This window comes from Leptidea sinapis, chromosome 26, assembly GCF_905404315.1.
Source record: "Leptidea sinapis chromosome 26, ilLepSina1.1, whole genome shotgun sequence".
NCBI lineage: Eukaryota > Metazoa > Arthropoda > Insecta > Lepidoptera > Pieridae > Leptidea > Leptidea sinapis.
The window spans coordinates 900,811-1,044,989 of NC_066290.1; the positions used below are offsets into that span (position 1 = coordinate 900,811).

The following is a 144,179-nucleotide window of genomic DNA, read 5'->3' on the forward strand; positions in this document are numbered from 1 at the left end:
CTGTAGAGGAGGTTAAATCCATCATCCGTGGATTAAAACCTCGCAAAGCTCCAGGAGCCGACGGTATTTCCAACCTGGCGCTCAAACACTTCCCCGAGCAGGTGATCTTCTTTCTTGTCCTCCTCTTCAACGCCTGCCTCGACCAATGCTTCTTTCCAACCGGTTGGAAAGAGGCCATTGTTATAGGGATTCCTAAACCAGGGAAACGCCTCAATATCCCCTCCAACCATCGCCCCATCAGCCTCCTCAAGGCTATGGGGAAAGTCTTTGAACGGGTTATTTTGTTCCGTATGAGAAAGCATCTCTTTCCAACGAACGGTTCTCCCTTAATAATACATCAACAATTCGGCTTTCGTGCTAAACACTCTTGTCCTCAACAAGTCCACCGCATTGTAGAGTACATCTACAGCGGGTTCTATCCCAAACGTAAGAAGACAATCGCTGTCTTCTTCGACGTCGCCAAGGCTTTTGACAAAGTCTGGCACGAAGGCCTAATATATAAACTCCACGCTCTAGGCCTCCCATCCCGATTAGTCCGTATAGTGGCTTCTTATCTTCACAAACGTACCTTTCGTTTCAGACACGAAGGTGTCCTCTCCTCCCCTCGCCTGCTCACGGGTGGGGTACCACAGGGCTCAGTGCTTCACCACTTCTATACATATCGTATACCAACCAAATACCCATCTCTAGAAATGGAGTCCAACTCTCTCTCTTCGATACCGTTCTCTACGTCCAGTCCCAACAGATATCTTCAGTCCTCTCCAGGCTCTAACGCTCAGTTAATGAGCTAGGTGACTGGTTTAGGAAATGGCGTATTGAGGTCAACCCGGATAAAAGCTCCGCAGTCCGTTTTGATTTTAAGCGCAGACGCTTCTGCCGGGATCGACCCATTCATCTATTAGGCTCCCCTATCCCCTTCAGGTTCACAGCCAAGTACTTGGGTGTGACCCTCGACTCCCAACTCACCTTCAGGCCTCACGTCCAGAAGCTGACCGGAACCGCCCGCTTCTATCTGTACCGCCTAAACAGTATGTTAGGTAGGCACAGTAAAATGTCTTTTAGGAACAAGCGAACACTCTTCAAGGTTTGCATTCGACCGGTTATGACTTACGCCGCTCCAGTTTTCGCTCATGCGAAACCCAATATTATAGATAAACTCCAAACAGTCCAATCCATTTTCTGCCGTAAGGCTGTCAATGCCCACTGGTGCGTTAGAAACGCAGACCTTCACCGGGACTTAGAGCTCCCCACCATCCAACAACACCTAAAGTGCTTGTCTGAAACTTTCTTTAAGTCCTCAGACAATCACCCAAATCCCCTGATCAAGGAGGCAGCGGATTATACCGCCCCCCCTCCTTCACGTTATCAAGTCAGGAGGCCTAGACACGGCCTCTCCGATCCCCCTAACAAACTCTCGTCTGACCTGGAACGCCTCTTGGCATCCGGGGATAATCAGACGCATTTAGATTCACCTCTAGTTTGTGATCATCCTTCTGATGTCACAAGTCCCAATTAGATAGCACCTTCTGTGCAATATCCCAGTGGAAACTCCATAGGGAGTGCCGCTTGCGCCTCTCTCTCCCCAAGAGAAGGTCGCCTTCGATGTAGGCTTAGAGGGCACCTAGGTTTCACGTGAGTCCCACATAACCAACGCAGACTTAGGCTGCATTGGTATGCATGAGCATTCACCACCTCCCTCCCGTCGTTATTCCGGAGGGTAGCCCATTCCCTTGCTTGGGCGCAAAAAAAAAATTAATAATAATGAATCATATCCCCTTTAAAACAACCGAAGAGCCAGACTCTGAGGAAATGTCAACCCATGAAATTATAAAACTAATTAAAATCACAGGTCAGCTGAAGCCTCTGCTCCGCCGCAGCATGAGCTACGAGGAGCAAATCATCACAGTGTTTGAGTTCCTGAGCATCCATGGATGAAGAGACGGCGACCCCTTCCTCGATTGGCACTGCTCGTCCTCTACGAGTAGCGTCGCTTAACATAAACGGTATTGTGAGTAGGAAAAGAGAACTCATACATTTCCTAGGTACACACAACATCGACATTACACTCATACAAGAAACACACCTCGTTCCCACACGACGTTTTTCAATTCCCGGTTACACCTGTTACAGACGTGACGGACAGACAGACAACCGCGCCCGAGGTGGCGTCGCAATTTTTGTCAAGTCAAATATATCGCATCATTCACTTCCACCGGTGGAGCATGATATATGCGATATAATTGCAATTAGATTAGAGTCTCACCGCGGACAGACACCCATCACAATAGTTAACTTTTATTGCCTTAAGCAAGACAGTAGAATCACGACAGCCATCGCAAAAGCTCTCTCTCTCGGCAACACCGTCATCTGTTTCGGAGATTTTAACGCCCGCCATAGACACTGGGATTGCAATCGAGAAAATTCCAATGGATCGCGTCTTTTTAATCACTTTGCAGGTCACGAATATAATATTTTAATTCCGGACAAAGCGACCTACCTCCCCTCCAACCCTAGGCACTCTGCCGCTAAATTACAACTCACCCTTGCCAAAAATATCACAAACGTTACAGACCCACTGACTTATGACGTTATCTCGGACCATTGTCCCATTATTTTCTAAATTAATAGCCTCATCCCGCGCATCTCGCGACCTATCTTTAAATACGGTAATGCTAAATGGGACACTTATAAAAAACATATTAACGAAGCCCTCCCCTCCCCCGGCTCCTTAAAATTACACCGACCCGAATTAGTGGACAACGCCATACAAACACTGACTGACGCTATAATCAAAGCCCGTAACGCGAACATCCCGACGTTCACACCGAAACAAACAAACAAACTTCCACACGACATAACAAGACTTATCAAACTAAAAAACCAATACCGACATCACGCACAGAGACTTCATACGCGTCGGTTTAACACGATTATTAATTCACTTCAAAACCAAATATCTTTTAAAATAAAATCTTTCACTTCCAACGAATGGAACAAAAAGCTCGAATCGCTTGACACCCGCGACAATTCCCTCTGGCAGTTCGCGAGACGCCTTAAAAACGTCAGCATAGACTCACCGTGGATCTGAGCGACCCCGACACCGAACGCGAGGTGTCGCGGTCTCTAGACCACCTTTACAAAATAAACGGACCGACCGCACCTACGCCAGTTGTACCTCGCGAAGTCAAATTAATTTTAAAAACCTGTAAACCGCGAAAAGCCCCCGGGCACGACGACATACAGAACATACTTCTTAAACACCTCCCTTCAAAAGCAATAGACACCTTAGTTAATATATTTAATGCGTGCCTCCGTCTCACCTATTTTCCCTCGTCCTGGAAAATTGCAGTAATCACCGCGATACACAAACCGGGAAAAGACCCCACCTCCCCCGCGAACTACAGACCAATTAGTTTACTTTGCACACAAAGTAAAATATTAGAAATTTTAATTAATAATAGAGTAAACTCACTTATAGAATCAAACCTACCTGAGGAACAATTCGGTTTCCGAAGGTCACACGCGACTACTCACCAACTGGCGCGCGTAGTCGAACATGTAACACACCAATTTAACTTGAGACACCAGACTGGTATGGTTCTACTCGACCTTGAGAGAGCCTTCGATACAGTCTGGCATGATGCCTTAGTTCCCAAATTATTCGAAGCACAAGTCTTTCAATATTGTAGAATAATAAAATCATTCCTTACGAATAGATTTCTTAGAGTTAGAGTCAAAAATAGTTTATCCCCCCCACATCCAGTAGTAGCAGGTGTTCCACAGGGTTCCATCATCTCACCGAGGGCATTTTTACTCTATATGAGAGACATCCCAAAACCTCCGAACACGGTCCTCGCCCTGTACGCTGATGACACAGCTTATCTGTGCAGCAGTAAGAACATCAAATCTATAGTCTCCCACCTTAATACAGCCCTACATTGTGTAAGCAACTACTTCTCTAAGTGGAAGCTTAAAATCCAATATTAATAACCACCCGGTCGAATGGCAGTCACAGGCTAAATACCTAGGACTTATCCTCGACCGGAAACTTTCGTTCACGCCTCATATTAATTACGCCCGCTCTAAGGCACTTACTGCCTTGAGCCTGTTGAGACCCATTTTCTATAGGAATTCCACTCTCTCAACTAGTAACAAGCGTCTACTATACCAGTCCTACATACGCCCGGTCATGACATACGCAAGTCCGGTATGGATTAACACAAATCAAAACAATTATCGTAAACTACAAACTGTGCAAAATAGATCCCTTAAAACCATCTACCGGACCCACCCGCGTACAAATCTTAAACGACTTCATGTAAAGAAAAACATCCCAACATTAGAACAACACATACAAGAGATATCTCATAGCTTCTGCAGAGGGCTACGCCGACTGAAGGACGGAATAAACCCCGCCCTCCGGTCGACTTGTAGTCGTAAGTCACTCACAGAGTACTGTCTCAGGATAAAACGTTATAAGCATGCATTACCACATCACAACTGGTTAGAGCTCACAGAACACTAGCGTATACACACACACACACACTCACGCACACAGAGTTCTAGCTAGGTCTGAATAAATGTAAAACCAATATATTGTAAATTGGTTTAGTTATAAGAATTAAATAATGGCGAAAACTGGCCTCCTATTCCCTCTCCCTCCTTCCCCTTCCCAAGATCCCCCCCCCCTCCCCACACCCCTCTTATATTTATATATTATATGTGTATGTATACATATCTATGTATTTATTTACCTTAGTTTTTAAGTTAGTTTTAAGTTCTAGTCATTAGTCTTAAGTTAGGTTAAGTGATAGGTTACGATTAATATTACGTTATATCAATAGCAAATAGCCAGGTTTTCCCAGTTTCCTGGATTTCCCCCCCACAAACCTCATGTATTAGTTTTTAAGCATAATAAAGTTTTATCGCTTAATACGTAGATAGGGTTGTAGAAATAAGTTTTCTGATACCTACATATATAAGGCTTAATTGTAAATTGCTTTAATAAGTAGATTTAAGTAATTTTGTATATATACTTTAAGATCAAATATAGAAATTTGGAATTTGATTTTTTTTTTTTATAAATCATATCTTCCATATATCTTCCACATATTCCTCACAGTCAAGCAGTTGTTTTATTTAATCGCCAAACGCTCAGTCCCTAAAGTCCTTAGGTATAATAAACTTTATTTGTTCTTTCTTTTCACCAAACTGAAATTTACATGCTTCATAATAATAATTTGAGCTATTCCTGCAGAACGACACCCACGAAATTCACGATGGACAGAGATTGCACGCGTTAGTGACCGTACATTCATAACCCTTTTATAAATAGATGTTCAAATCCTAGACTTTATATTTATTTACTGAGCGATAGGAAATTCAATCTAGTTTATATTGAATAATAATATATTGGTTAATTTATCAAACTAAATACCGCATTTTAGGTAGGATAGGTAGGAATTTTACGACATAAATTCTAAGATTATTATTCTTTATATTATGTCGTGATTATCAACGTTTACTGTAAAAAAAACCTTCAACAAAATAGAAATGAAATAAGCTTCTCAGTAAAGTATAATAAATGTACATCATAGAACAAGAAGAAGTGCGAGATTGATTGTAGGTATAATATGATATAAAATATAATTTGGAATTTTTTTTTAAACTTTCCAAATAAAGTAAACATATTTCAACATATTACAAACTTAATGAACAGAAAAAAAACAGACAAAGGAAACGATGCTTCAAAGTCGGTATTTGATTTGAATGAACCCTATGTCAAGTCTGATTTATATCAACAAATACAATATATCCATGTCTTAAATAATAAAATTGTGTTATAACAACTTCCGAATATTGGGTATAAATCCAAATACAATCAAAAACTCAGCGCACTCACGTAAATAACTACTCAATATGGCGCACGGTACGGCAAGTATTGTTACGTTCCCGCACAAATAATTCTAATTGCTTCCGGTCGACTCATCTTCACAGCAGTGCGCTTTAGTTTTAGGGCATATTGTATCAATTCGTTTTACGGCTGGCATTCACTTTTTCCTCATTTTTGGACCCCTAGGCAAACAAAAAAAAAGAGTATATTATCAGGTTTCACTGCTGAATTATATCATAGAGGTCTTACTCATAGAAGAAGAAATTAGTGACTTTTGGTTACTATGACTACAAAGCAGTTATTACGTTGTCATGCTTATAAAAAGTTGTAATTAATTTATAAAGTTGTTTTCTTATATTAAGTAATGGTGAATGCACTGATTTGCTCATAGTCTACTGCTGATACTCTGCTCTATCTCATATTACAGGTTATGGGCCCAGAAACGGGAATAAAAGAGAAAAACGTGCACATAGAACAATTGAAAAGAGAAAACTACGATACATGGAGGATCCATGCAAAAGCTGTACTATTAAAACTTGGCCTTTGGGGCTATGTTTCAAATAAAATTAAGAGACCAACGCGAAAAGGTGATGCATTGAATGACTATATGGAAAAAGATGAGTTAGCATTAGCCGAGCTATTTCTCATAATATCACCGGGCGAATTAAAACAAGTTAAAAATTGACAAACAAGTAAAGATGTCTGGGATACGCTAGAAAGCATATATTAAAGCAAAGGTCCTGCAAGAAAAGCAAGCCTTTTAAAAGAGTTGATATTGAAGAAGAAGAAAGATGGTGATAATATTGTCAATCACTTGAATAAATTTATGGATATCGTCGATAAACTAGCAGATATGGACATACCAATTAATAAAGATCTTCTTAGTATTATGATGCTTTACAGCTTACCTCAATCTTTTGAAAATTTTAGAATTGCAATAGAATCCAGGGATGATCTACCAGATCCAGACAACTTGAAAATAAAGATAATTGAAGAAGCCGAGGCAAGAAAAAATATAGCTAGTACAAGTGAACAAAACTCTGAACAAGAGACACTGTATAGTAGACAACGTGGCAAAAATAAAAACTTTATTGTTAAATGTTTTAGATGCAAAAAGAAAGGACACAAAGCTCATGAATGCTGGTCAAAAGTGGACCGAGTTAATAAAAATAATGCAAGTCTATGTTGCTTAGAAGAAACATGCCTAAATACGTCTGATAATAAAGAAAAAATTAAGAAATGGTGTCTTGACAGCGGATGTACGTCACATATGAGTCATGAATGAAAAGATTCATTAATATGGACAAAGCTGATAACAAAACGTTAAGGTTAGCATCAGAAAACTGTCTTGCACAGATCGAAGGACGAGGTCCAGCAAAACTTTACACCTATAAAATACCAAATCTGAAACTAACTGAAGCCTTGTACGTACTATCGCTGACATATCTAATGTCAGTTTGAAAAATAACAGACAAAGGTGGAACAGTTTTATTTAAACATAAAAATGCTATCGTGATGCGAAACAATACAATTATGTTAAAAGCAGAGAGACATTCAGACGGTATGTACTACGTTAAAGAAAACATAGAGAAAGCTAATTACTGCGAAGCAAGCAAAATGCAGCAATGGCATAGAAAGTTAGCACATCTAAATGAAGGACAAATGAGAATAGCACTTGATAAGAAAATTATGGAAGGCTTAGAATTCAATAAAAGTGACACAGTTAAAGACTGTGAAGTCTGTGCTAAAGGCAAAGCAACAAAACTACCGTTTAATGCACCTAAAAATGAGCAACGTACAAATGAAAGATTAGAAATTGTGCATACTGATGTGTGTGGTGCCATGAGGCAGCCATCGAAAGGGGGTTCCAAATACTTCATCATATTTACAGATGATTATTCAAGATATACAAGAGTATATACAATGAAAACTAAGGACGAAACTCTATCAAAATTTAAGGAATTCAAAAATGAGGCTGAAAGATTTACCAAAAAGAAGATAGTATGCTTACAAAGTGACATTGGGACAGAATATATTAACAATAATTTTGACAAATATTTGAAGGAGAATGGCATCAAAAGGAGACTTTCCGCACCATACACAACAGAACAGAATGGCTTAGCAGAAAGAACAAATAGGACATTGCTTGATAAAGCTAGATGTATGTTGATAGACGCCAATATGAAAGAAGTTTTTTGGGCTGAAGCTATTAATACAGCTAACTACTTGGCAAACCGTAGTCCTTGCACAAGTATTGATAACGCGACTCCATTTGAAAAATGGGTAGAGAGAGTTCCGTCAGTAAGACATTTTCACATATTCGGAACTAAGGCGTTTGTACATAAAAATGGAAAGAAAAATGGAAAATTTGAAGCCAGAGCGACACCTGGAATTTTTGTAGGATATTCGGAAAATCACAAGGCATACCGGATTTTCAACCCAAAAACAGACCAGGTAATGATTAGCAGAGATGTCAAAATACTGGACAAAATGTTTTATGAAAACGAGATCAAAGGAGAACAAAAACAAGATGTAGTTAATAAAAAGGAAATAGAAATTATATTTTCTCCTGAAAAAGAAAATGTAGAAGATAATAAAGATTTGAAAGAACATGAAATTGATGAAACTGACCAGGAATTGAACAATGATGAAATATTCGTTGACGCAAATACAGAAACAAATGAAACAGATCCGACTTGTTCTACTGATAAAAGACAGAGAAAACCACCAGCATGGCATCAAGATTATGAGATGGATGCTGAACAATCATTCCTCTGTGAAATAGACGAGAACATGGAAGAATGGGAAAATGCAATAATAAGCGAGATTGAATCTCATCTTAAAAATAATACTATGAAAATTGTACACAGGAATGAAAGCAAAAATTTGATTGATAGTAAAATGATTTTAAAATATAAATATAATGCAATGGAAGAAATAGATAGACGAAAAGCACGACTTGTGGCGCGTGGGTTTAATCAGAAAGAAGGAATGGATTACACTGAAACATTTGCACCTGTTGCAAAAATGAGTATTCTTAGAATACTGCACATGCAATTGAAAATAAATTTAAGTTATCCCAACTAGACGTGTGTGCTGCATTTTTAAACGGCGATTTAGATGAACAAATTTATATGAAGAAGCCGAAAAATCTGGATAAATATTTAAAATACATAATTACACATGGAAAAGACATAGAGTTGATTAAAAAAGCAAAAGAAATGCTTTTAGATATAAATAGATATAAAAATAATGGGATATGTCAACTAAACAAAATCATATATGGTTTGAAACAAGCAAGACAATGGTTCTTAAAGTTACATGAGAAATTGTTGAAAATCGGATTTAAGAATTCTTCAGCGGATCCTTGCTTGTATATATTAGAAAAAGGAGGAGAAAAGCTGTTTGCAAACATTTATGTGGATGACTTAATACTAGCATATAAATCAGAAATGTTGTTAGGAGAAGTCAAAACAAAACTGCAAAAAGTTTTTGAGTTACGAGATATGGGTTCACTCCATCATTGCCTGGGCATACAATTCACCCATGTAGGGGGAGAAATAACATTGTCACAGGAGAATTATATTGAAAATTTAATAAATAAGTTCAACATGGCTGAATGTAAGCCAGTGTCAACGCCCATGGAGACTGGTCTGAAACTGGAGAAGGGTAATGGACTCACAGAGATGGAGAATATACCATACCAAATGTTAATTGGATCTCTAATGTACCTCGCTGTAGCCACAAGACCAGATATAATGTTTGCTGTTAGTTATTTGAGCCAATATAATACATGTTTTGATAATACAAATTGGCAAGCTGCAAAAGGGTGATTCGTTATTTAAAAGGAACGAAGAATGTAACCATCAGATATAAACAATCAGGAATGGCACTAACAGGCATGGCTGACGCTGACTGGGCGGCATGTACCGTTGACCGTCGTTCATATACCGGTTATATTTTTAAGTATGGTGGTTGATATTGGAGTTTTTCAACAAACTGTTACGATCTATAATGATAATTTGGCTGCACAGATGTTAGCAAACAATCAAATGACTGGTAAGAGATCGAAACATATCAGCATAAAGGAACATTTTATACGGGATTGTGTCCAGAAGAAATTAGTGACCATACGTTACAAGGACACAGAACATATGGAGGCAGACCTTTTTACAAAGGCATTACCACAACCAAGATTGTTAAAGCTTCTAAAGATGATAGGCGTCACTCAGACCTGAAGGTCATCGTGAGGGGGAGTATCATAGAGGTCTTACTCATAGAAGAAGATATTAGTGACTTTTGGTTACTATGACTACAAAGCAGTTATTACGTTGTCATGCTTATAAAAAGTTGTAATTAATTTATAAAGTTGTTTTCTTATATTAAATAATGGTGAATGCACTGATTTGCTCATAGTCTACTGCTGATACTCTGCTCTATCTCATATAACAAATTGAAGCACTGAGGTGCAATATTTATTTTTCCTACTATCGTGCGCAAAGTTCGATATTGCGCATGCATTTGCGTTCGCAAAATAGCACTTTCCCAGACTTTGACACGAGCGTGCAATAATGTAGCTGAGCGTGCGGAAATGTTTGAAAATAATTATAGTGGTCGCTTCGCTCGTGCGGGAACGACCTATGTGCGCAAGAGTATCGTATACTATTTTTCCTAGTAAGTTGCGCAAAGTTCGATTAACTTTACTTTGCGCATTTGTATCGTAATGTAATATTCCATTTTAACCACAGAGAACATTATAATTTTGATATTTACTACGCAGCAGCGTGCGAACGAAATCGCGACTGTTGAATGACCGGGAGTGTATCGTCATCGGCTAGTGAGCGCCCGCCTTTCTTAAAAACCTTCGGCTGGAAATACACACTTTGATCGTAAATATCTCAGCCATATTGTAAGACATGAAAAAGTAAATAATAATATATGTTTATTAAAAGGTATGCCACCTACCCAGTTACCCATGTACCCAGTTAAAAATTACAATAATATATTTATAAAGTAAAAGAAAGACGTGTGGCGGGGCGCTTAGCAGAAACCTCCAAGTGTGGGCGGGGGCGTCGCTCCGTAAAGAAGTGTTACCCACAATCTGAATGGAGCGACACTCACCACCCCGGTGGGTCCCGGTAACATTGGTCAGTGATTGATAGTTATTGTGCTGCGATTTTCACTAATCGCTGTGCAATGGCTGTCTTTTGCTGGCTGATGGCTAATATCTGCTCTACTCTTCCGGCGGTTAGTGGATGCCAACCGGAAGATCTTTTAGCGTCCACCTGCGTCTAGGCCTGCGCAGTCGATCGCCGTACGCGGGGATGACGGAATCCTGGGGAGTTGAACGGGACAGGGGTCGGGGTTCAGTTACCCCTGTAACGCAATACGCTCCCTTTGGCCCTGATTTCACGCTAAACGGTAGCCCCGTGAGTAGCCGCCACGTGGGTAATGGTCTCGTGTCCCTGCTTCGGCAGGGCCACAGGCGAGGTTCGGCTGGGATCGGTGTCCGGCCATGCTGACGGGGCAAGAATGGGTGGAGGACCTGGTGGAACGGATCGATCCACCAGCCACTCATCTCGAACTCCTGATGTCGCATGTGCATCACCCAGTGGGGCCTATACTCCCGACGCAGCCCTGATGGTCAAGTTGATCATCCCCAGGTGCGGGCACTGTGGAGGGTGGGGAGCGGCAGGAATGAAACATACCCGGTTTAAACTATGGAAGCCAAACGATCCACAAACTGCGACTCCGGTTAAACCCAGCCAACCGTCTATGGGCATGGATGCTGCCTCTGCAGTGTCCGTCCAAACAGTCGATAGATTGGAGGCAGGTTGGACCCTTGTTGAACGTAAGGGCCGAAAGCAAGTAAAACCCCTAGAGGGACCGAATCAATTGCAATCGGTACCCACACAGACAGTACACCATCGGCCAAACAGGAGGCAGAGGAGAATAGCGGCCCGTCTGCGGAAAGCCATAGATCTAAATTCTGGGCCCTCAGCACCTCCTGCTAAGCCTGAAGGTACCTGAACCGCAACCTAGTACCTCTAGAGGTACTAGTAAAGCGAGGAAACAAACTGTACCCATCTTCAGGAAGGCCCACGACCACCAAGGGCCTTCCTCCAGCAAAATTGGTGCCGTAGTCCAGCCCGTTGTGTTGTCCAAACGCCCCCGTGTAGATGACTCCAAATCTCCGAGGGGAGACCACAAAAGGGCCAAATCCTTCGACAGGCCCAAACCTAACTCATACGCCGATGCCGCAAAGAACGACCTGGTTGTAGCAATTACATCAGTTACAACAGGCCACATTGATGCCACGTCAGTACAGCTGATCCAGAAGAATCTCGAGGAAAAACTTAAAAAGGCATAAGAAGGCATAAAAGGCATTTATTTTCTCAAAATTGATTCCTTTAGAATTCTTTTTGATGTCATTCCTTATACTACTAGATACTACTACCGCTTCGGAAACAAATGGCACTCTGAGAGAGAAGAAGCGGCGCAAGAAACTCTCCCAGCATTCTTTTTTTTGCGCTCTTTTCAATAAAAATATAAAATATTATATTACATTATATATAAGACACTGTGTGAATCAAGGAGCTGGAAGAGCTGTACATCGGGGACGGCGAGGAGGTTCTGCTATCCAAAGATGGCATCCCCTTCTCATAAGTGTAGCATCATACAAATAACACCACCAAATCACACCATAGTGAAACCGCAACGGCTCAACTCCGGAAATGGTTGGAGGTCAACCCTACAGCACTCGCTCTAATCCAGGAGCCATGGGTTAGACGAGGCCGTATATGTCAGCTCTCCAATATTGGAGGTAAGGTTATCCACTACTCAGGTCCAGAATACCCTAGGACCTGTATATACGTTTCAAACAACCTACAGGTGCATCCACTAACAGATTTTTGTTCCAGGGATATATGCACTATACAATTACTGGACAGGAATACAAATGAGCCACCGATGGTGATCGCCTCGGTGTACATGCCCGACGGTACAGATCCACCAACGGATGAACTCGTGAGACTGGTGAACCACTGCGAGACCTTCAAATGCGAGTTGTTAGGGGCTGCAGACTGCAACGCGCACCACCCGCTGTGGGGCATGCAGACACCAAACGAAAGAGGTAAGCAATTGGCTGAATATCTCTTTACTACTAACCTAGATATCATAAACAAAGGGTTAGAACCCACTTTTATCAATAGGAGGAGCAGTACAAATATTGACATTACTCTGGCATCGGAAGGAATGTCTAATATTATATCCAACTGGCATGTGTCAAGAGAAGCATCCTGCTCAGACCACAGATGGATACTCTTCAACCTTGAGGTATACACTATTAAATTATCTCCTCGAAGGAACCCCCACAGAACGAACCTCGTCGAATACAAGTTGATGATGGAATCGCGTCTGAAAGAGGGGACGAACCCAGAGAAGATATTTGGAGTAGAAAACATTGAAAAACAGGCAATAAGAATTAATGAAATCATGATTAAGTACCTGTTATCATTCTACATGCCCCCTCACCCTTGCCAACTCAGGCAAACCAAAATCCCAACCATGGTGGGGACCTGAATTGGAGAGACTTAGAAGGAAGGTGAGGAAACATTTAAACCGGGCAATGAACACAGGCCAACAAAGCGATTGGGATAGCTACAAAGACACTAAGTCTAAGCACAAAAAACGCGTCAGATATAGAAAATCTGAAAGTTGGTGGAAATACTGCAACGGAATTGAATGCCAAAACCAGGCAAACAGGGTGAGAAAAGTCCTTTCTAGTCAACCCAGACAAATTCTGGGTTCCCTGCGGAAACCTGATGGTACTTTCACTAAGTCACCTGAAGAGACGAAGCAAATCTTTATAGAAACACACTTCCCTGGCTGCAAAATCATGCAGAAAATAGAGTGGATCAATGAATACTCTACTCCTGAAGAAAAAGACTGGCGGATAGCCCACAAGGTTACCATTGAGAAAACAAAATGGGCCATTAATACCTTTCACCCTTTTAAGTCAGCGGGGCCGGACGAAATATTTCCTGCTTTGTTACAATGGGGGGGAGAGACCCTTCTAAACCTGCTGATTGTTCATTCAGGGCGTGTCTAGCGCATGGATACATACCCCGAATATGGAGGGAGGTGAAAGTGATTTTCATACCAAAACCAGGTAAAAGTGACTACTCTAATGTTAGATCATTCAGACCCATTAGCCTTACCTCCTTCATCTTGAAAACTCTGGAAAGGCTATGCGAGAGAGAACTGAGGGAAAACTACCTTCGAAAAATACCCTTAGACCCTAATCAACATGCGTATAGTCAAGGGAAAAGCACTGAATCTGCACTGCAAGCTGTAGTAAATGTTATAGAAGGTGCACTTTCAGAAAAGATGTTTTTCCTAGGAACCTTCATAGACATTGAAGGTGCCTTCGACAAGACAAAATTCACCAAAATAAAGGATGCCCTACAACGCCATGGAGTGTGTACAACACTTAACACATGGATTGATAACATGCTGAAAAGTAGAGTCATATTACTTGCTGAAGGTGAGTCACAAAAACCGATTGTTGCTAAAGGTTGCCCCCAAGGAGGTGTAATCTCGCCTCTTTTGTGAAACCTCGTTGTAAACGATCTGATTACCACCCTCAACCAAAACCTATACTATACTGTAGGTTACTTAGATGCTATCGTGATGCGAAACAATACAATTATGTTAAAAGCAGAGAGACATTCAGACGGTATGTACTACGTTAAAGAAAACATAGAGAAAGCTAATTACTGCGAAGCAAGCAAAATGCAGCAATGGCATAGAAAGTTAGCACATCTAAATGAAGGACAAATGAGAATAGCACTTGATAAGAAAATTATGGAAGGCTTAGAATTCAATAAAAGTGACACAGTTAAAGACTGTGAAGTCTGTGCTAAAGGCAAAGCAACAAAACTACCGTTTAATGCACCTAAAAATGAGCAACGTACAAATGAAAGATTAGAAATTGTGCATACTGATGTGTGTGGTGCCATGAGGCAGCCATCGAAAGGGGGTTCCAAATACTTCATCATATTTACAGATGATTATTCAAGATATACAAGAGTATATACAATGAAAACTAAGGACGAAACTCTATCAAAATTTAAGGAATTCAAAAATGAGGCTGAAAGATTTACCAAAAAGAAGATAGTATGCTTACAAAGTGACATTGGGACAGAATATATTAACAATAATTTTGACAAATATTTGAAGGAGAATGGCATCAAAAGGAGACTTTCCGCACCATACACAACAGAACAGAATGGCTTAGCAGAAAGAACAAATAGGACATTGCTTGATAAAGCTAGATGTATGTTGATAGACGCCAATATGAAAGAAGTTTTTTGGGCTGAAGCTATTAATACAGCTAACTACTTGGCAAACCGTAGTCCTTGCACAAGTATTGATAACGCGACTCCATTTGAAAAATGGGTAGAGAGAGTTCCGTCAGTAAGACATTTTCACATATTCGGAACTAAGGCGTTTGTACATAAAAATGGAAAGAAAAATGGAAAATTTGAAGCCAGAGCGACACCTGGAATTTTTGTAGGATATTCGGAAAATCACAAGGCATACCGGATTTTCAACCCAAAAACAGACCAGGTAATGATTAGCAGAGATGTCAAAATACTGGACAAAATGTTTTATGAAAACGAGATCAAAGGAGAACAAAAACAAGATGTAGTTAATAAAAAGGAAATAGAAATTATATTTTCTCCTGAAAAAGAAAATGTAGAAGATAATAAAGATTTGAAAGAACATGAAATTGATGAAACTGACCAGGAATTGAACAATGATGAAATATTCGTTGACGCAAATACAGAAACAAATGAAACAGATCCGACTTGTTCTACTGATAAAAGACAGAGAAAACCACCAGCATGGCATCAAGATTATGAGATGGATGCTGAACAATCATTCCTCTGTGAAATAGACGAGAACATGGAAGAATGGGAAAATGCAATAATAAGCGAGATTGAATCTCATCTTAAAAATAATACTATGAAAATTGTACACAGGAATGAAAGCAAAAATTTGATTGATAGTAAAATGATTTTAAAATATAAATATAATGCAATGGAAGAAATAGATAGACGAAAAGCACGACTTGTGGCGCGTGGGTTTAATCAGAAAGAAGGAATGGATTACACTGAAACATTTGCACCTGTTGCAAAAATGAGTATTCTTAGAATACTGCACATGCAATTGAAAATAAATTTAAGTTATCCCAACTAGACGTGTGTGCTGCATTTTTAAACGGCGATTTAGATGAACAAATTTATATGAAGAAGCCGAAAAATCTGGATAAATATTTAAAATACATAATTACACATGGAAAAGACATAGAGTTGATTAAAAAAGCAAAAGAAATGCTTTTAGATATAAATAGATATAAAAATAATGGGATATGTCAACTAAACAAAATCATATATGGTTTGAAACAAGCAAGACAATGGTTCTTAAAGTTACATGAGAAATTGTTGAAAATCGGATTTAAGAATTCTTCAGCGGATCCTTGCTTGTATATATTAGAAAAAGGAGGAGAAAAGCTGTTTGCAAACATTTATGTGGATGACTTAATACTAGCATATAAATCAGAAATGTTGTTAGGAGAAGTCAAAACAAAACTGCAAAAAGTTTTTGAGTTACGAGATATGGGTTCACTCCATCATTGCCTGGGCATACAATTCACCCATGTAGGGGGAGAAATAACATTGTCACAGGAGAATTATATTGAAAATTTAATAAATAAGTTCAACATGGCTGAATGTAAGCCAGTGTCAACGCCCATGGAGACTGGTCTGAAACTGGAGAAGGGTAATGGACTCACAGAGATGGAGAATATACCATACCAAATGTTAATTGGATCTCTAATGTACCTCGCTGTAGCCACAAGACCAGATATAATGTTTGCTGTTAGTTATTTGAGCCAATATAATACATGTTTTGATAATACAAATTGGCAAGCTGCAAAAGGGTGATTCGTTATTTAAAAGGAACGAAGAATGTAACCATCAGATATAAACAATCAGGAATGGCACTAACAGGCAGGGCTGACGCTGACTGGGCGGCATGTACCGTTGACCGTCGTTCATATACCGGTTATATTTTTAAGTATGGTGGTTGATATTGGAGTTTTTCAACAAACTGTTACGATCTATAATGATAATTTGGCTGCACAGATGTTAGCAAACAATCAAATGACTGGTAAGAGATCGAAACATATCAGCATAAAGGAACATTTTATACGGGATTGTGTCCAGAAGAAATTAGTGACCATACGTTACAAGGACACAGAACATATGGAGGCAGACCTTTTTACAAAGGCATTACCACAACCAAGATTGTTAAAGCTTCTAAAGATGATAGGCGTCACTCAGACCTGAAGGTCATCGTGAGGGGGAGTATCATAGAGGTCTTACTCATAGAAGAAGATATTAGTGACTTTTGGTTACTATGACTACAAAGCAGTTATTACGTTGTCATGCTTATAAAAAGTTGTAATTAATTTATAAAGTTGTTTTCTTATATTAAATAATGGTGAATGCACTGATTTGCTCATAGTCTACTGCTGATACTCTGCTCTATCTCATATAACAAATTGAAGCACTGAGGTGCAATATTTATTTTTCCTACTATCGTGCGCAAAGTTCGATATTGCGCATGCATTTGCGTTCGCAAAATAGCACTTTCCCAGACTTTGACACGAGCGTGCAATAATGTAGCTGAGCGTGCGGAAATGTTTGAAAATAATTATAGTGGTCGCTTCGCTCGTGCGGGAACGACCTATGTGCGCAAGAGTATCGTATACTATTTTTCCTAGTAAGTTGCGCAAAGTTCGATTAACTTTACTTTGCGCATTTGTATCGTAATGTAATATTCCATTTTAACCACAGAGAACATTATAATTTTGATATTTACTACGCAGCAGCGTGCGAACGAAATCGCGACTGTTGAATGACCGGGAGTGTATCGTCATCGGCTAGTGAGCGCCCGCCTTTCTTAAAAACCTTCGGCTGGAAATACACACTTTGATCGTAAATATCTCAGCCATATTGTAAGACATGAAAAAGTAAATAATAATATATGTTTATTAAAAGGTATGCCACCTACCCAGTTACCCATGTACCCAGTTAAAAATTACAATAATATATTTATAAAGTAAAAGAAAGACGTGTGGCGGGGCGCTTAGCAGAAACCTCCAAGTGTGGGCGGGGGCGTCGCTCCGTAAAGAAGTGTTACCCACAATCTGAATGGAGCGACACTCACCACCCCGGTGGGTCCCGGTAACATTGGTCAGTGATTGATAGTTATTGTGCTGCGATTTTCACTAATCGCTGTGCAATGGCTGTCTTTTGCTGGCTGATGGCTAATATCTGCTCTACTCTTCCGGCGGTTAGTGGATGCCAACCGGAAGATCTTTTAGCGTCCACCTGCGTCTAGGCCTGCGCAGTCGATCGCCGTACGCGGGGATGACGGAATCCTGGGGAGTTGAACGGGACAGGGGTCGGGGTTCAGTTACCCCTGTAACGCAATACGCTCCCTTTGGCCCTGATTTCACGCTAAACGGTAGCCCCGTGAGTAGCCGCCACGTGGGTAATGGTCTCGTGTCCCTGCTTCGGCAGGGCCACAGGCGAGGTTCGGCTGGGATCGGTGTCCGGCCATGCTGACGGGGCAAGAATGGGTGGAGGACCTGGTGGAACGGATCGATCCACCAGCCACTCATCTCGAACTCCTGATGTCGCATGTGCATCACCCAGTGGGGCCTATACTCCCGACGCAGCCCTGATGGTCAAGTTGATCATCCCCAGGTGCGGGCACTGTGGAGGGTGGGGAGCGGCAGGAATGAAACATACCCGGTTTAAACTATGGAAGCCAAACGATCCACAAACTGCGACTCCGGTTAAACCCAGCCAACCGTCTATGGGCATGGATGCTGCCTCTGCAGTGTCCGTCCAAACAGTCGATAGATTGGAGGTGGGTTGGACCCTTGTTGAACGTAAGGGCCGAAAGCAAGTAAAACCCCTAGAGGGACCGAATCAATTGCAATCGGTACCCACACAGACAGTACACCATCGGCCAAACAGGAGGCAGAGGAGAATAGCGGCCCGTCTGCGGAAAGCCATAGATCTAAATTCTGGGCCCTCAGCACCTCCTGCTAAGCCTGAAGGTACCTGAACCGCAACCTAGTACCTCTAGAGGTACTAGTAAAGCGAGGAAACAAACTGTACCCATCTTCAGGAAGGCCCACGACCACCAAGGGCCTTCCTCCAGCAAAATTGGTGCCGTAGTCCAGCCCGTTGTGTTGTCCAAACGCCCCCGTGTAGATGACTCCAAATCTCCGAGGGGAGACCACAAAAGGGCCAAATCCTTCGACAGGCCCAAACCTAACTCATACGCCGATGCCGCAAAGAACGACCTGGTTGTAGCAATTACATCAGTTACAACAGGCCACATTGATGCCACGTCAGTACAGCTGATCCAGAAGAATCTCGAGGAAAAACTTAAAAAGGCATAAGAAGGCATAAAAGGCATTTATTTTCTCAAAATTGATTCCTTTAGAATTCTTTTTGATGTCATTCCTTATACTACTAGATACTACTACCGCTTCGGAAACAAATGGCACTCTGAGAGAGAAGAAGCGGCGCAAGAAACTCTCCCAGCATTCTTTTTTTTGCGCTCTTTTCAATAAAAATATAAAATATTATATTACATTATATATAAGACACTGTGTGAATCAAGGAGCTGGAAGAGCTGTACATCGGGGACGGCGAGGAGGTTCTGCTATCCAAAGATGGCATCCCCTTCTCATAAGTGTAGCATCATACAAATAACACCACCAAATCACACCATAGTGAAACCGCAACGGCTCAACTCCGGAAATGGTTGGAGGTCAACCCTACAGCACTCGCTCTAATCCAGGAGCCATGGGTTAGACGAGGCCGTATATGTCAGCTCTCCAATATTGGAGGTAAGGTTATCCACTACTCAGGTCCAGAATACCCTAGGACCTGTATATACGTTTCAAACAACCTACAGATGCATCCACTAACAGATTTTTGTTCCAGGGATATATGCACTATACAATTACTGGACAGGAATACAAATGAGCCACCGATGGTGATCGCCTCGGTGTACATGCCCGACGGTACAGATCCACCAACGGATGAACTCGTGAGACTGGTGAACCACTGCGAGACCTTCAAATGCGAGTTGTTAGGGGCTGCAGACTGCAACGCGCACCACCCGCTGTGGGGCATGCAGACACCAAACGAAAGAGGTAAGCAATTGGCTGAATATCTCTTTACTACTAACCTAGATATCATAAACAAAGGGTTAGAACCCACTTTTATCAATAGGAGGAGCAGTACAAATATTGACATTACTCTGGCATCGGAAGGAATGTCTAATATTATATCCAACTGGCATGTGTCAAGAGAAGCATCCTGCTCAGACCACAGATGGATACTCTTCAACCTTGAGGTATACACTATTAAATTATCTCCTCGAAGGAACCCCCACAGAACGAACCTCGTCGAATACAAGTTGATGATGGAATCGCGTCTGAAAGAGGGGACGAACCCAGAGAAGATATTTGGAGTAGAAAACATTGAAAAACAGGCAATAAGAATTAATGAAATCATGATTAAGTACCTGTTATCATTCTACATGCCCCCTCACCCTTGCCAACTCAGGCAAACCAAAATCCCAACCATGGTGGGGACCTGAATTGGAGAGACTTAGAAGGAAGGTGAGGAAACATTTAAACCGGGCAATGAACACAGGCCAACAAAGCGATTGGGATAGCTACAAAGACACTAAGTCTAAGCACAAAAAACGCGTCAGATATAGAAAATCTGAAAGTTGGCGGAAATACTGCAACGGAATTGAATGCCAAAACCAGGCAAACAGGGTGAGAAAAGTCCTTTCTAGTCAACCCAGACAAATTCTGGGTTCCCTGCGGAAACCTGATGGTACTTTCACTAAGTCACCTGAAGAGACGAAGCAAATCTTTATAGAAACACACTTCCCTGGCTGCAAAATCATGCAGAAAATAGAGTGGATCAATGAATACTCTACTCCTGAAGAAAAAGACTGGCGGATAGCCCACAAGGTTACCATTGAGAAAACAAAATGGGCCATTAATACCTTTCACCCTTTTAAGTCAGCGGGGCCGGACGAAATATTTCCTGCTTTGTTACAATGGGGGGGAGAGACCCTTCTAAACCTGCTGATTGTTCATTCAGGGCGTGTCTAGCGCATGGATACATACCCCGAATATGGAGGGAGGTGAAAGTGATTTTCATACCAAAACCAGGTAAAAGTGACTACTCTAATGTTAGATCATTCAGACCCATTAGCCTTACCTCCTTCATCTTGAAAACTCTGGAAAGGCTATGCGAGAGAGAACTGAGGGAAAACTACCTTCGAAAAATACCCTTAGACCCTAATCAACATGCGTATAGTCAAGGGAAAAGCACTGAATCTGCACTGCAAGCTGTAGTAAATGTTATAGAAGGTGCACTTTCAGAAAAGATGTTTTTCCTAGGAACCTTCATAGACATTGAAGGTGCCTTCGACAAGACAAAATTCACCAAAATAAAGGATGCCCTACAACGCCATGGAGTGTGTACAACACTTAACACATGGATTGATAACATGCTGAAAAGTAGAGTCATATTACTTGCTGAAGGTGAGTCACAAAAACCGATTGTTGCTAAAGGTTGCCCCCAAGGAGGTGTAATCTCGCCTCTTTTGTGAAACCTCGTTGTAAACGATCTGATTACCACCCTCAACCAAAACCTATACTATACTGTAGGTTACTTAGATGATCTAACCATTTTAATATGCGGAAAGTTTGCTAATACAGTATGCGAAGTAACAAATGCAGCATTAACATCGTGGAAAAATGGTGTAAAAACAACGACTTATCAGTTAATCCAACAAAAACGGAACTGATAATGTAAACATGTATTACAACTCGTTTGTTAGTTTACTAACAGTTCTGGGAAACTACAAACTACCAAAACTGTTTGATACTGAACTCCAACTAACAAACGAAGTAAAGTATCTAGGAGTATTACTGGACAGTAAGCTGAATTGGAGTGCCCATATAGAGGCGAAAATAAAAACGGCTACTCTATCTTTCTGGCAAAACCGTAGAATGATAGCAAAGTCATGGGGTCTCGCCCCATACATCGTACTATGGCTTTACACAACGGTAATACGTCCCATGTTATGTTACGGCGAAGTAGTCTGGTGGCCATGCACTAAACTTAAAACTACATGTAACAAACTACAACGTTTCCAAAGACTAGCCTGTATGGCCATTACAGGATGTATGTGAACTACTCCTACTGCAGCTTTAGAAGCCATGCTGAATCTTTCAGCGCTACACCTATTCATAAAACAAGAGGCAGCCTCCGCTGCGGCAAGGTTAAAGACACAAAATCTTTGGAAGACCAATAAATCTGCTTCTTCAGAGGTCCTAAATGAGGTGATTATAAAGGAACCACTGCTGCTGGCAGTAAGTGACAGGTCTCCAAAGCAATTTATTTTTGACAAGAAATATAAAATACAGCTGCATGAAGAACCGAAAGAGTGTCGTAATGGAAAGGAGCTCTGGATCTTCACGGACGGCTCGAAAACAAGGTCTGGAACGGGTTACAGAGTGTTTTCTGAAGATCTAAACATAAACATAGCTACAACACTTGGTGCTCATAATTCTGTCTTCCAAGCGGAATGCATGAGCATCATCGAAGCGGCTACGGCGACTCTGACACGTAAGGTAAAGGATTACTCCATCCGGATCCTAACGGACAGCAAATCAGTACTACAAGCCCTACAAAGCAATATTATCACCTCAAAGCTTATATACAACTGTTACTGTTCCCTGACGAAAGTATGTGATAACAACAATCGCGTAACTCTGCAATGGATCAAGGGTCACAGTGGCTCCAGAGGTAATGATGCCGCTGACGAATTAGCAAGGAGGGGCTCAGAGATGATAGCCATTGGACTGGAACCAATAGTCCCTCTCCCCTCTGGTTGGCCTACATCAGTCATAAGGCAGGAGGATCAGGAGCAGTCATACACCAAGGAGCTACATAATAAATACTGGACGGAGATGAGTGGATGCAGACGGGTAAAACAGGCTCTACCATGCATAGATCAGAGGCTCTCTCGTAAGCTGGTGAAACTCACACGATCAAGATTACGTAAGATAAATCATGCAATAACGGGTCACGGCCCCTTTAACAAACATCTGTTTAATATAGGTGTCACTGACAGTGCAGGGCTTGCATGGAGACAGAAGAAACGGCCACGCACCTCATCCTGGAGTGCTACGGTGTGGCCACATACCAGGCCAAACACCTGGGGTCACCGAGGACTCTCCCCGAGGTCATGGGTGACATCAGAGGTTTGAGTAACTTCCTTGAGGAGTTGGGATGGCAAGATTAGCAACCCAACCCTATGACGCAAGATAGGCGCACAGCAGTCGTCGAGTTGCGGAAAGTAGCCCGTGAAAACCTATACCTATACCTATAAAGACGTGTGGCACTCGGGGACTGCCGCGGTAAAGCTATTGCATAGCATTTCTTATCAACTTATGCAATTATAATTATTTATTTATTTTATTTTTGCAGTATTTTTTTCCTATGGTTTTTTTTCTTTCAAGTTACACTTTTTGAGCGTGGTGACCGATAAGAAAACAATTATTTTTCTTTAATTAAGTAAATGAGAAGTTAATATTGTTCAAAATATTTTTATTATGTTACAATACATGTAACTAGGTTATTCAGTAATATTTATCATTGAAACTATAGGTTTATGGTAACTAAAATAAGAAACATAAGTTTCAGACTTGATATCTTCTAAATATCTGGAAAATACCGCGTCAATGGTGGTCCCATATTTTGTTGTGGATTCTTGTGGATCATTATTCATTTTCAAATTCAATATTTTCGAAAGAAAAGTTGTCAACCGCTCTGATTTTTCATCAACGAAGTTGATGTTGAAATCGCCAGCAAAAAAATAAGTAAAAATGTATTACCATTTGTACCAAGTATTTTCGACCCTTCTTCAGTGTACTCCAGTTGCTCGGATTATTTTTTGGATACACTAAGTGATCCAAAAGTGAAAAGAAACTGATAAATTTATTTATCGTAGTTTTATATTTTAACACAAGATGGCACTCGTTTCCCATTGAATGGAGCACAACTGTGGACTGACACATTTTCATATTATTAATATTTCAAAAACAACAATGAAAATAAAAAAGTAATAATATTGAGGTTATTTTTGATAAAATTAATTTTAAAAACTGGTGATAACCGCTGTTCCACGGCAACTGTAATGACCGTGGCGAAATAACTATATACATCTAGTAGGGGGTGTTAGGTTTATTTTCGTTACGTAATTTCTGGATTCAGTCTCCACGCTCAAGGCCCGCGACAGCAGCTATGCAATAGCTTAATAATATAATACAATTAAATTATTGTATTCAAGTCTATTTATTTCCTATTAGCCTCCTGGTGCACTGAACGCCAATGCTTGAGAATTGAGCAATTCAGTCACCCGGCCAGCGTGGTCAGGATCTCATTCATGGATTCTCGCAATCGGCTCCAGTATGTTGCGATACGCGATCTCATGATCGCAAAGAAGTCCGGTACTCTGGCCTCAGCGAACATGGCCGACGCGCTACAGTACTACTATTCGCTAGAGGTCGCGTCGCCCAATCTAACACTGTTTTTAAAACACAGTTTTTCTCGTTATTTTTTGTAAAGGTTAAAATTAAAAAAACGTTTGTCAGACCTATTTAAAAACTGTTACTGGTTCTAAATTTTACTTTAAATTTTGAATTGTTTGTTTTGCATTTTGTATTTTTGTTTTAAATTTATTGTTTTTAATAAACTTTATTTAAATTTAAAGGAACGATTTGTTTAGTTCAAATATGAATTCCTGCTTCCTTTGTGATAATTAATTTAATTTTTTTATCAGTTTCTTTGAATTAGTTTTCTAGTTGTTATGCATTATTGGAGATCTAAGAAAATGCTTGTTTTAAATAATCTTCAAACCAAGTTTAGACGTTTTTTTTGTTTTTAAGTCATTTTACTGGAAATTTGAAGTATTTTTTTTGTTATACGGGTTTTTTATATCATTTTTTTAGCTTTTATCGGTAATTGTTAAGCTTTAATTAAATAACCAGTGTTTAATCGTTTTTTGTATAAATCAGAGCGTGATACTTTTTTTTTAATAAATTTATGATTGTCCATTTTTTACTTATTTTGAAAAAGCCTGTTTATTATCAAATTTTGCATCTCAAATGATCACTCCTACAACATATACAACAACTTAATAATATTTTACAGTAGGCTATGGTCGAGCTCAATCATAGATTCTACTTACCATTTCTATCATTGTCCGGCTAAATGCCAATTGAACGTTTAGATGTTTAAATTCTCTTTGATGGCAATTGGCAAGTGGCAACATTACGATGAACGCCATTTTTATTTTACCATAAATCATAATGTGAAATCAAATTGTCAGCCAAATCATCAGCTCGCGTTTTCATTTCACAATTTGTATTATATTTTGCTTTAATTTTCTCAGTTTTTGCTCATAGAACAATAAATAAAAGTGCAGTGAAATGGATCGGTTTATAAGTATGTGGAAAGTTCGGGAGTTGGCGGATAAAGTGTAAGTATTGCGTCTTTTAATAATATTCATGATATCCATTTTTTTTTTATTATTTATCATGATAGTTCGGCTCTAAATAATAATTCAGTTCTTATGATCAGAAAAGCCAGAATAAGCTTTTTCATTTAGCTTGATTTCTTTTTTCATCCAGGTGTATATTGCTTGGTAGTTTACAGAAGGTTTAAAAGTAAGTGAGTAGGTCCCTACCTATTAGAAAATTGAGAATAAATTAATATCTTATTTGTTGAAGGTGAAGTGTTTGAAAGCAAGAGGTTATTTAGAGTTCTTATAGTCTAACTAAGCAATGCAATACTATATTTATTAATCCTAAGTTGTGAAAGTTTTATTATTGTTTTAACAAAATCCCTTGTAATTGTTTGATTTCACCGATAAATATAAAATTCTAAGCTTATCACACGCAACATAAATAACAGCTTAAAAAATTAGAAATACACATAATAGAATATAAAATAAACAACATATGTCCATAACCATTTGTTTTTGATACATGTTCTATAAATCTCTGCATGTTCAATTCTCCACCTGTGGCTTAATCTACATGATCATTTTTGACTACAGTTGAGAGCCTGCTCGACCTCTTTAATTTTATATTAAAAAATTGCATTGAGAGGGTGTTTTTTATATCTATGTACATAATTTCTGGCAAATCTGCAATATGGATGTGTAATCTGTATAGGTGCGGGTTTTAAATCACACATAGTTCATAAATTTTTATATAAATTCATTTTATTTATTCAAGCCTTAAACTACTTCTGTATAGTTAATACAGTTAGACTAATTTAAATTCTAGTTATATTTCATCCCACTGCATATTTCATCCCACTGCTGGGCAAAGTTCTCCCCCTTTATCTACCACAATATTTTGTCGGCTATTGAGAGGATCAAGAGTCAAGAGTACTCTTTCAAAGGCAAATATTTTATTGTTCCACCTCGTGGTAGGTCTGCCTCTTTTTCATTTTGCATCCCTCAGATACCACAATGTAATCATACTACTCCAGCTATTGCCATATCTTGTTGTAGTATATTCTGTTTTGTTGTAGTTTGTTGCGCCCATTCTTCTCAGGCCTGAGGCATTCATTTTGGAATGGGTGGTAATTTTTTTTGACTTTCAATAAGTGATGTCACATCCTATTTTGAATAAAAATATTTGAATTTGCTCAGTTCCATGTCATTCTTTACATTATTCTTGTAATTTACTTATAATAAATTTTATAAATATGTAGAAATAATACAAATTATTTTATTGTTGATATTCTTATTGAACAACATTAATAGTATCATGGCCATCATTATCACTATAGTCTATTTTTCCTTACTTGTCTTAAGATGTAAATAAATATGCCGTACAGAGAACCAGCTCATACAAAGAGATAATTCATAGAGATGGCGATCATTGAACGAATGAACCATGCATTTATGCAGTGATTGAAAAGTATCGGGTAGAAGGGTAGAAATAATGCAACAAGTTATTTTAGTTTTATGATTCGGATTCCGATGATAAAAACTATACCTATCTTCTAATATATACCTTAAACAAAAAAGCAAATAATTAATCAGAGATTTCCATTAGTAGCCTCTAAGAGCCACCTTTAATGTATTAATTCCTCTGGATGGCTCACTAGGAAACCCTGTGCAGAGCAAACCAGTGATTTCCGTCCGCTTTGTAATTTAATGTACTACACAATTATATGTATACCTATAAGATGCCTTATCTTATAATGTTATTTTAAATTAAAAAACAGATCGGGAGATTTCCGTCAGGTGCGAAGTTCGGTATTCGAATTTTATAAATTGTTCAGTAAGATATGAAATGATAATAATTACAATATCAAAATAACTCAAAAATATGTGTAAAACCAACCATTTAATTTAATACACCTATTATGCAAAACCAATACCTTTAATGTTAATAAAATATTATTATTTGTATGTGCTACCTATTGATAGGTTTGAAGTGGGTGCCAAGTCCTAAACAAAATAAAAGTTAAGTTCCCTTTAATTGAATATTTTTATACAATCTAATTAATACAATAATATACAATCTACTAATTAATGTAATTCTTGTATTGTTTTTTTTTTTATGGAATAGGAGGACAAACGAGCGTACGGGTCATCTGGTGTTAAGTGATCACCACCGCCCACATTCTCTTGCAACACCAGAGGAATCACAAGAGTGTTGCCGGCCTTTTAATTGTTGTGGATAGTTTGCCAATTGGTTCCATAAAAATTTGACATTGTTTCACCCACGGACTAGTAAAAAAATAAGGACTCCGTGTCACCTTACATAACAGTGTAGCACCAAATCAAGTCAATTAACATGTAAATACTTAGCTCCATGTACACACACTACTACCGGCCAATAGGCGGCAATTGTGAGAATTGTCATCATCTGTGATAGATCAGTTTAGCGTCTCAATAAAATATTTAAAAAATGCTATTGTGTGTTATGAAAAAGTGTAAAAACAATTCTATATAAGTATTTGTGCCCATATATGAATATTTAAGGGAGAAAAAATTTAGTAACTAGTATCCCCCGTAACCGCACACACACTAGCATAATGGTGCTTCACTTGCTAATATCACGGCGTGGAGTCCTTCTTTTTTTACTCATCCGTGAGTTTCACCCAGTAGTTTTCATTTGATGAATATTTTTGTTTGTGTGGATGATGTACTTATAGTTGGCGTTATAATTTTTTTGGGTGTTTCGATTTATCCCGATAAGTGGGACTTATGCTACCTGTGACTCATAACATTTTTTCGGAGTCAATTCCTTTTTCCATTTGTTGGGACGTGTTTAAGGTGTGCGGCCTTTCGTATGCCTACCCTTACAAACTTAAAAAAAGTACTATTTATCCAGAAAAATCCAACTTAGTTTACAGGACATTTGCAACCTATATCAGACCCTAAAAATAATTATGTAAATAACTAACTTCAAAAACTGAAAAAATAATAACTTCATAAAGATTTAATTTAATACACCTCTTATAGTATTATTTTTGCATAGAATATATATATATATACCTACATTCGCCACATGTGTCTTTGAGCGGGATAGATTTAGAACAAAACAACCCAAGCGGACAGGTACCAATGCCTTAGATTGGCGCGATTTTGGAGTGCGCGCCTGAGGCGCAACGATGTCTATTGTTGTACATGTTATTTTATGGTAAAGGAGGACAAACTAGCGCACGGGTCACCTGGTCTTAAGTGTTCACCGCCACCCACATACATTCTCTTGCAACACAAGAGGAATCACGGGACCGTCACGTGGCCGTCGTATTGTCCAGGAAACACCGCACAAGGAAGCTCATTACGCAGTTTGGTAGTATGTAAACCACACTGGAGGAATGCCATACATCCATGGTGAAGGAGATAGCCAAGCTTTTGGTCGTTGATTTCTTTCAAATTGGATTTCGGTGGCTGATATAAGGTCAAAAAGTTTTTCTCGGAAATCATTCCGCATGATCAGTGCGATAGAATACCCACAAAGAAGCGATTTATCTATGCAGCGCCAAATACCAAATCCACCACGGCTACATCGTTTGGCAGTGAGAGTTGATTGAGAGATTATTTATTTGGAAACAAATACAGATACATCATTAAACACAAAATAGAGATAGTAAGATTGGAATAATGATATCTTCTTAAAGTTTCAGTATGTTCACCTAACATTTACATTTACACTTAATTACACTATAATTAAAACAGCAAACAACCTGTAAACAAAATTCAGGAACTTAAAAATACAAAAATCTAGCTGACCCAACAGACGCCGTTCTGTCAATAGAAAAAAAATTAATGTAAGTATTTTGGAATGATGTAGTCTAAAGCCATCGGAAATGTGTAATCAAAGTTAATTAGTTAACAGAAGCGGCGGAGGACTTTATTTTATAATTTTATAATATCCTAGCTGACCCTGCAAACGTCGTATTGCCATATAACATATAAAAAAGAAATCTATTATTAAGTTTTGATGCAACCGATTCTCAAACCTACCAAATATATCGTACTACAATTATTGTATTCGATTGCCATCTTGCAACCCTATATCGGTTTGGTGGATGGAACAGAATAATATAAAATCGTGATACAAAATAGTTGTAGATCGTCGAAAATTTAAATTTGTATGTATTTTTCAATGCTGAATCATAATAAAAAAAAATAAAAAAAAAAATTGGGGTGGACTACCCTTAACATTAAGGGAGAGGAAAAAATAAATAGTAGCCGATTCTCAGACCTACTGAATATGCATATTAAATTTGGTGAAAATCAGTAAAGCCGTTACGGAGGAGTAAGGTAACTAACATTGAGACACGAGAATTTTATATATAAGATGTATAAAATAACAATTAAATCTGACATAATTTAAGTGTAGATGGTGTAAGAAATTAGGTGCTTTCCAAATTACTATGTTTGTGCTAAGATTTGTTTCATTGTGGATTTGTAAGTTTTGGAGGAACACGAAAACGTATCTACATTTTTAAACTTGAGTTTTGGAGAACAAACATTCTGTGCAGTGGTGCACGTAATACCAGTATTAGTCCTGGTGTTTGAGACGTGAAACAAATTTTAAGATAAAAAATAAAAAAATAAATAGGTATTATCTGAAATACCTATTTTTCTCAAAGTGACGGACTGCTTCGCTAGCTTAGTAATGTATATTATATTGCTTTAAGAGATTCTTGTAATGGCAGCGATATCAAATCAGTCCGATGGCACAAGTGTTCGATAAAGACTATTACTACTACTGACTAAGATTAGTTTAGCGCCTTTTCCGCATGGGTGTGATAGGACAGTTGGGTACACCAGAAATGCCTGACCGTTCACAGAGTACTGGACAATTCGAGAACTCCAAATGCGCGAGCTGATTGATATGTACTTCAATTCACCATTAAAATCCAGATCATTCAAGTCATAGTCAAGAATCCAACACCATGTAATTCAACATGCCTGATATCTCGATGAGATAAAAACAAGTGAATGCAGATTACGCAATGTGCGTCGAGTAGCCTTGATGCAACCTTTCTTTGAACCAAACTGCTTCATGGAATTATATGTCAATATCGTTCGCGAATATATTTCGCAACACTAGTTGTTGCCTGCGGCGTGATCCGCAAGGCCGGAGCCTTGGGTTCATAGGTTCGCTGTGATTCCTGCGAAAATATAACACATATACAATCACCAAGTAAAGATGAGATACAATGAAAAAGGATAATCTTATATATATATATTTGTATATATTTATAATAAATACAAATTTCATTGGCAACATAATTACACAGCAACTCACACTGCATAGACAAACGGGCTTGGCAGTGTTCCGAAGAGCTGTTTGACCTGATTCCTGCCACCGAATTCAACCTACGCAAGACACACCACAAATGAGGATATAATCCCCACCATCTGGATGTGTAGCGTTCCTCCACAGTGTGGTTTTCAAGGAACTTTCTTCCAATGCTACAAAGCTGTGGAATGAGCTTCCTTGTGTGGTGTTTCCGGGACGTCATGACATGGGTACCTTCAAAAAAAGCGCGTACACTTTTTTTAAAGGGCCAGCAACGCTCTTGTGTTTCCTCTGGTATTAAAGGAGAATGTGGCCGGCGGTAATCTCTTAATGTCAGGTGACTCTCTTCCATAAAAAGAACACTGCTAAACATAGGTCATAAATTATAATATAAAAACCAAATAAGTAACTTCAACTTAATATGTACACAGTAATATAAAAAAAAGAAAAATAACAATAAATAAAACAGACCTATGGAGATTAAAAAAAAGAACAATAACATTGACCGGCAATGCAATCACTTAAATGTTGCCAATATTTGAACTGGCTGATCTCAAAATAATATTTTTGTAACAGTGCCTGTTTAGTTAGTAAAATACCATAAGTGAAGTATATTAAAAATGTTTGTAAGTAGGTACATAACAGTCTGTCTCATACACACTCTTATATTCCTCTTTTGCCCTTGTGTCTGTGTCGGCTAATCTCCCATTTTTATATATTTGTATGGATATACACTAATAGTATAGTGGTTGGTTGCAGCACGAACGTGGTGATGAACTACACGGAAGTGGAAGGCAAGGTGCGCGAGGCCACGTCGGATGAGGCGTGGGGTCCCACGGGCCAGCAGATGCAAGAGCTGGCGCTGGCCACCTTCACCTACGAGCACTTCCCCGAGGTCATGTCCATGCTGTGGCGCCGCATGCTGCACGACAACCGCTCCCACTGGCGCCGCACCTACAAGGTACACACACACACACCTTGCAATACGTCTGTATTCATCTCTACACCTGTTTAGGTGCAGAGCCACCCAGCCGTCGCTGGCGCTCCCCCACCTTCACCTACGTGGGCATGTACCATCGACAAAATTGATTCACATTGCTGATAATTCTTTTAGTATGATAGGCTCACGTACCACCGATCATGCAGGGAGATCTGTTCACGACTTCGCCTTAACATATGGTCTGACGCAACTGGCTATGCGCGATAATATATGATACAACGCGAATCCCAGATGTGGACGATTATACACCTTCACTTTTGGACTTTCTGTTGGCCTCACATCCGGACGGCTACCTAGTTTCCGTTGACCCTCCTCTGGGATTGTCGGACCACTGCCTGATCCGGAGCACCGCGCCGATCACGCGCCTAACACGGCCCCGCTTCTTAGGCTGTCGCCGCGTGTGGCACTATAGTGCTAGACCTATAGGTCAGCAGAGAGGGATGAGATGCATCCTACCCATGGAGGCAGATCTGTTTTTTCGCTGAGTGATCCAGATATCATCGTAGATCTCATCAGGCGTAGTCCCGAAATCATGGAAGGAGGCTTTAGTGCACCCGATCCCCAAGAAAGGTGTACGCTCGTATCCGTCCAACTACCGCCCCATTGCCATTACCTCCATTTTCTCCAAAGTAATGGAGTCGATCATCAACCGCCAGCTCCTGAGATACCTAGAGCTATCAACTCATCTCCGAGCGGCTTGATTCTTTGGGGTTGCGTAGAGATGTGAGTTCTCTCTGCATCTTCTACCGCATTTACTTAACACGGGGAGTGCATAGAGGGGCTGTGCGCGTTGATTCCAGCGGCCGAATTCCATCACCGTTCTTTACGTACAACGACCCACCCGCATCACATAGACGTCTGGCATTCCACAACCGCGCGTTTTGTAAGAAACTTCTTGCCTCGCACAGCCACTTTGTGGATTCAATTACCGGCTGCGGTTTTCCCGAACCGATACGACTTAGGGACAAGAAAAGAGCATCCTCCCACCTTAAAGCCCGGCAACGCTGCTCTTGATGTTGTGGATGTCCATGGGCGGTTGCCTCACCTGTCCCCATCCCGTGAGTCTCTTGCCCGTTTGCCCCCTCTTATAATAAAAAACACCATCTTTACAGACGAAAAATCATTGTGCTCTTCTCAACATGGTCGCATAAAGGAGATGGAGAAAAATGCATGGGCCTGTGTCCTTGACATGCGACATTAAATTAACACACGGGTAGAACTACTTAACCGAAATCATAAAAAAAAATTAAAACATATAATTCACCTAAATAAATAAATTTTTCTTAATTATCGTTTCGGGACAACTTTTAAAAAAATTCTAGAGACTTACCTCGTGCCGTCTTATGCGAAGACGTAAGGGTGATTTAATAATATAATAATAATAAAATCATTTATTTCAGGCCTACCACCCATATAAATAAATAAATTAATTATAAAGGTAAACTACGTTTAAAAAAACCGACTTTAAAAACTGAAAAGTATCAAATAACTAAAAATTTTATTTAATACACCTCTTATGCAAACCTTTACCTTTAATATTAATAAAATACTTTTATTTGTATGTGCTACATATTGATAACTTTGAAGTCAGTGCCAAGCCCTAAACAAAATAAAACTTAATTTTATAAACAGCTTATTTACTGTAATTATTTAGGTTGTCTGTCCGCTTGGGTTGTTTTGTTCTAGACGAAGCTATCCCGCTCAAAGTCACGCGTGGCGAGTGTAGGTACCTTTATTACATTTAGTTTGGCACTGACTTTGAAGCTATCAATATGTAGGACAACAAATAAAAGTATTTTATTAATATTAAAGGTAAAGGTTTGCATAAGAGGTGTATTAAATTAAATTTTTAGTTATTTGATACTTTTCGTTTTTGAAGTCGGTTTTTTTAAACGTAAACTACGTTTATCTTTATTTTTTACGTTTTGTGTCAGTTAATAATAATATATACTCAACCTGAATGAAAACTCCAAAAAAAGCCATACACAGAAAACAATTATGTCATCCAGGTAGACGAAAATTTTCATATAAATGTTCATAAAATAAAAAGTACTGGGCCAAACTATGTGAAATTTTTATGGGACCAAATGGCATCTATTTTGCATCAAACAAAAGAATAACGTAAATCGGACGTTAATAAAAAAATACCGATAGAATTGATAACCTCCTCCTTTTTGAAGTCGGTTAAAAAACCACGTTAATACAGAATTTGACACAAAATTAATAATTTGTTAGTTACAATATTCACTTAAGTCTATGTTAGTTCCGATGGCTAATCCTTAAATTGACCTTATAAAACTACTTGCACCCCCTAGTGCTAATATGAGTCGAGATGCCAATGTGCTGAGGAGGTCATTAGTGCTACTGGCAAGTCATCTCTACTGCTCATCATGGACGCAGCGCGTTTTCGCGTAACCGCAAATAAATCGTTCACGCGGACATCCGCAAACATTACTGACGCGCTGCAGCGCCGCGGCTTCCCCAACACTGCTCTCAGCACATTGTTTCCTAAATATATAATTAATTTGTTTGTTTGAAAATCTCAATTATTAACTTTAACATTTACAATTATTTTTTTACGATTAAGGTTAGATAGTTCTACCCGTGTGATTAACGTCGCCATTATAGCGCCGCGCTGTATAAAATCAGTTATTTAATAGTAGACTTCTTCTAGAACTAAAGTAAAAAAGGGGAATATTGGTGCAACAGCGGTGGACAAAAGGAATGGAGGTTTAAAGAAGTTGGGTAACTACGGCTAAATTGTTGTATACATTGGATATACATATACATATTTTGTATATGTTTGTCCCCGGCATTTTGTACACACAGACGCTAAGTATAAAATAATTTATATTAACTAACAATATTAAGTTATAACACAATACGAACCAGCGTGGATGGGGCGAATTTGTTATTACGAATGTACCTATTTTAATTTTTATAGTTTTCCAATGCGCATTATGCGGCAGAACGCTCAACGTTGAATATTCCAACTACAGCATCACTTCACACAATCGAGCACTCTCAAAAGTACTGCTTTCGCGTGATGCAATACCAACTCAGTAGCAGAAATATAACAAGCGTTTTTTCTATAAGTTGGCATTGATCGAAATTTTATTTATTAAGCTTTTTTTTAAGCTTCGTTTCTTCGGAGTTTTTTGGGAATAATAAAAGTTAATTCAGACTGTGTTTGAAGTGCAGACAAAATACAAAATCTTGTGTTAATTTTCGATTGTAGATTTTTTTAGATCCTGTTTATATAAGCAATCAAACAAGTTTTATGAGCGTGCAGTTATCGGGCGGTTGGATAAACGGTAGTAAAACTGGGGAGGGGCGCGCGTTTGAATCCCGCATCGTCATAGCTTTCATTTTGGTGCAAATAACAATTTGTTACATATATACGTGTATTTTTTAATACCTATATTTACGTGTCAGTACTGTAATAGTTCAGATCCACAAATAATTTATTACACATCGCAGCAGTCAGTAAAACAATAACAGCTACGTACCAGTAACTCACTCACGGATACAGATCACCCGTACCAGTAACTCACTCACAGATCACCACTCGGAGTTGTTTCGCAAAATGTAATGGCGGTGATGTTTGGTTGCAGTGTCTGTTGTTGCTGAGCTACCTGGTCCGCAACGGATCGGAGCGAGTGGTGACCTCGGCCAGGGAACACATATACGACCTGCGCTCACTGGAGAACTACACCTTCGTCGACGACTTGGGCAAGGATCAGGTAACTATGATGACATTAACAAATATAAACCACTTAATTTACTACATTTTTACAATGTTAAACAATTATTTATTTAGTCAAATTCATTACCATTATTATCTGTACATTGCTGCCATCTAATCGGAAGGTCATTTATGCATTTGCGATAGAACTGTGTCTGATCTAGATTTGACAAACTGGGTGAAAGCATTTTCCCTCCTGAGAAGAAACTTTTTATCGCGTAGAAAATTGTCCAAATCACGAAAAATATGGTAGTCCGTTGTAGTAAGATCTGGCGATTACGGAGGGTGATGAATGGTTTCTAATTGCAGTTCCTGTAGTGTTTAAACGGTTTCTCGTGCTGTATGAGGTCGCGCGTTATCATGGAGTAATAATTGTGAAGATTGATTCATGAGTCGGGGATTATATTTCACTGCTAGTTTTGCTATCATTGTCCGTAGCACAGTAGACATCTGCCGTATTGCTTGACCAGATCGGAGAAAGCTATAGTTAATAACACCATACTGACACCACCATACTGACACCACCAAACAGTTACCATTACCTTTTTATCTGTAAGCTTTGCTTTAGATTAGGACACACACGGCGTTTGATCTGGGGTCAGATATTGCATTTTTCGCTTACGGTTATCGTAAAGATTCCACTTTTCATCGCATGTCACAATTCGATCTAATATTCCTTCATTTCTGTATCGATTCAACAATGCAACACAAGTTTAAACACGCGTTTTTTCTGCAGATCAGTCAAATCATGAGGCACCCATTTTTCATATATTTTTATTTTATTGATTTGATGCAAATTAGTCAATATTGTTGGTAAGGTAACGTTAACCCATGCCGCTAATATGTGGGTAGCTTGGCTCGCATCGGCTCCCACCATCTCTTTCAATTCATTGTTATTCGCCTGTGTGGGTCTTCCACGTGGTTCGTTCTTCAAATCAAAGTTTCCACCACGAAAGCGTTTAAACCAAAATCGTACGGTGCATTCATAAGCAGTCCCCTCTCCAAATGCGAAATATTGCGAGCAGTGTCTCACTCGAATTTTCGAAGTATTCTTGTCTAAACTGAATAAAAAAAACAACTGAAAGTCGATAATCGAATATTGCACATTTTTTAAAAGTAGAACTACGTAGGTGCCATGTGAATAATGTTTCACTCAAAAATCTCAAACCAAGTTTCTATGTCAATTCGAAGTACCCTTTATAATAAAACGGCGATTTCATACTTTAACCCTAATTATAGGTAGGTACATGTAAAGGGTAGTTTCATTTTCGCGAGACTCTTTACTAAACTCAGTGTCAGTGTGCTATTAGCACTCGTTTGTTTCACTCACGTTCGCCTACTTCTGAGAAGCGAACTCTCAACCTAGTCACATTTAAACATTAAAATTTCGAATATGAATATTGGTTTGTTAACTACTTTTAACCACAATCTGCAAATATGGTAGACTTTTAGAAGCGGGACAGTCACGTGTGTAGGATGTGTAAAGAAAGAAAAAAAAGATGGGCCGTGATTCATTTGCACTGCGCTATTGGTCTACGTTGCTCTAAAATTATATAATATAAAAAAGAAACTTGAGATATTGTTAACACACCTTACATCGAACTGTTATGAGTATTAGGGAATTATTTTTGTCAGTAACGACGCGCAAACGCCGCCATCTTTTTCCTTTTCCCTAAATATTCTTTTTATTTAGAGGGAACCGCCCTGCGTTGATATTTTTAATGTGTGATATATTTTGAGTATGTGAATGTAGAATTCATTATTTGATTTTAACACATAGGTATTTGTGTCCTTACAGTTTATGTAAGTAATGGCTTTTATAGTATAATTATAAAGCGTTATACTTGAACAATGTTGCACAGGGTATAAATGTGAGACATAAAGTGAGAGAGCTGATCGACTTCATCCAGGACGACGAGAAGCTCAGGGAAGAGAGGAAGAAAGCTAAGAAGAACAAGGACAAGTATATTGGTGAGTACAGCACAACATTATACATTAGGTACATTTACTACATAATCCTATTAACCAATATGATGATCATGTGTGTCCCATACGCGACACATTCTGTCGCCTTCACTTAATTTAACGTATTCAAGAGAATAAATGTTGTTGCTGTTGTAAGAGGTGATTTGCTTTGTGATTTTTTAGATTCAACCGAAGTAGCAAGTGTTAAATGTAAAACATCAAAAAATAATAATTTAAACATGGCTTAGACACGTGTTTTGCTAAACAGTGACTTAACTGTAACAACGTCAGTGACCTAACAATAACGACGTCTAAAATGGAGTTTATCTTTTTCTATAACAATAAATTAAATTAGCTTGTGTTTAACTAAAACGGAACGGAACACAATAATTGTTAGCTGTCATCTATCTATCAATATAATAAAATCTAAATCTTTGCTGAATATAATCTATCCGTTAGACTCACTTCAGACATGCTTCGACTCGTGTTTAAATATTAGCAACGTCTAAAGATTGTTTAACACTAAACAACAGAAAGATCTATTAAAGATCTTTTTTAAAGCAGGTGATCAACACATGTTCAACACGTGTTTTTTGTAATAACACAGCATGTGAATGTGTGTGTGCAGGTATGTCGTCGGAGGCGGTGTCGTTGGGCGGTCGCGGGGGAGGCGGGGGAGGGGGCTGGGGGGAGTACAGCGACCGACACGCCGCCAACTGGCCAGGTAACGTAACAACTGTGTGTGTGTGTGTGTGTCTCACCACACCTATTTCTACAGCTAATAGCGGCACACTGTACCTACTGTTCCGGCTTGAACACGTTACTCAACAGTGTTTGTAGATGGATGCATTTACCGTACTAAATATCTCTTGAAGTTTGTTTATATTTCTTATTGAAATAATATAAATAAATAAAATTGTTTTTATTTTGATTCATTGAAGTAAACAATATTGGTTTATTCAATTTTGATACCTCAAATTGAATATCAGTCCCCCAGTTAAGTTGCCTTGGTGTGTTATTGCTTGTGGTTGGTACAGAAAGTATCCATAAAGTATTTTGTGTTCAAATATTAATAAACCTTTTTCGTTCTTCTAATGCGTTTAATATTGTTTTGCTGTTTATTTTCTTAAAATTTTATTTTCTTAAGGTTTTATTTATTAAAATCGGCTTTACTCGGTGTTGGTACCGACAAGTTTTAGTTAGTAGTACAAGCCAGTTAATAACTCACGTAACCTTTATTTATTTACTACTAAAAAGTCGATAAATTTTAGGTTCATTTGTTTTTCTCTTACCATATCCAAAATGATCTATAATTTTCTTCTCCCCTTTTGTTTGCAGCCTACCTCTCTACTGATGTTAGCGATGTCAGACAAGTATAAATTATAATGAATGTGCTACCATTATGTTCACGTCACCTTCCGCAGTTCCTTTCATACACATGTCACCTTATGTACACACACCTCCAAGATATAATCGTGCATGTTTCAGATGAGCCTAAAGAGAGAAACGAAGAAGATGACTATGAGAGAGAAGACTCCGATGGGGACGGGGATTATGGTCACAGGAAACCTAATAGATATAAAAACAGGTAATAGTTTATACGAATAAAAGACTTTTTAAGTGTGAACGAAAAAAAATTAAAAAGTTATGTTTTGTTATTTTCAAGTTTTTAAATACTCTTTTTGTTATAAATATTGTGGATAAAACTTAAACGTAAACTATACTTTGGAGATAGAAGTTAACACAATAAAATTAAATGCGTGTTATCTTTTATTTAATACTTTTCTATAAATAAAAAAAGTCAAAATAAATCGCGATGGGCATTGCCCAAAACTATTTTGCAAAGCAAAGTTCTCAAGAGAAAATGTTGCGATGTTGGAGGTTCGGGTATTCAATAATTATAGTCTGACTGCGATAATAAGCTCCTTTATTAGTCTATGTAACTACTTATATACTAGTTGGAGAGATGAGTGTGTGTATAGGTGTATAAAGGTGTTACACACACTACAATGTAAGCATGCCTCCAGATTCCTTAGATCTAAGTATATCGCAAAAATCAGCGAGCAGCTTTCAAGTAAACCGTCTTGGGCATTGTAGAAAGTTCGTTGTAACTTTCGCTAGCCAGTGCTTAAGATATAGAGAGTGACACCCTCATCATCAGCCGGAAGACGTCCATTGCTGGACAAAGGCCTCCCCATAAGATCGCCATTACAATTAGTCCGACGCTGCCCTCAATCTATTTCGGTGATCTTGACCAGATCATCTATCCATCTTGTGCCTACCAACAATACGTCTTCCGGTACGTGGTCGCCATTCGAGGACTGTACTGCCCCAACGATCTATGTGCCTTATGATAAAGCTTATGGTCGCTCAGAGGGTAATGGAGAGGGTTATGCTCGTTGTTTCCCTGCGAGATCGAATCAGAAATGAGGAGATTCGTAGGAGAACCCGAGTCACCGCCATAGCACAGACGGTGGCGAAAGTGGCAGTGGGCAGGAATGACGCCTTGGCCCATTGAAAATATTACTGATGATTGTTGACAAAGAAAAAAGCTCTCTTTGCCTCGAACTAACAACAGTGGAAAGAGACTGTCGACTATCAAGTAGATTCAGAGCTCTTTGCCTGAAGTTCACACAGAAAATTGTTCTGCAAGTTCTGTTTGTGTTTGTACAGGGAATTCCCGTAGACTGTCTCGTGTCCTGGGACTCTGAAAATTGACTGGAATTACAACCCTATTCAATATTCTGATGTAGACCCGGTCCTTGAAACGGAACCTTGAACATATAATGAGTTTGTTGATATTATACTTAACGCCCTATGTTTGCAGAGAGAACGTATATCGGGACTCGGAGGTGGTAGAGGAGGGACCCCGCGCGGAGGACAAGGCCGACAAGGAGAGGGAGCGGGACAGAGACAGGGCCGACAAGGAGAGGGAGCGGGACAGAGACAGGGCCGACAAGGAGAGGGAGCGGGACAGAGACAAGCCGCTCAGCATCAGTCTGAGGAGTCCGGCGCGGGTGAAGCCGAGCACGCCCATCAAGAAGATAGACCTAGGTGACGTTTGTGATCTGTTTACCTCGGGCTGTAGTATTGTGAAAACTGAAGTTTTTGGACTCTATTAAAAATATTTGAATCATTGACGTGATAGCGTCTTATAAATCGATGTGCAAGCGAGAACTCGAAAAGTAGCACACTTCCGTGAGTGTAGTAATAATAGGTTATGTTACAATTGAGACAAACAAATTATTTATGACTCATATAAACGATCGTATAAAAAGATATTTTCTTATTATGTTATTCATTTAAAACTACGACATACTCTCTCGGTTTTTGGCTCTCTTATATCTAACCTTACCTACCTTTCAACATCTTTAGGATGCTGTAATGTAATCCGATGGATTTTTTGAGCTCATTAATTGTTTAAAATATCAGAGAAATCATCGCGCGTCGCTCGAATGAACCTAAGTGCGCATTAACACAGGAAGCTGGTTTCATGTACTTCAATATTACCAGCATCCTTTGAGCCAGAGCAATAATGACTACATAACTAGTAGCTTAGATCACAGTCACACTGCCTCCTTACGCTTCAGTGAGCTGGTATCGATAACTTCTGTAATCGCTGCACCTTACATCTAAATGTAAGTATGCAGTACCAGCTTCTTCTATTTGACCGCATACAAGTACGAGTAGCTCGATTCTAAGGCGTTGCGTTGAAACGTAGGTCTTTCTGCAGCTTCTACCGAGGAGTGCTCAGAGAATTTGTTCGGTTGATACCAGCTACAGAATTCCACCATAGAACATTAACATCAAACTGGCCTCGAACAGCCACTTAGTGGAAATAACAAATAACGACTGCAGTTTTCCCGAACCGATATGACTGACACAAAATGATAACTCCTAGAGCACACCCCCAGCTTAAATTGGCCGGCAACGCATCTCTTATGTTTCGGATGTCCATGAGCAGTTGCTTCGCCACTTCCCATTACATAAGTATCTACCGTCTCTTACTCTCTAAAAAGAGATGACGTTTGCTCTCTTATTTCACTGAAGAATGTCATGAGAAGGTCTTCACTGCTATTTTTGTTATAGTTGGCCATAAGCCACTGAACCCTAAAACATTAATCTTTCAAGAGGATCTTCCATTCCATCTATATAGAGTTACCCGAGGCATATGCCTCAAGCATCGAACCCCAGAAGTGTAGCTTATTTTCTTTCGGTTTTTGTGAGATAGGAAATTGATTTCCCGACTGTTATTATTGATCTATATTCTGTAATCCTGAAGACTAAATAATCTTGCTCAAATTCGCCATAGCCACATTGAAATATCATGGTAGTATACGATCTGTTCTGTATGTTAGTTTATTTCAGTTACTCTTTATAACAAAGCGTACATTTGCGAAGGGGTAGTCGCGGACTGCAAATAATATGTTAGTTACAGGTTCGACTTTCGCAGCGAGACCTCATTACTCTCGGGTTTGTATCGGACGAAGTATTGTTATGTTAAACAATGAATGTAGAATGCTATTTTTTCGTGGATAGTTGACGCGTGAGCTGCGTGTATAAAAGGTTGCCGCGTTGAACGTGCAAGTGTAGAGCTAATGATGCCAATCGTACGGCAGGTGCCGCGGCTCGGTACGGCAGGAGCGCGAGTCCCGCCAGCGCCACCAACAACCCGCAGGAGCTGTTGGACGACCTGTTCAAGACGTGTGCCCCGTCCGCTGACGACTCCACCGGCGCCACGCTGCTAGAAGATGACTTCAATCCGAGGTATATTCGCTTTTTATATTTAGAAAAAGAAAAAAACAGTCAACATGAGCTCATGGAGAAATAGAAAATTTACTTCCAAAAATAGGTACGTTAAAAGAAAAACAAGAAACTACACTCACCGACTTTTACAAACTCCGCGAAGGTCATCCATGAAGTTGAATAAAAAAAAATCTGGTAAAAAATCTTATAAGTACTTAAACAGCCACATTATATCATAAAAGATAAATAATGAAACAATAAACAATAGCTGCATTGACTCGCATCTACAATTACAACGACACACGATTTGAGGGTAGCGGCAAATTACGATCTCCGAAACAAACTTGTTCCATATTCAATACACAGTGTTCACCAACAGTCATAGGTGGGTGGCTCTTATAAATAATATATTGACACGTTCAAGAATGGTGAAATATTTAATAATAGGTGGGAAAAAAAACTAAGGACTGACATCGCACCTTATAAATAAAAACAGAATTCAGTGACTACTAGAATAATTCATTTATTCATGGTTACATATTTAAAATATTTCTACTAATTACATTACACTTAACGTAGGTGGAAATGGCCCAAACCCTTATAAAATACTAATAAACTTACAACTGATATCTCTGACTCTTACATTAACAAAATGTAAAATTATAATTTTTTTATTTTTTTTTCAAAATGGATATTTAAACGAGCAGGTGTTAAATTATTTACAGAATATTTTTTGTAAAAGTAAACAAAATTGTGAATATTAATCTATTAATGAAAGAAATTTAAGCCAAAATAGTTGTCTATTAAATTATCTTTACTAGATTTAGATTGTATATAAGAATACGCAATTATTTTTATATTTATCATTTCATCACCTTCTAAGCATCACACAAGGCACAGCACACTCAGGGAGAATGTATACTCTCTTCCATTCAACAAGCATCTTGGTCAAGTAGGTAATGTTCCTGCTTCAAGAGTTAAGTGTCACAGGTACAGAATATTTTACTAAAATCCTGTAAATAATCCTTTAAGGAATAAAAGTTTATCCTGCAGTTATCTACATAAAACATTTATCTACTTACATAAAACAAAAGTATAAACTTATGCATAATTAAATATCTGTTTTATTTATCACTCCGCTGTGACCTACGCAATAATTATAATAGTTAATATTGCCAATACGGATCAACCACTATCAATAACAATTAAATTAATTCAAAAAGGGTTTGGGGCACTCCATTCCTCCCACCCTTGTACTTGACCAAACCATGTTACATTGCAGAGCGGAAGAAGTAAAGAGTAAAGAGAGTGAGTTTGGTGACTTCGCAGCCGCCTTCGTCGACGAAACTCCCGCCGGCCCCGCCTCCGACGCGTTCGCTGATTTCACGAGCGCCTTCGTCGATACTGATGCGGCTAACAAGGGTGAGTATTGTATATATATGAATCACTTCAAATAGTTAACAATTGAAGTTTTAGACCTTTGGTCGTGATTATTATGCAAAAGAAGTGTAAGCACGTTAGACACGATGGTTTCATTTTTATAAAATCGATGCAGTTTGTGAAATTTAAACAAGCTTAAGATATTTGTATCTCCATGCTTGTTACTTTGTAATAAATACGTGATGTGTTATATGGACGCTGGCGACTTCATAACAAACGCCTGACGTGTTAATTTCCAATGTTCCAGAGCCAAGTCCTGCGTCTAACGTGGACCTGTTGAGTGAACTGTCACCTCCGCCGCCCGCTGTCAACGTGCTGGCAGAGCAGCTTGCAACCACGCACCTCACACCCATGACAGGTAATTACAGTTTGCCTGAATATCTATTATTAACTATAGCTTAAGTTTTTTAAGAGGAAGAGGAGGAGAAACGATCCTACGGGACACCTTGTAACACCAGGGGAATCACAGGAGCGTTGCCGTCGTAGGTACTCGCTTTTTTTGAAGCTACCCATGTCGTATCGTCCTGGAAATGGACAAGAAACAAGGAAGCTCTTTCCACAGATTGTTTGTACGTGGAGGAAAGTTCCTTGAAAACCGCAGTGTAGAAGACTGCCATACATACAGATAGTGGGGATGATATCCCCGCACATGTTTAAGTAAAACCGCTTCTGCGTCTGAAAGGAGCAGGAGTTGGAGGAGATAACGAGAAAGTTTGCGCAACTATATTTTATTATTATGCTTATAATTTAATAAATATCATACTAAAATAGTACATTATGATACACTCGTGACATAAAAAACATAAAAAGGTAGTGGCATCCCGCTTGTAACAACCTACAGACCCGCCTATTACAGGACGTTTTTCAATACAGTTGTTATAGAAATAAATATATTTAATTCAACATACTCTCCGCAAATGGCGCGATTTTACAACTGGACTCTTTACAACAAAACTAGACAACTGATTCGTTCACGTATACAGCCTATTCTATTTTTGACAAATATTGATGTGAAAATAATTACTTAAAATTAAAACTGGTAATTAAATATAATATAATGAACCGTTTAAAATAATTTAGAGAACTCGGTGCTAACACGTACAAACTCATTCATTTCTCGCCGTACAAAATCTATCCGATTTTATTTAATGAAGCTACTATACAGCAACAAAACTTTTTAATTTGACTCATAAACTATAAATTAAACTATAAAAGTAATGATCGAGCTCGTAAATGAAAGTCACGACCGCTTAAAAAAATGATGCGGAAGGTTTGTTTTTCGAAACGTAATTTTAGCCTATGAAAGTACCTCCTGTTTAACAATTGTATTGAAAAAAAATATATATAAACTACAGCTGCTTCTTCCATGTTGATATCGGAACTAGAATCAGACTTTCCCGAATATTTATTATTAAAGTATGGATAATGTTCCAGAGTCCCCCGCCCCACCCCGAAACCAGGGCGCGGTAGAGCTAGGCTATATTGGCCGTTCCTGTTTCCAAAAAAATTAAATCAACAGTCTATCAAGTACAACTTGGTGTGTGGCATTAAAACAAGCTACTTAATCTAGTTTAATAATATACCTAATTAATAATATAATTAATTCTAACAAGGTATTATGAGAAATTACAAGTCATAACGCGCCTTATTTTATTATTAAAACAGGCACCAGACAGCCTGAAAAATATCGGCGAAGTGCCAACGTGGCTTACGTCCTGGGCTAAGGACTAAGCTCCTTGAGTTCTCCTCCTTGCTCCTTATTATCAATAAGATTATAACCAGGCGCCTTTTTGGTTTTTTAGAGGTCAATTGTCCTCCACACTTCTCTGGGAAAGGTGGATTTTTTTGGCAAATCTGATTGAAAGTTTTTGTTTAATCTCGGAATCCGTTCACAAAATCATCTGTTCAAAATTTTGAGAAATTTGTCGCATATATGTGTTTGCTCTTTCTTTTGAAGTCCGTGGCCAGAGGTTTTCAGAGACCTCTAATAGGAGGTTTAGGGATATCAGGTTTGTTTCTATATTTGAAGCAGCTGTTACTCGCTGTTAGCTGTCTCACGTGTCAATTGCTGTTTCATCTCCTTTAGTTTTGGAGTTGGGAGATTTAATGCCTTCTTGTCCTTCGGATATTACTTAACTAATGTGCCATACACTATGGAGCGTCTTTTCTTTCAAAAATGTTGTCTCTAACGTCTTGAAGTACATAATAATAATGTCGTTTTGGTACAAGCATCTTGAGTACACCTACAACTTGAACTATAAACATAAGTATTTTGTAAATAAATAATAATAGTAAAAGTGAAAATTTCTAAAATTATTTATTTATCCCTATGTTTCATGACATATTAAGGAGTACTGTTACTGAACCTATTTATATATTATAATATGTATTATAAAACTATAATATTATACACTTTATTGTATATAGATTATTTTTTTACTATTATTTTTGTATATTTCTAAATTCGTTTTAAGTTTTTATTTTATTTATTAGTATTTTTTAAATGTATGTAATATCATGTCATGTGAAGCGAAAAATGCAGGGAAAATGTTACACAGACAAAATTTTTATAATAAAGACGCCTTGAAACTTTATGATCATGGTAATAACAAGTTTTTACTTTGAATAACTCTAATTTTAATAATCGCATTTTTCGCTTTTATTAAAATATTTTGTTGATAATAGATAAGTTAGAAATAAGTGTGAATTCAGTGTTTTGATCTATTTACTTTTGGGCACAGTGAGAAATTTTCTATTTGCAGGCGGGAAGGTGCTAGAAACATCCCCAGCCACCCGACGCCACCTTGATGAACACATACGTATTGCTCTTGACACTCTGCTCAACGTGCCCAACATCTCCACCGACCAAGAACACGACCTCATTCAAAGTTGCTTCAATAAAGTGATCCATTACTTGCCCGGACCTATCAACCCGCAGAAACTGTTCCACATACAGGATTATATGTTTGACAGGGATAATATGGACGCATTTTCGAGCATTTTTTGTGTTATTATTAAGAATCTTCTGCCTAAGTGGCCAATCCTCAAATTAGAAATTGTACATTTGTTTTGTGTTGAAGAGAAGTTCGATATGAGCCTCGAAAGTCTGTCTACTCTTTGTGGTTTTCTTGGTGTGGAACAGAACTGTACTGTGCTAGAAGCCCTCGCTCACATTATTTTGCAGTACTGTAAGTCGGATTCTCCATTGACCGCTATTATTGATTGTAGCTCCTCCAATTTGGAAGGTGAAGAGAAATGTAAACTAGAAGCAGACTGGGAGGGCTATGTTCAGATGCTGGTCACTCTGCCAGAGCGAGTCGCGAACAGGTTAGAGACTAACACGCCGAAGGAGTTCTCCCACGAGAACTTCTCTTACATCCTCACGTTTCAAATAGTTCGCGCGCTCGACTTACTCAGCGAAAGCAGCTTTGAAATTGGTGTGAAGTTTGACCTGACTTACATTGCTCACCTCGTGTCAAAGTATGTCATCATCTACAACAAAACCGAGGCATTCCAGTATTTCATAGATGTCGTGATTGGGTTTGCTCATTGCGAGTCTCCCACAAAATTTGTCAGAAGAAAGCTTATTCAAACGTTAACATATCATCTGAATCGTCAGGCGATTGATCGATTTTCTATTTTAATATTTAAAAATTCACCAATCGATTACAAAAGTGATGAACAAACTGTTAAACATCTGCTCGGCAACAATATTGATAGCAATAAGGATTGGAACGAAATACTGATGTACAAGATACCTTTCAATGTTCACGTGAACGGGTTCAGGGACACAACACTTCAGGAAAACTTGATATATTACATCGCCACGAGTAAAGACAGTGTGAATATACTCTCAGATTTGATTCTGAGGCTGGGCAGAGTATGGGCGGATGTGAACTGCAGAATTGCAGGAGATATCAGCCAACACATGTACACCTCGAGTCTACTTCTCCTCGCTATCAAGTATCGGATCGTCTTGAATAAAAATACGACGTGGGACTTGAACCAACTGAAGCAAGTTTTGTTTCAGGGCATGTCCACTCATCTGTCGATCCTCACGCAGCAGTTCAGGTGTATAGGAATGGCTACAGTTGAACTCACATTTCACATGTTGGCAGAAGTCGACGAAACGGAACGGAACATGGTGCATCATTTAAAATTCGATTACGCCGGCTTGGGGAAACGCTGTTTAGAAATACACCATATTCTAAAAGATACGACAAAGAAATGTCTAATAGATGAGAATAGATCCAAAGATTCGAAGCCGAAACCTAAAGTGATGAACCTCAATAAGAGTCTTGATCTTATCGCGTATAAAGTGCACGACATTGAGAGGCCGATGGAGAACACTATAGTGACGTGCGCAGTCAAGAGCGCGGCGCAGACCAAAGAGATCGTAAAGACAATTATATCTGTGAAGCTGGACGAGCTGAACAAGGGCGGGAAGGACGAAGAGCTGGACTCGGATGACGATCTACTACCGTACGACATGAGCAACGATGTGTCGGCGGCCGCTAAGAAGAGGCCGCGCTTCTTGAGGGACTTGCTGGATATGCTCAGAGAAGCTAACGACGTTGAATACTTTGAGGCGTGTATGCAGAGCGCGGAGCAGCTGGTTAACGATAAGCTAAAGAATGAAAGCAAATTGCTAGCAATCGATCTGTTAGATCTGTTCGTGCATTTGGATCAGAAATTTCACGTTGCCAATTTCGATGATCTGAGATTCAACACGTCTGTCGCGATAGTTTGCGCTCAACCTAAACCGTGTGCGGAGCATCTGTGTAAAGAGCTTCACACTGACGTCGGAAGGTACTCCATAGCGACGAAGATATTCATGCTCGACGTTCTGTCCGAGGCGGCGAACAGGATAGCCGATGTGCGACCGCGTGCCGAAGTCAGTCCGAAGCCGGACGTGGTCACTAAGCCGGACGAGGAACTCGCCGCGGAGGAAGTCATAAGACGGCGGCTTATTAACAAGACTCGATATTTCCACTCCAAACGTCCGCACCCTTTTGCGAAAGCGAAACGCAACGAGTTCACGGCCGTCGCAGATTACTTCTTCTATCCGCTCATCGGTGGCTTCGGGCACCGGCAGCTGACGCTGAGTCACCACAACATCAAACAAGACGTCGACAACATTCTGCTGATGAAGTACCTGTCCGTGCTCGCCAATATCATACTGGCCAGCAAGAACTGCCCCAAGTGTGCCGTCTACTGCAAGGAAGTGGTTCCCATGATCATGTACCTGCGGTTCTCGCCCGACCCCATGGTCAAGAGCTGCGTGATCGGGATCATCGCTGCAATGGTTATGGCGCTGCCCGGTTCCGTCATGAAGGACGAGTTCGCGACGCACATGTCAGAGATATGCGCGTGGTTGATAGACTTTTTGAACAATGTCGAGTTGACGACGGCACTGGGCGAGGCCAAGTCCGAGGTGGCCGTGTTCGCGGCACAAGTGCTACAAATGATTGATAATGTACTGACGAGCTAGAGGCCGATAACCAGGGAAACTGAAACGATGGTCACAGCTGGGACTCGAAGCATCTTGTGTGAAAAACCAGAACTATGATCAAGTATACAAAATGTATGTACATACCTCAATGTCCATATTATACAAGTTGGCAATTATTAAGTAATATTACGGACATACATGTATAAAGGAAGAACAAATTCTCATTGTTTAAAACAACTCGTCGAATGCTGTGATCGGTCAATTAGTTCACAAGTTTGTTTTACTTTGACAGAATTTAGACCGAACGCATGTCTTGTTCAGCTGCTAGTGTAGCGTGCTTAACATTTTGGTGGCGACTATCAGATTGTATGAGTTTCCTGCTCAGAGATTCGGTTTCTTTACAAATATATAACCAATGTTGTACTTGTGTACTACACATTTGTAGGGAAAATCTGACAAAACATTCAATGACGTTCTATATGGACATATCATTCGCAGTCTGATAACGGAACGGCAAAAGTGTGCTTAAAGACAATGTAAGCACACTTTTCTCCTTAGTCGTGTGTCAACTGTGTGTCAATCAACAAGCCTAAGTGTGCTATAAAAAGTGCTTAAATAATACATTAACAAATCAAAAAAAAGATGGTGTGACTTATCATCGGTAAGCTTATTTTATTATATAAGATTGATATGCAAAAAGCGGAAGTAATTTGATGAAACGAATATTTTTTCATTAAATATGGTACAATATTATTGACAAGTCCCCAGACAAGACCCGCTTATCAGAATGGGACAGATGAAACGACACAATCAGAAATATATAGACGTAGCAGTTGAAGGTTATTATGGTGTCATTTGTGGTATGTACCATATTTCGGCTTTGATTTTGTATGGGGTGCATTGTCTATATGTATAGCACGTCATTGAAAACATTATTAACTTTTAGTAATAATAATTGTATATTTACAAAGGCTTACGTTAGAGGTATACTCAGTTATTTAGAAATCGAACTATGTTATCAATATAAGTTCCTGTCTCGCACGTATAAAGAATGCTCACTCTCAAATTACAATTGAGAAGTGCTAAGCTGTTCAGAGAACTGTTATGGTTTACCTCACAAGTAAATACTCATATACTATACTAATATCTGCATAGTACTAAACATTTGGTATGATTATCCTCAATATTCGTAATTATAAAGATACCTCCTTATTCATAATGGTCCGCTAACTTAAATAGCCGCTAAGGAGTGTTTTTTCTCATTCTGACTTAGGTCAATAGAAGAAGACAGAGTGAGAATTAGCAATGCTTTAAGTTAGCAGACTGTTATGAATAAGGGGGTTAATCTATTAATGTTATAATAGCTAGTAGTGTTTATAATAGCTTTATACTTGGAGCTCCACTAGTCCGCGATATGAGGACTTAATTACTTTTATTAATTGGTCGCTATGTACATTGCCCTAAAGAATTAAATTCTCATACTCTTTATTTTATTAGTGATTCATAGCTCTTAATGCCCTGGAACGTCACCAAGTCTCAAATTTTAATTTTCTTTATTTCTGTTAATTTTTCATAATGACGCATTTATGTGGACCGTAAACTTTTCTTTTGTCTATTCGGGTTTCTCGAATGCATGCATTTCATATAAGATATTCTAAATATCTTGTTCTAATATATATCAATTAAAAAAAAAAACTCTTCAAACGAGATATTGCACGTGTACAGAATCCCTTTTTGTTTCTCAACACTCTTATACATTAACAGATATAGTAGGAATTCTTGTATGGAGTATGGACTTGTTTTTTCTAGTCGGCCAATGATCTCTGATTGTGGTGACGAATTTTGGAGCTCGCTAATTAAGATGGCTAAAAGATGCTAAAACATCAGTGTGTATCGATGTCATAAAATTAGATTAAGACGTATGTGATCATTAATATTGCAGTGTCACAATTTATATTACCTATACACGTACAATGGCGGATAATATATAGTTCTCTAAATATTAACTTTAAAATGTGTATATTTTTAATTTTAATTAAATAATTTAAACTATTTTCTTATATTCCATGCTTATTTATATAGCTATTTTTAAGCAAGCCCTCTTTAGGGCAACATATTGCTGCAATATTTAAGTTGACCTTAAGCGAATGTGGAATGGTGGATGTAAATTGCATCGCTCCCCGCGATCGCACAACGATCAACAATCCACATTTTTTATTCCAATATGCAAATTAATCTTACGACTATATTATATATAATATTACGATGATTTAAATACATTGTATTATATTAATCATTGGGTTTACTAAACTTGTTGCGGTGGAGACTTAGCGTCTACTCGTGACACTGGCCAGAAAAATCACTTTCATTTAGATTGTGAAATTTTCGTAAAAATATACCCAATAGTTTTTAAAATATATTACAGTATGTTTTATAAAAAATATTATTATTCATATATCAGACTATTAAGAGAAATAGTCTAGTTTAACATTAACTTTTTGCCACAATTTATATCACAGGTAATTATTTAGTTCCAATGGGACATATTTACGGGAAGTTTGTTTAATGGTTTGCGGGAATCAATTTGTTTATGGTTTCGAATTTTTTTGACGATTGTCCGTTAGCATCTGTAATGTTATAGTGAAATCAATCGAAAATTATCGGTGATGTATGTATTTTGAATGTTAAATTGCTGATGTTGTATTTAAACAACTTAATTACAAACTGATCAGCTTGAATATGTCACTATTGTTAAGTAGTAGGTCATGATAGTGATTTATTCAGAGGACCAGTTTGTAGGCGGTCGAGGTTCTTAATCGGACTTTCCCCCGACTGATCACTACTATGAGGAACATTAAAATGTGTTAGTGAATTAATTGACTTTGATGTCAAGAATTTTTTTTCGAAAAATTATTAAGTAATTTTATAAATTATTTAGGTAATCGCAGTGATATCTGTGAGCGCGTCGCGCACGTGGCGTAACTCATCATAAATGACATATTACGCGATGTATTTTGTAAATACTTTGGTAAAAAATACAACTTATGGTTATGGCAGCCATTTTGGACACGACTGACTGTAGCTTATGAGATACAGAAGAAAGTGTACAATACTAGTCGAGGCATTTGATAAATTGAAATACTGACGAGTCTAGTAATTCGATACGAAATATATATTATATAGCCCGCCGATTAGTAATAACGCGCGTTCATCACACATTTGGTCCCGCGGCCGCGGGTCGACTTTATTATTGTGTATCTACAGGACGATGAAGCCAGAGCTACGTCGTCGATAACTAATTACTTACTAGATTGTAGTGTTATTAAAAACGCGCGTACCACTTGTCATTTCTTAAATATGTCATTAAACCTAAAAATAACTTTATTAATAATGTAATAATACTTCCTGACTGTGCAGACAAGCATGCGATGGGATAAATGAGCCATGCTAGTCTAGTTATAATTAGTACAGTAAAAGCTCTTTATTCGCGGGGTATATGTTCCGTAAATATGCCGCGAACACAGAAACCGTGAATACGGAATGGTTTATATGGGATTATAAGGGATAAGTTCCTAGGTGACAAAATAAAACACAAACTTAAAAAAAAAACTAATTGAAGTTTTTGACTATACTTATCAATCATTATCAGGCTTAGGTTGCCTAAGTATTAAAGAATTTTGTAATCTTTTCTTGCATAACAGTTTTTAAAAGCTCCTTTAGATCAAACTGATACTCAGCAGTGGCATTAGCAATTTGCCTCTTAAAAATAACACTTCGTTCCATAGACGGATCAATTTTCATAAAGAAATCACAAAGCTCATTTGCCATTTTTAAACCTTCACTAAAATTTTTTAAATTATATGACACATTTCCAGTGCTTGTTAAAACCTCTTCTTCAATGGTCTGTGAATTTAACATTAAAAGGCATAAAAGGCATTTACTTTCTCAAAATTGATTCCTTTAGAATTCTTTTTGATGTCATTTCTTATACTACTAGATACTACTACCGCTTCGGAAACAAATGGCGCTCTGAGAGAGAAGAAGCGGCGCAAGAAACTCTCCCCGCATTCTTTTTTTATGCGCTCTTTTCAATAAAAATATACAATATTGTACAGTCATTTCTATCGCTATATCGCTATATTTCTATCCCAGGCTGTCCGATCATTTAGATATTCAGCAGTGGAGTAATAGGATTTACGACAGAGCCATTTTTTTATAAAACATTTAAATTTATTTATAGATAATGTCTGAACAGTGGCTGGGACTTTATTGTAGAAGTGTATACATTTACCCTTAAAGCTATTATGTATCTTATGAAGCCCATTTCCCATCTCGTCCTATTCCATTCGCAATTATGCAACTATGTAGGAATTCTTTTTATTGATATGCATGTATTATGTACCGATTACATCCGCGAATAAAGGAATCTTTAGCCGCGAATATAGGAATTGGGTCACAATTTTTTAATCCGTGAATAGTGAAAGCGCGAATAAGGAGCTTTTACTGTATTAAAATTTAAATAACAGTAATTACGCTAACAGTATATTGCGATAGTTTCTATATTTTTATTTGGTTATAGATTATAGCGTAGTTGACTTGGATCAGCTAATGTTGTTTTTGTAGATCTCTAATTATAAGTTCGTGTGTTACAAATATGAATAACACAATATTCGCATTCATAGCGTACATATAGATGTCGTATGTAATGTTATAGATATGTTGTTGTCAGCCAACGATCATTAAATATAATTGAGTCATTGATTCGTATTAATGTTTTATTTCAATGGGTCCCCCTTGTATTTATTCGCTGTCTGTTACTTCTTTCATGGCGATGAGATAGTTGGATATAACTTGCAATTGCCATCCCTTTGATAGTTCTGTTAACTCACCGAGTTTATTATATTATAGTCATATTAGCTGACTGACCCAGCAAACGTATTGCCGATATTAAAATCGCGATACAAAAGTAATTGTTGATCGTAGATGGGTGAAAATTTGAAGTTGTATCTATTGTTTAATTATGAGTCAGGCATAATCAAACAAATTTAAATTTTAAAAAGAAAGTCAAAAAAATTAAAAAAAAAATTCGTGTGGACCAACCTTAACATTTAGGGGGATGAATAATAGATGTTGTCCGATTCTCAGACCTACCCAATATGCACTCAAAATTTCATGAGAATCGGTCAAGCCGTTTCGGAGGAGTTCAATGTTTAACACCATGACACGCGAATTTTATATATAACAAGATTGAAAGTAATTATCTACATTCAAGATTTATAAAAGGGCATTCTAAATTTTGTTTTTTGGGAATACTCATTTTTTTAAAAATCTAAAATGCTTAAAGGACGCAGGCAACCTTAACTAAATGCTACTTACTAATATTTTAAATTTATTAATACTATATTTTGTTATTAAACGTAGTGTTGGTAGGCCCCCACAAGATGGACCGACGATCTGGAAATCTTTGGGGGAGGCCTTTATCCAGCATTGGACGTCTTCCGGCTGATGATGATGATATTTTCTACAAAATCATTTTATTTTGATATTTTTGTTATCACTCAATCTGAAAAATTGATGTTTAGAGACCGCTTTTTTTATAACTTCACAATTCGTGAAACTGCTTTCCTCTTTTACTGTCACTGTCTTGATTTTTCATGCATATATAATATTGAATATTTAAATAATTATTGTTCACTGTAATGACTGTTATATTTATTTGAAGCTTGGTCGGTCTCCCACTTGTTATTTTAAATATTATTATTTACTTTTTCTACGTATACCTAATAATTACTAGGTAATATAATATTATATATATCTCAAAAATTCATGAATATTATACTCGTAAATATTTGGTATTCGTCTACTGAAAGAAACCATTTTTAATTTGTCTACAAATGAAAACTGTACACCACAATTGGCACTTCCTTATTTCTCTAATATATTTTAATTACTTTATAATAATTTTTAACACATAACACACAGCAACTTTTAGTTAAGATTTAAAACTGTCACTGATTAGACCAATCCACAAATACGGACCTCAAACAGACTTTACAAATCACAGACCCATTGCAATCCTAAACACAATAATTAAAATTACAGAGTGTCATTGTCGGCCAATTAGTAGCATTTTTGGAAAATAATAATAACGTATCGAACATACAACATGGATTCAGACCAAATAGAAGTGCAACAGTACTTACTTCATTTACCAATTATATGAATACTTATTTAAAAGAAAAACGATTGGTAGTAGCCATTTTTATAGATTTTAAAGACTTGACACGTTTGAACACGACGCCGTATTAGTCTATGGATAACTGTGGTGGTATAATAGGGCCTATTAAAATCTGGTTCCAAAACTTACAAAAACAGGCTGCTTAAAGTAAACGTCCTTGGGGCAGAAAATGACTCAGGTACAGTATTATATGGTGTTCCAACTGGCTCTATATTCGGTCTGATATGATAATATATCATATGAATATTATTATACATTTGAACAGTACCAGCAAAGTGATCAATAATTGTAAAGCTTATATGTATGCCGATGACATATTTTTGTATAGAAGAGACCAAATATTATTTAAAATATAATGCAAGAAGATTTTAATACTAAATGGGCACATTGCAGTGGAATTATAATTAATATGGAAAAACCAAAATGTATGCCGTTATAGTGTGTATAAATATTTTAAAATAAAAATAATAGGACTTAGTCACTAGTACTTGGTAAAATTTATCACTTAAAATTATAAGTGAGTAAAATATTTTGTACAGCCTGTATTACTCCTTGGCCGAGGCAATGATTAGTTACGGTTTGAGTAGCTATGGACTAACTCTTACTACGAATAATATTAAAGTAAAACATTGCTAACACTGAAGTTTTTAGTGAAGAGACAAAAAAACTTAATGGGAATTATGAACGCTTGTTTAAAATATGTTGTTTTGGGGTCGGAGGTCGCTAAATTCCGAAAACATGAAAAGGCATGCCTGAACAGTGGCTAGGACAATGTCAGCAGCATGACCCCACAGTAAAATACCGTACGTCATGATGCTGTGAAAATAATTGAGGTACACTAATCTAGCGGTCGCAACATTCGTGTACTCTCTAATCTTTCTAACGGCATATGCCGCAGAGCTGAGTCTATCTGCTAGATGGGCAATATGTGGACCCCACTGAAGCGTTTTATCTAACGTGATACCCAAGAAGACCGTAGTGTCCACAAGTTCCAATCTCTGGTCATTTATAAATACGTTGGTTTGTACCTCCGCTGTGTTTGGTTTAATGAACCGTAAACACTTTGTTTTTTTACTGTTTAAGTGCAGATTATTCGTCTTAAACCAACGCACTATCTTTGAGAGTGCACTGTTTACCTTGTCATCAATATCTGCACGTCGCTTTACTTTAAAAATAAGTGAAGTATCATTAGCAAACAATACAATCTTATGGCTATGTTCTACCGATAGCTCGTAAATATATATTAGAAACAAGAAAGGACCGAGAATAGAACCATGTGGAACAAACATACCTCCACAGGTTTACCCGAAGACCGTTTGCCATTTACATCGACTGTCTGAACTTTTTCGCTTAAATATGATTTTAACAGATTTAGGGCTGTATTTTTCACTTCATTATGCTTTAGTTTTAGGAGTAAAGTTTCATGGTGGACGCAGTCAAATGCTTTGGACAAATCACAAAAAATGCCCGATGCATCTTGTGACTTTTCCCAGTCATCAAAGATGTGCTCAATGAGTCTAGTACCCGCATTAATTGTTGATAAGCCTCTAGTGAAACCAAATTGATTTTGTTCATTAATTTACAAAAATGCATTTGTAGCTGTTGAAGCTAAAGTTTTTCAAAATTTTTACTAAAAACAGGCAGCACTGAAATAGGCCTGAAATTAGCAGGGTCAAAAGAAGTGCCCGATTTAAACAAAGGCATAGGTGTGCTGTATTTTATGTGTTCAGGGAATATACCCTTATCTATGCATTATTTAAGTATTATTGCTATTTCAGGTGCTATAACGTCAGGTATGTATTTTACATTATTAGTCGAATGGCTTCAAAGGTCTTTTGTATTTTTCCATCATGTTTTTGGAAGATTACTTATTCTAATTGTCTAACTTTTTCTGTGGTACTATAAATTTCACGCGTATTTTTTCTAAATAATTTGTATGCAACGCAATGGGGTTGAAATATGCAGTCTTTTAGACCTTTTAGCAAAGATTTTTATTGGATATTTAGCGTAATCTAAAAGTAACCGGGTGGGTGTTGAATAGAAATTTGGTTATAGAATAACGGACTTTAGTTTTTGTGGAACCGTCATACTTTAACACTAGTGGTGTATATTAATTTAGGTTCTTATTTAGGTAGGCATTGCCTAATTGCCGTTATAAAATGTTGGTCCCTGTTAAACATGTAGGAAATATGTCAATGATGGTCATGTTGATGGTACTATTGTTACGCCTGCAGGCTTACAGCCGACGCGGGTGAGCTTGCTGCAGCCAGTGTCGGCCGCGGCCCCGCTGGGCGCCACGTGGGCCTCGTCCCGCGGCTCGCTCAACATCGACGTGGACAACCTGCTGGCGCCCCGCTCGCCGCGCGCTCAGCCCGCCCCCTCCATCAACCAGCTCAAGTCGGGCCCCGGCAGCCCGGCGCACCTCAACATGAACACACCCAACGTCATGAACCTGGCGCACCTCAACATGAACACACCCAACGTCATGAACCTGGCCCACCTCAACATGAACACACCCAACGTCATGAACCTGGCCCACCTCAACATGGCCATGGCCGGCTCGCGGGCGCCGCCGGCGACCGCTCTCAACAACAACGTGGCGGGCAGGACGCAACTCAACGACAACTTCTTCCAATGATACTGACTGTTGCATCCAGAACTGAACGTTATTAATGTACTGATCCTGAATAAGTTTCATATTACGTATGTATATACTATGAACTACTTTATCCCGTTAGCGAGAAAAATATTTTAAATTTGTGTCGAAGCCTGGCAGAAATATCATCTGTTTGTAAATTTAATTCTAGCTCAAATATTATCAATTAGTGAATTACGAATACTTGAAAAGTATTTATTTTAGGAGTAGAGTCGATATTGTTTGATTTGAATAGTAAACAATATGCAGTTGACATAATTAAATTACAGCTTAGACGAGCTCGGCGACTGTGAAACTTATTTGTGTTCGGAACATCTTCATTGTGCTAAATAATCGTATATTGATAATTGTTTAAGATTTTATACATTTTGATATTAAATAATTCGCGTACTGGGTGCATATCAAATGTATATCAGATGATATTAATATGTTAACTTAAATTCTTATGAATGCTTGTTTGACACTCAAAATGGCAATATATTTTTTGACTTCCAACTATCGGAATATAATATGCTTAAATCTACAAAAAATATACTTTTAAATTAATCGATTGGAAACTTACGCTTAAGTTCTTAAATTAAATTTAATCTTGGTGTCAAATGAAAACCTATTCAAATTGAGAATTCTAAGCTACAGGTAGTTATTTTTATTTATAAATTATTACATTGTTTTAAAACATCACGCCATTTTGAATTAAGTTATTGTACATAATACATATATTATATATTGCATATTCAACTAAGCCATATCTCATTTGTTGTACAGTGTGTAAATAGCTGCTGTATATAGCTTTACGAACACAACAAGCATTCATACGATAACTTGTTATATTATATATTATAGTGGTAGGAATTCAACTATTTTTAAAGGAAGCTCATAAAAAGCCATTCAACACAGACCCGAGCTGTTTGATAGTGTAATGTAATTAAATTACTGTGTTTAATTAATATTATTCTTAGTACTATTAATTTTTCACTAATAATAAATTACTTATCAAGTTGAAATTATTAAATAGGTAAATCTCACTATATATATATATATATATATATATAAATGCAAGGGTGAAGTCCCGTGATAACTTCTCTTGAAAATAGTTGCATTGTATACCGTATTGTATTGAAGTAAGGTCCTTAATTGGTATTGTACTTATGTATTACTATTTTATATTCCAATATAAAACTTGCATTTTAAAAACATTCCTGTAAATGTTATACAAATGGGCTAGATGAACATTATCCGGGCCCTTGGTCTGGGTCATTGGTCCGAAGCAGACTAAATTATAAAGGTATTATTGTTTTACTAACAATCATGATTTTATTTGAAACATAAATATTCCAATATGTATAATATATTTTATGTGATTGATAGAAATTTTAAACGTTCACAATTGATGAGGCATATAAATGTATTTGTATATGTGTGTACTGTTATATATATTACACTGAACATATTTACAAGCTGCATTGACAGCGACTGTAAACGATAATATAGTAATTCATCAATGAGTATGTTATATTGATACTTTTTTCTTGTTCAAATTTATATTTATGGTTAATTAATAATATTTGTATTCAATATCATTTGGAGGGTTATTGTATTAAGGTAGAGACCCTGTTGCTATATTTAAATTCGTAGGTCCAACGAATACATTTCAGCGATTTTCATTTTCAATAAGAAATCAGTTTTGTCGCTGATTCTTGTTATTTATTTTTGTCAATAAATTGTTAGTTGTCTGTATCGTTAAATAATGATTGCATATAATTTGACACATTTTTGTGATTTATTTGTGAATCATCCGACACTAAAGTGTAATCACATGTTACAATGTTAACGGGCGATGTGTATCTGTAGTTGTAATATATTGTTGATTCGATGTGTACGTAGCGATAGAATATTTTTGTACTCGTCCCTTGGACTGTATTGGCCGGTTCTCACGTGACGAACAAGCGTTTACTAAAGACAATCTTCTACAACTCACAATATGAACCAAGTGTTAGAAGTTGGTCACCACATTACAAGCGGGAGGGGCGCGATAATCAATATTGACAGCCACTGTTTCTGTTATTGCTAAAAATAAAATGAATTTATTAATTGTTAAAGTAGCGCTACAATGGTTGTCGCTCCATCACAACCTGCCCCGTAATGTTCACGACATTCATTTGATAGTTTGTTGTGTTTTATATTTTGAATGTGATTTGATCCAACTTTTTAATCATTTTTATATACATAAAATTAGCCATTTTACTTTGTATATAAATTCGATCGCGTGCAGTAGTTTGATGCTATAAGCGTTAGTTATTGTATAGTTTTTCTTTAATATGATTGTAATTAATGATCCACGACAAAAAGAGTGCCAATTGAACCAACTGAAATTTATATACATAAAACGTATATTATTAGCCAATTGTACAAACGACAGCTAAACAATGTCACACGAAGCAAAAATTGCTCAACAATAAAAATTATACGAAATTGAACAAACATGTTCAGACGGGGCGGAGGTTGAAATGGCGGACATGGCAAAATCCCGTTTATGTGTAGTATTTGAAATATTTACTAAGAAATGAGATAGATAATTGGCATTAAAGGGGAAATTGTCGAAAGAGAAACCTTTTATTGAAGCGTGAAGACCCAACCATTACACGCGGCGATTGAAACATTTCGCCGCCCCTCCCTTGGCGAGATGTGGTGAGATTTTGCTCGACCCTCATCCCTAATTTTCCGATAAAAAAGATAATTTGTATTGGATTTATGTAAAGAAACTAATAATTATTTTATTTGGACTAATTTTCTCAGTTTACACACGGCAATTTTTTCTACTGAAGTTAACGTTTTCACAGTTTACTGCAGAATACATTTTCATTGATATTACCGAGAACCTCCGGCACGTGAGATACGGCTCGCTCAGACCAGTGTTGTGGAGCTGGCAGCTGTCGAGAGATGTCACGATGTTAAAGGTTGTTGTACTTCTTAAAACGTTCTTTTAGTTATAGCAGCCGCTTTATTGTTTAGAAAATATACACTTTTGTTTGTTAACTTAGAAATCAGTGGTCTATTCGGGACCAATAGAACATACAGATACTGTCATTAGCCGGCACGACCACCTCACCACTTGTCAGCACTCCTACGACTCCTCCTCTATAGTTTTAGACAGTCGAATGGAGGTGAAAAGTATTAAAATTCCACCACCTTTATGAGATGTATTATTTTTTTCTAGTTAGTGGATGTAGGCTGCTGAAGCGTCTATTTTAACACCGAGGTAACGCACATGGTTTTTATTCCGCAAATGATCTGTAAGGTTGTCTCGAAGGAGTAAGACATTTACTTTTAATGGGTGTTTTATAAACACTTGTTATCCATAAAACTATTCATAATAATTCAAATTATTAAGATTATCATTAAAACTTCCATTCAGACTCATCGTCGCGGGAGATATTACCAGTCGCATCTTGACTGCTTTCTTTAACTTAAGTGTAACACTTAAATAATATTTCACTTGCACACAGCTTCATAACATATTATTATTTATTTATGAGTGGTATCTACAGTTTAAGAATTATAAATTATTATTTGTTTGCCAAGGGTGAACCCGGACGGACGGACTGAAGGAGTAGTGGTCGTATATTATGTGTTTGTCGGTCCGTCTGTGCCGGCTCTTATCATAAGCGGACCACCTCGTAGTCTGTACATACAGATCCAACGTTCTTCCAACACCACTGCGAAAGCAATAATTATTACTTTGAATTATATTGTAGTTGTTATATTGATAGTTTATTTGCGTTTGTTTTCGCACAAATATTAGTTAAGTTGACTTGTATCTATGTACGTACCGACTGTAAGTGATGTTACAACATATTAAAAGTGTGTACATAGAGGCGGTGTCACGAGACCTCCGGCCGATGTTGATGGTGAACTATGTATCAGTAATAAATATAATTTAATTAATTGAAGTTTTATTTTGTAGCTGCTCATCAAACTTCATCACCACAACACCTGTGGTTATGGTATGGTTTGTAAAGGGTCAATTTTGGGTCCTGCGGACTTACCATGAACTCTTATGAGTTATTGCGATTCAATTGACAACGTAAAATGAACTGCTTTGCTATTTCGTACCACGACGTGATTAGAGCTATCTAATTTAGGTTGACGTCAAATCGAATCGGAAACCGTTTTAGTTCGTTCATTCATTCGTACCATGAACTAATATTTCAACCTAAACTGGATAGCTTATGTGTCAAAGTGAGCGATTCGTAAAAAGTTGCTACTTCCTTAGAGGAAAGTGAATCGTGTTGTTAATAACTTTTAAAAAATAGTGAAAACATACAGAAAAGGAAAGTTTTATTGATGAAAGATGAGATGAGAATACTTTATTGGACTTTTTTGTAAAACAAAATACTGGAAATAAATACCGAAAATGAAGATACTAAAGACGTAAGGGCCCGGGCTAGATAGCCTGTTCGCAAGAACAAATAAAAAAAAATATACTTTGTGCTCCTGTCAAATCAAACATCAATGGAGGTGCGTTCATAACTCGTTATTTTTACGAAAACACCTAAGCAAACATTTAATTTTGTAATTCAAAGAACTATATATATTTATATAACTATTATTTAATAAGTACAAATAAGGGGTTAATGGTTTATAATTTGACGCTGTAAAGCGCAATTTTAAAATGTATTTTCTACGCAAAAAATCCGCTTAAATCATATTATTTTAGGTTTCGAAACACCAATTTCGAAATTCAAAAGACTATAGATATAGTTTTATGTAATTCCAGAAGAGGCCATTCCTGTGCTAACCAGTTATTGGTTGACTTGTTGTTGATTTTATTCATCTGAGGGTTTTCAGGTTAGTTACCTACAATTCAATTATTTTAAATTCACATTCAAACGAACATTAAAAAGTAGAGCTACATTTGCACCTACTTAAACAAATATTGAACGGTTTTCATTAAGATCTGTCTATATAAATATTATGTTCAGTAAGTACTATAAGTATACATATACCAATCACAATATTCTGTCCTGTCTGTCGACTCAAGTGAAGACTGAAGTCGTAACATAACGGTAACAATCACATTGCAGTAATATGACACAATGTGGGGCCGCTTTGGATTCTTAAATAACCAAAAATACTGCTGGCAACTGCGTAGTAGTTTAGTGGCTGTGGCACCCCTCAGACACAATGATTACACACTACTGATTGGAGGCAGAACAATAAAATAAACAAACATGTGTTTAAAGCCGCTTTAATCGTGAACATTGAGCGCTAATAGAATTACATTAAATAAAAACAATGAAACAGCGAATCATTCATTATATCTTACAACTGTATTTTCAATCAAAATCATTATTAATTGATTTCATATTTTGACCGAATTGGAATTTCAGTTTTTGGACAAACATATAAAAATACACAGAAACTTATGTATAAGTACTTAAAATACTAATCTTAAATCGCAATAAAAAAATATAGAAGAGTTATCGCGGCTGCCATCTTGATTTCTTGAGTTCTTCAGAAAAGGCAACCTCAACAGTGACAAAATATAAATCTCACACATACCTAAGTATTTGTAAAATGTTAAAATTAGACCCTTAAAGCAACTAATACTGAAAATATATTGTTTACAAACAAAATGAAAATTTAAATCATTCAAATATTTAATATTCAGTCTTCCGAATGCATCAATGTTAGATACTTTAGAAAATTGTTAAAATAATTTGAAAAGATTCCAAACAATGTAATTATAATAAAACTAATTCCACTTAGTATGTTAATTCTTAAATTAAATGCACAAATCGAATTTTAAATATTGTATCTTACTAAATCAATAAAAGCAAAGAAAGTTTATTACTGAATTAAAATCAAATTATCATTAAAATAATAAAAAAACATCCACGAAAAATAATGGATCCAATCAATAAATATCATTTCATTATCTGCCAAGATACATTCAATAAATAATAATCAATGAATTTTTTTTTCAAACTGAATACTACTCATTATTAATTAAATAATCTTATTCGTAATACAGAATTCTAAACGCAATAATATAATATCAATCAATCACAAAACGAAATTCAATAAATTTCAACATATTCCGTTACAGATATAGAGTTACTCTGAATAGATTAAAAACAACTTGGTTCATGTAAATGTTACTTTATGAGGCGTTCTGTGTTCTCAAGATTTACAATCAGTTTCCCACACTTTTCTGTTTTAATATTGTTTCGTTCTAAATAATATTTAAATCCAAACTATTATAATAATCTTAGATGACAATGTGCCCCGCAGGGTACAATGTCAAGTATATAACACAATGTATTCAAGGCACGTGTGTGTATGTATGTATGTAGGTTCATACTAAACACATCGAATTTCGCCCACAATGACTTGTTTTAGATGTATATGCAAAACTATTAGCAGACATTAACGGACACATATGGAACACACAGAACGTGATCACCTCTGCGAGGATATCCCCTAATCATGTCTACACACCGCCTTCATGAATGGTGGTTCGTTGCCTTACGAGAATTAAAGATTTTAAATTTTTATTATGATAGTAAGAGACGAGACGAGCAGGACGTTCATGTGATTAGTAATTGATACACCCTGCCCATTTCAATGCAGTGCCCCTCAGGATTCTTGAAAAACCCAAAAACTCTGAGTGACACTACAATCGCGCCTTGAGACATAAGATATTAAACCTCATTTGTCCAGAAATTTCACTAGAAACACAATAATGCTCACATATTACTGCTTCATGACAGAAATAGGCGCCGTAGTGGTACCCATAATCTAGCCGGAATCGTGTGTAATGGAGCCTCCCACTGGTTAATTTAAAATAATATATTTCGATAACTATTAATCCACTTGTGGACGAATTTCGACGTTGCGATTCTTAATTAGTTAAGTGGTCACCTAACATCAGAACTAAGCCTACAATACAAATACTTGGTTACAACTTACAATCTTGCGCCGATTTTAACGTCATGTATAGTTTATTTAATTTATACCTAGTGTATGGTACCTAGTGGTTTATTTAATTTGAAATATATAAAATGTGGGTAGATCTAAATAATTAGCAAAAATACATGATCTATTTATCTCGATAGTAAAAGTTACAAATGTATGTCATATTCAATAATTAAATAGATTATGAGATTCAAGTGTACTTAAGTATAAGTATAACTTAAGTATTCTAAATGAATAGCGGTTATGCGATTTATATTTGATCATTCATTTAGACATTTAGGTAATTCAGATAATATATTATGTAAGGTGGCGACACATTGAGGTACTTATGCGTCGCACGGTTGGCCAAACTATTTGGAAGCAGTTACGCCAAAATGTACTAAAACATAAATTAAAAAGAAAACCAACCTGAGTAGAAACATTCGAGATCTATAATTAACATCTAACAAAACAACGTCCAGATGATTTAGGTTCTTTGAATTTAATAAAATATTTGAAAATCATTTTACAACGCATCATGAATCATGTAAGCAATTAAAAAACATACTTTTCCGAATTATAATTTCTTACAGATTATTAATACATGACGATTTTCAACTTTACTAGTCGAAAAAAACAGCAGTGTCATACAAAATGTCGATTCGTACACGACCAACATGTATGAAATAGCTGTTTCTTTGTTTGGAGTAGGAAAGTTGGTCCCATACAAAAAGTTGTTCGTATTCACGAGTAGCTTGTCTCCTGCGAAGTACCCAATTAAAAGCACCGTGACATAACACATACGTGAATTAAATAAAACACCCTAACAAACCTATAAAAGTGAACATACAGATAGCTGTACAAGAGACGCTAAGTCGAGCGGCTGTGAGGCTTGTTAGCTGACAGTGGGAAGGAGTAGGTTTATTAATCGTAAGTACTTGATTTTGATAATGGAGTGATTATTCTGTTACGTATTGACTTATTAATAGTCTGTGTTTACGCGCTCTTAACGTTATTAACTTCACCCCTAAGTGAACAGTCTGATACCTAGACTATTCATAAATCTTGTTACGTTTGTTCAACTATTCCGCTGTGGCAAGTAAAAAAATGTATATAAATCCGGTGGTGAGGCAAATCGTATCAATCACTAATAGAACAACCTGAGGATAAAATTATTATAATACAGAGATCGGCCGCTACACGCGAGCGCGGGTCAGGGAGTCGGTGAGAGCGAACATGACGCTGTCGTGGAAGTTGGCGACCACGGTATAGTTGTTAGCGAGCAGAATATCACTGGTCTTGTTCCTTGCGGCCATGTCGGACGACCGGACCTCGATCACCTGGAGTACAATAATAACAATTAAATATAATAAAAAACATCCTAAAAACCGCACAATTCAGAACATGATTGGCAATCGCAATCAATTTTTATTTAAACAGTGGTGAATATTTAATTAGAATCACTTCATATGAATCGTGGAAGGATAAATCGACGTGCAATATTCCTGAAAAATCTGTAAATCCAATAATTAATAATCGTGCAAGAATATAGCTTAGAACTTTATGTCTATTTTATGTTACTGACTGCTTGGACGTCGTATTTGAAACATATTAGAAAAGCACCAATGGTTCGTTCCATTTTTGAAATTAAAAGTTGTACCTACAACTTTGAGTATAAGTATATATGAGATTTCCACATATATATGGACTCATCACGATATCTCTTAAACCATAAAGCGTAGTGACTTGAAATTTGGTAGGAATATTCCTTTCACCGAGTCAGCTAAGAACGGATTTTACTAGATTCACCCGCAAGGGTTTTTTTTTATTATCAACAGAACAACGACCGTCGGGTCAGCTAGTAGGATATAATATGATTAAAGACCAACAATAAGTTTCGTTTAAAATGGGCAAAAATAAGTTATGACGCCTCACCTAGACATTTAATTGTTTATTTGTATTTTGATCAAAAAGTGGACGTACAGGAGAATAGCCGACCATTTGAAATGTTCTGTAATAAAGATTTTAATGCTAATATGCTAATCGTTGCTAAGACCCATTTAAAAGCTCCAACCTAATTAAAAACTAAGTTTTTTCGCCGAATGACCCTAGAAACGTCTCGTGTAAACTGGGACTGTCTCGTGTTTCCGGGGGTTTCTCTAAAGGTTCTTAACAAACAACACATAAATAAGCGTTTATTATTCGCGAAAAAATATTTTAATGCGACAGTACGAGAATGAAAGAAAGTGTTATTCTCAGATGAAACAAAAATAAACATGGTAAATTCTAATAAACCATGCTTTCAATTACAAATACACATGGAGCATAGTCAAGCACGGTGACGGCAATATCAAAGTATTATGTTTATCCGGATGTGGAAGTGGATGGATTGAAGGTACAATGTATCAATTTCATTAAAAATAACATAGCAGAGGACACAACGATTCCCCACTCTGACGACCATTTGCCTGTAACCTGGATCTTTCAACATGGCAACGACCCTAAACACACAGCCAACAGTGTCAAATGTTTTATTAGGGAACAGCGTATTTCCGTCTCAGACTGGACCGTTAAACCCTATTGAAAATCTGTGGTATGTCGTTTAAAAGGAAAGAAGTCTCAAACAAACGAAACTCCAGTCAAAACGAACGGTATGAGGTGTTTGTCGAAGTCTAGTGACACAATCCCAATAGAAAAATGTCTGACATTGCTTGAATCGATGCCATATCGTTGCAGAGCTGTCATTGATAATATAGGCTACGCATCTAAATATTAATAATAACTACGTACTACGTGTTTACTTTATACGTGTTTGTTGTGTTGTTTATTTATTTGCGCGTGGTTGGCGTAAGAGGCGACTAAGGGATTAAAAACGGAGGATGGACAGCAGCATCCTTCCGAGAACCACCAACTCCCACTGCGATCGCCAACCCGCCTGCTAAGCGTGGTGATTACGGCAGAAAACACCCAAAATATAAAAAAATACACTGAGAGGCCCCGGCCCCCAGTCTCCAGCGGCCCCGCTCGTGGTGGCCACGGTAGCAGCCACATAAGCGACTTGGCAGGGGGTGCTAAGAATTCCTGTGTTCGGAATCGCTACCACAGACGAAGGCCATTGGCACTGGCAACAAATAATGTCAATACACTGCGGACCGACGAGAAGTTGGAGGAACTGGAGGAAGTTTTAAGCAGACTAATGTCATGGGGTTATCTGAGGTCCGAAGATAGGGTGAGGACTCGATAATCCTAAATTACGGACACCAGCTGTACTTCCGGGAGGGCGACTAACTCTCACAGGGTGGTGTCGGGTTCCTCGTGCACAAGTCTCTCGTCAGCAACTTAACTGAGGTGGGGAGCGTGTCGAATAGGGTAGCGTACCTAATACTCAGAATTACTCAACGGTATTCGCTGAAGTTCATTCAGGTTTACGCTCCGACTTCGACACACTTAGACGAGGAGGTAGAGGCCATGTATGAGGACATCTCAACAGCCATTTACACTCCTAAGACCCACTTCAACGTTGTCATTCGAGACTTTAACGCAAATCTGGGCAAACGTAACGGCGATGAGTTGAGTGTGGCCAAATTTGGTTCTGGAAATCGGAACGCCCGAGGCCAGATGCTGGCTGGTTTCATGTAGAAGGAGGATATCTATATGATGAACTCCTTCATGAAGCTAGAACAACGCAAATGGACTTGGATCAGCCCCGATGGTGTCACTAAAACTGAGATAAACTTCATCGTGTCGATCAAAAGACTATATTCAATGATGTCTCTGTGATAAACTCAGTGATAACTGGGAGTGATAACCGCATAGTAAGAGGCACATTGAATATCAATCGAAAACTAGAGCGGTTTCGACTGGTGAATTGCAAAACCGCTTCGAATGCCTCGGTGAATGCGTTGTCGTGGACGACTTTAATAACAGGTTCGTGGCAGCTGTTCAAACGGCAGAGTCTAAGTTCTTTAAGGCCAGCCGTTAAAAAAGAACCGGAAAAATCTCAGATTCTACCCTCAAATGATGATGTAAGACGCCAAATGGCCTTTCAGTCACCGGACGATGCATCCCAGTATAGGCAGCTATATAGACAAATCTCCAAGTCATTGACTCGCGATATACGCTGCCATAACACAGATTTTGCGAAGGCGGCCATAGAGCGTAACAAAGGCTCCAAAGTATTCGCACGAGATTTGTCTATTGGGCAGAGCCAACTGACTAGGCTAAAGACCGGCGACGGCAGGGTCGTTTCGTCTAAGCCCGAACTTTTGAGGGAGGTCGAGAAGTTCTACGAACAGTCACAAGAGCCAAACTAACCCAACACTATACCGAAGATATCCCAGATGTCAGCCTACAGGCTACGTACACGAGATTAGTATGGCCCTAAAGTAATGGCTTAAAAACAACAAGGCGCCGGGTGATGATGGAATTACAGCGGAGCTTCTGAGAGCTGGTGGTACTTCTGTGAAGGTTCTCCAGAAACTTTTCAATTCTTTCATCCTCGAGGGCAAAACGCCGCAAGCATGGCACAGAAGTATAGTGGCGCTGTTCTTGCATGTCAATTGACGAAACATATTGGATTATCAATAATATTATGTTAACATCTTATGTACAATGTTTCTTGCAAATAAAATTTCATTTCTTCAAAAAGGGTGATAAAAGGTCTTTGAAGAACTATAGGTCCATATCACTTCAAATTCAAAAACACTTTATTCATGTAGGTCACGGAAATGACACTTATGATAAAAAAATAAAAAAAATAAAAATATTGTTTCTTATTGAATTTACCGCTACTTCGTAAAGGGTTGAGCTAATGAGAAGAAGTAGCAAGAAACTCATTGCCACTCTTTTAAGTCAAGATTTACATTTTAATTGTTTTACAAATCATTTCAATAACAATATATGCAGTGACGCAACAAAAATACTTAAATGTCAAAAACTGAAAGCCTTACACAAGTCAAAAAAAGAAAATTAATACTTATAAACTCAAGAGTCATTGAGTATAGTAGATGCATCAATCCACACATACCGTAAATAAATAGAGGCTTTATGTGAGCATTTCATAAAATAAAATATATAATAACTTTAAAGAAAATAATAATAACAAAAAACACATCAAACAGACCTCCCGGTAACAAGATCATCCAGCCACCACACTTCTGAGCCATGTATATAAGCTGTTAGGGTTATCACAAATGGTCTCGTGCGCAGGTTAGACGACTTCCAGCCTCCCGAATAAGCCGGATTCCGAAAAGGCTTTAGTACCATAGACCACATACATACATACGCTGCGGCAGGTTATACAGAAGACGGAGGAGTATAACCAGCCACTATGGTTGGCGTTCGTGGACTATGAGAAAGCTTAAGCGAAGACTTAAGCCATATGCTCGATGGCCTCAATACAGCTTCCCAATGAGTAGGTCTCAAAATGACCATGGACAAGACGAAGATCATGTCTAATGCCCATGTCACACCTACTCCCGTAACAGTTGGGAACTGTACTTTCGAAATTGTTGACTAGTACGTCTTCCATGGACAAATAATCCAGTTGGGCAGGTCCAATTTCGGAAGAGATCACTCGTCGAATCCAACTTGGATGGGCAGCGTTCGGGAAGCTCCGTAAAATCTTCTCCTCAAAAAAAAAATACCACAGTGTCTGAAGACGAAGGTTTTTAACCAATGTGTGTTGCCAGTGATGACATACGGAATACAGACGTGGTCGCTATGGGCGTTATAAGGAAGCTCACTGTTACTCAACGGGCAATGGAGGGGGCTATGCTCGGAGTTTCCCTGCGAGATCGAATCAGAAATGAGGAGATCCGTAGGAGAACCAAAGTCATCGACATAGCCCAAATGATTGAAACTGAATGAAATGACTGATGACACTGAAGTGGCAGTGGGCAAGGCACATAGCTCGGCGGACAAATGGCCGTTGGGGCAGTAAGGCCACCACCACGCGACCACGTACCGCACCGCAAATTAAAATCTGTTGACATTCCTTTAACAAAGCCATGTTGCAAAGGGTTTATTGAGATTCTTATCGCGACATATATGTACGAAGTTTAGAAATTGGGCTATAATGGCTAACCTAGGATTTTGACACCTTTTAATGTATATAGGAGTAATAAATACTTATTTCCATATATTAGGGAAAGAACATTCGATAAGTTATTTTTGAAAGAGTAGAGCTATGGGTACTAATATAGTTCTAGTATAATATCAGGTCCAGCCGATTTTCTAGGGTCTGACTTCAACTAATCAATGACGTTATTTTGTCAGGCAATATCTCAATAGAATATATGTTACATCCAGTGTCAGTGTCAGTGAAGCTATCAATAAAGTGTAAAAGCGATTGGGAAGCATAACAAGAAACATTTGAATGAAAATATGCTGAGAAGGCATTAAAGATGGCCTCTCCAGTAGTAAAAATGTTATGATGTTGATGGAGTCAGATGGAGAGGAAACCTGAATTGTCGCTTTGTGATTTAATAAAGGACCAGAAATACCAAGAATTATTTTCGATGGAAATTTAAATATGTATAATATACTCTTGATAACACTAATTAGATTCAGGGTTCTTAACTCTTTCATGGAGTAATCTATATGTTGCTTGATCTGAGAGGTTACCATAGGTTTTAAAGTTACAGTAATATTTATATTTTTCTTTTATTGATTTTATAAGAGCTGACAAATACCAGGAAGGATATGAGTTATTTTAAAGTTTAGCTAATGGTATTCTTCAGCAGCCAACAGCAGCTGTCTGTATCTTTCTCGCTCGGGTACACTCGGCGGTCCCAAATTCACCCGATCGAGTATTTCATCTCAGAACTGGACGGATCAGACCACCTATGGGTAACCTATGAAAAAATGTGTGTGTGGTGCTCTAGAAGTAGTTTTCACTTCAACAAAATCAGATTGAGACGCCACCTTCGGCAGTAGCGTCACTCACTGTACCTGCAGCCTGGTGCTGGTGAAGGGCAGGTGCGACAGCGCGGCGGGCGCGGGCCCTGCCGCCAGCAGCGTGTAGGCGGCGCGAGTGGCGTCGGCCGCCAGCAGCACGGTGTGCAGCGGCAGGCACAGCACGCGCGACCTGAACGACACGCCGCCCTCGCCTTCTTCTTCTTCCTGGTAGCTCACCTGCACATCAATACTCTTTATAAGTCTATGACACACAAAATGTCTTCAAACAAATCTTCGAAACAGTCTTCATCATAATTCACTATGATATTTAAACAGGCATCATATTAAATTCCCTTAATGATGGATAGCAGGTAGACTCCGTGTATGCCGACTTTTCCAAAGCATTTGATAAGATAAGTGATACAACCTTGATTACAAAGCTATCTATACGTATACATCGGAGTTTGCTGAGATGGCCAGAATCTTACATAAGTAATCGTAGCCCAGCAATAGCATTAGAGGGGTTTAGATCTAGGTTTCAAAAAATACCATCGGGCATTCCACAGGGTTCGCATCCTGGTCCTTTTCTATTCACTCTATAAATTAACTTGTTTCGAAAAATTCAAATCACCTTTCATACGCTGATGATATAAAAATATTGAAAATTATGAAACCAGAAGAAGATTGTTTATCTATATCATATATAGTAGATCTCTACTCAGACAGATCTGGATTTTGTTGTGAACTACTTGTGTGCTTTAAATCAACTTTTACTTAACACTGACAAGTGCCATATGATAATCTTTAGTTGAAAAAATAACCCTATACTTTTCAAATATGCTGTGGTCAAGCGGGTAGTTATAAGGGCAAATTTGTATTTTGCTTACGTTAGCAGTGTTATGGTGTTTTTGTCTGTGATAGAATACCCAAAACACACATCTTACAAAAGAATTGCCGTATTCAACTGTTTGAAGAGGGAGCAGACCAGTCAGGACTAAAAAAGTAAATGAACTGAAAATTTACACAGACGGTTCCAAAATGGTAGCCGGAACTGGAGCTGGCATCTTCTCATAGGAACTGAATATACGCGATACTAAGAAGGAAAGTACATAAATATAATATCCGAATTCTCTCCGATAGTATGGCAGTACTGACTGCATACTCAGGAGCTATACCTGTAACTCAGCGCTGATATACGAGTATCACCAATCCTTAGAACGAGCTGGCTCTAACAACTGTGTAACTCTGCAATGGATCGAGGGACACAGCGATTCGTTGGCGAATGATGCAGCGGATGAACTTGCAAGGCGGGGGTCAGAGACCCAAGTGGCTGGCCGCCGCTGCCCTTCAGCCAAATGCGGTCATGGATACGCTCTCTCACCAACAAACTACACAAAAACCCGATGGACAAATATTTCCGTAGACAGTCGAAAGAAGCGATTCCTGCACTATCGCCCAAAGTGACTCGTCGACTTATTAGCCTAAATAGACATGACATGGTCCGCACCCTAACGGGTTACTGAACAAGCACCTATTTACAATCGGCGTAACGGAGAGTATAGGTGCAGGGGTTGTCTATCCGAGGATGAAACGGTCACTCATTTAATCCTGGAATGTGCTAGGGTGGCCAAACAAAGGGCACAAACCTTAGTAAATACAAGGTCGCTCTAGGAAGTCTGCGAACACCCCAGGAGTGTTCTGAACTTCTGGAAGGAGCTGGGTTGTTTGGAATGACTGGCCAATACTGCACGCAAAATGGACCCAACTTAGCGGTCTATAGTCGAAAATGTAATTCGATATCAAAAATGTAAACAAAGAAATGTCACTCTCAATATGACAATTCAGAGATTATCAACATTTTTCTAGGTAGTTTAATTATAAACTAATTTGATTCAGGACACTAATAACATAGATATATAAAATAAATTATTTACAAATGTCTTTATTTGGTTATGGTTACCAAACATAAAATAAATAATTTCCATATATATATATATATATAATATTCGCTTGTTGATTCGGGGTCTAAAGAACTTGATAACAACGAATCGGAACTGGTTACTCTTATTATAAATTATATTTTCCGCAGTCAACTTGTCCACAGCAAAAGTATGATAATTTGATTTTTCTCTTTTTTTAATAATTTATATTTCTGGATATGAGCCATTCAATAAATTGCGCTTTCCGTCGGGCAGTTGTGGGGTTCGATGTTATACTTCAGGCGTGGTAAGGGACATTTAAACTATTACCGAATTGGTTTTTAGTTTTGTGTAGCTTTAACCACTTCTAATAATGAGCGAGTTTTCAGTGATATTTTTTTCGATTCGAACATCTCCAAAACCGTCCTCGCTGCCTATATGAGATATTATAAGACGCCTTCCTTATTCGGTTGCAGCTAAGGCATGTTTAGGATTTTTCAGGCAAAATCAGGCAGATCAGGATCGGAGTTTACAGCTTCATTTTCAATTCTTCAACTTTGTCTGGAATATTCTTTTTAGAGCCGGTTTTATGAGGTGTTTTAAATCTTCAGTGGTTTTTTTCAGTTAATACTTTTGCTCTCTGTGACTGCAGAAACACGTCTCTGATATATCTGCGGTCTTCTTTGCGCAATCACCTAGAGACCAATACTGATGTTAAGGCCAATTTTAATATAACCTTTTCAGACACAGAAATAGGAGTGCGTTGTCACTTTTTCGGCGATGGCAGCATGTCCTGTTTGGTCAACGCACCTGGATCAGAATTCATGATTCGGTTTGTTATGACAACAACGAAATAAAACCAAATTTAAACAAAATAAAGAAAACTAAACAACAAACAAAAACCTAACAACTACAACAGGAAAGCAAGAAGAGCACAATCAATCACGACGAACGTCAGAAACCGAATGAACTTTATTGTTATATGGCGACCAGTCAAACCTGTTACTATGGCCAAGATTTTTTGCAACATTATTTACGTTTTTCTTATGTAGACGAGCCAAATGTTTAGAGCTTCTATCATATTGCCAGTGTCAAAGCAAAGTTTGCACAATAAATTTACATTTTTATTTTTGGATGTATACTATGTTATATTACAAAGAGAAAACGTTGTGCAATATTTATTTATATATTTATTATATATATACTACACTTATAATTTTAAAATGATATTTTAGTATATTTCAACACGCACGATGGAAAAGGTTATTATTTTTAGTTGGCAACGCCATTGTTTACAGTTTTCATCTCGAATTACATTTCCGACTATAATTGTGGAAACAGGAGCCCCTTACCAATACCAATTGGATCTGAAGCACACAATACCCTTATACTCCATCCAGACTCACGGCGAGAAGTTTGGCCGAGACTTCTCGCGAGAATTTGCAATTTATCCACACTCTCATTTTTCTCACTCGTGATCTGTTTCACATCCGGTATGGACGACATTAGAGATGATATTTAAACTGCAGTAGGTTTGGCTCTGTGTGGACTTGCGTATTATAACTTTGTGAACGTTGTAACTCAAAATAAATAATTCTCTAAGTCTGTTCCACGCATCGTAGTTTAAACTTTTATCTTTGTAGTTCCGATGTTTAGCATCTCACAAAATAGGCTCGGATTGAAAGTATTCGATAAATTTCAACTCAAGTTCGTAATTCGACATTTTGAAAAGAAAACAATTTTTTTAAAACAAATAATACGATATGGACTATCGTCTACTCTCTGCAGCTCACTAATCGGCACTGAGACAAAACGTGAGTGTGATAGTCTTCTATTTTCTTGCCCGAGATAACCTTTTGAAGCGGCCAAAAATACCGATAACCATCGGAGAACAGGCGAGCGGCAGAACGAGACAGCGAGAAACTCCTCACACTCACGCTTCTCGGGTGTTCTCGGCGTGAGTATGAATGGGCCAATTGAATAGAGAAAATTCAAATAAATTTCTAAAGTCTCTGGACTATCATACTGGCACTATTTTACTGATTAGATTGATTTTGTTCCCTGCAATGTAGACGTTTCTAGACTCTTTATTTCTTTATAAGATTCTAAATAACATTTTTTCGATGCTCTGGTGACGTCTATAATAAAAATGTAGTAATATTGACATACTCTCATTAAGTACTAGTTTATATAAAAGAAAAGTTAGTGAATTGATGTTAGTTTAATATGTTTTTCTTCTTTTCTATTACATGTTTAATGTAGGTAACAATGTAATTGTTAGTATGCAAGTAAATCTTTGTGAAATATATTTAACAACCGGCCTTTTGATTAGTAATTTGAAGTTAGAGCTTTTTTATAGAATTATTGCTCCATATGCAGCAAGACCTGCGCCTTGAAGTATTGCCTCGTAATATTGATAACTTGGATTTCTTCGAACCGAATGACCATAGAATCGGTTGTTTCCAGTATTGTGATACTACGCAAGAGATAATACGACAATGTTGAATTTAGACCAATATGAAAACTGTTACACCAACTGGGAGATATATCTTTAGTCAAACCATCGCTCCCGGGCAGGGATGGCTTGTAGAAATTTATAAAAGCAGCTAGCCCTCTACAGCACTTATCGTTAGTTTTTCAGAAATGATCTGTCACACCTTAGAGTAACCTGTACCTCTCTCGGATGGGGGGTGGGGCTGAGACAAGCATGGAGTGCACTAGCAGCCCCCCGCAGGGCTAGGAAGTCCCGGGGCGCCGCCCGAACCGCCACGCCTCGCCAGCCACGAACCCTCTCCAGATACAGCATCGTGGGATCTCGCCCTCCACTTGGCAAGAACTCCACAAATGTTTCATTATACTGAAAAATCATTGAAAAACATCACACATGGAATCCAGAATTCAGAACAAAAGATACTTAGTACAACTCATCTTAATTTATTAACAACATGCAATTAAAAAGATCGTTATCTGATATTAAAGTAGCAAGATTCGTGTATATTTCTGTTACTTTCAGAGTAATATGTCGTAGATGGTATAATATTATGACGCCATGCTGCTAAAATTGATTTGGCTTTTGTTCTTCATAGTATAGCTGTGTAAAGAAAAGAAAGTGGTAAGAAAATGGTTGCTTTATCTTACGGTTCATCAGGACATTACACTACAGTAACACTTGAAAACCATGACAGTTGATTGGTATGTCAATCCGTGCTTGCCAATAATTCTTTAAAAAGTTTGTGGAAAACGTCTAAGGACTGGACAAATGCTTTAAACAATGGTTCCAAAAATGAAAAAGTAGTTAACCATAAACAATTTATGTGAACCCAGATAATTACAGTACTCTGTTAAACCTATTGTGCCCCTTCTCCAATAACAAAACATAATAATAACAAGAGTATTTTTTTTCTGCCAACACCTACCACAAGGAATCCCACAGGCTCATTTGTCCTTCTATCTTCTATATAAAAATTATTACAACAATAAACTTGTTACGACTGGAACACCTTCGGGAATATATGAACGTATTTTTTATGCTTGATGGTCTTTCTTAAACCTTACACATCTTAAAATAGTAAATCATGAAATATATAAAGTATTAAAAGTATTTGGTATTGCTCACAAGCTCTCCATATAATCTGTCGAGGACCTCCACCCGGTCAGTTATCTTGGGCTCGGGAGGAGGGTTCTTGGGTGGTCGGGGAGCCATGTGGAGGTGTCGCACGTAGGCCACCAGCGTCGCTGACTCGGCCGGGATGTTGGCGAGGTCATAGTCGCGAGACATGTTCAGTCTGAACTGCTGAGCGCCTAATGCTGTTCAATATAAACATTCAGGTTCAAATATTTTTATTCAAAGTAGGATTTCAAATCACTTATTGAACTTCGAAAACAACTACCCATTTCGGAAATGTATGCCTCAGATCTGCCAAAAAGAGTAGGCGCAAGGGTTCTGCAGGCTTTTTTTTCATGTTATATACAATGTGTTATATCATTCAATAAACATTTATAATTGAATAGCCTGAGGGTATTTGCCCTATCCCCAGTTTGTGGTATTATTAAGAAAATGATTTATGTTAAAATAACCACACCATAATTTTTAACAATTCTCTTAAATTTCGTAACACATTCGTTTTGTACATTTTATGGGATCATTTTGTAAAAGTATATATAAACATCACCCAAAAACAGACTTACTAACTTAGCTTAGCCAAGTAGTAGGCTTAACAAGTTAATGTTTGTTCCTCATGTCAACATTATAGTTGTCACATATATGATACTAGCTGACCCGACAGACATTGTACTGTATATCTTTATATATATAATTCTTCTGTGAGTGTGTATGTCACTGGAGTACTCCTAGACGGCTGGACCGATTTGGATGAAATTTTTTGTGTGAGTTCAAGGGGATTCGAGGATGGTTTAGATTCACAATTGAACTACCTCCTAAACGGCTGGACCGATTTTGATGATATTTTTGTGTGTTCCAGTGAATTTGAGATTGGTGTGTGTCTTCAGGTGGATTCGAGAATGGTTTAGATTCACAATTAAACTACCTCCTAAACGGCTGGACCGATTTTGATGATTTTTTTGTTTGTTTCAGTGAATTTGAGATTGGTTTAGATTCTCAATTCCGTCCATATAATATAATTCTCTCCGTCCATATAAATAAGAACTCCTCTTAACGGCTGGACAGATTTTGCAAATTTAAGACGTGTGTACAGGACAACGTCTGTTGGGTCCACTATTAATAAATAAAATACTGTTTTTTATGTATTTGTCAATAATTTTTCATTACATCAAAAATTATGTCGTAACATATGGTCCATGTTGTTATAATGAAATTATTTCACAGCAGAACTGTCAAACCGTGCTTCAATAAATTCTCTCACAGAAAATATGTCCATACAAAACAAATATTTGAAATAAAAATAATTAGGACTCCCAAATCGAAATAAAAAGTATCCTATCTCTCAAGTTGGACCTAACTGCACTCCATGAAGTAATCCCCATTTAAATCCGTTCATTAGTTTAGGAGTCCATCGCGGACAAATAACCTGTCACGTAATTTATATATTTTAAGATTATACTTACTTAAACATACATATAAACATCCATTACTCGGAAACATACATCCATATTCATCATATAAATGATTGCATCTACCGGGATTCGAACCCGGGACCTCTTGCTTAAGTAGTCAGGGTCATCAACCATTCGGCTATATGGGTCGTCAAATATTTATAATATCAACGCATCATACAAATCTAGCCCAGAAAGTCATTTATGGGCATGAAATCTGATTCTATAAAAGTGCTTCCATTTACGGCCGTTCCCAATACACTATCTACAGATAGTGATATATTACTACCTTCTACTGTCAATAATCTGAAGCTGTCCCAATATACCGGATAAGTCATTCTTATCGCCTTATATTGGGACGCGTGAATTGAAATTTCGTCGTCGTTTCGTTTTCGACTTTGCCATGGGAACTCTTTAATTTTCCAGGATGAGAAGTATCTAAGATGTTGACCGGCAATATAAGGTATCAATATGCCAAAATTTATTAAATTAGATGCATAAGTTGTTGTGTACTACGCTATTTTAGTAAGTAGAGGTTAATAATTGTCCCACGGGAACTCATTAATTTGCCGGGATGAAAAGTATCTAAGACGTTGACCGGGGATGTAAGGTATCATCATGCGAAATTTCAATTAAATCGGTCCAATAGTTTCAGAGATTAGCCCGTACAAACAGACAGAGAAATAAGAAATTCCAAAAAAAACGGGACTTGTTCTATTTCTCTTCCAACATCCCCCTGACTCGCTTTTGATAATTTGTTTTCTTTGTACAGAAATTTGATCTCTACAGATTTATTATAAGTATAGATAAGTGTAAAAATTGTAGCCATAAGATGCGTGAGTCCACAATAGGGTCAAGAGGAAATGACAATTCTGCTTGTGCATTGCAACGATATTTCTTAATACATTTGAGAAAAAATAAAACAAAGGAAATCAATGAAAACCAACATATTCATTGGACAAGTAATAATTACAAATTTACAAGGTAAAAGCAACTTGCTGCAGTTATTTTATGTTAATTAATAAATTAATTATTTAAAATTTAAACTCACAGTATTCAAAACCACATTGTATTGTAGTCTAAAATTTATACAATAGATTATCCGTACAACCCATTACGTACATTTTCTAGAAAATGCTGAGACAAATTAAAAAGTTTGAAATGGTTTACTTACCAACTGTGTCCATGTAAATCAGCAACATAGTCATTACTGTAACAAATGTTAGCACAAATAATATGGCTGGCAACAGTTTCCGGTATAGCTCATTTGGTGGGGTCTTTGTCAGTGACGGAATGCTGAACCTAGAGCTTGGTGCTGGAGGTACCGGCACATTGACTGCAATCTTTGGGACATCTTTCTGTTCTGGTACTTCTGGCTGTGGAGCTTCAGGTAGTGGAGTTTCTTGGATTTTCTACAAAAGGATAATTAGATAACTAACTCTGCCAGTATTATTTTATATATGACTAGCTGACCCGGCAAACGTTGTTTTGCCATATAAAGTATAATTCACGCGATAGTTTTATAAGTAATAAAATATTGCCTATATTAGAGCCTGTACATCATTTTGTTCTATTGTCAATAGTTTTTGCAGCGCACGCAAAAATAGGTTTTCGATTTTACACCTTGTGTTACAAAATAGCAATTTTACTACGGATCCCTAATTTTGAAAAAAAAACACATAGCCTATAGCCTTCAGTAATGGACTACCCAACACTGAAAGAATCATTCAAATCGGACCAGTAGTACCAGAGATTAGCACGTTCAAACAAACACTGCAGCTTTATAATATTAGTATAGATAACATACTTTATCCATTTTAATATTACTGCTTACACAAATATAATATTAATCCTTATCATTTATATACTACATAATGTTATAAATCATTCAGAAATATACTTTTATTTTTAAATCATTTACTTTGATTACAAATTTCCTTTGCCTTTACACTACATTATTTATTTATTTATTGCTCCACTCACACAGATATATCTATAATTAGGTGACACCCCAATAATTATAGGTGCAAATCGAGATCAAGTAACGAAACGGATGTAAACAGAGCATTACATATTATATTTTAGCAAATTAATATTAAAACATTATTAAATAAGAAAAAAAATATTAAGACAAGAGAAAAATTGAGGGCCATAACATCAAAAATAAATTTCTTCTACAATAAACAATGAATATTAAAAAAAAAAAATTAGTACTTTTAACTATTCTTATTCCCAAATACTTATGTGATTTTCTTTTCTTTTGACAGAACTGCATAACTATGTATGTATGTATCTAAAACACAAAATCAATTTCTCTAATGCAAACATGCTAGAAAAACTAACATACACTAAACTTTTGCTAGAGATATGACTTAAGACAGTTTCAATTGGAACTCATACATTATTTGTGCAGATAAAAGAAAATGAAAGCCTTTGAGTTTGGGGCTCTCTAAACATCTAATGATATATGAATATATGCATATATAGCACTTCCTACTATCTTAAATTATTTAAAAATGAAAATTAGACTAGCAGTCGACTGAGGTTGTTGTGATGTTGATCGACTTACTCAGCTCACAGTGCATATTTCTAAATGCTTCCAATCAACTTACTTCCAATGCAATGGGTTTCATCATTTTATATGTCCACACTATAGGATTGATTGAAGTTTTGTTATGACAAAGCATAGTACTAAATATGTATATATTGATGTGCAATATTTATTCAATAATATTACAGTATAATAGAAAAAAAATTACAGCAGATTTAGGTACACATTAAACTTAACAAGTAACTTAAGTGGAAAAGGGATGGTCAACTAATACAAAGTGAAAAGAAGTGGGCCAATGATGTAATAGTGTGGTGTTCTAGAGAAGATAATAGATAAAATCATATCTAGATGGAGGAAAACTAAATAAATTAAATTAGAATAGAGGCAAGGTTAAAATGGCTGGAGAACATACTATGCCTATGCTAAACAGCAAGATTATATTTACATCATTTCTATAGTCATGTTAGTTAAAATATAAAAAAAGAGTACTTTTGTTTATAAATAAATAACATAATAATAGTAACATTGTACTCATGATACTGACAATACAAATACAAGCTACATAGTTCTTGCTCAGAATATACAAAATTAAATTATAAGTGTGACCAAATAATTTGTAAACACATAAGTACTATAAATTTAGTAAAACCAATTAATGTAACAGATGAAAGAATCATGTGGTACTTATTAGGAAATGTATTATATACCATATTTAAGTTTTTGAAAATCACACTTTAAATTTATCATAAACTTGAACCAAAAAAAGTGAACTGAGATGCCATCAGACATCAATGAAGTTTTGTTTATAGTAGCTACCTACTTGGTCAATTTGTTTATGACTAATGAGAGTTATGGCTATGACACTGTTTAAAACATTACTCATTTTGTTCGACATATCTGTTTAAAAACATATATATTCACCTTTTGAACCATTTCAGTATCCTTCTTTACAGGGTTTGTGACAAAGAATCTTGATGTTTGCAATAAAAAGCACGACAATCAAAATCTCAAATCACTGCAACTATGATTAATAACAGCACATAGTGAACGTTTCAATCGTAACTTGTAAGGTTTCAACACTAAACGCAGGTGTTCACAGCTACGATTTTTTTAACTTTACAAATAGTTCTCATTTTAACATTTTATGTCTTCTAATAAAAAAAAATCACCAGATGTCTCAGTCTGTACATTTTAAACTTGTGAACTGTGAAGTATGGCGTATGCTGTGTGAAGTGTGAACATTTCCGTATTATAGTATCGGTGGGCAAAGAGGAGTAAAGGCTACGTAATGAGAGGCGGGACTGCGTATTTACTATTTATAATAGTAAGTACGCAGAAATTTAGTTCTGTATGAAACTTGCAGTAAGATTTGACATAATATTATGTTCTAACTTAAGTTTGAAATAGTAGTAATTACTAATTACAAGGCGATTGGTGACAAAGTATAGTCCGGCTAAGTTTGAAAGCGAACAGTTGCTTAAAACGTAGGTAGTTCATTTCGGCTAACTCCGTTTTTTACAAGATTATAGAAGTCATCTGTCAATCTATCAATAAATGCACGTTTCGTACAATCGAGTGACTCACTTTTTTCTTTAGAGAGCTTCGCGAGGCTATCGTCGTGATAATTATTTATTTTACTCTTTGGTGAACACTGAACATTCATTTCTTTTTGGTTTCTTCGTCCAATATTAGGCGGAAGATCTTGGATATTTCTAACGGTGGCTATAGAATGGACATGATAGTAAAAAAACGTTTTCTGCAACATAAATAGTGTATCTCGTATGTATCTCGTAACCAAATTCTTATATACAATAAGAAATCTCAACTAAGGCCTCTCAACTCTTCATTGTTTCGTCTCCAGCAGACCCAGTCCAATCAGAGCTTATGGTTTTAAGAATTTCGTGTTCGCGTTCCTGTAGCGGCAGAATCATGCGGTTATTCATCTGAAATTAATAATCCATAATATATACTAAAGGCATATTTTTGGGGTGAAAAATCATGGAAAAACTACAAAATGTATCATTTAACGTACCTGTGCAAGACAGCCAGTCACTCGTCAGCCTCCACCACAGGTCTCCGCGCACCAGGCGGCCACGAGCTACTGGCTACTGGCTAAGGCAACCATTAGAACGTACCTACCTGTGCAAGACAGTCAGTCACTTGTCAGCCTCTGCCACAGGTCTCCGCGCACCAGGCGGCCACGAGCTACTGGCTACTGGCTAAGGCAACCATTAGAACGTACCTACCTGTGCAAGACAGTCAGTCACACGTCAGCCTCTGCCACAGGTCTCCGCACACCAGGCGGCCACGAGCTACTGGCTACTGGCTAAGGCAACCATTAGAACGTACCTACCTGTGCAAGACAGTCAGTCACTCGTCAGCCTCTGCCACAGGTCTCCGTGCACCAGGCGGCCACGAGCTACTGGCTACTGGCTAAGGCAACCATTAGAACGTATCTACCTGTGCAAGACAGTCAGTCACTTGTCAGCCTCTGCCACAGGTCTCCGTGCACCAGGCGGCCACGAGCTACTGGCTAATGGCTAAGGCAACCATTAGAACGTACCTACCTGTGCAAGACAGTCAGTCACTCGTCAGCCTCTGCCACAGGTCTCCGCGCACCAGGCGGCCAAGAGCTACTGGCTACTGGCTAAGGCAACCATTAGAACGTACCTACCTGTGCAAGACAGTCAGTCACTCGTCAGCCTCTGCCACAGGTCTCCACGCACCAGGCGGCCACGAGCTACTGGCTACTGGCTAAGGCAACCATTTGAACGTACCTACCTGTGCAAGACAGTCAGTCACTCGTCAGCCTCTGCCACAGGTCTCCGCGTACCTACTTTGTTATGTATAAAACTGCCTCTCAGGATTTTTGTAAAACATAAAACAATGCAATGAAAACATTTGTTGATTAACTGGCTGTTCAAAATGTCGCCATCATCATAACATACACGTCGACATATTACCCAACTAGCAAATAGACTCAGCTCTGCGGCATACACCGTTAGAAAGATTAGAGAGTACACGAATGTTGCGACCGCTAGATTAGTGTACTTCAGTTATTTGAGCATCATGACATACGGCATTTTGCTGTGGGGTCATGCTGCTGACTCTCATATAGTGTTTGCTCTGCAAAAGAGAGCTGGTCGTGCTGTTGGTGCTAGACAGTATCTAAAAGAAAAGTTTAGAGAACTAAATATTATGGCTGTTCATTGTCAGTACATTTATGAAAATTTAATAAACGTTCAGTACAGTGATTTTCATTTTTATAACACTAGAAATGAGGGATTGCTTGTTACTAATTCTAGTAGGCTTCGATACATAATAGCTTTAAATAAATGTATACATTTTTATTATAAAGACCCAGCCACTGGTCAGGCATTATCCTACTACTCCACAGCTGAATATCTAAGTGATCGGACAGCCTGGGACTAGATTATGATTATTTTATAACAATGACAGTACAATATTGTATAATGTATTTCATTAAAAAGAGTTTCTTGCGCTGCTTCTCTCTCAGAGCGCCATTTGTTTTCAAAGCGGTAGTAGTATCTAGTATAATATTAGAAGTGACATCAAAAAGAATTCTAAATTTTAAGAAAATAAATGCCTTTTGTGTGAAATAATATATAGCTACAAATTCCAATGTACGAGGGGTGGCTGATATAAAATCTACTTTGTTAAAGAAAGTTTTGAAAATCGAACTGGCCACTGCAAAATCATATTCTATATTTATTCCTTTTTCAAAATTATGACGCTTATTTTTTTTCGCTTGCTTTTGTTTTTTTGGCGCGGCTTTGATTTCACCATGTCGAAAGAAAATTGTAAAATGATGAAATTTGAGCATCGAGCAGTGATTAAATTCCTAAGTAAAGAAGGAAATACGCCTACGCAGATCAGAGAGCGCATGTTAAAAGTGTTTGGTAATTCAAGTCCTTCTGAATTCGTCATAAAGTTTTGGTCGAAGCAATTTGAACATGGCCGTGAGAGCCTGGAAGACGACCCACGTAGTGGAAGGCCAATTTCTGCTGTTACCGCAGATAATGTTGAAAAGGTGAAGAACCTGATTCTTGCAGATCGGCGAATCAAGCAGTGGGAGATAGCCAGAGATGTGGGCAAGAGCAAGGAACGAGTTCATGAAATTATTCACGAACATTTGGGCATGTCCAAGGTGAGCGCGCGTTGGGTCCCTAGAATGTTGACCCCCTTTGACAAACAAAGGCGAGTAGAATGTTGTCAGGCATTTCTAGACCTGGTCAAAGGTAAAGAAGAAGAGACTATCTCTCGAATTGTGACCTGTGATGAAACTTGGATTCGCCAGTGGGATCCGGAAAGCAAACAAGAGTCAATGCAATGGAAATTTAAAGGAGAAAAGCCGCCAAGGAAGTTCAAGGTTCGGCCGTCGGCTGGAAAACTAATGGCCGCCGTATTTTGGGATGTCGAAGGGATTTTGATGATAGATTATTTGCCTAAAAATACAACAATGAATGCTGAATATTATGCAAACTTGCTAGACCAGCTTCGTGAACAAATCAAAGAAAAGCGGAGAGGCAAACTCAGCAAAGGTGTTCTGATTTTACAAGACAATGCTCCTGTACACACAGCCTTAACGGCGAGGTCAGCCCTGAGCAAAAACGGCTTCACAGAAATTAACCATCCACCTTATAGTCCAGATCTGGCTCCCTGTGACTATTTCTTATTCAAAGATTTAAAGAAAAAATTGAGGGGTCGCAGATTTTCGACGGACGAAGAAATGAAGGAGGCTGTGACTGACCATTTTGACGAGCAAAATAAAAATTACTATTATAACGGCATGATGTCACTTATTTGCAAATGTCATAATTGTATTTCACTTGCAGGAGACTATATAGAAAAATAAAAAAAAAACTAGCCATCAAAGTCTTTTCTTTCATAGTTAGGTAGATTACTTATCAGCCTCCCCTCGTAAATTAGGTCGTGGCAATATACCATCTTATGATAGATAATCACTTACGAACAAAAAAGGCCCTTCACGAAATTTTAATATTAATTGGTAGATTAGAGGATGAAACAATGTTTAACTAAATGATCGTAGATTATTAGTTATTTTCACAGTTTTGACTTGATATCTGATTTTTTTTATTAAATAACGCCAAAGGTGGTGGAAGGTTTCAGATAGCACTAGTACAGAATACATGATAGTAGCTACAGACAGTCGCCAGAGAACTTCGGTAGGAGTCATTATCTAATCTTATTATAAGAAGAACAAATAAATAAATACACCAGTAAGGAAAGCAGTTTATTGTCAAATTTATTAGTGATAATTTAAGTAACAGTTACAACCTTCCAATATTACATCGATTGTAATTTACAACATTAGGTATTAATTTGTACGTCTTAAGGCAAAATAAAAACACATCTGATAATAGGAAATCCAGAAAGCAACTGCTGGGGTGCTATATGATATATTTATAAGTTCTCAATATATTCTGCGAAAAATAAAGGGAACTGTATAAAACTCGAATATCAAACTTGAATCTATTTTAAAAGAAATCATATTGCGCTTACATTACAGCAAGTTAAGTTGTGACCACAGTTCTGACACGACTAACTTCATTATCTCCTCTTGCAATTACTTCAACTTTATTATAACTGCCATTAATAATTTAATTCAGTATAATAAATACATCACGGCTTAAAACCCGCCTAGCAGAGGCCTGTATCTTACAAACCGTAATAGTTATACTTACACAATCAATTTTGACAGCGTTACTACTCGTATTACTTAAATAGCAACAAATAAGTAAGTATTATTATACCAAAATGGCCGCCATGCAAATAACAAAATGTTTATGTTACAAAGTAATTATTTATAAAATAATAAGAACATACTTTTTTATCTCGTAGTGTGCTGGGTGACAAGCCAACTGCCCAAAGTTAGCAAGTTGTATTCATTGTCATTGTTGTGTCTGTTAGTACCGATTACAACAGTGGCCAGAAGTGACCACCGATCTCTATAATTCTTTTCTATTACTTAAAGCAACAAGTTTTTAAATGGACAGCGGCATAACAAAGCAGCGACCTGAATTGTATTTCTTGTAGTTCTACATTGAGTTTAAGGGCATACATACAAAATATATTTATTCTCTTTCATCGCAGTACCAGGTTGCGCAAAACCGTCCAAAAACAATTGACATAAACGCTCTAATATACAATTTTAAAATTTATGATAACATTAACAAATTATGTGAAAATATTTTCTTGTCAAGTTATAGTTAAATACAGTACAAGCTATTAAACGTTTAAGTTTAAATATTGCGTTGTTAGTAGTAAAACAGTACTTTTGGTACTGTTCGAGAAATGTTATTGTCATCAATGATATAGTATCAATTAGACTTGTCAGATCACATAATGAGAAATAGCATTTTTGGAGTTTACTCCTTAAGAATCGATTTTCATATAAGGCGCCCGGTATGAGAACAATATTGGGAAAAACCTACTCATCAAATGGCAGAGTAACGTTTTTGGTGCCCATCAATACTCGCGCACCTTTCGCTTTCTTCTTGTATTTTGAAGCTTTATTATTGAAATTGATTTATTATTATACTTTCATAAAGTTAAGTGAAAATTCTATAAATTATGGAAGAAATTTGTGTAAGTAATCGTGCCGGAAAATCTGATAAGCACTTGGGTATTAAGTAAGTTACAATTCATACATTTATATGACATGTATTGTATATATTATATAAACATGTGTGCTTTGTTTTTATTAAATATTGAATTATCAATATAGTTCATACAAATTTATAGGAGCTATGCACATAATTAAATGTTTAATTTAATATGGAGAGTATATATAGCGCATTTCACGCCAAATAGAGAATTTCTAACCTATTATTTTATTTTTTTAATATCTATAATTTTTTTAAAGTTATTATGATTTATTTTCTAATAACTATTTTTGTAGTTTCAGTTATGATAATTAATGATTCGATAGTATAATTATAATGATATAATCATGTAAGATCTACTTAAATGTAAAATATTTTATATAAAATATTTCGCCGAATAGTCGTTAAAAATGTATATAAAATAAAAATATAGGTATATTATATTCTTTAAGAATTTTCATTCATGCGTTTATTTACCCTTACATATGATGTCGATCTTTTTTAATTTTATACGCTTTTATTAGGTTCTGCTGTATGTCTGTTTATAACCGACTCCATTGGACTTGATTTAGTTTAGTACCTGTTAAAAGACAATCGTTCTTGAGGAGTAAACTCTAGTCGTGCGTCGGAGCTGACACACACACTTTTTTTTTCTTAAATAATAAATATCCATTGCCCTTCTATGAGTACAATATTAACAAATAAATAAATGTCAAGTATAAAATAATGAGAACCCAAGATTTACAATAATTATGTATCTGGAAGTTTTACATTGTTAATTTTAACCTTAAATCGGTTGACATATAGGTCTATCCATACTTAACGCACCTGCATAATAATAAATAATCGGTTTATGGTGCTGTTTTAATTTTTTAATTTACTATCCACAAGAGAAATAGTTCGGGAAATAACAGTAAATGCTCTTTGTGCACAATTTGCGCATTCTTATACTTAGGTTACAGCTACCTGTAATAATAGAAAACATTGTGTCTCAAACGGCGTAGTATAAAAAGGCCACGCACCGAATTAATAAAAGTATATATTTTAACTTATTATTTAAGTAGGTACCTATACAACTGCATTAAATTTATAATAAGAAGTAGATATTTCAATTATATATTTGGTAGGTATATTAAACTATTTCACGCTTTTTAACAAAAATTTATATTGGTTAGAAATAATTTGGCCATTCATATTTATTACAATTATTTAAATTTAAGGGTTAGTACATACTACTGGCATACTCAACTTTGCCTCATAATATCTTAATGAGATATTATTTAATCATAGTTATAAACTAAATCTGAATGGTAGGTAATATCATCTAATAATATCAATATGCAAGCTGAGCCATGCGAATACTTCGAAATGATAACATACATGTGTTATACACGGACGAGTAAAAAAAGAAGGACTCCGCGCCGTGATATTAGCAAGTGAAGTACCTTTATGCTAGTGTGTGTACGGTTACTAGTTACACAATTTTTTCTCCCTTAAATAATTATATATGACCACAAATACTTTTATAGTATCGTTTTTACAGTTTTTCTCAACGCACGACGGCATTTTCAAAATATTTTATTGTGACGCAAACTGATCTGTCACAGACGATGGCAAATCTCATAATGGCGGGCGATTGGCTTGTATTAGTGTAAGTGTGTGCGTGGGGCTATATATTAACTCGTTTGCGCGTTTTGGTGCTTCTTTTTTTCTCGTCCATGGTGTTATATAGTTTATAACATAGACTTAAAATATATAGTATCTATAGACAATTAAAGAAAAACATCTGTAATGAAGATACGATGAGCGAATCTATTGTGACTGTAACCGCTTTTGATTGACACGTCGTAAACAGTCGGCCACGCTTGGAATTAGCTCCTTAGCACGGTAGTATTTTGAATATTAAACTAGTTGTGTCGTTATGTGTAACGCTTCCAATCTTCAATAAATATTAAGTCCATGTTAGTCAATCTAAAAACTGGTTGTATACGTTATTTTAACTTAGTATCGGTTCCATTTACTTGTATACATATAATATGTAGGTATATTATGTCACAAACTGATTCGCGCTTATCTTAGATGGTTTTACTGAGAATATAATAATAATAAGACAACAATTATTTGGATGTTTAAACGTCGATATGTTATATTATGTTAAAGTTGTATAATTCCCTCAGAATAATGTTTTGTACGTAAGTGATATGCTATGTCAGTTGCATTGTGCGTATACTAGTGGTGGGGGTACTTATTTGTACTTCTATAGCGCCTGCGCTTCTTGGAACAATAACCTAATATTATAACAAATCTTGAATTAAAAGACTGCAAAATCAGTTAATGGTTGATGTTTTGTAATAAGTTAGCACCTAATGAAAAACAGATTTCCAATAACGTAATATATTCTTGACGAACGTAAGTGCATTTTTAATAATTTAAATAAAAAATATAATTACATATTGATTTATTAAATATTTCTAAAAAAAATTATTATAAGTAAGTATTCCAGTTATTCTTATGAAGACCGTAAAACTTTAACACCAACCTAAATGTTTTTATAAAAGTATGTCATAATAATAAATATAATTTTGCGTAAGTATCTTTAAAAGGTATGTATACAGTACCTTTAATATATATTAATTATACTAGGTACCTTTAACATATATAATTGTCTTATTGGGAATATAATAATATTATGTTTTATTTTAAAATAGCAACAAATTACCTAAAACAATGTTGGTCACTCTACAATCACAAGTTTTGACATTGAAAAAACAAACCACACATCTATTTTATTGTGGATTTACTTTGAAAAAAAAAGACATTCACAGGATACTTAGAAACTGTAACGATTAGGATTAAATTGGGTTTTTCTTAAAAATTTATAATTGAGAAGAAATATAGCTATTTATCCTAGTTTTATTGTCTTACCCACCTAATAATCAATTTTTATTGTCAATATCATAACAGTCAATAAGTTTTATGCCCACGACACAATTATCGATATGAAAAATCTATTGTAAAAACCAGTCTATTACCAACACTACTCTTTTGTCTGGGTGTAGCTTTAGGGAGGGCTGACTCTGAGTAAAGATATAAAATAAACGGTAGTTAGTTTTATGTTATATTAAGTACCTACACTAATCACGTAGGATGATTTTTTATGTGAGGATCTATTTATTAGGAACTTGAAAACTGTAATTATATATCCAATGATACTAAAGAAACTCGCCTATTTTGAGTTAATCTGAATTTTGTTTTATTAAGACTTACACGAAGTTGACAATTTTTTTCTTATTGTTTTAATAGCGCCATACTTGTGTACATCATTTGAATATGTTTTATTCTTTTATGAGTATATAATAATGTCATATTCTAAAATATATAGAGAATTTTTTCCATTAAAGTTGAACTCTTCTTTGTTATGTTATTTAGTTTTAAATCTTATTTTGTAACTACAATATTTATTACTTTGTAAATTTTTCACGTCATGCCTTTATTATTTATTCAGATATTAAGGCTGGGGATCGAGCCAACGGCCTTGAGAAATCAAGCGGAGCTAGGTTACGTCTCTCGCATAAGATCGCCATAATTTTGATTCAGAATTAGAAGCATTTTTAATTTATAACAAATATAATACAATTTTATTTACAAAACTAACAAAACTATGTCATGTTAAATAGTATTGGTATAAATTTTCGTACAATTTCTATCTAGATTGAATGATTGTCATAGCTCCAACTGTAGTTAGGGGTATTTTGGTAATTTTTGTTAGCACTGTCTATAAAAATAGAAATGTAAAGAAATAATGAATTTTTTTCTCATATTCTGTAGATAAACAAATATTTTTTGTAAAAATATAAGCTTTATATAAACCGTCAAGAAATAGTTTCAATTATGTGCTAATTTGGCGATTTCTGTTGCTCTCTGTACCGACTCGATGACTGCTTCACAGATATTTTATACGAGATATAACCTCCCTACACGATTTTCATAATATGCTAAATAGACGCTTAATTTTTTTTTATTCAGTGGATTTTAGTACTATCCTGTTTGTGAAATATGACGACATATTTTTGAACTATCTTAATAATTGCCTACTATTTAATATTTTGTTCATCACAGGCTTTTTGGTTTTTTTAGACTCCGCTCTTTGTATTAAAAAATGTTTCTTTCATAAAAGTAGGTATTTAAAAATTTATACCTAGTTTTAAATATAGTACGGAACCCCTAGTGTTCAAGTCCAACTCACATACAGGATTTTATTCTTGCACAATATTTATAAAAAAAATTCGTAAACATTATATATTTTAGTGTTGTATTCTGGTTGGGACCTAGTCTAGTCATTTTATTTAATTGAAATATCCTTCACAAAATTCCAAAATAGCTGCCTAGTCCTATCCAAAAATTTTTCATACGACAACTGTCCCGTGAGCCGAGCATTAACAGTTAAAAATAGAAGTATTGTCTTTACTTGAACTGTTTCCTAATTAATCGCCAAGCATATAATCAATGTATAAGGGACGTACATAATATAATTATTAATCTAAAATTTATTTATTGTCAATATTAACACCAAGTTCAAAGATTCGATAGTAATTGAAATTCTAATAATTAACACTTTTAACTTTAATTAAGAAATTATCTTATATAAATAACATTATTACATTCAAATATTTAACCAATTTTATATGAAATTTTATTGTCATTACTTTCAATTTTATCACATACTACAGAAAAGAGATAGAAAAGAATTTTTCTCAATATAACTATTATTATCTTCGTTTTAATAATTCTATTAAAATTTTAAATCGACCTCAAAGTTCAAATAGATCTATGTATAAAGGTTGCACAAACGCTTTAAAGTCATTGATATGAAATTGATATTATGAATATTGACTTTAATACCCTTTATAATAATAATATGTACAATAGGAAACGAGCTTTGGTATCTCGTGACATATATAATATATTTCATTGCCAATATTTAAGTATCAAAGTGGTTTCAAAGCTCGCTTTTGTTGTAACCTCCTTATCTAATCTGTGCGTTGACAGCTGTCATAATGGCGGAGATGGCGGCAATTGTCAGCATAAAAAATGGCGGCGTACTTGCAATCGTGCCACTCAGACCTGGAAGTGGTATTGGTGTACCAGGATCTACCACATGGATTTTCCAACCAAGATTATTGTGTGTGTAACACTGAAAAATAACAATACACAGGTTAGTAGGTATATTTCTTACGGCATATTCGGAAACAGGTGCTGTGAGCTGCATACCTATTCAACTAATATTGCTATATTAGAGAGAAATTTTAATGGAGAGAATTTATAAAGTAATAGGTGTCAATATTATATTGATATTTAGCAGATAGTGCTAAGTAATTCATTTGAAAGATTTCTCACTAAACCCTGTTTCGATTCAAGCGGTAAAGATTTCTATTTATTCTGCGGGCATCTAACAGAAGATGAAGTACTAGTAATCCACGTAACTCGTAAGTGACACCCGAAATTCCGCATTGTGTTGGTTGTAATAAATATATTTATTTAACGTTTCGTTGTCTTTCAGATCAGAGGGCCTACTATCAACTTTTAATAAGCGATGCGATTCCGATGCACTTCACTTTAGGTACCTAAACTGAATCACTAAAATTTGTACCATGAAGTGCCTTTTACTGAATGGCGTTTGGATCGCTTATGAAGAATGAACGAAATAAATTCGTCTGTGGTCCGGTGTGAGAAAGAGATGACGCTCTACAGTCGTTGCATGAAATTGTCTCTCTTACTCGAACCATATGCGTTGCGTTTCGAAACCTAAAATGATATGATTTTAGCGGGTTTTTTGCGTGGAAAATACTTGAAATACATTTTAAAATTGCGCTTTATAGCGTCAAATTATAAACCATTAAGCCCTTTTTTGTACATATTAAAAAATAGTTATATAAATAAATATAGTTCTTTAAATTACAAATTAAATGTTTGCTTAGGTGTTTTCGTAAAATAACGAGTTATGTACGCACCTCCATTGATGTATGATTTGACAGGACCACAGAGTACATTTTTTTAATTCGTTCTTGCGAACAGGCTCGGGCCCTTACTGCCTCGTCTTTAGTATTTTAATTTTTGATGTTTATTTTCAGTATTTTGTTTTACAAAAAAGTCCAATAAAGTATTCTCATCTCATCTTTCATCAATGAAATTTTCCTTTTCTGTATGTTTTCACTATTTTTAAAAGTTATTACTAGAAACCGGGTTATATGCTTAAAAAATGCCCAAAATATGCAATTAAAATAACTAAAATATGCACGAAAATCCATAAAAAGGACCAAAATGCATAAAATTAAACAGGAAAAAATAAAAAGTCATATTTTTATTTCATTTTATAAAGGCTTGTACTGACAATCGTATTTGTGAAAGAAACTATTAGAAGATATACCTACTTAGGTAACAATGAAATTTAAGATTTACCTTTAAAAATATGTATTACTAAGTACTGTTCTAAATGTTCTGTAGACAAATGGTGTCTATGATGATCGCTTGTAAGCGGAAAAGGAGCGTTCTACGTCTACTGAGGTTACTGGGCTGGCTTTTTTGAGTGCAATGTTTGGGCGTACTATGAAAAGCATCGAAAGATGGGCGAGATCGAGCGTAAATATGCATAATATATTTTTTTCTAAAATATGCAACTACCGCTGAAAAGGTACTAAATATGCAAAAGCATATGCAATATGCATTTGAATATAATCCGGTCTCTAGTTATTACCAACACGATTCACTTTCCTCTATGGAAGTAGCCACTTTTTTCGAATCGCTCACTTTGACACAAGCAATCCAGTTTATCAAGTCAACTGTCATTATCCTTATCAAATCTGAACTTTGCTTTGTTTTACATTGCTGCTTATTTACCAAGAGTTTTAAAGAACTGGAGTAAATGCGGCAATGTATAAAATATAGAGTAGTCAAAGCTTATCATTGTGTAATAATTGGCATGTTCCATATTATATGTTTGTATCCGACGCGATATATATATATATATATATATATATATATATATATATATATTACGATTACGATTAATCAAATCTATTTATAAATGTAAAAAGGATAATGATTTAGTGTTAAATTAACCTTTTTTTTTCAATTCTATTGATTTTCTAATCATTTACAATTGTAATTTATATTTTTTTTACACCATCAGAAAGTAGATATTTCAACGAACAAAAAGCCTCCAAACTATTTGAAAAAATCTGATATTTTGACGTCAGAATTTTCGATTGAAAATTAGGGTGCTTTTTTGATATTAAGTTAAAATAAGGGGAAAAAATAAATATTTTAAATCAAATAAATTACAGTGTATTTGGGACATAATAAGGTAAGTTTTCACCAAATTTCGTAGATTTTTTTTTTTGAAAATGATTTATACATTTTGTAGATCTCTTTATTACCTACAATTTTGCCAATTAACTTTTTGCCATAGGACTTGTAGTTTTGCCGGAAATCGAGATAAACCGTTTTTTACCCTAAAACACCCCCCCCCCCCCACCCTTTCCACTTCCCGACCTCAGATCGCCTGTAATTTATTTTTCCCTTAATTTTTGTTATATTCTCGTCCTTTTCCAATGGGTTTCATCCTACTATTATTTTGTTTCACTTTTTATCATTTTCAAAGGCTTCGGCACTGGTCTATAAGCATTTAATTATTCTTTAACTAACGAATTATTGCAAAATTATTAACTAACAAATTATTGCAAAATAATTCGTAATATGATTTTTCCTCTTCTAAAAACAAATATAACAAGTCGAACACTAGGAGCCACTAATTCCCATTTACCTGTAGCTTTATATCTTAATTTAAAAATTTATGTTGTACCTACCTTCACATTTATTTTGGAAGTAAATAACTTTATGACTTATCCGAATGGAACGGAATATCATCTGTGCTTGCGTCTTTTGTATAAATTTACCTGATAGTAGACTAGATCCGGTGTTTCATGGGCCACGGTCCAGTTGAGGACAGCCGGCTCTCCCTCGTTGCACTCCAGCTGCAGGGTCTGCATGTAATCCTCGAAGGTCTCTGACGTAGCGGACTGGTCTATCGTCTTGTGCGTCCACTCGCAATAGCGACCCACTATAACAAACACCAACAATAACATATTTATCATATTTAAGACGACATTAAATACCAGTGACCTTGAAGGAGGAACTTGCGTCACTCTCCGCGACCGCACTAGGTTCTCACGTATGTTATAAAAAAAATATTCCAATATACCATTGGGAGGCTCCTTTGCACATGATGCCGGCTAGATTATGGGTACCACAACGGCACCTATTTCTACCGTGAAGCAGTTATGTGAAAACATTATTGTGTTTCGGTCAGAAGCTCGCCGTAGCTAGTGAAACTACTGAGCAAACGAAACTTATCATCTGATGTCTCAAGGAGACGAGCGCAATTGTAGCGCCACTCAGAATTTTTGAATTATTAATCCTGAGTGTTTCTGCATTGTAATGGGCAGGGCGTATTAATTACCATCAACTCAACGTCCTGCTCATCTCTTCCTATATAAGAAACACTTTTGTACTTTTTCAGAGAGTAACTCTGGTGATGTCTTACTCAAATGAGATGTGAAAAATGCTTTAAACTCTTTAGATAGGGGAGTTCTGCTAAGAGAAGCCAGAAATACAACTCCTTCGATCTATCATTATATTTGGCAATGTATAGTATAGTAAACCATGCAAATTATTATTAAAAAATCATAATATTTGGTCTTCCGTTGGATGTCAGCCCGGAGACCCTCTTGTTAAAAAATTAAAATCATAATTTAATGTTTGGTACTTGAATGATGGTACTTTGGGTGGTGAAGTGGACTCTGTTTAAGATTATTTGAAAGTTGTAATATAAAGTTTTAGCTCAATCCGCCTTGAGTTAAATTTTTCGAAATGCGAACTTTTCATTGGCGAATATTTCCAAATTTCAGACCGGGTTGATATTACAAATAAATTTAATGTTCTGAATCCTATCCTTAGTGGATAAGAATTCACTTCACCTTCTTGGAGCTCCATTATTTCCTATTCATTATCAATATCCGTATAACTCCGGCTAGGTATAAAACTGAATGAACCACATTAATGTAGATATGGCGTTCAGGTAGATGCTCTTGGGCGTCAAGCGCTATCCTGCCTAAAATCGGCAGGCCGTATTGGTCGTCACGTCAGCATTAATGGAGACATCCGCAGGGCATTTACCGCTCTTAATATACCAGCTGTTTTAGAGCCAAATGGTATTACCCGCCGCGATGGCAAACGTCCTGACAGAATGACTCTGGTGGCTTGGGCACGGGGAAGGGCGCTGGTGTGGGACTTGACGTGACTTGCGTCGACACTCTGGCTCCTTCTCATGTGCAAGTTACGTCAGCTTATGGTTGGGCTGCTGCTTCGACTGCCGAAGACAGCGAGCGTCTCAAATATGTCGGTCTCAATGAGTCTTACATATTTGTGCCGTTTGGTGCTGAGAGACTTGACCCGTGGGGCCGAGAGGCGCGGAGAATGTACAAAGTACTATCTTCTCGCCTCACTAAGGCTACTGGCAACCCAATTGAATAGAACCAAATTTAAATTAATTGTCCGCAACTCTGTATATTCGACAAAATTATGCTTCATAGGTTCTAGTTCTATTCACAATTATTTATATTAATACCTAATACTCGTACCAATAATAAGTTATTTTCATACTTGTGTCGAGCGAGCAGGACTTTCCACACATTGTATTGTGTTGGCATATTTTGATCAGAGATATCTTTTACTAATTTAATTTGTCTGTGTAACCAGTCTTTCCAAGTTCGTTGAACACTGTGGTGTAACTCATTTACTTACTTATTAATTAAAAATAAAACAGCTGTTATATAATATGTTGTGACTCATACTTATACTCGAGATATTTGTACAGTTGTAGATATATAAAAGATAAAGAATAACTAACCAGCTGTAGGATACGGGTAGCCCTCGTTGTCGTACGCCACTCCAGCAAACACTCGCTGCTTTCTCTGATCTTCTTCTCTCTTCTGTCCGAACCCACCCTCAGATGAGTCGCTTATATAGAACGGATGAAACCTAGAATAAAAACATATTGGATTTGTTAAAATAATATTATTATCAATTTTTAAGAACTAAAAACGATACGATAAATATGAAAAAAAACGTTCCTGTAATTCCTCTGGGTTTGCAACAGAATGTGGGCGGCGGTGATCATTTAACATCAGGTGATCCGAACGCTCGTTTGTCCTCTTCTGTCATAAATAACATTAATCAAATAAAATACGCGCAATCCCTTCAATGGGTGAACATTGTGGCTTTATCAATAATTATTATCATAAATAGGACTAAAAACTGAACCAGGTAATATACAGGGTGTCCCAAACTTATGGAACATGAAGGGAAAGTACCTTAAATATCGTAGATAGGGTATTTTACTGAAAGAAGACTATCTTCTTTTTAAAAGTTAGTAATTCTGCATTCATAGATTTTCTAAAAATTTTCTTATAATTTTATGGTGAATACTCGATATGATATGGCACAATTCTGTTTGTAACTCGCCCACGTTCTCGTATCGCTTTTAAAGTAAAAAAAAAAACTATGCTATAAAGTATTTTAATTATGAAGTGGGTAATTATTTACAAATAATCAATGCTATCTATGGAATGATAATATCTCTACTTTTCGGACGTCGTCGTCGGCAATAAATAACTTTCTTGAAATTTGACTCAAACATTTTACGTTGCTCCTTTCTTTTAAAATACTATTTTACTTAAGAAGAGTTATTAGGTTTTGGTTATTCTTTCGATTGGCATCGTAAAAGTAGGGGTGTTTTTTTTAAAATTTAAGTCGGTTTGAGTCCCAGACGAGGCAAGTACCTAATTTTTAGAAAATCTTTGAATGCAGAATTATTAACTTTTTAAAATAAGATAAAGTCTTCTTTCAGTAAAATACCCTATCGACGATATTTAAGGTACTTTCCCTTCATGTACCATAACTTTGGGTATATCTGTATATAAGTTATATTATAGGCTTAAAAGATAATGACGTAAATACTAGAGTAAAACATCTAAGCATACTGCGTTTACTAGCGTCGAAACAGCGTTTCTCGTTACTAGTACAATCCAGCATGGGACTGGTTTTCTTTGAACATATTGAGATATGTTATGGTTTATCAAGAGTGTGGCAATAGAGGAGCAGCTAGAGAATAGCGATATATTATGAAAGTGAACAGAATATTAGCTTACTTGGCTGGATTAGTCCGGTCGTCACCACCTTCCACCAGGAACGTGTATGACTTGCCTCGCTCTACGTATATCTCTGGTATCAGCTGGTCGTCTATGTACCACGCGATGCCCCATGATGGGTGGCCTACACAGATAGGAACAGAGTATTTAATACTGGATGGTTAAATATTTTTAACGATCCAACAGTTGAGTTACTTTTGATTCAAAAAGTTAAGCGGAGTTAATGTAATTGAATGAACTTTGAAAATTATGTTCCAAAACAACAACATATTTTTTAAGAGTTGCTTAATATTATATATTATATTTACCATAAGGAAGAAATCCATTTGAAATCTCATTGTCTGCATGAAATATTAAAAATCTCTAAATTAATAAAATCAAGGAATGTGTAATATTTTTATTATAATCAATATTAATCGTGGTCTCTCACCCTCCACACCAATAGTGTGTTTGTGTACATTATGTGAAAAGTCGTTTGCTTCTTGGCTGTACGATTTTACCCTGACATTGGGTTTGACCATAGGTTACGCTGACTTAATTCGCCTTAAAATTCCGTGATTGGTGGCATTATAGAAAATGTTTTATTGTCATTGTTAAGTACCTATGGACTTAAATTGATTGGTTTAATCATGCAGAAAGGTTGTGTGCAAATTTGTTGATCCAACAAACTTATATTTAACGGATTGACATAACATTTTCCAGGTCAGTACCACGAATAAAAACTTGCATGATAAGATTGAAACGATTGTATGAAGCTAGCAAAGGATATTTTATGGCTATGATAATAGGTTGATGAAATAATTTATACTAAAAATAATTCCTAAAATATTTTGTTTAGTGAAGTTTTCACTTCTGACGTGCAGTACTAGGAAAGACAGTCCATTTATTTAAAAATTGTTTTTTAATGTTCTCATTAAACACTTTTAATTGGAACCCACATCATCATCATCAGCCGGAAGACATCCAATGCTAGACAAAGGCTTCCCTCAAAAATCTCCAGGACGATCGGTCCTGCGGTGCCCTCATCCAATGTATTCCGGCGATCTTAACCAGATCATCGTTCCATCTTATAGGGGGCTTACCAAGACTGAGTCTTCCGCAACCCATACAATAGGGTTCATTAAGAATATCTATAATTCTATATTGTTAACCGTTCAGATGTCTCGCAAGGATTAACCTTGAGCACGATAGCCATGTCAAGGCGATAATTAAAATTGTTTTCCATAATTAAATACGGACATAATATTTTGTTTTGTTGGCCGATGAAGAGCTCAATCAAGCTTATCATAAAAACGTATCGTCATCGGAACTGAGCTAATAACAGATTTAAATTTCAGTTGCAAGTTTTGATGCGAACAAATGACCAAACATTGCAAGTTCTGTAAAGGTTGGTAGAGCAATGGACGGTATTTACCAGTGATGGGTGTGTAGCCCCTCCTGCCGCCTGTTGGCCCGATCCTAGCGGTGAAGTTGTCTCGCCCGGCGATGACCCGCGGTGGCCAGGGCAGCGGTCCTCCGGCGTCCAACTCAGCTAACCCGATGCAGGTGTTCTCGCTCTTAACAGACAGGCGTACGTTCGTCATTCACAATGTTCAAGACGCGGTTTTATTTATAAGTAAATTGTAAACACTGCTGCTACATATTAATTATTTTATTTTATGAAAATACGGGATGAGACGAGCAGGACGTTCAGTTGATGGTAATTGATACGCCCTGCCCATTACGATGCAGTGCCGCTCCGTATTCTTGAAAAGCCCAAAAATTCTGAGCAGCACTAAAAGTGCGCTCGTCACCTTGAGACATAAGATGTTAACTCTCAATTGCCCAGTAATTTCGAATATTGAACACAAACGAAGGGAACACAAAGTTGCCTTTGTTACACCACTTAGGACGGAGTTCTATAGCATGCAGTATAAATGTCGTGCGGCATTTCTTTATAATAAAATAAACAAACAGTTACATATATATAATAGAAATGACCATGAATGTAAAATTGCACTGATCGCCTGGATACTACCACAAAATTATGATAATACTGAGTTGCTCTTCCGACACATACTCTAACACACACACACATACACACGCACGTTTTATAATATTATTAATTATTATTTTCTCTAAACATGTTATTTTAAGGCTAAGAAAGAGCGGAGCCTCCTGGCACAAGCATTCTTTATATGCTTCAAAGGAGGTTCTTGCCACTATTTATTATGGAGAATTTGTTAAAACTAATAAAGAATTGTATTATTTATTATTATTAAATTTCACTAGCTACGGCGCCCTTCAGACCGAAACGAAATAGGTGCCGTTGTGGTATCCATAATCTAGCCGGCATCCTGAGCAAAGGAGCCTTCCACTGGTGAAAATAGGCTCCACTATTGAGAAGAGGTTTCCGCTGTGATAAAATGTCACTATTATTTTAGTGCAAGTGTCGCTGAACTGTTTTTAAAACTGGCCACTTGTAAACAATATATTAAAAAAAAAAGCTTAAATTTTGAAATTGGATATAATGGAGTATGCATTATACTCCATTGTCATTTATTTTACGATTCGGCGGCAAATTGAACATTGTCTAAAAACGTCAGTATGAATATAACGCGAGAAAAATTTAATGACTTGCCGTCGAAGAGGACGTAGAGAAAAGTTTTAACTTCTACAGACAGAAAGCAAATAAATCTATATAATATATATAAGAGATATCCACGTATATAGTCACTCATCACGATATCTCTGGAACTATTAGGCGTAGAGAGTTGAAATTTGGTAGGAATATTCCTTTCGCCGAGTAGAGGTCAGCTAAGAATCGGATTTTATGAAATTCCAGTTTTTTTTTAATATGAACAGAACAACGTCTGTCGGGTCAGCTAGTATATTACATAATGGCTAAACTTACAAAAATTGTGTTCTGTTTGGTTAATCTTTTAGTTTTTAATAAAGTTAACTAATGGGAAAATTAACCTCATAAATTCAATCCGAGGTTTCAAGTGTTTTACACCCTGTTACATTATTTCAGAAGAATCGCGATTACAGCTGACATTTTAAAGTTGCCTTACCATCGTTCCAAAGTCCAACTGAACATCACTCCTCGTGGTGTCCATGAAGGAGTGAGCATTTGCCTCGTATCTGGAGTTGAGTGGTCCGAAGGCGGCTATCACGGACTGCGAGCGAGACGTCAGAACCTCCTTGTCCTTCAGAGGCTCGCTGGCGGCCAGGGGCCGGCGGTATGTTATTGTTGTTACTCCGTTCTTCTGCTGCCCGGATACTGAGAACGAATTCTTTCTTATTCAAGAACTAAAATCAGTACACAAGCGCTTTGTCCCTGACTATATATATTGTATGACTGATAGTTTCAGCGGACTAAGTCGGTCGGTTATGGTTAATGAGAGTGTAAAGTATTGTCTCTATTTATTTATTTTTTATAGGAAGACCAACAGTACAATTATTTGAATATGTAAATAATCAATAAAAACTATTGTAATCCACAGTTTAAGGATTTTTTATATTTTAAATGCAATGATTACAGAGCCTTTGTTCGAGAGAAGTGAATTGTTATATATTATCTTGTACCTAAGACGACATCGTTGGTGCCACCGAGCCTGGCGTCAGGGCACACTCCTCGCTCGCCATCGCACTGAGCAAGATGGGTGATCGTGTAGTCTGTCACTCGCGGTTGGTTCGATCTGCAACATTACATTACTTTGAATGAGAAACTTAACGCCAAAAATAAGACGAATTGTATTCTATGTATATATAGAAAAGGAGGATAAACGAGCGTACTGGTCGCCCGGTGGTTAAGTGATCACCGTTGCCCACATTCTCTTGCAACACTAGAGGAATCACAGGAGCGTTGCCGGCCTTTAAAGAAGGTGTACGCGCATTTTTTGAAGGTACGCATGTCGTATCGTTCCGGAAACACTGCACAAGGAAGCTCATTCCACAGCTTTGTAGTACGTGGAAGAAAACTCCTTGAAAACCGCACTGTGGAGGACCGCACACGCCGGCATGAGGCAAAAAATTATGCTCAATTTTGTACTCGCGGTACGTTAAATATGACGTATCGCTAGGTCAAGATATCTCTGTCTGTCTGGCTGCGCCGTCTCAATTGATTCCTTTAAAATTAATTCTGATGTCAGTTAAAGTACTACCTTCGGAAGCACGTGGGGCTCTGAGACAGAAGAAACAAAGGCCTATTCGCAAATATGTTACAATAAAACGACTAATCGGAAACATCGTGATCTAGCAAATTTTTAAGCATCAACCGAAGATTTTTACTACCTAGTATCCCAATAGGCAACGACCACATCAGCTGCCAACATGGCTGCTCTTCCTTCCGCCCCCGATATACCAAACGCCATGTACTGCTCCTTCCTAAGGCGCGCAGACAAAGTTATTTGCACTGAATCACCCTGAAACACACCAAAGTACATTAAAACTAACTTTATCTTAAAATCTCCTGTCTCACATGAAAGTACGGCATAATTCATGGTTTCTCAGAGAATAACTTCATGTATTTTTTTAAAAGTACCTATGTCAGGATCTTCGTTTAACACTTTTATTGTAACCAAGAAAGTGCTTTTAGAACATACTTGAATAGTCTGAGAGTAGAAGAATGCCGTGGGTCTGATTTAATAGGAATTTTCTTTAAACTTAGGAAGTTACGTGTAATACTGATTTATCATTCATATTATATGTGAAATATTGTTATATTTTAAGTTGATAGAATCAGGACAGGATGTTTGTTTCTTTGAAAATATGTATAGCCTTATGAAAATGTAAACTTAAAACTAGTAATATTTCACGCTTCCAAATTGAATGATAATTTTAAATATTATTCTTATTACGAACAAAAGACGTCTGTCAAATTAATATGACGGAAGATTAAAAACTATAAAAACCATCAATGAGGAATATAAATATTTTTCGATTGACATGATAAACAGTATTTATTAGTATTCAAACAAACTTATATATAAATTTTACCTTCATAAAATTCTGGATACCACGCGCTTGTAAACGAAAAGAAACCTTATTTAATTAATGATTATAACATAACAGTATGGGTAAGTACCTATACGACCAACATAACATAGTACATTGAAAATGGTTAATTATTAATAAAAATAATGTTTTATATTTACAAATGATATAATTTTAGCTAATATCATCAGGAGAAAAGTTTAAAGAAATAAATCTATATGTTCATACGCACATTAACAAATTTGCTAGAACCTGCAACAATCACAATGTTAACACGAGGAACAAACATAAACTTCTTATGCCTACTACTCGGTTATGTCGAGTTAGTAAGTCTTTTATTGGGTGATGTATATTTTGCTTTTACAACATGGTCCCAGACAATGTACAAAACGAATGTGTTATTAAATTCAAAAACATTGTTAAAAAACGTTTGCGTGGTAAAGGTTACTATAACATAGATGATTTTCTTAATGATACCACAGACTGTGTGGGGGTGTAGTAGAATTATTATTTTAATAATATCTTAAAAAGCACCCCACGTTTTTTTTACAATCAAATATATTTTTTTACACTATTTTCAACTTAAATTATTTTCTATTTTTAAGTTGAATTCTATATAAAGCGTGCTTTTTAGTTTTTTTAACTATTATATATTTTAAATTTTTTAGTGAAATTAGTGTAATGTCATCGGTCCTCGATAAATGTACAAAGTTTAAACGAAATCTAGCCGTTTAAAGTGGGTCAAAATCGCGCCCAAAGAAGTCGGTTACAAACATACAGGTGAAGCTAATATAAAGCGTATAAAAACCGCTTAGTTTGTTGCACTCGTTCTTTTCAGATCTGCGGCATACTATTTCCATTGGATAGTAATAGTTTTTGACGATCAATAAGTGATTTTAAATCCTATTTTGAATAAAAATATTCGAATATTGTCTTAATAAAACTTATAAGTAAGTAGGTATATATTTATTTATTGAAATCTTTATAGCTATGAAGAAAAATATTAATACTTCGGCTAGAATTCTGCTCTTTGATATATCAAAATATTTTGTAAACCCACTGATTTTTGTAATAAGTATTTTTTTTTGTGACTTAATGATACCGAGCCGTCACGACTGCAAAGCTTGTTCGACTACAGTTTACTTCTGTCATATTGTGACCGTAAGTACACACTAATTTCTTTCCTCGTAAGCAGCATTGCTAAGTGTGAGAGTGAGAAATAATGATAATTGACTCAGGTTATACCTAGTTGTTGTTAGAAAGTAATAAATCGATCTATTCCTATCTCAACCTTTGAATATGTCCCACATTGGTTGAGTCGCCAACGCGGCTCCCGGATGTGGATAGCCACATGCCGTCCTTATTAGATCTTCTGCTGACACATCCCGATGGTTACCAGGTCTCTGTCGACGCCCCTCTCGGAACGTTCGACCATTGCCTGGTCAGGAGTGTAGTGCCTATCCAACGCCAACGTCGCAGACCACCAGCGACCCGCCGCGTTTGGCTCTACAAGTCAGCAGATTGGGATAGGATGCGTTCCTTTTTTGCATCCTACCCTTGGGGCAGGGTTTGTTTCCCTTCGGATGATCCTAGTGCCTGCGCCGTTGCAGTAGCCGATGTGATACTGCAGGGCATGGATATTTTTATACCAAGCTCTGTAGTACCGATCGGTGGCAGGTCACAGCCCTGGTTCGATGCGTCAGTTAAAGCAGCATCTGACTGCAAAAAACAGGCGTATCGAACTTGGGCTGCGGCGCTGGGCTCAAAGGATCCGAACTGCAAAGTTCTGAAGAGGAAATATAACCGTGCCTCCAGATTTTTTAAGCGGCAAATCACCCGTGCGAAATCGAAGCACGTCGTCAAAATTGGCGTGCAGCTTTCCAGTTACCCGACCGGAACACGCAAGTTCTGGTCGTTGTCGAAAGCTGCTCTTGGTAACTTCAACCAGCCGTCCATGCCGCCGTTGCACATGAGGAATGACACCCTGGCCCATACGGCAAAAGAGAAAGCCGATCTCCAATCGTGCTTGGAATGTGTGCCCCTGAGTTGACGCCGGTGCTAACGAGTTTATTCCGGCATTGTGCGGTGTTTCCGGGACGATACGACATGGGTACCTTCAAGAAAAGCGCGTACACCTTCCTTAAAGGCCGGCAACGCTCTTGTGATTCCTCTGGTGTTGCAGGAGAGTGTGGGCGGCGGTGATCATTTAACACCAGGTGACCCGTACGCTCGTTTGTCCTCCTATTCCATAAAAAAAAAAAAAAAAACATGGTTATCACTTATCCTCGAGTCATGGTAAATATTCCGTTAAATGTTCGTTAATGTTGTAAACTTAGTTTCAAAATTTATAAAGTCAACTTTCAATACTTATTATAAGATCATCATAAGACATCTATACTACTAGCTTGTCCTTACTATGCTCAAGTCGAATTTGATTATCTTCCATCAACATTACTGTCACTATATTGTGAAAGGAATTCTAGGAAAAAAACGCTATCATCGTAAACGTTATCATCCTTCAAATTATTTATATTAGAATAAAATTTAAATGTAGAATAAGATAATTTAATTTTAATTTGTAACACGCCATAAAATTCAACAAAGTTAATAATATCTTGAAGTATCTCTGTATATTTGTCGCATAATTCGCGATATAACAGAGACATTAGCGAGCGGACCAAACCCTCTGAATTTCATGCAAATTGAATCGGGGAATATGAAGATTTAATGTTCGGAGGGTTCGAGTAATGAGAGGGGAGGCGCGCTTATAATAAACCTTCGAATTTGGTTTCATAATGTGTATCCTCCTGCAGGCTCGTTCTTCAAGACTCGTCATATTCTTATAAATGGTGTTATCATAACATATTACTCACTTAACATATCATATTGCACATTTATAACCTATTACCTCAATGGAGGTTTTATATGTTACCAAGTAGACAGGATAATAACAAGATTTTCGTATGTTAAACAGTTTTAAGAGGTGTGATACGTAGCTAAAGTATTTTAAGGTTGGCGCATTGTATTTAGAAGTTTAAAATGTTGTTGAATGCCCTTTCCTCTATTTCCTTGTTTTAAAACTAGTGTCGAAGTCACAATTTTTTTGTATTTTTTTGGTTTGGTTCAGTGTCAATGAAATACAAAAGATAGTTTATGGTTTGGAGGACTTACGGATATTATTCATGCAATCATCAAAATTGTTTTGTTTATTAAGGTGTTAATAATTATATAATGTAAACGTAGGATGAGTCTTACATTAAGGCAAATAATTAAATCATATTTGTAAATGAAAGTGAAATATTAAAAATATTATGTTATCGTATAGATAAAAAGTATTAATAGTTAGGAGTCCTCACCTGTATTTCCCACCGCACCTGCAGCCTCTTATCTAAAATCTCTTTACAATTATTGGATGCACTGTAAGGCGTCTGTGATGTGCTTGAGCTGGTCTGTAAGTGGAATACTCTTAGAATATGCTTACTATATATAATATTAAATCACATACACATACAAAAAGTTTCAACAAAAGGTCGAAAGTGGATAACCACTTCATGAATTATTTGAAAATGAGGAACTGTAGAAGTATTGCATTACTTTAAAACTAACTAACTTTTTAACTTAAATGACACACCATTAATAGATTTTATTAATCTTCAATGTTTGAGATTCCCCACAAACGACGGCCATACCGGTTTCATTTCATCACATTTGTTCAACATTGTGGGCTTTTTTTCAACTTTCATGGTTTTTATATTATGAAAGTTTAGATTTTGGAACATCAGTACTAATGCAATTATCATATTATTAATTATACTTGCTTCTGCTTGCGGTATCGCTCGCGTAAGATTCGTATCGCGGTCCTCTTATTAAATTTCGGGATAAAATTTACCCTGTATCGTTTAATATTGGCACACTTGTTACACAAATTATCTTGCCCCAAGTTAAGCATATATAGCCTGTGTTATGTGTTACAAGACAATGATATATTTAATACAATATCCTTACTTAAACATACATAAATTCATATAAACATACATAAATACATTTAAACATCCATGACTCGGAAACAATCATATAAATGCTTGCACCTACCGGGATTCGAACCCGGGTCCTCTAGCTTAGTAGGTAGGATCGTATACAGGTGGTCAGATTTGATCATAAGGTAAATAGTTAAGTTAGAATAAAAATGATTCTATGCCAAATGAAAAATAAAATGGATTCGTTGGAAATGTTTTAAGGTACCTGCTAACTATGGTATTGCGTAAAAGGATAGTAAGTACCTAAAGTCATACAAAAAATAATAATGCGCCAGGTTATAGAATTCAATTTGTGATTATATTACTTTATAATTTATTTTTCGGAATGCTTCAGGTACAGTACACGTTTGAAAAATTTAATTTCAACTTCAAACAATGCGGTATGCGGTAGTAAAACGATAAAAAAACATCGTCTTTACTTTGGTGTGTGTTTCAATCGAGAATATTTATGAAATAGTGTATCAACAGTTGTAATATTTCAAATAATATGCTCTTATATAAAATATATAATGAGATGGCAGCAAACCGCTTAGTGAAAAACAGAGTAAAAATAAACATCATTATCTGGAGGTAGATCCTTAAGTGCAGTCAACAATGTCACAACGGACTTATGTAAATGGTAAAGCCGAAATATTTGCCTTAGAGAATTGCGGCAATCATAGTTGGACATTATGTTTGTTGGCACACATATCTATACTAATATATAAAGCTGCAGTGTTTGTTTGTTTGTTTGTTTGTTTGAACGCGCTAATTTCTGGTACTACTGGTCCGATTTGAATGATTCTTTCAGTGTTGGGCAGTCCATTTATCGAGGAAGGCTATAGGCTATTTTATTTTTTTCAAAATTAGGGATCCGTAATAAAATTGCTATTTTGTAACACAAGGTGTAAAACCGAAAACCTATTTTTGCGTGCGCTGCAAAAACTATTGACAATAGAACAAAATGATGTACAGGCTATAATATAGGCAATATTTTATTACTTATAAAACTATCGCGTGAATTATACTTTATATGGCAAAACAACGTTTGCCGGGTCTACTAGTATATTATAAAACAGTCATGCCTATCCCCCAGAATACATATCTCCAGTATCCAGACATATTTTTTTGACTACATAGATGCAAGCTCTTTCATTCTAAGTCGGACTCCCTTATCCTTATTATATCCTCGATCTTTGAATGAATGCCAAACTCGACCTTACCCAAACCCTTCCACCCATTGTTGGAATGCCATTCAAATAGTTATGTTACTTACTGTCAAAACAGAACATTAATATATCATTCGATTGCAATGACGTTCTATACATAGAACGTCATTGTTCGATTGTATAAATTCGTTGTCACAATTCCAGAAAGTGCTTCAGTTTGGAAGAAAGTATGAGTATGTTCTATGAGGATAATCACAATATATTACTGATAATTGAACGTCAATTCCTGAGACACTTTCTGTTCCTCGACATAAATGTTAAAATGAGCTTAACTTACCGGGTTATACCACCAGGCAGGCTGTTAGAACATTATTATTCCCAAGGCAAGCGTAAGAAAACGAGATGGACATATTGTTAGTAATTTTATTAATGTAATAATCATTTCGAACTTAAAGCAAGAACTTATTGCAATTTATTTTGCTATAGTCATAGTCAAAATATGTTAACAAAACATTGACCTAGTGATTTTCAATTCAATATTATGATTTATGAAATGTAACTGAGCACAACCCAACCATTAAGTGAACCCAGATATGTTCATTTAGTTTCTTCTGTTAAATATCACAAACAGTAGTAGTATTTAAGCTCAGACACCAAATCATTCAAATAATCTAGTATTGTGTTGTAATAATGGCCTGTGAAGTTTTCGTTTAACCTGAAATAAAATATCCTTTATGGCTGCTTGGCTTAAAACAGGTATCAAAAAACATTATAAAACAGAATGAAATATTAATTAGAAAGAAAATGTCCCACCACTTCAATGTATTGCATGTAAAAGAAAAATATTAAAATCCTGAAAACATATTAGTGATTATTAAGTAAATATCAATAAATATAATATGACTTATAATAGATTTTCCCACTCGTATAATGCCATTCATACAAGTTCTCTTATCATTACTGTCCTGGAATCTTATTTCCCCGACATCAACCAACAATACATGCTCGATCTGCAGGTTTATGCTCGCCCAGGTCCAAGTTTCTCAACACATCCACCCACATTTGCTTTATATTTTTTTATCATTTGTATATCCCTGTAGGGATTAGACAGCGGTGCATCACCAACATTTCAAAGGCCATATTCCTAGGTGCCACGTAACGAACCCAATTCCAGACTCTATGCTGCTACTGAAAATTTCCTCACAGAAAAACCCAACAATCCTTTGGAAATCCTGGAGATCCCCAATATCTAACCATGGCAGCCTGTCTGAGAAGTCGTCATTTAGCTACAGGTAAAGAGGTTCTTGTTCATCTTGCTTGGATTAGCCCAGTGACTAATTATTACCTAAGATTTTACTACTGCCACGATGATTAGTTAGGTCTTGGGCAGCTTTTCAATTTATTAAGCTGAAAGTCTTTATCTTTGTTCGTCGCAAATGTTGATTGTTATTGATATAATACGGCACTTGTTATTATCGGCAATACTTTGGCATCATAAGATTAGCAGATTTGAGTTTGATGCAGTTTTCCACAGTTCAACGTCGAATTAGTTCTCTTTAAACTTATGCACTTAATAAGTGCTGAATCAATATTTAGGATGGATTTATATGAACAAATATTAATACCAAAGCATCAACTGCAGCTAGACTTTCGCAGTTTGTCAAAACACACACACTCACAGTAATTTTCGTCTGGCCCAGCGCCGGAGGAACATCCAAATCCTTAGGAATGTAAACGTGTCCAAAATTATGTCGGTACTCCACGCACCAGACGGCTAGCCAGTCTATGTCGTATGCAGTCAGCTTGCCAGGAAGCTGTATCTCAATGTCTTCTCCCTGGTATCCTCGGAGTGGGTGTAGAGACCCCATCTCGTTTGGTACCTGTCGTATAAAGAAAAAGATGATTGTTTTATAACCTTGGATATATGCCTTATTGCTGTTGTATCTTATGATTTCACGCCTTGAACGCTCAACCGATCGTGATGATATTTTATACCCAGTCAGGGTTGAAGAAATTTAATTAGTGTATACAATGATGTTCTTTAAACATAGTGTACATAATAATATAATACAAGATTTTCAATGGATGTGTTGTAATTGTTGGACGTGTTTAGATGAAACTCTTTTCCATCGTAGTTTAAGTAGGTAGTTACTAAAGCAAAAGTTTAATTGAATTATGTAACTTTTAAAGTAGGTTACCAAGTATTTATTCATGACAAAAAACTATCGTAACATATACATAATTAAAGTAACAAAATAAAAGAACATCACATAAAAATGGCACACACTCAGCAATTTGTAATTGAGATTACGAAAACCCCAATTCCAACTTTGATTTTCAGTAGATACCAACCAAATTGACCATCGCTGGTTTTTAAACCAGCAAACATGATGGGTTAGGACCCTTTTTAGCGTACTATCTGTTGCCTGCGACTTTGTTCACGTGGAAATAGGTTCTTAAAAATCTTTGAGAAACCTCTTTTGTAAATCAAAAAAGTAACCTATATATTTTTCCAGGGTATATATATGTCTCCATTCTAAATTTCAACCAAAGGATAAGGATTTCGGAGTTATGTGTTATGTTTTAGGAACATAAGTAATAACCAATCATTGATTGATGATCAATCAACATCAATAAACGTTTCAAATTCTTCTTTTGTTGTCCTAAACGTTAAAGGTAGTTCATATAGTTAAAAAAGTAAAAAATAAAGAAGAGGAAGAATTTTTTCTTACTGTTATGCTGCAGCAATGGCAACATTTTTAACTTTTGTAATTGTCACACGGGAGAAAAGAATTTTATTTCCTGTGCCTTTGAATATCTCACTAATTATAATAGTATTCTAAATTAGGTTCGATTATAAAATCCTTAGCTTGTTTGGGATTCAAACTCGGCACTCGCGAGCTTTGCTAGTTGAACCAAGTATAACAATTATACCTTAGTTCCAAATGGATTGGGTTCACTTCCATTGCCAACCCAAAAGTACGCGTCGGGTCCGGCGCCATCGTAGTGCAGGTTGGGTATGTAGAAGGTCTTGGCGTCCAGAACGCTAATGTTGCCAGACCGCAGCCCGTGAGCCAGCCGTTTGAACTCTGGCAACACTCGCGGCCGGGGCGGGTCTAGCCCTGGAGGCACGAACACATCGCCGAAGTTGACCTGGGAAGCAATGCATTATGAAATTTAAATACAAATATTTTTATTCAAAATAGGATTTAACATCACTTATTGAACGTTAAGAACTATCACCCATTCGAAATAGTAAGCCCTGAGCTGAGAAGAACGGGCGCAACAAACTAAGTGGGCTTTATTTTTAGTTACAATACAATATGTAGTATCGTACACTTAAATTTATAATTAAATAGCCTGAGGGCGTTTACTCCATTCCCAGTCTGCTAACACTAAGAAAATCTTTAATGTTATAATAACGTTTACCACACAAACGTTATATTTTATCGTACATAGGAATCGTGTTAACTTTTGGGAGGTTGGCGTTTGTTCAAAGTACTTTACTCAGGCAAAACTCTTACAAGTATAACAGAATTATTACAACATGGGCCATGACAGTCCCTCTGAGTTTGTTCCCGTTTTTCTCACATCTGAGGCATTTATCTTCCGGGGATGATTCTGTCATTTTGCATAAAAATATTTCAACTCAAATTGTTTCAATAATCCTCGATAATAACAAGTATCTCCTTGAACCGAACTATTTCTTCTTGAAGTCGATTGCAAATGTATTGAGAGTGATGGTGTCAGTTGCGTCAAACAGTCTCGAGCAATTCTTGTATATATGTATCATCTGAATCTCGGAAACGGCTCCAACAATTTTCATAAAATTTTGTATACAGGGGATTTCGGGGACGATAAATCGATCTAGCTAGGTTTCAATTTTAAAATATGATGTAGTTTTATCCGTGTTTTAATGAGAAACAGCTACAATAACATTAGAATACAAAGGCAACTATATACAAGACTATATAGCTCAGATGGGTGATCCATTGAAAGCAGAAGACCCCGGTCCGAATCCAATAATCCTATTAGTTTTTTTGTTCAAGTTTTTTTCATTCTTAAAAATCAGATGTCATCCAGATTTTTTAATTACCAACGTAAGCGTCAATGTTATAATTTTTTAAAATGTGAATTCAATTAATATGTTCATATCTAAAGTGTGCAGACACGTTCTTGGCTTTGTCTTGTATGTTGCAGAGATAGTAGCCGCACGCGACTTTGTCCCCGTAGATTAGGACATAGTATGTTGTTATTTAATTACCGGAACTTATTTGTTTGATCCATTGAAATAAAACAAACACTTTATAATGCTACGGATAGCTTACTACAGTATATAAGTCCTAAACCACATTCAAATTGGTTTATCTATTTTTGAGAACAGTGCTTCTCGGGATACGCCCCAGCGGTTTTACCAAGCAGGCAACCGTCCGAGTGACGCCTTCTCTGTAAACGTTTGTTCAACTCCCGGGTTTCGGCGCCTTCTACAAGATCTACTTTACAGTTGATAACCTGCTCAACCTCAAAAATTGCATATTGGAAAATTGACTTGAGATGTCATCATTTGGACGGTTTTCTTCGTTGGTAAGAGCGCTGTGAATCCCGAGAGACGCAGGTTTGAGTCCCATATCATCCATAAATTTTGGTACGAATTAAATTTGTAAACTATGTTCTTGGTATCGGTAAATATCACCACATAATATATGTAACAACGTTTACGTCTAGAAATATGTATAGATGTTATATTAGGTACAGTCGGCAAAACAAGTAGCACGCGTCACATTTCGGCGGTAAGGAGCTGTACCCGCGGCGGTGCGCGCGCCAGCCCTCCTCTAATCGATATTTTGTCTTTGGCTTCGTAGACAGACATCGTTTAACTGCAGGATCCTTGTTCATTATGACTACTTTATTCTTGTTTATGTCTTGTCTCGTCAGGTGTAAGGGAATATCACATCAACTTAAATGATTTATGTCATCTGTATAATTAGTTTTAATACAAGTTTTTCTCAGCTAGTAATCAAATATTTAAGATTTAAAAACAAACTCGTCATACAGTTAGCTGTCCTCTTATGTATTCTGGATTCTGTTAATCTATGATTATATAAATTAATTCCATACGACACATTACTTTAATAAAACCGAATTCGTATACCTTGAAAAATAACATGCTAAATTAAACCTTGTCCAATTTAACTCTCAGAATACTCAAGTTTGAGCGTTTACCACTAAAAAAACCCCACCCTGCTCTTTGACAACACTTCCCTTACAGCCTCGCCTAGTATTGGAATACTGGGTCTCGAAATCTTGAAATGCTAATTCCGCGGCCATCTAGAAGGCAAAGCCAAATTATAGCCAAAAATAAAAAAAGCTACGTGTTGGAGAAGGGAACGCCGTTTCTTCTCTTTTAAAGTGCCATATTTTGTTCGATAAACGATGGTATTGATTTAATTGACATCAAAAATAATTCTCAAGGAATCAATTTATAGAATAATAAATGAACATGGTTTTTATATCTTTTAATAAACTTTATACTTACAGTAAACCTTCGACACCAAACGCTGATCCACTTAATATCCCTGAGGCGTTTTCCGCCAGGCAAGCGTAGAAGGATGTCAGAGTTGCTGTGCGCTGATAACACGGGTGGGTCTCTGAAAGAATTGCGATTTTCAATGAGGACGTAAGATACGAGACGTTGGCTCGACATGTAGTGAATGGATCTACCATTGTCCTGACTGTGGCGTAGTGTGATGCGGGGCTCCCATCACTTGGATAGATGGAAGCATTATGTCTCTGTGATAACACTGACCCTTCACACTCATACTAATGTGAACCCAACTGCAGTACAAGTGCGTCTCTGTGACGTGGACTGTACTTAGGTTTTGCTGCAGTACTGCTCCAGAAGAATACTTACTACAATTTCTACTGCTTCTTCATCACCCGGTGCAACAGTAGAATACGAATGGGATTAATTAGTAATCCCAACATTTTTTTTGTTCATTACGCCTTCACACCTAACTGTTCAACCGATCATCATAAAATTCCATTAGAAACCTTGTTGAGGATACAAAAGATGCAGGGTACACTTCATACCGAAACTGTTCAAGAGTTCCTGAGGAAGTGCTTTACATTACGTGCAAATTAAACGCGAACAAACGGTCACGTGCAAAAGCTGGTAATTTACAAAAGATGGGATTTCAAAGATCTACGAGCAGTACCTTTTGGGACACAAGAATGTTTAACAAATATCGTAATCAAAATCAAATATCATAATCGTTCAGATCAACATTGACAATCAAGGAGCTATAGGCATGTTTTAGAATTGTAATAGTTTGTTGTCAGTTCCAATGTGAGATGATTTAATATGTTTTCACCACATCTGTCAGGACAAAATTTAAATCTTTCATTTGTGAATAGTGGTTTGTTCTCCCGTCGGAGCCCATATGGTATAATTTACCACAGGTAAGGGTTGATGTATGTAAGACTGTAATTATTAGGAACTAAAGATACACGACAGCTTTCTTTTTTCTTAATTTAAAAATATACAACATTGATGACAATACAGATGATGTTACGGGAAAGCAAGAGCGAAGGTTATCGCTTACCAGTTACGAACAGGTGACACAATGCAAGTGTTATAGGAGACACCTGTGCACAGGAAGCCGTCGAGATGAGTTCCATAGAAACGTTGCCAAGCAGTTGTTTGTTAATTATTTATGATTGGGTTTGAAGGAAGTGAAATGCCTGGGCTACTGAGATCTATCACGTCTATTAAGTTGACAAGGTCATTATTTCGGGTTATAAAAATCCTGTTCGGCAACGCATATAGTTGGTAGGACATGCCATCGATATTATTACTGTAACATATTAAATTACTGGTTTTAAAGTCTACTCACCGGCTAGGATAATCCTCAGGATACGGCACTAGTATTCCTTCGGGTGATGGTTGAGGAGTGTCTCCAATCCAGAAGTAAGCATCAGGACCCGTGCCGTCGTACGCGAACCCTTTGATGAAGACCGTGTTCTCATCGACCGCGTACACAGTTCCGCGGATGCCGTGGGCGTACTGAGTCAGGCGGCCGATGATTCTGCCGTAATAGGGCTCCGGACGTCTGCAGTTTATGACGCCTGAAACAAATGTAATGTTACCGTTGTAGCGGTTGAACTTATTGTAGTCAAACTATCTTTCAAGAAGCTTTCCTTAGTTACAACCAAATTGAAATAAGTTAACTTGTGCGGTGTTTCCAGGCCGATTTAGATTGGATACCTTCAAATAAAGCGTGTACCTACACTTATCTCAAGTCGGCAATGCTCGTGGTTTTTTCTATCATATAAGATGGGGCATACCGGTAAGAGACTTTCGTGATGGGGAGTGGTGGGGCAACACTAGGGGTCAAGAGATGCAGCAGCCGGCCTATATACCGGCATCGTATTAGTTCACGAGGTAAGAAATGTCTTGTAAAACGCGCTGTTGTAGAATTCCAAACGTTGGGTATAATTTAGCAGTTTGATTTAGTCTGGTGGTGGGATTCGACCGCTGGTGTCAACCCGAACAGTTCCTCTGAACACTCTCCATGATAAATGCGTTAGAAGATGGAGATAGCCCCCACATCTCAGCCTAGCGAAGCTCTCTAAGAGAAAAAGTATTTGAAGAAACGTCATTGATAGATTGATAGATGATGGCTATAATCTTGTAAAAAACGAGGAAAGCCGAAATCCATTACGTTTTAAGCAACTGTTCGCTTTCAAACTTAGCCGGATTATACTTCGTCGCCATAATAATATTGTAATTACTATTTCAAACTTATACTAAACTAAATTTCTCTACGCAACGCCAAAGAATGAACTCGATCAGAGATGACTCGTTCGTCGCTCGAGCCGCCTTCGTTGTATACGGTCATATGGAAGAAGCTGGTACTGGGGAGCGCCCGCCCATCGTGTGATCCTGGTTTTACACGAGGGTATGGGCGACGATGATATTATGAATTATTTTCAGCAAAATAACATTTGTTAGGTTGTGTTGCGGCTTGAAGGATGTGGCTACGGGTTCATATTGGATCCCTACTGTAAGTAGTATTTATTGCGACATAAAGGTATTGCTAATTCTTTAGCTGTGAAAGAGAGTTAGACCAACCATAAACAAAGTTTTCTCTGCCTATTCCTGACACGTGTTTGTTTTGCAACACATTACTAAGAAAGCTTTAATAGTGAAGGCCGTGACACTCGCTCACTGGAGCGTATTTATCTAATATCGTGAGCGGAATGAGTGTTATTATACGATGCTATGATTGACACAACGCTCACCCTCCTTACAAACCCTCCCTGCCACCCTGGGACGGCGTCGCATAAGAGATAATTACATCGTAGGGGTTGGTTTAGTTGTCATATCTAATGAGTGTACTGATACATCCACGTTACATCTATCCGGTATAAATTTGTTCTTAGGGCTGATGTAGACTGCAGTTTTGCGCATGATGCTAGCTTTTGCTTCCAACTTTGTCTTCGTTAAATGCGTATCACGCTTCTTCGGAAATTCTTATAAAACGGTGTCCCATTGTGAATGAAAGATGTGGCACATCTCAATTATTTAAGCACATGTGTAATTAATTTTTGTTCATATACGTGCGTATATATATATACATATTACGCATATGAAATTTAAAAATGCCATTGCGCAAAATTATCTCCACCACATCCACATCCTAGTCTCAGCCACCATTGGAAACACCATCCATACGGTGGTGAAGACAATCTTACGCGTTGGTCATCTTTGATTTCAAAGATGATCCCAAAATATGGTTGTTAATCCTTACAGATCGTGAAAAGAACATAGAAAAAACCCAACGGTCGCTTTTATAATCAATGAAGAAAGTTATATAGTATACTAGCGGACCCAACACACGTTGTTCTGATATAAAAAAAAACTCTTGCGGATGGAATTTCTTATAATCCGTTCTTAGCTGCCCTCTTCTCGGCGAAAGGAATATTCCTACCAAATTTAAACTCTCTACGCCTTATGGTTCCAGAGATATCGTGATGAGTGACTATATACGTGGAAATCTCTTATATACAGGGTGTCCGAAAGTTATGGGACATGAAGGGAAAGTACCTTAGATATCGAAGATTTTTTTAAAAGGTAGTAGTTCTGCATTCAAAGATTTTCTAAAAATTACTTGCCTCTTCTGGGAATCGAACCCACTTAATTGACTACTTTCTTTTAAAATACTATGTTACTTAAAAAGAGTTATTAGTTTTTGGCCATTCTTTCGATTGGCATCATAAAAGTAGGGGTGTTTTTTTTTTTACATTTAAGTCGGTTCGAGTCCCAGACGAGGCAAGTAATTATTAGAAAATCTTTGAATGCAGAACTACTTACTTCTAAAAATAACATAAAGTCTTCTTTCAGTAAATAGCCTATCTTCGATATTTAAGGTACATTCCCTTCATGTCCCATAATTTTGGGACACCTGTATATATAGATGGAGAATATGAGTGAAAAAAGTCGACTGTTTGAATTTATAAAGATAAAGTCAGTTGGTATTCCAAAGGGATAGCTTGCACTATCAAATCTGGTATGTACTGAACTGAGGTCAATGAAATAAGAACAAGATTAAGTTAGCTTATTTAAAAGGGACCATAAAGGTTGGTTGAGAACGTACATGTTATGTCATGTTCGTGGCCGTGGCTTGTGGAGGATCTCAAGTCAAATCAAATCAACTCAAATCATTTATTAATAACACCATTGTTACAAGTCAAAGGAAAAATATGTCAATTAAAAATTATCATTATCATTTTAGATAGGTAGGGAAGTACCTACTACCTTAATACATTATTATGTAATTGTTGTCATGTTATATAAAGAAAATAAATATTTTTTACGTATTGTAAAATCAGTATACAATATTAGGTGTTACTTAGGTCATATAACTGGCAACTTATAAAACTCCTCAACTGAGTAAAACGTATGTTCGACCACTTTCGAAGTTGTGTCTTAAACACCGTTGTGGAAGTTGCATCTTTTTTGATCGAGTTCGGCAGCCTGTTATACACAGAAGGACCCATTGTGTATACTGATCTCTCCGATTTTGGCAGCTTATGGTCTGGCGTGACCAGTAAGTGTGCGGGATTGTTGCTGCGTAAAGATCTGGATGTATTAACACCTTTCTGTCAGAAGAGGCTTATATTATTATACGTGTACAGTGCTATTTGATAAATCAACTCGCAAGGTAGAGGTATGATTTTTAGTTCTTTAAACAGCTCTCTACAAGAGACATCGTCCGAGACGCCCACAATGGCGGGCACGGCTCGTTTCTGCCTGACAAAGATTTGCCCAACGTCCGCGGCCCGAGCCCAGAGCTCCGCACCGTAGGTGAGATTGCTGTGGACGGTAGCGTGATAGCACGAGCCTATCACGCTGCGAGATGCGGTGCTGGCGAGCCAGCGTAATGCAAAGCAGGCACGACCCAGTCTAGACTAGAGCTCGTCAATGTGGATATCCCAGGTGAGGCTACTATCCAAATAAAATCCGAGCAATTTTATTGAGTGTACCATCTCTAGTGGGGTATCGCCCGCGGTGACTGTGAGAGGCGGCGGTGGTGTACCATTTAGGAAGAAGGATATAAAACAAGTTTTATCTCTACTCAGAGCCAGACCGTTTGATCGTAAACACTGCTCAAGTTTTTGAACAACTGAGTTTAGCCTCTGCTGCAACTCCAATGTTGTCGGTGCCGTGACAATGGCGGCGACGTCGTCTGCGTCCATAAATACCTCTGCATCGCCGACCGCGCCGGGCAAGTCGTTTAACAGAAGGCTGAACAGAGTGTTGGACAGACAAGAGCCCTGCGGGACTCCGAGGGTCGTGATCATCTCAGATGACTTTAAACTTCCTATTTTTATTCTAAATATTTAGCCACAGCATTGATATGAGAAATATTTCTTTTGTTTTGGTTTCATCACTCGGTAAAAATGCTTGAAATTATACTACTTTTCAAACTTCTACGGTTGGCTGTAAATTTCAAAATGCCTTTAAAGTTAGTCAAACTCTTTCACTTGAACTTCAGTCTTTGGAAGTTTTGGAAAACAAAGATACGAGCGCCTTTGTCAAGATTTCCTAGTCAACGAGGAATGTTTTTCTTATTTCGTTCGTTATAGTGTATTTCACGCTTGAGTATTTATATTACATCTCTGTGCATAGATTGTAATGAAAATTATTAAAACTTTAAATGTTGATTTAAAAGTGTTTCTTTCCACTTCTTATTAGAGGCATAAAAGGGTAAAAGGCAAAGGTAAAAAGTATAACTTTTACGATTCATGACTGTCATTTATTTGGCCTTAACTATATAATAATGGGTCCGCCATCTAACTTTTTTTTTTCAACTAGTGCTTATTTCGTGAATGGTAACACTTAGCTCATATTTGATTTGACAGATAATTAGTTTTATCCTTCCGCTGAACGAATATTGTTGTGTATACGCTTCAACAACGCTGGGAAATATTCCGACATTGTTTTGAAAAAAAAAATGTGTGCTAAAATTGCGTACGGATTTTGGAAGAAGAGAAGCACCGTCAGCTCCGTATGTGGTGGGTAAAAAGGTGAAAGAAACTGGCATCCTCATCGATAAACCAAAGCGTGAAAAGCCAAAAACAGTGCGTACACCCGAGAATATTGCTGCGGTGGCAGAAAGTGTGCGTGGAGCGCCATCAACATCAATTCACCGTCATTCTCAACAATTGAACATTTCGGAGACATCATTGAGACGAATTTTGCATAAAGACCTTGGTATGACGCCATACAAAGTCCAATTGGTTCAGGAGTTAAGTTCTAAGTGGGCCTGCGATCGACTTACAGAAGATGCCGATTTTGCCGAAAAAATCATCTTTTCAGATGAAGCTCATTTTGATCTTGGCGGGTATGTAAACAAGCAAAATTGTCGCATTTGGGGTACAGAAAACCCGCACGCTTACATTGAAAAGCCGACGCACCCAAACGAGTCACTGTTTGGTGCGGATTTTGGTTCAGAGGCATAATTGGGCCATTTTTCTTCGAAAATGAGCAAGGAGTGGCCGTTACAGTCAATCGCGATCGTTATCGGGCCATGTTGAACGAATTTTAGTTCACAAAAATTGAAGAGGAGGATATTGGCAACAGGATGGCGCTACGTGCCACACAGCCGAAGCTACACTCGATGTTTTGCGCCCTGTTTTTGAAGATCGCATTATCAGCCGCAGAGCTGATGTCGTTTGGCCACCTCGGAGCTGCGATTTCACACCGTTGGACTATTATTTGTGGGGTGCCGTCAAAGATAAGTGTTACGCCGACAAGCCAGAGACAATTGACGCTTTAAAGGACAATATTCGTGAAGCCATTAGTGAAATACAGCTGCACACACTCGATATATGCTTAAAAATTGGACCGATCGTGTAGGCTACTGCATGGCCAGCCGAGGCAGCCATTCGAATGAAATTATTTTCCATTATTAACCGGAAGGATTGTACTTTCAAATAAAAAAAGAAATTTGAGAAAATATTATTCAGTAGCTTTTTTATAGGATTAAAAAAAAAGTTATTTGGCGGACCCGTTATATCTATATAAATTTGTTGAATACGTTATGTCAATAAGTTAATATATTTATCGCTTGTCAAATTCTTCCTTCAAGTGGTCTAGAGTCACTCTATTTGGTAAAACTAAAACAAATCAACTTACAGAAGAAGATCCAGCAAGTAATTTATCATTACTTAATTAAATAACAAAAATTATAAAATCAAACGTTAGCAAGCCACGCAGAAATCATTAACTAAGTATTACATTATTTTAAACATAAGGAAATTCTCATCTCGTTCGATTTAACACAGGAACGTTTCAAAAAGAAATTGGATAACGTCTCGCCCCTGCCTCCCTCCACTCACCCACCCCGCCCTATTTCACCCCGCGGGGCCGCCATGGCACTTTGTACTAGTATCTCAATACTCATTTGTTTTCTTAAGAGCGTGCTTGAGGAGGAACATGTACTCGCGGAGGTCGCGAAAGTGATTCCAATTTTTTTTACTTCAAGCAATATTGTTTCAATTGCTGGTAGGTGATCACCCCCGACCGAATGCACCGACGATCCAGCAAATTTTAACATTGCACAATAAAGACCAGTTTACCAGTGGGAGGCTCCTTTTGCACAGAATGTCGGCTAGATTATGAGTACCACATCGGCGCCTATTTTTGCCGTGAAGCAGTAATGTGCAAACAGTACTGTGTTTCGGTCTGAAAACTACCACCCATTCAAAAGAGACTGCCTCAGACCTGGGAAAAACTCAGTGGACTTCTTTTTTAAATATAAAATATGGATTACAATGTGATATCGTACCATAAACATTTATAATTAAAGAGCCTGAGGGTGTTCGCTTTATTCACAGTCCGTGGTGTCATTAAGCAAATCGTTTATGCTATAGTAACCTTTCCGACACAAACGTTTTTTAACAATTCTTTTAAATTTCGTAACACATTTGTTTTGTATATTTTCTGGGATAATATTGTAGAAGCATATACATCGCCCAACAAAAGACTTACTAACTCGACCCAACCGAGTAGTAGGCATAACAAGTTTATGTTTGTTCCTCGTGTGAACGTTATGAATGTCACAGTTTCTAGAAAATTCCTCAATGTGCTTATTAACATACAGAACATTATCAAAAATGTATTGAGAAGCAACAGTCAAAATGATTATTTCTTTACATTTCTCTCTTAATGATTCTTTAGGACCTAGGTTATAAATCGCGCGAATAGCCTTCTTCTGCAGCACAAAGATCGTATTAATATAGGCCGCACTGCCCCATAGCAATATACCATAGGACATAATACTATGAAAATAACTAAAGTCGCGCCGTATTTATATCAGTTAGCCGTCTAATTTTCTTAACCGCATATGCTGCAGAACTATGCCGATTCGCCAATCATTCAATATGGGGGCCCCATTGCAATTTGGAATCAAGAGCAATGCCAAGAAATACAGCAGATTCCACTGGTTTTACCATCTCTCCGTTTAATAAAATATTCGCATTAACATTTTTGACATTTGGCGCGGTAAATTTAATATATTTGGTTTTATGTCTATTTAACAATAAGTTATTGGCGCTAAACTAGTACACGATGTCAGATACAGCATTGTTTACTTCGTCATATAAAACTTGGCTTCGTTTCACTTTGAATATAAGTGAAGTGTCATCCGCAAACAATACAATTAGGAGGAGGAAGGGTCCAAGAATAGACCCCTCTGGTACCCCATACCGAGAGGAGTCCCAGGAGATCGCCTGCTATTTACATCGACCCTCTGAATCCTATTATTTAAATATGAGATCAGAAGATCGAGCGGAGATCCTCTTATGCCATAGTGACATAGCTTCCTGACCAGCATTGAATGTTGAACACAATCAAAAGCCTTAGAGAAATCACAGAAGATACCAAGTGCATTCTGTGATTCCTCCCAGGCCTCAAAAATATTCCTGATGAGTTCAACAACAATGAGTTCAAAACTTAACATCTTATGTCTCAAGGTGACGAGCGCAGTTGTAGTGCCACTCAGAATTTTTGGATTTTTCAACAATCCTGAGCCGCACTGCATTGTAATGGTCGGGCTGTATCAATTACCATCAGTTGAACGTCCTGCTCGACTCGTCCCGTATTGGCATAAAAAAAAAACTTTCACAAAGTGATGCAAAAAATCGCACATTACGCCTTTGTGAATTACTAGTCATCGCCATGTTACTATTTATTAATGAAACCTCCGCGTTTATTATAAGATAAGTACCACTGATTATTATAAGTGTGTGTCAAGAACTGACGTCACCATGTCGTCACTAGAGTGGCAGCCTGACCCCATATCAACGCACGGGATTTATAGCATTTGAACAAAACAAATTCACCGTTTATGATGCTCATGGGTATGGGTACAAGATACCATTTCGGCGCTTTCTTCCGACTTCAAGTATTAAATAATCGTAAAAGCTTCGATTAAATATATAGGTAACACAGGAAATAGAGAAACGTCCAGCGCGTAACTGCCTGAGTTTGCTTTTAAGAATTGCGAAAATAATCACCGGTAACAGAAAGGTTTTAAATGCAGTGCCGTTCTTTGCGTAAGTACAAGCCAGTTTTTGTGTTACGATACAAAATACTTATTACACTACAAAAACAAACACTTCGTCAATTGGTCAATACTCTAAGTATTAATATGGACACACACTGGCCTCACATCGAACGTTCTTCCCATCGCTCTCAGTCAGAATCGTGAATCAACAGGTCCTATAATATGTAACTACTACTCTCAATCAAATCAAATAGAAATTGAAACCGGACTAAGGTTTACGAATGAAGAAAAAGGTTGACTTCAAATATAATACTGTTATGACAATTCGTTAATTTTGTATTACTGAGTATTGTTGTGGAGGGGTTATTTAATGAATTGTTTCATGCCATATCCTGCGGACCTACCATGAACTCTTATTGCGATTCAATTGACAACCTAAAATGAACTGCTTTGCTATTTCGTACCACGACGTCATAAGAGCTTTTTATTGAAGTAGGCGTTACTTTGCGGAAATCCATAATTATACAAATGATTTGAGTTTTCTTTAGTGTTAATTCCTGTCTCGTGCCAGATTTTGGCGAGACAACACGTCCTGAGGATGCCTCGTGTAGAAGCGAAACACGTGTCGAATTGTTTAAAGACAAATATTGGCGGAATTAACACTAAAGAAAACTCAAATCATTTGTCATTAGAGCTATCTAATTTAGGTTGAAGTCAAAACAACTGATTAAATCGCAATGATGTCAATTGAATGTCAAAAATTATTTCAATTGAATCGCAAACTGATTTAGTTCGTTCATTCATTCGTAGCATGAGGTATTATTTCAACCTATACTATATAGCTTATGTGTCAAAGTGAGCGTTTCGAAAAAAGTTGCTACTTCCTTAGATAAAGGGAATCGTGCTGTTAATAACTTTAAAAAAAATAGTGAAAACATACAGTAAAGGAAAATTTTATTGATGAAAGATGAGATGAAAATACTTTATTCAACTTTTTTGTAAAACAAAATACTGAAAATAAATACCAAAAATGAAAATACTAAGGACGAGGCAGTAAGGGCCCGGGCTATAGCCTGTTTGCAAGAACAAATTAAAAAAATATACTCTGTGCTCCTGTCAATTCAAACATCAATGGAGGTGCGTTCATAACTCGTTATCTTTACGAAAACACCTAAGCAAACATTTAATTTGTAATTCAAAGAACTATATTTATTTATATTACTATTATTTAATAAGTACAAAAAAGGGCTTAAGTAATGGTTTATAATTTGACGATATACAGCGCAATTTTAAAATGTGTTTTTAGTATTTTCTACGCAAAAAAAAACGCTAAAATCATATCATTTAGGGTTTCGAAACTCAACGCATAGGGTGCGAGTAAGAGAGACAAACTGTAGCAACGACTGTAGAGCGTCATCTCTTTCTCACACCGCGAACCACGCACTAATTTATTTCCTTCTTTCTTCATAAGCGATCCAAACGCCATTCAGTAGAAGGCACTTCATGGTACGAATTTTAGTGATTCAGTTTTGGTACCTAAACTGAACTGCATCGGAATCGCATCGCCTATTAAAAGATGTTGGTAGGCCCTCTGAGCTCTACTGGATCTGGAACGCTGAGCCTAGTCGGTACATACTTGAGTGCAAGTAGAATTCGAGTTGTTATCGGTTAATGACACAATGATAATATCAATATCTGTGAAGTTGGTACGGTTACCAATGTTATATAGCGTTTGTTTTGTTATATATTTTTAATCACAGAAATAATAAGTATACCCTGATATCTGTTCATTTTGGTTGACTGTAAGCTTGACGTATTTTAAATCTCACTAACATGGATATTAGGTATCCATTAAACATGAGCAATCAACCACTGAAAATCCTGTTATAATAAGAGCTGTTTTCAGAGATTTAACAACGAAACAGACAATTAAAATTTAATGAATAAAGTAAATTTTTGACAAATGTAATAATGATTTAAAAAACTTTCATTTTCCATTAAAATTTCATGAGTGTGCTGATAAGAGATGAAGTAATTTAAAATGTTAAATGGGTATAGATATGATGCATAATAAAATAATTAAGATCTTAACAGACGCCTCAATAAGTAGTAATTTTAAAAACGCTAAGAATAAATTTCAACATGTCACAGGCTGGAATGGTTATGTCAGGGAGGCACACGGGAGAGCTCGACACTGGTATAAGCTATGGTTGTCCTACAATAAACCCGATTGTGGTTACATTTATGAAAATATGAAAGAATCTCGTAAAATATTCAAGACTAAACTTAAGTGGTGCCAGAATAATGAGCAAAAAGTAAAAATGGATGCCATCGCTAAGCATCACTCTGGCAGAAATTTTAGCAAATTTTGGAAATGCACGAAAGAGTTAGATTCAGGTTCAGGTGCTCCCGTCTGCGTCGCTGACAAATATGATGCCGTTGAGATAGCAAATGCTTTCAGAACCCACTTTAGGATGGAATCTCCACTGTCATCATCATCATCATCAGCTCAGCGGATGTTGAATGCTGAGGCCTCTATGGATGACTGTGTTACACACTTTACTGCCAAGGTTGTCGCTAGTGTGGTTAAAAATATGACTAAAGGTAAATCTCCGGGCCATGACGGTCTCAGCATTGAACATCTAATACGCAGATCCTCATTTATATCGAGTATTGGCCATATTTTTTACGATATGTGTGGGACATTCTTACTTACCAAAAGACCTAATGTATACCGTTGTTGTACCAATTGTGAAGAACAAAACTGGCGGTGTAGCAAATATGTCTAACTATAGGCCTATTTCATTAGCGACAGTCACTGCTAAGGTATTGGACGGTTGCAGTTGAGCAGTGGTATAGAACTAAATGATGCCCAATTCGGTTTTAGACCAGGCTTATCAACCGAAACTGCGATACTGTGTCTCAAGCAAACTATCCAATATTACACGGCAAGAAAAACACCAGTCTACGCCTGCTATCTAGACCTATCGAAGGCGTTCTATATGGTGTCGTATAATATCTTGTGGGAAAAATTACGTCGTGATACTAGTGTAGCAGATGACATTATTTCGCTCCTAAAATTCTGGTACGGTAATCAAGAAAACGTGGTTAAGTGGGTTAATGCCTATTCGGATGCCTTTGGTCTGGAGTGCGGGGTGAGACAGGGGGGGATCAGCTCGCCTCGTATTTTTAATTTGTACATAAACTCCCTCATTGAGGAGCTCAGCCGTACCAGGACTGGGTGTCACGTGGCTGGTGTATGTGCCAACAACTACGGCTACCATCAGCTACGCAGATGACATGGTTCTGCTGAGCCCCTCAATGAAGGGTTTAAGAAAGCTGCTGAGAATATGTGAACGTTATGCGGAGGCCCATGGTCTTCGATACAATACAAGTAAAAGCGAATTTATGATATTTAAGTCGGGTAATAAAATTTACGAACATAAAGAACCTCTATCGCTGTGTAATGCACCACTAAATATGGTAACGAAGTTTAAATATCTTGGCCACTGGGTCTCCGACAACCTAAGTGATATCCTAGACTTAGAGAGGGAACGTAGGGCTTTGGCTGTCCGCTGTAATATGCTGGCCCGAAGGTTTGCGCGTTGCAGTGAACAAGTAAAAATAACTCTGTTTAAGGCTTATTGCCAATCATTTTACACGTGCAGCCTTTGGACCGGCTATACGCAGAGGGCATACAACGCGCTGCGAGTGCAATATAATGACGCGTTTAGGGTAGTGATGGGGCTGCCTAGGTTTTGTAGTGCATCCGGCATGTTTGCGGAGGCGCGCGTTGATGATTTTTACGCGATCATTAGAAAAAGATGCGCATCATTAATGAACAGGCTCCAGGCTAGCCCCAATACTATCCAAAGCGCGTTGGCATGCAGGTGGGACTCCCCACTGCTGAGGCATTGGATAGGTTTGCATGCGCCTCTAGCTAGGTGCAACTTATTGTGAAAATAACTAACCTTACTAACATAATTTTTAACAAAAATTGTAACTAACATACAATTACTAACACTACCACTAACATTACTAACTTAGTCTAAGAAAAATTGTTACTAACTTAATAACTAATACTTATGGATGTATAGTGTCTGAAATAAATAAATGATTATTATAAAAGCGTCGTCGCAATATATTAACTGTTATTTATATTATAATTATGTGATTGATGTGCATAACAAATACTTGTACGAGAGACAACAAGGTGCTACCATATACATACTTATTTATTATTCGCATAAACATTCTTCATGACAAAGTATTCTGTTGTGCAAAGATTATTACAATTGTTTATATAATTGGGCAACATTCACTATTAACGGCCTACCGCCACTAAAATTCTGTGTGATTTTCTCAGTTTAATGCCACGTTTTAATATATTATTTTTGAAAAATTCTCTTCCGACTACGACCGACGACGATATTGGCAGTCTTGTACTGTATATTTTACTTTGACTATTATAAATATTTTTACTTAATTAATATTTTAAATTTTCAAAAAAAAGTTGTACGGCGATATCCTTAAAATTTTTATTGGATGGTTTTGGGCACTTGCTATTTGGGTCCTTTAAAGCCTTTTATAATATTAACAGCAATTGGTAGGGTATTATTTACTTTTTCTACATATTTATAATAATATATAAACTAAATATTTGTGCACTAGTCCAATTCTTTAAAACTACCAAACAAGCAGTAGCGTTTGTTATTTTGTTGATAAGCACTAATTGTTTTTCAGTTAGAAGGGCGTTGTAGCTAAACTATTACAGAGATATTGAGACTTTGCATGTTACGTCGAAAGATGACGGGCGCAGATCGCGGACGGCGGGGCTGCGACCGTTCAGAGAAGGTTCGAGACGAATATTCTACTTTCTGGTGTAAGCTTGCTCACTTTTCGTTATAAAATAGAATGTGTATTTAAATAAATCCGTTCAGAAACTCGTTCCTGTTTGTAGAGTCGGTCCTCGTGAGTACATTCAAGTAGAGCTCTTCACATTGCTGTAGATCCTCGCTGAGAGTTTCACTTTACATTGCCAACATTCCAGGGTGAGGAATGACAACTATTTTTGAAGTGAAACCTTCTTCAGTTACTATGAGCACTTTATTTTGTAGGTACTGAAGGAACTGATCTATCACAAATTCAAATTCAAAAACACTTTATTCATGTAGGTCACGAAAATGACACTTATGAATGTCACAAAAAATTTAAAAATATTTTTTCTTATTGAATTTACCGCTGCTTCGTAAAGGGCAGGTTGAGCTAATGAGAAGAAGTAGCAAGAAACTCATTGCCACTCTTTTAAGTCAAGATTTAAATTTGAATTGTTTTACAAACCATTTCAATTACAATATATGCAAAGTGGCGCAAGAAAAATCCTCAAATGTCAAAAACTGAAAGTAAGTCAAAAAAAAAAGTGTAAATTAATACTTATAACCACAAGAGTTACTGAATATAGTAAATGCAGCAATCCACACATACCGTAAATAAATAGAGGCATTATGTGAGCATTTCATAAAATAAAATATATAATAACTTTAACTTTAAAGGAAATAATAATAAAAAAAACACATCAAGCAGACCTCCCGGTAACAAGATCATCTAGGCACCACGAGTAGCACCCGTTCACGAGCATGACGCATGGACCAGCCATCGCCTCCCTCGACCATATTATAGGGAAGGGAACGACGACACCTTCTAATTGTATAAGTTGGTTACGGAATTTCGACTGAGGGACCGCTATCAGTCAGTGCAAATGAAATATCTTGCGTTATGTCTTAAATCAGTGCTTACTGGATTGTATTGTTGGTTCCATGAAGTGACATCTATGGAATTCGATAGGTTTTTTTATGAAAGTAATGATCGAGCCGAGCAGGACGTTCAACTGATGGTTATTGATACGCCCTGGCCATTATAATACAGTGCCACTCAGGATTCTTGAAATACCCAAAAATTCTGAGCGTCACCACAACTGCGCTCGTCACCTTCAGACATAAGATTTCAAGTCTCATTTGCCCAGTAATTTCAAAGTAATGCCTTTCGGACCGAAACACAGTACTGCTTAAACATTACTGCTTCACGGCAGAAATGGGCGCCGTTGTGGTACCCATAAAATAGCTGGCATCCTGTGCAAAGGAGCCAGGTTACTGGTATGCAAATGATCTTTAATTTAAGTAACCGTAAATGTCAAATGAAAAAAAAAATACCACAGCAAAGGATATAAACAATGTTCTGAAAAGAGTGAATTAATAAATGCCTAACGCTTCATTAACATAATTTGTACAGAAATAATTTTCGTATTGCATTTAAAAAAAACTAATCATTATCTTGTCTGGTCGGTGGATATTCTATGATTATGTTACCCCTTTTATTTAATTATTAAACCTTTGAATTTATTTATAAATAATATATGAACAACTGCTGGTTATTTGTTATTGTTGTATTCAATGACCTAGTACTTCATACATTATCTTCCGTGGCTCAATATATTGTTCACAAAATTCGAACGTAAGTGTAACAAGTGTACTTCTCAAGTCTCTCCTCGTTTCAGCGAAAACAAATTATAGTTAATGTGTTATATTTCAATAAGGCTGGATTCTCATCTGTATTCATCCCTCGCGGAGCGGGAACCAATTTATATATGCCGCGAGTTGGCAACACTGAGCCACGTAGCTTATATTTCGTTACATTATGCTAACTTGATATTTGGCGCATGGCGCTTTTGGAATGTTAATAGTAAGAGGTTGCGATGGATGGTCCACGCGTCAGTTTATCATTGTATTAATGTGTTTCGGTCTCAATGGTGCCGTAACGGGGCAAATGTGACTTAACATCTCATATCTTCGTCATTTTTTGGTTTCTCTAGAATCCGTATCAATTACCATCAGCTGAACGTCCTGCTCGTCTCGTCCCTTACCATCATAAAAAATGTACCGACAATCCTATTGCATTTATGAAATAGTTAAACATTTAGCAACAAAGAAAGTGTTGAGGCGTATTCAGGCCCTGCTTGCTCAGATTATGGGATTTGAACAAAGCCTCGCCAATCTACTCGCAACCAAACAATATTCTGAGTTGTGTTATTGTTTTATATGAACGTTAGACTTACGATAAACACATGGCTTCATCGTGAGAAACTAACAAGAAAATAATTAATAGGCTTAATATTTCCTGTTCCGTAATTACGTCAGTTTCACAGACAGTTACGCAATGGTTGACAGCTTCAAAAAAGACCATAATAATATTATGACTGGTGATTTTCAGTACATTTAAGAAAATTTAATCTAATGAAAAAACACTAAGGGCTGTCGTTTTAACAGCAAACCGTGACTCAGCTCAAAACCTATGCCCGTTATTTATCGCAATCATAAGAAATAATTTAAAACATCTTTGAAAATCATAAAATTATAAATTGGTGCGTGGTCAAAACAAAATATGATTACGTAAAGGTTGTTAATTATTTGTGTGTTTCAAAGTTGTCGTGATTTTCCTCGATTCAGGTTATGTATGTCTATCAATTAATAACCTATATCATATGTACGTTATAAAACAATGAATTTTGGCAAACATACGTGTTTCTAACAACTTGAGCGGTAAAATTCGTTTGGAGTATATTTTAGATGTGAGCTTTTTGAAAAATACAAGGGAATTTCTTAAAAGGGATATAGTAGTTTTAATTTACGACTAGTCTTATTGATAAAAAGTTCAAGTATATAATATAGCGATACCATTGAAATTCAAGAGGAACAGTCATTTTGACAGGTGCAGCACATTAGATAGTAGGACCATACAAGTTATTTTTTTGTGATGCGGTAAACAAAACCTGACATCCGATATGAAACCGAAATTATGTTGCTAAGTGTTGTCAAAGGTGTCTAACTATTTTATTATATTTAAATTTTTTATTTCTTTATTAGTTACTGCCATATTACACACAATTTTATATTGGTATTATCACAGACTTGTGTTATTCTGGTACGTATAAAAATTAGGTAAGGTAACACCTTACCTTACGTCCTCCCGTCTTACCCCACCGGGTAAGACGGGATATATATAGGACAGCGAGGTAAGTTGGTTATCAAAATAAGCAATAGAGGATCACATTTCGGGATCATTCAGGAAAAAAATTATTATAACGCCATTTGACGGCGTTTGACATTAGTTGTAAAGATCACAAAAAGTTTACTCGGAGGAATGCATGTTTCTAGAATGTTTTTTATTTTATTTTAAGTGGTTTTATCTAACTATTGACGTATATAAACTGCGTGACTGTTCGTAATATATGCTATACAAGCTGACATATTTTTTATTAATGTTTGTTTATTTTACTATTCTAAACTTATTAATTTGTTCCAGTTTGTTTTGATTCATAACCTCAAAAATTTTAATAGTTACATAGTACGTTTAGTTATTGCGCCTTATGAGATACAGTCGCTGACAGACGGACGGACCGTGAAGTCTTAGTTACGGCGGAGTTCAAGAGCCCTCGATGGCAGAGTGGAATAGTCACTCCAAGCAACATCTGAGCATGACGGTTGGAGACTACCCGCCCCACGACTGCACCACAAGCCCTTATACAATACAAGTGACCCAAACACAAATAGTAATTACAACACAACCAGTCAGCTTCGCTCATAATAAAGAAACTAGTGACACTTATGAGCTCGCAACTCGGATATGGGTCAATCTTTATTCGAATACGATGTTAGAACATTCCCCAGCACAAATTTACATTAAATTTTCCGCCTTAACTGCGCTATTATATTACTATTCTCGTAACATTTATGGATTTTAATTCTCTCTCTCTCTCTTTCTAGCGGGTTTACAGAATGGCGGTAGAGGATGTTTCGTTTTCCATCGCACCAATATTTTCTGGGCTGGACTTTGAAAACTCTTTCGACCTTTTAGTCAAGCTGAAGCCAGTTCGTATTTATAAACAGGATGATCATTGAATTCTTGTTTTCTTTTTTAATGTAGAAAAAAAAGCCCGCTGAGTTTGTTGCGCTCGTTCTTCTCAGCTCTGAGGCATTCGTTTTGGAATAGGTAGTATTTGACTAACTAAACTAATGGACTTTATTATGTGAGTGCAAGAAATCTTAGCAGGGTTGACAATCTTGTCATTGGCAATCAAGTAATAGATGTAATTATATAACTTAAAAAAATTAAGATGGATAGCAACTTTACAATTGTTCCATACATTTATATAACTTTACATTTTGGTTGCATTAAACTGTATCGTAATTTAAAAACCCTTCTAGAGATGGCGGTAACATCCATTCGATGACCACGTAACTTTACTACGGCATGTAAGATGGCGCCACGTTCTCTGTTTGAAATTTTTTTTTTACAAATTGTGTCGATTCTACATTAGCCGAAGGAACTTCGTTCCTACCTGGTGTCCCACGACACCACATCTTTTTTTTCCTTTTTATTTCGAATTTGGAACGTGTTTATTATGTTAGAAACTTTCATCATTTTCAGCTATTTCAGAAATATTTTCCGAGCTTATTATTAAATTACAATAATCGAATGGGGTTTTAAAGGAATTGCAGTGATTACACATAGTAGGTAAGAAGCCGTCGATTATTTTTGACACACAAGTTAGGCATCATCGTTCGTAGATTTCGTACTATTGAAAGATAGACATCAACAGAGGATTCTGTCGAAGACCATAAAAGATCGGACGGCGTCCGCATGCTGTTAGAAATAAAGGCTGTTAATGTTGTTTAAGGCATAATTATTTGAAATCCTATTATATTTCAAAAATTTGAATCCCAAGAAATTCAAAAAAGACTCCCGCTGGAACTCTTCCGTGTATCATCAAATAAAAACTTCAACTGGGTTCTTATCGTCGATATACAGGACATTAAGTCATAAATCAATCTATAATCGTAATACAGTTAAAGAGAGTGGCTCGATCTAAATGCATACTGTCCCGATACGCACAGAAATATCCTTTAAAAAATGTTCACAATTTACAGTATCGCAAATAACCGTTAAAATAATAACTATGTTAAAATTTCGCTAGTTTAAAAACAATAATAAAATCCAAACTTCACCATCATTAGCATCTCAAATTAAAGGAGAAAGTTAAAAATCATCATGAGATCTTAGGATTTCAGAGATAATAATTGTGGCCCGCGGGCTCCTTGATTAAAACTGATTCCAAATTCGTTTTCTATTTTCAAACAAGCAAACAAAAATATTTTCATGTCGGAGGTAAATTGCATTACTGATTATTGAGCATCTTGTATTTTTAAAATGATTCCAAATTCATTTTATGCCACTCCAAGAACCTTTGAAATTATTATCTTTTCTTGCATAGCTTTATTAACATCGCCGAAAATGTAACTTCAGCAGGAGTCCTATTCTGTACCCCTGACAAAGGGTGGGCAAAATTTCATGTTGATCGGTTAGTTAGTATTAATGATTTGAATTTTTTGAAAAAACAAAGAAACTTTCAAAGAATTGTGCAAAATAATGATTTCACACATTCTTGTGCAGTATACCGTCGATATCTTCATCAACAATATAAACCAGTGTGTCAGCACCCTTAACTATCGACCTTTTGGTCAATATTGAATTAAATTAATGTCTAGGTGTTCCACTTGTATGCTCTTGACAGTACATTAGCGCAGTTTGAACGTTACCGGGTTATGTACAGTAAACACCTTCGAGATTACCTTAGCGAAGGTCAGGCTCACATAGATAACTAATATGATAGTAGCTACTGAAATAAATCAAAATCAAAGGGCACTTAACAATACACCTTTACAGATAAACACTTTGTTATTTTATAGTGATATCCCGCACTTCTAGGACCTAGTCTGGCCGTAAGTTTAGATACAAATAAAAATATATTTTTTATGGCTTAGCAATACCTATATAAATAAATATTCTATTGCAAATGACTACCTTGGCATCAATGCAGGCCTTTAATCTGTCTGGCCAAATATCTATTAATTTACACGTTGTTTCTATGGGAAATTTAGTCACTGCTTGTCCTAGAGTTTTCTTAAGCGACTCGATCTCGGCGTGTTGTTTAGAGCAAGTCAGACAGACAAAATGCAAGAGGTTCAAAACTGAACTAGGCGAGGGCCAGTGTTCACGTTTTATAAAGTCCAGGAGTGTACTTCTTATCAACGTTGGGTAGTTCGTATATTGTGACCGTGTAGACTGTAGGGCCTTGCTGGAAAGTACTAGATACATTATTAAAAAGCGTTTTGCTGAGATGTTCACAACGCGTCCTGTGATAGTATTGACTCCTTGATAAGACACCTTCCATCTATTCGAAGTAAATCCATCGAACAGCATTATATTACAAATATTGCTTTAAAGTAAATAAATATTTTTATCTACTAAGCAATATTTGTAATATGATGCTGTTCGATGGATTTACTTCGAACACCATCAAACCCATGACTGACATAGAAGGATGAAAACTATAATAATTTATAATTATTTTAAATAAAAATAAACAATTGTAATTATTATTATTTAAAATTATAATTAAACATACAAAAACATTTTTTGGAACGAAACGTGAAAGTAATTTATAGAGATCTGTCGGTACCTTAACATACTACGGACATTCGTAGGCAGTAGGACCGAAAAAAATATTGGGAAACGCCGAGAATAAAAATGTTTGGTAGGCCAGTATTGGTTTGTAGTTTTTGTACTATGACTCTTCGATTATTATAGGAACCTGGCGATATACAGTGACTATATATTATAATTGATTTTATACACAAAAAATATTAATTCTTTTAATTTTTATGCAGTTCATTTTACATGTTTAAATTTGTTGTATGGATTGTCTTGTTTGGATTGTACGGATCTCTTGTATTGAAATGTCAATTAAATATTTATGTGAAAGAAGCAGCGACAGAAAATATGATAAAGCTGCCTCTGCCGACATGACCACGATAGAAATAAAAAAGCATAGCTTTCTCGTTCACTTTGCATTTTATAATATTTAAGTTTAAGGCTAAAGAACATTAGAGAGGGTACCTTCATCAAAACTTACTATCTCATTAAAGAAAGGTTAACTAAACCTATTTGAAACATGATAGGTAAGTGTTACCACAACTTACATAATAGTCTCGGCGTTTGAAGATCAAAGTGTGTACACCGAAAGTTGATAATTATTATGGAACTTCCAGGAATAGCTCTCTTAATTATTATTATAGCAATCTTGTGTTGATAAACGACAGACGCATTGAGGTTTATGGTACGAGGTCACAGGTGTGGTCAAGAGCGAGGCCGCCGGTGACGGTAATTCAAATCAAAATCAAATCAAATCAAAATCAGTTTATTCAAGTAGGTCACGAAAATGACACTTATGAATGTCGAAAAAAAATATGTTTCTTATTGAATCTACCGCTACTTCGTAAAGGGTTGAGCTAATGAGAAGAAGCAAGAAACTCATCGCCACTCTTTTATGTCAAGATTTACAGATCATTTCAATTACAATACAATATGTAAAATGTAAAATGATGCAACAAATTAGTGGCATTCTATTAGATACATTGATTTCACACACATCTTATATCAACTTTCAATGATGAAAGTTAAAATGTCAATGCTTTTTTGTAGGCTCACGTCTGCGGTAACAGAATCACCATATAACAGAAAGGCTTATCACGTTATCAATACCTTTTGGAACACAGGCACCTGTTCCTATTTATTTTTTGAGAGATGATGAGGTTTTGAATTTGATTCTCTTTTAAATACTCCGATTTTATAGATTCAATTCGTTTCAATTAAAACTTCGGCAGCGACCCACCGTGCTCAATATATATATAAAATTTTTTTCGATGGTAATATTGCTAATTAATTATAAAAAAATATAAAATTCAGAAAAAGTAACTCAAAAGTACTTATAAAAAATAATTAATAACAATAAAAAATGTTAACTAACCGATGCGGACGCGAACACTTAAAACGTCTGCCATTTTTGTGCGAACAATGACGTCATGCTTGAAAATTGACATTTGTCGACAATAAAATAAATTTAAAATTTATTTAAAAAAATGACTTTTCTTTAAATCATAGTGAACAGGGTCGTCAAGTCAGATTACAGATTTAAGTTCCGGCGATAAAGATATATTAACTGAAAAAATCGAGAAATATAAATTGAATAGGTTATAATGGTGCTGTTGTAGATGACACAACAATGATATAATAAATATTATGATTACTGTAATGTTGAATGTTACTGTCGTGTGGGGACTGGGGATCTCATTCATTATTTCTATTGAGGCCTCTCTGAAAAGATCATGAAATTAAATAATTAAAATACAATGAGTGATTATTGATATGCACTCTATATCGTGTGATGTCGATCACATAAAAAACGCCTTTGTTGCATTATTAGAGTCAGGCAGTGCTCTATCATTACGTTACAACATCTGAAAGCCGGCGTCTTATCTACCAATATAACACGCTATGTCTCAGAAGCTACAGGCTAAGTTTTCTCTACATGGGCGGACCAAGGAAACTTAAAATTGAAACTAATGACTTACCAACGCTCAGTATAAGAAGTATCCCAGTGTGTAGTTGTGACATCCCGACCGGGGGCGTAGACCGCGCCGTCATTGGCCGCTCGCCGGGGGCGGATTGCCCGCCAACACAACCACGAAACAGCAAAAACTTTTTGTAAATTTCACTAAAAACTCTTATCTCTTACAGCGGTTTGTACACAATTATTGGCAACAATACTATTAGACAGCGCGCGACGCGTTCGAGTGTTCACAGGTTCGGAACGCGCACAAAACCACACTTTCACTCAATGTTACATCACTATTGTGTATAACGTGCTGTCCGTTCACTTCTCTAGGTTACATCTTACACTAAGTATCACTTATATTATTGTCATAGTCATCACAGTCTACATTTAAATTATTCAGTATATAAAAATTAGTTGTGTAAATAAATTATCTGTAAGAGAGTTCCAAATGTATCGTAAAACAAAAAAGCCTTGCATATTTGGTACTTTTGTTAGGTTGAAATTTTTGTTATATCATATAAGGCATTTAGGTATCGTCAAGCAGGTAACAAGATCGTATGAGTATTTTGGTGATTATTGAAGACATTGTCAACACCAGACATCAACGAACAATTGGGTACAAATACTTTATCTTGCAGGTTTTCTCGATGTAGCAGTAAGGTTAAGATAACGATTTTCAAAGCATATTGTCAAACCTTCTATACGAGCAGCTTGTGTGTCAGATATACTCAAAGAACGCTTAGTGCCTTGCGCGTTCAGTACCACAATGGTATCAGGTTGATTTTGGGGCTGCCCCGCTTTTGCAGTGCTTCGGCAATGTTCGCGGATGTGAGGGTGGACGGCTTCCATGCCATCCAACGCAAAAGAACCGCGTCATTGCTGTAGAGGTTGCGGGGTAACCCTAACATCATTCTGCAACCCATTGCTAGTCATTGTGATGCGCCAATTATAAAGGCATTTATGCGGCTTTATGTGCCTGTTTAATTATATTCTAACATAATTATTAACGACATTTTACTAACAATTTATAAAATTCTTTTACTGAAATTAAATTATATATTATTGTTATTTATTATTTAACCAACTTCAAAAAAGGAGGAGGTTCTCAATTCGTCGGTATTTTTATTTATTTTTTATGTTTGTTACCTCAAAACTTTCGACTGGGTGAATCGATTTTGATAATTCTTTTTTTATTTGAAAGCTGGTGCTTCCCGTGTGGTCCCATTGTAATTTGGTCCAGATCTGACGATGATATCCATGAGAAAACCATAAAAGTCTTAAATTTATGTATATCAAATTTAATATATCGTATAGCAAAGTGAATTAGTAGAAATTTTTTTATTGGAAAAGATATATTTCAAAGATATTTGGGTGAGAGTTTGGTTAGGTTATTATTACGGAATCCATGACAAAGTAACGGAACTCTTTCAATTTCAATTTTTTTTCAATTTTCAATTCTTAGTCAACTTTCAATCTACACATATTTAGATAAATTTTTAGTTAATGTACTTCAAATTCACTAAAAATCAAAAATAAATATTTTAACAAAAAAACAACCGACTTCAAAAACACTATTCCAAAACAATAGAATATAATATGCACTAAAAAGTATAAAAATAATTGCGGATTTTTATACAATCTAATTAATTAATCTAATTCTAGTTACGATTATTGTAATTTTTGGAATCAGTGTCATCCAAAATAGGTTTGTAACTACACATACAGTATGTAGTTACAAATCTATCTTGGACACATCTCAGCTATAACTATGTAGTTATAGCTGAGTCGTGACGAGGAGAGAGGGCGAGAGCGGATCGCGGCGGTAGGACACCGATTCCAAAAATAACAATAATCGTAACTAGAATAAGATTTATTAATTAATTGGTTACAAGCCTTGCCTTCTGCGCCGATTGGAACGATACTTGACAATATGACATTGTCAATATGCGTATCACTCCGGCTAGGTATAAAACTGAATGAACCACATCAATGTAGATGTGGCGTTCAGGTAGATGCTCTTGGACGCCACGGGTTATCCTGCCTAAAATCGGCAGGCCGTATCAGTCGTCACGCCAGCATTAATGAAGTCATCCGCAGGGCATTTGCCGCTCTTAATATACCAGCTGTTTTAGAGCCAAATGGTATTACCCGTCGCGATGGCAAGCGTCCTGATAGAATGACGCTGGTGGCTTGGGCACGGGGAAGGGCTCTGGTGTGGGACGTTACTTGCGTCGACACTCTGGCTCCTTCTCATGTCCAAGTTACGTCAGTTGGTGCTGGGGCTGCTGCTTCGACTGCCGAAGACAGCAAGCGTCGCAAATATGTTGGTCTCAGTAAGTCATACATCTTTGTGCCGTTTGGTGTCGAGACACTTGGCCCGTGGGGCCCAGAGGCGCGGAGAATGTTCAAAATACTATCTTCGCGCCTCAATAAGGCTACTGGAAACCCAAGCGCTGGCAGCTATTTCGGTCAACGGATCAGCCTTGCTATCCAACGCGGTAATGCTGCCAGTATTCTTGGTACGCTTCCACGTAATGATAGTTTTAATTTTATGTAGTCGTAGTATTGTAAATATAGTTATAAGATTTGTTTTACATATATATATATATTATATTTCTAAATTATTAATCTTATTAATTAGATTGTATAAAAATACGAAATTATTTTTATACTTTTTAGTGCATATTATATCTATTGTTTTGGAGTAGTGTTTTTGAAGTCAGTTTTTTTTTTGAAATTTTTTTTTTATTTGCTTTTTACGTCATTGACATTTTTACTATAGATAAAACTGTGTAGAAAAACGAAAAACATTTGTACCTATGCTTCCAAACTTCATTATTGGCATGATATATAACATAAATAATACTTAATACTTATAGTATTTTTTTCCGACGTAGAACACAAAGTTTTGTAAACCGTAAATTATATGTGCACCCAGGATTTCAACGAACAAGCCGACATTAGAAGGCTTGCGTCTGATATATCAGCGAACACACAAGGCAATTAGTAAGACGTAGCTGTTCTAGATAAATTATGTGAACTGTAAAGCTAATTACAAGTTCGTACGAGCGCCATGGCGCTGTTTACTTTGCTCCAAATTCACGGAACTAGACTGTATTCTGTGTTGGCTGATTGAAGCACTAACGTCATATAACTGACACTCCAAAGACTTAGAGAACTGTTCCGAATAATGTATTACTGACGCTAGTCTCAATTGAAGTACTGGAAAACGAAATAACCTGGACTATATCCAGCTACCATGAGATATTGCTTTGGAAGCTGTGGAATGAACTTCCTTGTGCGGTGTTTCCGGGACGATACGACATGGGTACCTTCAAAAAAAGCGCGTACACCTTCCTTAAAGGCCGACAACGCTGCTGTGATTCCTCTGGTGTTGCAAGAGATTGTGGGCGGCGGTAATCACTTAACAACAGGTGACCCGTACGCTCGTTTGTCCTCCTATTCCATAAAAAAAAAACAATAGTGATTTGTACTTTTTTTTAGTGAAATCTGCTAATAAGCAGTCTCTATGACTGTCAAAAAGAATTCAACTACTTCAAAGTCAAATAAACTTTATTCAAATAGGAATAAAGTTTAATAACTAAGCGCTTTTAAATCGTTATTATAAATATTTAATTTGAATTACTGAATTGTTCAAGAAAGTAGAATTCGTGACAAGAACCTGCAAGAAACTCAATGGCCACTCTTTTATAACAATGAGTATGTTACAATTAGTTAGTCAGATGCTGCATGCAATGTATGAGCCATGTTCAAAAGCTAAAACGCATTTTAAATATCAGTTATTTAATAACAAGTAAAAAAAACTGTATAAATATAAATTATCGTATATAGGATGCATCAACTCATAGAGCTCAAAATTCATTGTTTGTGTGAGACTGCTCCTTGAACATGATGGTCGTGAATCGTGATTACTATCATAAATACTAATTACTAATCCCATGAAAAAAACAATAATTTATTAACTAGAAAAGATCGGCTTGGCACCACAAGCAGCACTCATTCACGAATTGTCGCATAGATCAGCCATCGTTCCCTTCGCACATATCTGAGGGAAGGAGACGGCCCGGTACACGATGCCACCGCAAGCAACTGTTTTCTAACTAGGTACACTTTTTTTAATGTTCCTCTCAAATTAACTCCACATACACATTCACTACACACGCTGTCATTTCTACTGCGTTCACCATATTTTCACAATCTTCGGTCACGACCGGCATTTACTATCGCAAGTGAGACGCGCTACGAGCAGACAGACACACATGCGATTTCAGAATTTAAGAATTTAAATAAAAATACTATGAGTTTGGGACTAACAATGGGAACTCTACTGCACTAACTAGTACTCTAGTGCCAATCCAGACGTCTCTCATCTCATACAGATAAAATTCGATTTTTTTAAAATAATGTATTAATATTAATTTGCTGAACGTCTGTTTCAAAATTTGATTTCAAAGTGCACCTATATCAAATCAAATCAAATCAAATCAAATCAAATCAAATCAAAATCACTTTATTCATGTAGGTCACGGAAATGACACTTATGAATGTCAAAAAAATATTTTTCTTATTGAATGTACCGCTGCTTCGTAAACGGTTGATTTAATGAGAAGAAGTAGCAAGAAACTCATTGTCACTCTTTTATATCAAGATTTACATTTCCATCGATTTACAAATCATTTCAATTACAATATAATATGTAAAATGATGTAACAAATAATTGGCGGACACCGAAAAAATATTTGTGTTATTTATAAATCAATTGTATTGGTACTCATTCTGTTGAGGCAATAAATAAATAAACAGTTAAACAGCAGAAGTTTTAACAGAGAGTGTATTAACATTGCTGTTATTATAATTAATAAATATCCGGACGACCGAGCCTTGCTCGGATTTTTAAGAATGTACAAAACTTGAACAAAAAAAAAACTAATAGGACATCTGGATTCGAACCGGGGTCTTCTGCTTTCCGGATCACCTAATGTCCCATCTGAGCTATAATAGTCTTGTATATAGTGGCGAAATTTACCTTTGTATTCTAATGTTATTGTAGCTGTTTCTCAATCAAACATGGATAAAACCATTTTTTTTAAATTGAAACCTAGCTAGATCGATTTATCACCCCCGAAATCCCCTGCATACTTAATTTTATGAAAATCGTTGGAGCCGTTTCCGAGATTCAGATATATATATATACAAGAATTGCTCGTTTAAAGATATAAGATTATAACCAGAATATATTATACAGGGTGTCCCAAAGTTATGGGACATGAAGGGAAACTACCTTAAATATCGTAGATAGGGAGATATATTTTACTGAAAGAAGACTTGATGTTATTTTTAAAAGTTAGTAATTCTGCATTCAAGGATTTTCTAAAAATTTCCTTCCTCGTCTGGGAATCAAACCGACTTAAATGTAAAAAAACCCTACCCTACGTTTATGTGTATAGGTGTTATATCTTATAGTAACCCTTCGTGGGAGAGTACCTAACCGGTTATTTAATATTAAACGACAAATTATTACAATATGAAGTCCCTGAAGGCTTTGTAAGTATTACAGGCTATGTTTCTTAAATAGTTTTTAATAACTTTCAAATGAAGTCCTTTTTGAAAGCTTAACACAAAGAATTTAACATTAAGTATTTCGTCAGATTTAAGTGAGTTTAATTAGACGGGACAGTCGCCCGCGATTACAATGTTTAAAGTTTAAGAAAATGTAGGGGTTTTATGGTTGTTTAATTTCAGTTATAATTAAACGCTTTTGAACCGACTTCAAAAAGGAGGAGGTTCTCAATTAATCGGTATTTTTTATGTTTGTTACCCGAAAACATTCGACTAGGTGAACCGATTTTGATAATTCTTTTTTTATTTGAAAGCTGGTGCTTCCCGTGTGGTCCTATTGTAATGGTCCAGATCTGACAATGGCATCCAGAAAACCA

At 36.8% G+C, this 144,179-nt stretch overlaps 3 protein-coding genes across 7 annotated transcripts in view; 1 reads left to right on the forward strand and 2 right to left on the reverse strand.

Moving 5' to 3' along the window:
- Window positions 1-25,428: 25,428 nt before the first annotated feature.
- LOC126972282 (clathrin interactor 1) lies at window positions 25,429-62,113 on the forward strand. Of its 5 annotated transcripts, none has more exons than XM_050818923.1 (12): window positions 25,429-25,621; window positions 31,686-31,887; window positions 35,541-35,669; window positions 37,534-37,642; window positions 38,265-38,360; window positions 39,125-39,224; window positions 40,464-40,514; window positions 40,569-40,690; window positions 42,256-42,403; window positions 43,665-43,804; window positions 44,070-44,180; window positions 46,585-54,041. In XM_050818923.1, exons 1-12 carry the CDS (start codon window positions 25,572-25,574, stop codon window positions 49,311-49,313), a joined length of 3,987 nt encoding a protein of 1,328 aa, XP_050674880.1. In that variant the 5' UTR covers window positions 25,429-25,571; the 3' UTR covers window positions 49,314-54,041. The 5 variants fall into 5 exon arrangements, with proteins under 5 accessions (XP_050674880.1, XP_050674879.1, XP_050674883.1 ...); XM_050818926.1 differs by lacking the exon at window positions 46,585-54,041 and adding exons at window positions 57,747-57,964; window positions 58,043-62,113 and having other exon boundaries at window positions 25,431-25,621; window positions 40,464-40,690; XM_050818924.1 differs by lacking the exon at window positions 46,585-54,041 and adding exons at window positions 57,747-57,934; window positions 57,974-62,113 and having other exon boundaries at window positions 25,431-25,621; window positions 40,464-40,690.
- A 1,287-nt stretch (window positions 62,114-63,400) lies between these two features.
- Window positions 63,401-82,879, reverse strand: LOC126972304 (protein Star). The gene is made up of 6 exons (XM_050818961.1): window positions 82,487-82,879; window positions 80,189-80,426; window positions 77,558-77,748; window positions 76,616-76,798; window positions 72,077-72,259; window positions 63,401-66,465 (listed from the first exon to the last, which is right to left on the reverse strand). The coding sequence occupies exons 1-6, from the start codon at window positions 82,496-82,498 to the stop codon at window positions 66,322-66,324; spliced, it is 951 nt and encodes a 316-aa protein (XP_050674918.1). The 5' UTR covers window positions 82,499-82,879; the 3' UTR covers window positions 63,401-66,321.
- Window positions 82,880-103,754: 20,875 nt separating this feature from the next.
- LOC126972289 (protein Skeletor, isoforms B/C-like) overlaps window positions 103,755-144,179 on the reverse strand; it is a 45,420-nt gene continuing 4,995 nt past the window's right edge. Inside the window, exons 2-10 of the mRNA XM_050818937.1 lie at window positions 138,239-138,653; window positions 116,535-116,766; window positions 115,178-115,289; window positions 112,576-112,794; window positions 111,321-111,521; window positions 109,979-109,999; window positions 107,813-107,905; window positions 104,460-104,485; window positions 103,755-103,885 (exon numbers count right to left, since the gene is read on the reverse strand). Coding sequence (XP_050674894.1) covers window positions 104,462-104,485; window positions 107,813-107,905; window positions 109,979-109,999; window positions 111,321-111,521; window positions 112,576-112,794; window positions 115,178-115,289; window positions 116,535-116,766; window positions 138,239-138,311 — 975 coding nt within the window. The 5' untranslated portion in view covers window positions 138,312-138,653 and the 3' untranslated portion in view covers window positions 103,755-103,885; window positions 104,460-104,461. The remainder of the gene's footprint in view (window positions 103,886-104,459; window positions 104,486-107,812; window positions 107,906-109,978; window positions 110,000-111,320; window positions 111,522-112,575; window positions 112,795-115,177; window positions 115,290-116,534; window positions 116,767-138,238; window positions 138,654-144,179) is intronic.

Excerpts from the sequence above, each read along its gene's own strand:
- LOC126972282 (XM_050818922.1), top strand. The coding sequence starts at position 25,572 with ATGGATCGGTTTATAAGTATGTGGAAAGTTCGGGAGTTGGCGGATAAA. Across the intron at positions 39,225-40,463 it reads CCTAATAGATATAAAAACAG|AGAGAACGTATATCGGGACT; the intron begins GTAATAGTTTAT and ends CTATGTTTGCAG. Across the intron at positions 43,805-44,069 it reads TACTGATGCGGCTAACAAGG|AGCCAAGTCCTGCGTCTAAC; the intron begins GTGAGTATTGTA and ends CCAATGTTCCAG.
- LOC126972304 (XM_050818961.1), bottom strand. Across the intron at positions 77,749-80,188 it reads GATTTACATGGACACAGTTG|CATTAGGCGCTCAGCAGTTC; the intron begins GTAAGTAAACCA and ends TATATTGAACAG. Across the intron at positions 72,260-76,615 it reads CCACCCCCCATCCGAGAGAG|GTGAGCTACCAGGAAGAAGA; the intron begins GTACAGGTTACT and ends ATTGATGTGCAG.